We start from the raw sequence: 144,179 nt of genomic DNA on the forward strand, positions 1-144,179 counted from the left end.
TGATAACCAGCTTCTTTATCCCTAGAGCCAGGTCCCTTCAAATTCAGTCTGGATTTCCTTTAGCCAAGCCTACCAAGAAGAGCCTGCAGCTCTTCCATGACAGTAATAGGTATCTTTGTAGAATTAGGAGGATTTTCTAGCTGTTGATTCTCACCTGCTATCTCAGTCATTTCCTTTGTTTCCTCAGTATAGACCTAAGACTCATATCCACATGCCTGCCTATCTTGTACTTTCTACCTGTTTTTAATCTAACCTGATAAAGTCCCTCCCTCCTTTCTAGTTTCTTATTGCCTCTCAATATGTCATTTCAGAAATTCTCCCTTGCTATCAATTTACTGCCTGCTGTCTTTCCCTGATTATCAGGGTGCATCATTTCTGCCTAGTGTGAGTCAAGCCCACTGTGCTTAAGAAATGCAGTCCTAACTACATTTGCCAGTCAGTGCTTCCATCTCCTTTCTTTAGTGCCCACCTTGGAGCTATGCAGGAGAACAAGACTTGCCAAAAGCCAGAAGCAGAAATATGATACTTTATTACATTTGTGGCTTTTTTCTTTGAATTGCCATTATCTGCTTCTAGACTGCACACTGCTTAAGGGCAGGGTTTTATCTTCCCCATCTTTGCATTCCACATAGCACCTGGCATCTTGCCCAGTAGAAGTACTTGATAACTAGTAGTAGTTGTTGTTGTTATTGTTGTTGGTAATGATGATGAACTTTCTTTCATCTTTGAGCATTGCATAAAACTGATGAAGTATTAGTTGTCTTGAAAGAGACTTGCACTTTCCAGACCCTCACTGGTTAGGAATGGGAATAAGGAAATTCCCCTTCCATATGGATTTCAGCTCCCACTCACACCCACTTTGACTGTGTGAGCAGAATTCCACAAGCAGAATTGAGAGTTTTGAAATCCACCACTGGCCCTTGGGATCTCAGGCGCAGTCATGGTTCCTTACAAACTTAATTCATGGACCAGGGATGAAAATCTACCATCTCATGCATCACTGCATTGGATCAGAGAGTGTATAGAAATATCCATGACTTCAGTAGGCTATTATAGGCCACTGGTATTGTCTCTTAAAAACAAGGGCCATGTTTCCTATAAACATATTTTTATAAGCACCAAGAAACAGAAATGATAACACCTGAATTAGCAAGGTTTGGGTCCTGGTTCCTCTCTTCCCTAGCTATGAAACTTTGGATAAACTACCTGACTTCTTTGTGTCTCAGTTTGCTAACTTCTAGAGTTTGTGTGGAGGAGATTAATCTACTACAATGAGTAGATTAACAATGAGTACCTGTAAGAGTACGTGGCACATAGACAACATATAATATTAGATTCTATGAATTTATTTATCAGAAAAACAGTAAAACATTGACTGTGCTCCAACTGAATTCTATTTTGGAGTGGAATTTACAAATACTAAGTTCCTTAAAATAAATCCCTCTTCTAAATGGATCATCCACTATGAACTGCTTCAGAGCTATTACTTCTTGTTTACTATGATAATTTACATGCCTGCTCAACTCACATCAGACACCCAATTAATGTCCCTCTAATCCAAATTCTTTCCAGATTCTAACTGAAAAGATCTGCATTTCCATGGATACTACCTTAACCTAAGTAAATCTTAGCTGAATTTCCCCTTACCAGTTAGGCAATCAACATGTCATTTCATGCTGTTTTGCCTGTTGATTTTTGTCAAGTGTGTTAAACTTCTCACCACAATTTAACCTTTAGCTTCTTAGAAATAACACTTTACAGATATGTCACCTTTACTTTAACGATGTGACACAGGCCCAAAGAAACTGTCTGCCTGAAAGGACAAAGCTCAGTCCAATGTAGTCCACTCTGCTTACCACTTAGGAGCAGAAACATGTACTCTAGTTCTTCCAAGGCTTTCCAATGCCTAGCACCATGTTGAGTTTATTACCAGTATTCATTCAATATTCACTTGTTGATAGAAAATGTCATTTAAGGGCTAACTGTACTTCTTTAATGAATACATGAGGGCTTCCCTAGTGATGGTCAGATTGAGACATTGAGATTGTACCGGCATGTTGCCATGACAACTAGTGGCACAACAGAGTTGATCCAGAACAGAATAAATCCCTCGATTTTTTCCTGAGAATCCCAGATATTCTAAGTCTAGCTTGTTTCCATTTCATCTTTGCAACCAAAGTAGGAGCTTCAGGCAAACACCAGGTCAGTGTCTGGGTCTCAGATTCTCATTTCAGAGAATCAGAATCCCCCACCTTTATGAGAATTAATTTACTCTTCCAAAGGACCCGTAAATAGGGATAGAGTAGACCATCTATAATTACTCTGCATCCGAGGGAATCTCCCAGACTTAAAGAAATGTATACACAGGTGACAGAGAAAAAACTGGGCAGTTGAAGATCAAAAAACAAAAACAAAAACAAACAAACCATGGTCTAATGTCTAGGAAAGTTAGATTATCTTCTTAGCTCTGCTACTATATTGCTTCTGAAATTTAGGAAAATCACTTTATTTCCCTGAGCTGCAGGTTCCTCATCTGCAAATTGTCCATTTATATCTAGTTGATTCTTATTGTCTATTCCAAGTCAAATAACCATAAACTAGTCTGAAGGGTAAAAACAATGAGTTTTTATCAAGTGCTAACTCTGTGTCATCTGTCACTACTTTCTTTGACCCAAATTCCTTCCAGGTCTCTGTAATACAGAACTTTTCATTTGCCCGATTGTATACCTATTTTACCACTAGTCAAAACTTCTACCTATTAAAATAAAAACTTACATTTTATTTTAAGATTTTATTTATTTATTTGACAGAGAGAGAGATCACAAGTAGGCAGAGACGCAGGCAGAGAGAGAGGGGGAAGCAGGCTCCTCGCTGAGCAGAGAGCCCTATGCAGGTCTCGATCCCAGGACCCTGGGACCATGAACTGAGCTGAAGGCAGAGGCTTAACCCACTGAGCCACCCAGTGCCCCCAAAACTATACATTTTAAACAGAAACATCTTAACATTCTTAATTTTGTTGCTGATTAAAAAGTGTAATGGAGGCTGAAGCAAAGAAAAAAATTTTTGGCAGATAGAATATAAAACTTCCCATAACTCAGAGGCCACCACTGATAACATGTATTTCTTTTCAATATTGTCTCTGAGGGTATGTGTACAAATATAGATAATAGAGATTATACCGTGTATGCCATTTTATATAAAATTTCAACTTAATACTGTATTATAAAAGGTATTTTTTTCTGTCTTAATGTCTGAATAATATTCCATCAAAAAAACACATCAGCATTTCTCCAACTGATTTCCTTTTGTTTGGAATATTTAGGATGAGAAAAGGCTATTTAGATCTGAGGAAAAAAAAGAAATGCTTTGACAAGGAGTACCTGGAGTTTCAAACTTTTTCCCACTTTACACTACTAGGCATGATACAGTCAGCACCTGGTAAAGGAACTTCCAACCATTGTTTTTTTCTTGGATTTACATGTTTAAACATTTGTACCTCTTGCTCAGTAGCCATTGCTCTGAGTATAGGGGGACCTCTATTGTTCCTTTCCTTTCCACAACACATCAGTGACCCTAGTGACATTGAAAATAACACAAAATAAAACCAAAGATCAGTTTTCAGGAAGTCAATACAGTTTTCAACCTATAAAGCTTACTTTCCATCTGATGGTCAGAAATACAAGATAACCAACACAACAACAACAAGAAAGTACACACACACACACACACACACACACAAATTCACTCACACCCATATGCAGGAATTAATTAGGTTCCTTTCCCATATGATGCAAAAAACTTTACATAGATGATTTCACACTGGTTTTCGCATTCTTGCATGGAAATTTACAGCTCTGTTTATTTAATCTACTGTGGTTTGTCTTCACAATGCTTTCCTTGAACAAAATTTTCCAGCAAATGAAGAGAAATACACAGTATATGGGGAAAATTAGATCACTGGCATGAGCTTTTCTTTCACTTCCCTTCTCTGATTTTCTTCCCCAATAATAATTTGTAATAAAAGAATAAACTTTTTCATTTCTTTCTGAGATGTTGATTTCTAGATGCCTTCTTTTAATTCCTTGAGAACTATCACATAATAATCTTTCTCACTGACATATGGATGCTCATTGACAGAAGGAATTGAGAATCAGCCCAAAGTCACACTGTGCAATAAGAGATAGTCCCCACTGAGACTGGAGCTGCTGACTCTGAGTCTCATGTTCTGATCATGTTCCCTACTGCTGGGGCCAGCTGTCTTGTATTCCTTTGGGGTAAAGTAAGGACAGGATTTCAACAAATAATAAAAAGGGAATAACCAGCATTTGGGATGAGTATTCCTTAGGAAAAAGAAAAAAAAAAACTCTCTGTATGGAAGTATAAGATTGGTGAAGAGCAACACATTTTGATTCATCTAATAGGTATGTATTAAATATTATGTGCAAGTTGCCTTGCTAGGTACTATATATATAAGACACAAAAAAATTACAACATTTAATGTCTGCTTACTATGAACTAGTTAGGAACACATGCCATTTATAAAAGCTATAGAAAATAATCCAACATATAGCAATTAATATGTAAATGCTTGATCAGTCAGAGTATATAATAATAACACTAGCTGAAACATATTTAGCTTTTGCTATTTGCCAAATCAATCTCTTTTATTGCTTACAAATTTATGAAAAAGGTAGTACTATGTTTTTCAGTTTGCAAATGAGACCTAGAAAGAATAAATAAACAATTTTTTTCAAGGTCATAGAACTAATAAAAGCAGGACTTAAATTAAATCTGTCTGGCTCCAGAGTCTCTTAATCCTAATACTGTATTCCATTCCTTTCCTCAGGTTACACTGTCTGCTTGAGTGTATGAGTTTAGATAGTTAATTTCTACTTTAAAAGAAAAAAAAAGAACCCTTAAAAAATGCAATATCAATTATTCGTATCACTGCATAATGTCTCCTGGTTTTTATCAGCGTACAAAAGTGTTTTATGCTATTGCAATTGGTATGTATTCGTGTTTAGCTCTTTTTACTATTGTTTTGTACAATTAGTTCCATATACTTAAAATCCACTAGTTATATATTATATGTATACTAGTACTCCATTAAATATAGATCCTTCTACTAAAAGTCTATTAGAAGTGATAAATGAATTCACTAAAGTTAAAGGACACAGAACTAAGATACAAAAATCTGTTGCATTTCTATACATTAATCATGAAGTAGCAGAAAAAGAAATTATGAAAACAATTCCACTTATAATTGCACCAGGAATAAACTTAAACATAGAGGTTAAAGGCCTATATTATAAAACTGTAAGACACTGATTAAAGAAATTGAAAATAACACAAATGAAAATATATCCCATGCTTATAGATTAGAAGAATTAATATTGTTAAAATGTCCATACCACCGAAAACAAACTACAGATTCAATGCAATCCTTATTAAAATACCAGTATCATTTTTCACAGACCTAGAACAAATAATACTAAAATTTGTAAGGAACCAGAAAAATCCAAATAGCTAAAGCAATTGTGAAAAAGAAGAACAAAGATGGCAGCATCATAATCCCAGATTTTGAGATATCTTACTAAGCTATAATAATCAAAATAGAATGATGTTGGCACAAAACAGACACAACAAGGGAAGAAATAGTATACAGTGGGAAAAAGACAGTTTCTTCAATAAATAGTGCCGGGAAAACCAGACAGCTACATGCAAAAGAATGAAACTGGATCACTTTCTTACACCATACAGAAAAATAAACTCAAAATATTTAAAGATGTAAATGTGAGACTAGAAACCATTAAAATCCTAGAAGAAAACATAGGCAGTCATCTCTCTGAAATCAGCCTTAGCAACATATTCATGGATTTGTCTCTTGAGGAAAAGGAAACAAAAGCATAAATAAACTATTGGGATTACACTGAAATAAAAAAATAAATAAAAAAAGAACAAACTTTTGCATAGCAAAGGAAGCCATCAACAAAGCAAAAAGACAACCTACTAGACTGGGAGAAGATATTTGCAAATGACATAACCAGTAAAGTGTTACTATCCAAAATCTATAACGAACTTATAAAACTCAATACTAAAAAAACTGATAATCCAATTAAAAAATGGCAGAGGACCTGAATAGATATTTTTCCAAGAATATATGCAGATGGCTAAAAGATACACAAAAAGATACCTAACATCATTAATCATCAGGGAAATGCAAATTAGAAATGTATATGTATATGTTTATAATGGAATATTACTCAGTCATCAAAAAGAATGAAATCTTGCCATTTACAGTGGTATGGATGGAACTAGAGGGTATTATGCTAAGTAGAAATAAGTCAGTGAGAAAAAAAAATACCATATGATTTCACTCATATGGAGTGGAATTTAAAAAACAAAACATGAAGGCGTCTGGGTGGCTCGGTGGGTTGAGCCGCTGCCTTCGGCTCAGGTCATGATCTCAGGGTCCTGGGATCAAGTCCCACGTCGGGCTCTCTGCTCAGCAGGCCTGCTTCCCTCTCTCTCTCTCTCTCTCTGCCTGCCTCTCTAAAAAAAAAAAAAAAAAAGAACATAGGGGAAGGGAAGGAAAAATAAAATAAGAGGAAAACAGAGAAAAACAGAGAAGAAGCCAAAGCATAAAAGACTCTTAGCTATAGGAAACAAACTGAGGGTTGCTGGAGGGTAGATGGGTGGTGCGATGGGGTAAATTCGTGATGGGAATTAAGAAGGGCACTTGATATAATGGGCATTGGGTATTGTAAACAACTGATGAGTCACTGAAACTAGTAATACAATATATGTTAATGAAATTGAATTTATTTTTTTAAAGGTTTTATTTATTTATTTGACAGAGAGAGATTGAGGTCACAAGTAGGCAGAGAGGCAGCTGGGGAGGGTGAATAGGCTCCCTGCTGAGGAGGGATTCCCAGGACCCTGAGATCATGACCTGAGCCAAAGGCAGAGGCTTAACCCACTGAGCCACCCAGCAGCTCCTGAAACTGAATTTGAATTGAACATTAAAAAAATAAATTTTGGGGGGCACTTGGGTGGCTCAGTGGGTTAAAGCCTCTGCCTTCGGCTCAGGTCATGATCTCAGGGTCCTGGGATCGAGCCCCGCATCGGGCTCTCTGCTCAGTGGAGAGCCTGCTTCCTCCTCTCTCTCACTCTCTGCCTGCCTCTCTGCCTACATGTGATCTCTGTCTGTCAAATAAATAAATAAAATCTTTAAAAATAATAATAATAATAATAATAATAATAATAAATTTTGAGGTTAATACTTTGCTTATGTACTGTAGACCAAAACTGATTCCTGCTTGCAGAATAACAATTATACAAAACTTTTTAAAAATTAAGAATTTTGAACTACTCCTAAGATAAAAAGATAAAAGGTGTAATTATATTAATTCACATTTTTTTTGTTATTCAAGATGTAGAGTCAACCTAAACGTTCATAAAAAGGAGATGTTAACGGGCTCTCTGCTCAGCAGGAAGCCTGCTTCCCTCTCTCTCTCTCTCTCTGCCTTCCTCTCCGTCTACTTGTGATCTCTCTCTGTCAAATAAATAAATAAAATCTTAAAAAAAAAAAAAGGAGATGTTAAATCAACTATAGTCGATTATACTATGGAATATTGTGTAAAGTTTCAAAACAATGAAGTAAATTTTATGCATTGATATGAAATGAGCCCTAGGATTTATTATTAAATAAAAAGAGCAAGTTATAGAACACAGAATGGTATGTACAACATCATCTTATTTTTATTAAATACTTACACGCACCTCAAATCTGTATAGATACCTATCAAGTTGACAAGACTGGTTCCCTCTGGATGGAACTGGATGGGAATCAAGAGAAACTTTTGACTGATTTGTTTTATGCACATTTAAAAAAGAAAAAGAATAAATTATTGTATTACTTGTCTGAAAAAAATTAAGAAAACAAGAAAAACAGGTGTAACAATAGCTGATAGTTTGATATTCATATTTGAAACGTACCTACTATCATGAAAAATTAACATGAGAATACCAGATTGTATTTTTATAAGAAAAAAAAAGAAGCTATTGTATATATGGAAAAATAACTCAGCGTAAAAATCTATTAAATGACTGAAACTACACAGACAGGTTATTAAATTAAAAGAATTCTCTTGGGGTGCCTGGGTAGCTCAGTTGTTTAAGCATCTGCCTTTGGATCAAGTCATGATCTCGGGCTTTGGAATCGAGCCCCATGTCAGGCTCCCTGTTCAACAGGGAGTCTACTTCTCCCTCTCCCTCTGCTCCTCTCCCCTACTTGTACTCTCTTTGTCAAATAAATAAAATCTTTTTTTAAAAAGTAGAATTCTCTCACATATATGCGTATATCTACATATATACTTTATACAAATAACTAACTACATTTATACTTAACTACATTTATACTTATATAAACTTTTACATATATACTTACAATACTACATATTTATATACTACTTAAAAGGTATACAAATTAGGGGCGCCTGGGTGGCTCAGGCCTAAAGCCTCTGCCTTCAGCTCAGGTCATGATCCCAGGGTCCTGGGATCGAGGCCCTCATCGGGCTGTCTGCTCAGCAGGGAGCCTGCTTCCTCCTCTCTCTCTCTTTGCCTGCCTCTCTGCCTACTTGTGATCTCTGTCTGTCAAATAAATAAATAAAATCTTTAAAAAAATCTTTAAAAAATGTATACAAATTAATCTACTTTGCAATTGCTTTTTTAAAAAACTTAATAATTTATTTTGAAAGATTTTTTTTATTTTTAATTCCAACACTTAAGGCTATGAATTCTTCAAAGGTTAAGGAATACCTTTGTCTGGATAGGCCGTAACTTATGAATGGGCATCTAGATTATTTCTAGGTTTTTGGCATTTCAAAATGTTTTAATGAATATGACTGTATATATCCGTGTATATGCATATAGATTAATATAGATCACATATCATATAATAATATACGTGATGTATATGTATCTAATTAATATGTAATTGAAAATATTTATCATATATACTGACAGAGATAGATAAATACATGATAGATGAATATGATACCAATCAAATTGCTTTTCTAGATAATATACCGATTATATTTTCAGCAATAAAATAAAAAAGAAAATTCTTGTTTCCTTATGCTTTTACCAACTTAATTATTGCTATTCTCACAAAACAAAATGGTGTCTCATTGTTTTCCCTTTCTTTTCAATAATTATTAAGATATACTAAATGATGCTCAGTATCACCCAAATTTAAGGAATGTTTGCTTCAGTGATATGGTTCAAAAGAGCTGTGAGCATTTATACCACAGGGATAATGAGATTCACCTAGAATGAGATGAGATTCACCTAGAATAGACTTGAAATAACCAAGTAATGTTCACTTAATTTGTAATATACCGTCCAGACGTACAGTTCAAACCCTAAAATTTTCACATATGTACAAAAGGTTATTGTTCTCTATTAAGCATCTATCTCCCCAGCATATCACAATGATTTTCTTTTCTTTTTTTTTAAAGATTTTATTTATTTATTTGTCAGAGAGAGAGAGGGAGAGAGAGCGAGCACAGGCAGACAGAATGGCAGGCAGAGGCAGAGGGAGAAGCAGGTTCCCTGATGAGCAAGGAGCCCGATGTGGGACTCGATCCCAGGACGCTGGGATCATGACCTGAGCCAAAGGCAGCTGCTTAACCAACTGAGCCACCCAGGCGTCCCCACAATGATTTTCTAATGGCCAAATACGATGAATATTTCTAATACTTCGATGACTTGCCTTCTCTTCGGTTTTCAGCATTATACAATAATCTTTCCTAAAGATTTTCTCTTCCTTTTGCATCTAGGACATGTGTTCTAGGTTTTCACAACCCTAGTATCTTTCCAAATTTGATTGCAGGAGGGTCTTCATTTATTCATCCCCTGATTTTAGCGATCCCTTAGAGATGATCTTTAGCATCTCCCCACAGTACACACATGCTCTGACCTACATATTTTATTTCCTTGTTAGGTACCTGGTGATAAGTCAGAAATTTTGATCTCGGTTTAGTCTAGATACCTTCTTGTGAGGCACTGACCTTTATAATTCATTAGAAATCTCATTCAGAATGAGATTTCTGGAAACTTAACACATCCCCAATTAGCTTTTCTCTTTTTCTCCACCACCACTGGCGAGGTTTTTTGCTTCTTTCTCTATGCTGTACCTATAAACAGCACCACAATCAATTCAATCACTCAGGCCCTACGCCTGAACTGTCACCTCCTACAACCACCTAGTCATTTTTGTATGACTTCTCTCTTTAAAATAATATTGAAAGATATTACACTTTGTGTTTCACACAGTCCTAAATGGTCCACTATATGTTTTTTGAATGGATATATCAGTGAATAAATTGGATAGGAAGACAGTAAAGTGCAAGAAATGATAGCACATACTACCCTATGTTAATCACTAGAATAGGTTTAACGTTTTTTTGTTTTTCAAAGTGGTTTTTCAGCACTTTCAGTGTCATGAAAATGGACACCATTTGACCTTTTCTTGTACGTGCTTGCCTTTCTTCCCTCTCCCTCCCTTCATGCCCGTCCGTTTTTCCTTGTTTCTTCTCTTTCTTTCTTAAGTCGCGCCTTTTTTTCTATCTGGGACCCTCTCAATGCTTTTCTTCTGTCCCTGGCCCAGGGCCCTCCCTCGCAGCACGCTGGTCAGCTCCTCTGGCCAGTGCGCAGGCTTAGCCCCGCCCACGCGGAACTCGAGTCACGAGGCTGAGGGAGGTACGCTGCGAAGGGGGCGGGGCGAGGCCGGCGCTCCGCAGCGGGCGTGGGCGGAGCCGGGAGCGCAGGCTGCCTCTGCTATATCTGCGCCTGCGCTGGGCGGCTGCGGAGCCAGTCGGGACGGAGACAAGATGGCGCTGCGGACGATGCGGGGGATCGTGAACGGGGCCGCACCCGAGCTACCCGTGCCCACCAGTGGGCCTGTGGTGGGATCTCGGGAGCAAGCGCTGGCAGTTAGCCGGAACTACCTTTCCCAGCCTCGCCTCAGTGAGTATCAGAGAAAAAGACGAATCCTGTCTTGCTCCTTAGCTCAGCCTCTTGTTCCATTCACCTGCTTAGCGGGGGAGGGGGGATTTATTTTTCCTTTCTCATCCTACCTGTTCTGACTCATTAGTCTGTCTCTAGAAGGAGACTTGAGTGTACCAGATATTTTCGTAATATAGGTGGGCGGAGGGCAGGAGCATCGACGAGAACTTTTTCCTGGGGTTGGTGGGCTCCTGGCTATTGACCCGCCCTCTCCAACTTCCTTGAGTGGAGCACCCTCGGGCTCTTGTTTCTTGTCTCTAAAGAAAGGCAGCTTCTTGTCACTTCAATCTTAATCATCCCCTGACCTCAGCTGGATGTGTAGGGGTCGAGGGAACGCCCCTTCCCATCGCTTCCCGCCAGTGTAGATCTTCAGGGCTGGTCAGGAGTTCGTCCGAGGGAGACTAAGTGCCATCGCTGACGTGGTCTGGCCCTTCGTTGATGAAGGTCAGGCCCGCAGCCAGAGGGAGATGTTCTGTGGAGGGGCTGCTCCACAGGAGGACACATTGGTGTCAGAGATGCTACAGCCGAAAAGTACCCTCTAGGTCATCTAGTCTAACCCTGTCATTTTACAGTAGGAAGCCTAAGGTTCTGGGAGGGACAGGACTTGCCAGATTTTAAACAATTATTGGCAGAACAGAAACTAAAATTCTGTTTCTTTTTTTTTTTTTTTTTTTTTTTTTTAAGTAGGCTCCACGCCCAGCATGGAGCCCAACACTGAGTTTGAACTCAGGACCCTGAGATCAAGAGTCACCTGCTCAACTGACTTCAGCCAGCAGGCGCCTCTGAAATTCCTTTTAATTCTCGTAGGTCCTCCTTTTTTTTTTTTTTTTTTTTTTTTTAAACCATTGTCTCTTCATTTACTGACAAGTTAAACCTAACACAATTAAGTGCAAGGCTATCTTGGGGAAGCCAAGCAGCTTTGGCCATATTATATAGTATTTTTAAAAATATTTATTTATTTGACAGACAGATCACAAGTAGGCAGAGAGCTAGGCAGAGAAGGGGCAGGGATGCAGGCTCCCTGCTGAGCAGAGAGCTGGATGCGAGGCTCATCCCAGGACCCGACATCATGACCTAAGCCAAAGGCAGAGGCTTAACCCACTGAGCCACCCAGGCGCCCCCATATTTATATAGTATGTGCAGAATATATCATATGTGTGTTTAAGTGCTGTGATTATTTAAAAAACAAACAAACAAACCTGCCTTAATAAATGCGGTTTTAAGTGGACTACCCAGTAGTTCCAAAATAATTGTTTTTTTTATTACTAACCAGTACAGTTGTGCAGCAGCAGAGCTCTTCACAGGTTTCCTTCAGAATTTGGGATGAGCCTTGGAAATGACTCTTTTTAAAACTTGGGAAGCTGATGTTTCCCCAGGTGGTGAGACTATGTTTGCACTGGTTAGTTGCCAGAATGCTTGTTTGTGGGTGGCTCATTGGTTAAAAAGAATTTCAGATGGAAGTGTTTCAGTCTAGCCGCCCTCCAGTCTGACTAATCCTATCCTGATCTGTCACTAGGTCATATGACAGCACTGCAGTATGAGGAAGAAGAAAAACACAGTTGATTCCATGGTTTGCTGAGATGTGCTTTTTACAGTGGGGATTAATCTGAATTATCTGAGAATGCTTACTGGAGGTTTATATAAGCTGAAGTGAATGTTTCAAGAAATTAACTGATGTTGCATTCTATAGATTCTGACAATAAATTTATACCTAATAATTCATATTCTTTTATGAACTGCATTTGCATGCTTTACTTTTCTTTGGGTAGACAGATATTAATGCTGCTTCTAGGAAAAGATTATAGGGGTGCAATAGTTTCCATATAATTATTCATTCTGTGTCAGTTCAAAGGGTATCAACAGAAATCATAAAATTGTTTCAAGAGTACTCCATGATTGTTAACCCTTAAGGGAGATGAGTACGCTTTTTCAGTATTCTTTGTATGTTTAGCCAGTGGCTAAAGAATGCCAGATGAGGGGTGCCTGGGTGGCTCAGTGGGTTGGAGCTTCTGCCTTTGGCTCAGTCATGATCTCGGAGTCCTGGGATGGAGCCCCGCGTTACATCAGGCTCTCTGCTCAGTGGGGAGCCGGCTTCCTCCTCTCTCTCTGCCTGCCTCTCTGCCTGCTTGTGATCTCTGTCAAATAAATAAATAAAATCTTAAAAAAAAAAAAAAAAACACGCAGAATTCCAGATGAGATTCCTCCTGACAAAATTGTTACAATATAATGGTTAAAACTGAACCTCAGGAACCCTTTTTTGTATCCTCACTGCCTATCACAGTACTTGACACATAGAAGGTGTCTTGTAATTGTTTTATAACTTGCATTTAAACCTTGTTCTAATAGTTTAGTAGATTCTCAATGTGGCTGGAATCAGAGTAGGGAATTGGGACACTTGTTGCTTTTCTGTATCTGGGTTATTCTGAATAGCATAAATGATTCCATACTTAGGCTAACAGCTAACTACATTTGAATATCATCCTTTTCTTAAATTGCCACATTCTTTATTTTAGCCCAACGGTTTTTTTGTTTTTTTTTTTAAAGATTTTATTTATTTATTTGACAGAGAGATCACAAGCAGGCAGAGAGGCAGGCAGAGAGAGAGGAGGAAGCAGGCTCCCCGCTGAGCAGAGAGCCTGATGCGGGGCTCGATCCCAGGACTCCGAGATCACGACCTGAGCCGAAGGCAGCGGCTTAACCCACTGAGCCACCCAGGCGCCCCTAGCCCAACAGTTTTAATTGCTTCTGAATAAATACTGATTAACCTCTTAATTTTTCTAAAGATTGTTTATACCGTCTTAGGTGGTATATTAATGTAGTTACTTAATGTGTGCTTTTGAATGACGGAATGGGACTAATAATATTGGCAGTACCACTGTATAAATTGGATCCTGTTTTAAAACAACTTCACGATATTGGATCTGTTAACAAGAAATGGGAAATGAGATGCACAGCCTTAGAATAATCTTGAGCACTTTGGTTGAGTCTCTAAATTCACAAGGAAAGAAAACTTAATTATTTAAACTTTGAGTAAAGTTCAGTAATACATACTGAACTTTTAGATACTGAACATTTTGAATTAGATAATTTCCATTGTTCTTGAGACCTTAGATCAGAACTAACCTTGTTCCTTATTTCATAAAGCAGAGGTAGCCTCAATGAAAAAGTCAAGTAAAGGAATCATAGGTCTACTTTTTCTAGAACCTCTCCCTTTTTGTCCACCTGTCAGGGTGTGGATCTCTACTGTTCTTGCACAATAGGAGATGATTGCCTGGGGTTTTTGTTTTGCTAATAAGGTAGAGACTAGAGTACTGGATCTCTTGTGCAATGACTGTCCAATTTTCTCGTTGAAAATTTCACAATCATTAAGTGGCCTTACTAGTGTTGAACAATCTTATATCCTGCAGGAGGAAGAGGATGTCATCTTACAGAACATATGCTTCTACAAAAACCTTTGTAGATTTTGGTTTTGAAATATTACTCCATAAATATTTATTGCCTGCTTGATAGTTCAGAATCAAAGATGTAACTTTTTGGTCTTAGAATGTGCTCACCATGTAATGTAACTTGTGTCAATGTTGTCAGAAATTCTGAATATCACCTGCAGACTTAACTACTTATTCATTTGGAAATTTTCATAAGAAGAGTGTTCGTTATTTTGGTAAACAAATGTTTATATAACTTGTGAAAAGGTTTTGACTTCTTTAGAAGAGCAGCTATAATATCTTTGGCAGCTTTACTTGAAGCTATTCTCTCTGCTTTGGGCCGTTAATGATAATAGTGAGGAAGGCTGGATAAATACTGTTTAGAGTTAAATAGAGTTTGATATCATTTTTTCTGCTTGTATTTTTTAAAACATTTTATTATTATGGAAAAGAGCTATAGTTGCTATATAAACTGTCTTCTAGTACCTGTTTGTAATCTAAATGTTAGGAACTGTGTCATCTATATTTTTTAATTATATTGGAGACTAAGTTCAGAAATACTATAAAGTCAGAATGCCAACCTTAGAATTGGGGTGGGGGGTGGGGGAAGCCAAACAAACAAAAAAAACAAAACGAAAAACAAAAAAACCCACCTCCCTTTTAGTAACAAATTTCTCAGAGCCTTAGTTTCTTTAAATGTAGAGTGGGTATATAAGCCTTGCCTACCTCCCAGCATTTTGTGAGCCTGAAATGAGGTAACCTATCTGAAGATATTCTGTGTAAGTACAATGCACTCTCCAAATGTAGTTTGGTGATATTTCTGTTTGGGTTTGGGTTATTGTTAGTGTTCAGTTTGTATATGTCAGTTTAATTTAAATCATGCATGCTCCTGGGGCACCTGGGTGACTCAGTGGGTTAGGCCTCTGCCTTCAGCTCAGATCATGATCCCAGGGTCCTGGAATTGAGCCCCACATCAGGATCTCTGCTCAGCGGGGAGTCTGCTTCCCTCTCTCGCTGTCTGCCTCTCTGCCTACTTGTGATCTCTGTCTGTCAAATAAGTAAGTTAAGAAAAAAAAAAATCATCCATGTTCCTTAAGCTCTGATTTGTATCCGAAGTAGTTTCCTTGCTTTTTTTGTGTGTGTGTGTTTTGTAGTGAGGGGAAACTGCTGAAGTAAGCATCTCATTAGATTCTCCCTTTTCTGCTTAAAAGCTCCTCCAGTGGCTGTACTCCCATTAGAGAAAGATTGTTCAGCAGTAGTGACAAAATGTAGACACAAGAAAAATACTGTCCAGTGCATTAAATAGTAAAAATAGCTTACTTTTTCATAGCTAAGTTGCAGCCTCCTGAAATTATTCTGAGATAGTATAGCTACGTAAGTCTTGCAAATAATTACAAGAGTGTACCAGACCACAAAAAAACAACCAGTTTGTTTTGGAATTTGAGCTGCAGTACAGAGTTAAAAGAACAAGTGACTTTGGAGCCAGACTGTAAGTTCAGATCCTTGGGCAATTTACTTGAGTTCTGAGTGTCATTTTTCTCTTCTATAACTTGGTAGATCTTTTACGGAGATTAAGTGAGAATTCCTGACAAGTACTTATTAAATTATATTGGTGGTGTAGGTATTAATCAGTTAATTTGAATAGTTATTTGTAGGCTTTTTATATGAAAAGGCTATATACATTGTTGCAAATTTAGAGACTGCTTTTGATGAAGTAGAATCTTAATAGAAGTCAGCTTGATTCACTGTTTCCAGCAAAAACAGTGAGTAGTGTTTCTTTTTCTCCATCATGCTTATGCTTGTGACTGGCAAAACTTCCTAATTTTAAATGAGCTTGAATTTAAACATGAGATTCTGAAGCATGTTTGTTGTAGAGGTTAAAGTTAAAGGAGGTGAAATCATGGTGGAAAAAATTTTCAGAACCTGAAGGATTTTGTTGGTTACATTTTATTCAAAACAGTTGCTTCTAAATCTCAAAACTGGATCTTCCCCCCAACCCCACCAGCCCATACCCTACTCCTATCCCTGTTTTAAGTAAAGGTTTTGAGCTACTATTCCTATATTTTTAAAAATTGGTTTCTAAGAAAAACATGTTTCAAATGTAGCTCCCTCTGCATTTCTATGTAGCAGTTTTAGAAAGTCATTAAAAAATTGAATGTTTGAACACTAAAAATGAGAACAATAAATTTTTTAGGGGTAGAAATTATTTTTAAGAGTATTAGTTTATTTTCATACAGTGGGGAAGATTTTCATAAAAAATAAGTGTGACGGGTGAGGTTTTTCTGTAATTTAAAGGGAACAAATGATTAATTGTTTTACATTACCATCCATTCAGGTAACTTAAGTTTTTTAATTTGTGACTTACCTCTTATTATCTGAGGTTAAAAAAGTCATTTGGGAGCCTCTTACGAGATTATTACAATTGTAGATATTCAGGCAAATATTAGTATCAGGTTTAAATGTCCTATGAGTATGAATGAAAAGTAAGTGCCCCAATAGTGCTTTCGGCATTTGTACCAGGGTACTGGCTTCCTGCTTTTAAGTTCCCAAGCCCCTTGAGTGGACAGACTAGATATATTAAATGGTTTCCTCATTCTTGGAAGTCTACATCTGTGCCAGAAATTTCTGTCCCAAGACCTCAGAAGAAATCAAGCAAGTAAAAAATTCTCAGTCAGTGGGCAGTTTCTCACAACGTATTCAATGCCTTGTAGTAAGTTTTCTTCATTTATTTTTTTTCAATTGTTCTGATCATTCCATTTAGTTAATTCTGACATAGAATTACTGTCTCCTGAATGTTCTGTTTTATACTAATTACCATTACATTTGACATGTTTGTAGGTGTGGTAGGGTTGCAGGATAGCTACCTCCTTTCTAAAATGAAGGATTTGAGTCATGCTCTATAGACTAGTAGTTTAATCCTAGAAAATAACTTGCAGTAGAAAATAGAAGCCTCTAAACTGACAGTAACATTTGACTTTTTTTGCTTGTTTGTTTAAGGATCATATTTGACCTCTGGCCTTTCATTCCATTAGCCGCTCCCCTCTTCCTAAAGCTCTTTTCCCTGTAGTTTTTATGACATCATTTAATTATGGTTTTTACCTCACAGATGACATTTTCTCAGATTTCCTTTGAATTTTGTCACTTGTGCTTAAAGTTGTTGAGACTTTCCTTTATCTACTTTGCTAAGTGCCTCCTCTTCTTTAAAGCATTTCCTTTTCTAGGTAAGAACTCCTTACCTAGGTTTTTCCTCTGCTCCCACAAACCCTCTATACACCTCTGTTATAGCCCTTAATTCTTCCCCCTTCTCCATATAAAACTGGGAACTCTTGAAAGAACTCTGCTCCTCTGTGCCTTCTTTGTTTTTGTATTCTGGGTCCTTAAAGTGACTTACAGTAAGAATGCAAAATGGTTTTGGTTGGATGAAGGTGGATTATGAAAAGTTGTACAGGCACAGGTATATTTTATAAATTCAATTAAAAAATTTTCTGTTTGAGTGCTCCATATTATAATAAGTGCCATAGAGAGAGGAGTTTTTGATAATATTGTAGAGGTAATTGTGGGTTGTTGTCCTGTCTGACTGACTAAAGCTGATTCTTTTCTTTCTAGCGTACAAGACAGTATCAGGAGTCAATGGTCCACTAGTGATCTTAGATCATGTTAAGGTAATACCACTGTGATAATCATTTAACCATTTATGTAAAAACATGGTCCTGTTCAGTACACTTTAAATTTTATGTTGTGATTTTTTAACCCACTTTTTGGTCTGAATATCAGTACTACATAGGAGATGAGTTTTTAAGTCAAAAGTCAGAAGACTGGATTCCATTGGTGGATCTAATATGGATTCTGTTAAGCTACATCATCTGTAGAATTCTTTTTTTGGGGGGGGGGGTCAATCCTACCTCATAGGTTTACTGAGGATAAACAATAATAATATATGAGTGTGTGTGTTTTATAACCTATAGGTTATTGTATAGCTCTGGTAGCTTCTGGTTCTTGTCATAGACTGCCATGTGTTATAACTATTTGTTAATAGTCTTTGTCCTTTTTTTGCTAAATTTTAAGATCTTTGAGTGAATAAACAAAGTTAACTTTTATCTTTGAGGGCCTGATACTGGTATTCAGGTAGCAAACAAGAATAGATTATCTCAACAGTGATTAAAGCCCTAAAGCAAAGAATAGTTTTTACTTAGTTTGTTGTAAGGATGTGGAGTTATATCTTTTTTTTTTTTTTTTGCCACACCTGTACATAAGAATTATAAACACTAAGACTGTTATCATAGAAAAAGTGACGTAGAATATAGACCATAATTGAATACCCTACAGAAAGCCTCCTACCTGAGCTTTATGATCAAAATACTTCAGAGAAAATAATTGATATAATATGCTCTCTAGAACAGTAATTATGTACTGGTTGATGTTGGGGTAGTTTGGGCGAAAGGCACACAATTATTGTTTGTTGAGAGAAGTAATGATGGAAATATGTTTGGCATGTGACCCCTCTAGAAGCAGAAAAGAAATTGAAAAACATTTCATAAAAGAAAGGGCAAAATGCATTGTTTCTTCAGTTTTATCACTAAGATTATATTTTTATGCATGACAAGGTATCTATACAAATTAACCTCAGGATTAAACATAACAAATTTACCTCTGGGCCACACTCTCATACTAGTAGTCTGCAATTTGATTCAAAGTCTCAATATCGTGTACTCAGTTTGCACAAAGTTTAGGTTAGTACCCATTAATGTTTTGTGAAAGAGTGGAGCCTGCACTTTTATTTTTGAGGAAAAGATAGGAAGTTTTTTTTTTTTTTTTTCTGTAGTCCTTATTAGATAACATTTTTGGCTTACATTTTAAAAACATGAAATCTTTTTGTTAGTAAATGTTACTGAAAACAAAAATATTTGCCTTTCTTTTTTCTTTTAAGATTTTATTTATTTGAGAGAGAAGAGGGAGAGAGAGCATGAGAGCATGAGCAGAGGGAGGGGCACTGGAAGAGGGACAAGCAGAGCCCAACACATGGCTCAGTTCCAGGACCCTGAGATGACCTAAGCTGAAGTCATTGTTTAGCTGACTTGAGACACCTAGGTGCCCCCAAAATATTCAGGTTTCAGTTATGTTAAACACTGAGCTCAGAACAGAAGATATGATGGTGAACAATGAGTCCTCCCCCAGTGGAGCATCATGTAGGGGAGAAGCAAATATAATGCAGATAAACATATCTAATTAGTAAGTGCTATGAAGGTTAAGTGTGGGGTGCTATGAGAGTAAGGAGAAAGACTTGAGAAGACATCTTTGAGGAAGTAACTTTAAGAGTGTTCAAAAAGTTTCATTGAATGTTTGCTTGGGGTAGAGCGCCAGCTGAGGAAAAACTGGTAAATAAATGATAGGTAGGTGTAGGAATGGTTTTATAACCCCAGATTTATAGTGGCTTTTTAATTTAAAGGGTCAAGGAACAGATAGTCTTACACAAATTTTGTCAGAATAGAGATGGAGACTGCTACTCAAGTCATGTTATGAAATTGGCTTTTTTTTTTTTTTTTTTTTCAGATTTTATTTATTTGTCAGAAAGAGACAGGGCAGGCAGAGGAAGAAGTGGGCTCCCTGCTGAGCAAGGAGCCTGATGTGGGACTCGATCCCAGGACCCTGGGATCATGACCTGAGCCGGAGGCAGACACTTAACCAACCAAAGCACCCAGGCATCCCTGAAATTGGCATATTTTTAATTTCCAAAGCAGACAAAGGGTAATACTAGAAAAGAAAAAAGATAATTATCCTCACTTAAAAGCACAGATTCCAAAATTCTTAATAAAAATATACTCATATATTGGAAATTAGCAAAAATAATTATGTAAAAAAATAATAGAACTATGACAAAGTAGAATTTATCCCAGTAATACAAAGATGATTTGATGTGGGGTGCCTGGGTGGCTCAGGGGGTTAAAGCCTCTGCCGTCGGCTCAGGTCATGATCCCAGAGTCCTGGGATCGAGCCCCACACCGGGCTCTCTGCTCTGCAGGGACCCTGCTTCCTCCTCTTTTTCTCTGCCTGCCTCTCTGCCTAGTTGTGATCTCTGTTTGTCAAATAAATAAATAAAATCTTAAAAAAAAAAAAAAAAGATTAAAGACTGGGCGCAGGCATAAGCAGTTGTATCAGTGGAGCAAAATTAAGCACTCTGAAACCAGTTCTTATCACGCTGGGTATTTGACTTGGGTCAATGATAAAAGCATCATTACAGGTCAATAGGGAACATGTTGTGCTGCTTAGTAAATATTATTGGGGTAATTGGTTTTCTATATGAAAAAGAATGAAAATGAGAAAAGTAAAATTGCATACCACAGACAAAGCCAATTGAATTAAAGGCCTAAACCTGAAGAGCCTTTTAGAAGACAAAATCAAAAGCCATTTTGTATAAATTTAAATTAAAAGGGTTTCCTAAACAAGATACAAAAGGCACAAATCATAAAGGAGGACAAGTCGTTTTAGTACTTAAAAAGTTTTGAAACTTCTGTATGATAAGATAAAAAATAAAGGGCACGATAACAAAGTGGAAGTCAATATTTATGAAAGGGTTGATGTCCAGAATCTGTAAAGCTCCCTCACATTAAAGAAAAAGCAGATCCATTTAAAAAATGGAAGAAATATAGGGAATATAAAGAAGAGATATAACCCAATAATAGGTAATAAAGTCTGAATTGTCAGTGAACATGAAAAGCTGTTTAATACTGGGAAAATACAAGTTGAAAAGATGCTAATTTTTTCTTTATCAAAATGGCAAAAATTAAAGTTCAGTAATGTAAGATTGACATAGTTGTAGGAAATGATGATTTTGTATACTGCTAGGGAGATTGTAAATTAATACAGTTCCTTTTCAGAGTAACTTGAAAATTTACGGAATGGGCACAGCCTGTATGTAGCCCATCACTTGGTTACCTTAGGGAAAACACACTTGGCCTGAGGGAGCTGCATGGAAGAATGCTCTTGTAGCATGTTTGTAATAGTATAAATTTGGAATAGCCTTGAACTCCATTGACACATAAAATGTGTCATTTTTAACTACATTTGTTTTATTTTAACATTGATTCTAAGATGCCCATTTATTCATGTTACCATCTCCATAATCAAGAATTTTAAAATCAGGGGTGCACCATATTTTAATTGAGAGATGTTTTCCTTCACATCACTCAAAGTAGTGATGTGCTTTTCAATAGATTATGTTGATAAAGTGAGGTAAATATACCAAAATGGATCTAAAACATAAGGTCAAGTGAAGAAAATGAAAAGTTGCAGGATAATATATTTAGTATGTTGTCATTTATGTAAAATAACTAAAATCTATTTTTGGAAACTGCATTTTCAATTATTAAAAGTGAAAGAGGAATATGTATTTGGTTAGGAGAGTTTGAGGACACATTTATCTTATTATAATAGTGATTATTGTATTTTCGATTGGCATTTTATCCCCGTCCCCACAAAGCATACAGGTGAGTACACACACAGCCCAGAAGCAAACATCAGTTCTGAGTGATGGGAATGTGGTTATTGTAAGTTTTGCGCCTTTCTTTAGTCTCAAAGTTTAAAACCTATACACAGGAGAAAAAACTAATTGCTGCTGTTTTATGGATTTAAGACCTTTCTCTCTACCTTATGCTGTGTTTACCAAATTATATGTGCCAGTGTAAGTGTTTTAAGGTTGTAAACTACCTGAGGATGTTACAGACTCTCAGTATCTACCTGTGTGGTTTAGAGAGGTGGGGAGATTTTACCTGTATACAGGCTTTGATAGAGATAGAGCGTATAGAGTAATTTGGGGAGCTTTTAAATATTGGTTATTGACCCTTTATTTTATCTGGTATAGTTTCCCAGATATGCTGAGATTGTCCACTTGACATTACCAGATGGCACCAAGAGAAGTGGGCAAGTTCTAGAAGTTAGTGGTTCCAAAGCAGTGGTTCAGGTAAGCATCACTTTCCAAATCTGGCCAGTTGAACAAAAACATAAGGAACACCTCTTGCCTTTTCTAGAGATCATTGAGTAAGTCTATTTTTAGAGATTATTACTGACTGTGGGAAGAAAAAATTATTTTTTCTTGTTGTCTTGCCAATTGATAGCCACCTATGTCTATCCTAGTCCAGTAGCTCCACTGCCATTGGTAAACTTTTTTTTTTTTTTTTAAACAAAGCAGATAATCACATGGAAGAAGAGAGATGAAAGGCAAAATTTATAACTTACGGGATAAAACCAAAGCAGTTATCTGAGCCTATTTTTTTTAAATCATCTCTTATAATACCTAGTTTTTAATGTTACCAATTATGGGAAATGCCAGTTTTCTCAAATTACATGTTTCCCTAAAAAGTAATCTAGAGCAAGGGTCAGCAAGATTTCTGAAAGGGCTAGATAATAAATTTTTTAGGCTTTATGGGACCACCTAAGGTCTCTAATGCATATTTTTCTTCCTTTCTTTTTTTCTTAAACCCTTTAAAAATGTAAAAAACATTCTTAGCTTGATGGAGTTGGACTAGAGTCATGATCCTTGGTCTAGAGGTTGGCAGTTTGGTTCATCACTGTGGACTTTTCTTCGTTACATTGAAAATAGTTTGTATATATGTATTTTACTTTATATGAGCTGTTGAACGGACAGAAATAATACTTAAGTACTTAACAATTTAAATTCCTTTTGCCCTTCTGATTACTTCTCTTTCTCACTAGGTATTTGAAGGGACATCGGGTATAGATGCCAAGAAAACATCCTGTGAGTTTACTGGGGATATTCTCCGAACACCCGTGTCCGAGGATATGCTTGGTAAATGGATGTTGTTATGTATTCTGAGCAGAGATCTGTTTTCTTTTAAACATATTTCCATGGAGTCTTTCTTAAAAATTACCTATTTGAGTCATGGTCCACTCTGTACTGTCTTGCTACTGTTTCACAGGTCGGGTCTTTAATGGATCAGGCAAACCCATCGACAGAGGTCCTGTTGTACTGGCTGAAGACTTTCTTGACATCATGGGTAAGATAATAAATGGGTTTCTGTGTTTTGAAGAAAATAGCCTCTGTTTTATATCTTTGTCAAATAGAGAGTGATTTTTGTGACAGTTTAAGTAGATAACCAATGTGGTCCCTATTAATTGCTTTATTTAATAAATTTATGTTTTTTAGAAGTCATCTTAAAATTTTATGTAAAATATTTTAAGGTATTATAAAATGTCACTATGGCATATCTGAAATGAACATTGCTTTGAAATATAAGTGGCTTCTAAATTAGGATTTTTTTTCTTATTTACTGTACCTTTTTTTCTTTAGGAACTTGTTCTGCTACTATATAGTTTGTGAGTCTACAAGAGACTAATGGGAAGATTTCTTAAATAGTTTCAGATTTTAAAAAGTAGCTGATTTTTTTTAAGAGAGGAAAGAAATGGCTTATATGTTTTAGTCTTAATGTCTTAAAATTTTCTCTTTTGGAAATATATTAGGCCAGCCAATCAATCCTCAGTGTCGAATCTATCCAGAGGAGATGATTCAGACTGGCATTTCGGCCATAGATGGCATGAACAGTATTGCTCGGGGGCAGAAAATTCCTATCTTCTCTGCTGCTGGCTTACCACACAATGAGGTGAGAGCTAGGATCTGTTTGGTGTGAAATTTAACAAGGGAGAATTTCTAAATGCTTCACTGTTAATAAGAAGCCAGATAAAAGATTTTTAACAATACTCACTTGTACCCAATACCCATTTCAGCAATTTTCAATGTTACCGTTTATATAATCCAGCTACATTGAAGCTTAATCTATGCCTGATGTCTGTGTTCTTGCTTACTCTTACAAATCTTTACAAAAAGTAAAAGTAGCTTTTTTGGGTAAATCCTTTAGAACATAATTTCATTCATTATAATTGCAATTCCAAAAAGTTTAGGATAAAAGTTATTTGTTGTAGAAGTGTTATTTTAAATTTCAACTTAGTTCTCTTGTACTTGTCATCAGATTGCAGCACAAATCTGTCGCCAGGCTGGTTTGGTAAAGAAATCCAAAGATGTAGTAGACTACAGTGAGGAAAATTTTGCAATTGTATTTGCTGCTATGGGTGTAAGTATAATTTTTTTCTGTTTTGGTATGACATTATAAGATTATTTATTTTATTAGAACAATGTAGAAAACCACACATACATCATTGGATTTATTTCTAGGCAGAGAAGTTGCAACTTGGCATTTTGGATAAACTCTGGATTAAAATTTAACATTTGACTGCAATTTTTTTTTTAATTTTTATTTCTTTTTTTAATTTCTTTTCAGTGTTCCAGAATTCATTGTTTATGCACCACACCCCGTGCTCCATGCAGTATGTGCCCTCCCATAATAGCCACCACCAGGCTCACTCAGCCTCCCACCATCCCTCCAAAACCCTCAGATTGTTTTTCAGAGTCCACAGTCTCTCATGGTTCATCTCCCCCTCCAGTTTCCCCCAACTCCCTTCTTCTCTCCATCTCCCCATGTTCTCCGTGTTATTTCTTATGCTCCACAAATAAGTGAAACCATATGATAATTGACTCTCTCTGCTTGACTTATTTTACTCAGCATAATCTCTTCCAGTCCCATCCATGTTGCTACAAAAGTTGGGTATTCATCCTTTCTGATGGAGGCATAATACTCCATAGTGTGTATGGACCACATCTTCCTTATCCATTCGTCTGTTGAAGGGCATCTTGGTTCTTCCCACAGTTTGGTGACTGTGGCTTTTGCTGCTATGAACATTGGGGTACAGATGGCCCTTCTTTTCACTACATCTGTATCGTTGGGGTAAATATCCAGTAGTACAATTGCAGGTTGACTGCAAAATTTAAGAGTAATTTTCTTTATGCCCAAAGCGGTTTGTTTACTCTGTTGGCTTTTGTGAAATTTTGTGGGTACTTGAAACTTCAAAAGAGGGAACAGTGTAGATCCATAGATTAGCCTTCATCAGAAATACTGAGAATTTTTCTTCTCCTAGCACTGATGAAGTCATTGCTATTTAGGTAAACATGGAAACTGCCCGGTTCTTCAAATCTGACTTTGAAGAAAATGGCTCAATGGACAATGTCTGCCTCTTTTTGAACTTGGCTAATGACCCAACGTGAGTAAATAGAGCTGTTTCTTTCTGTTCACTCAGGCTTCAGATCAAAAATGTTACCTAAGACAAGGGAAGTGAAATATGACAATGAAAGGAACATGGGGCTAGGAGTGGGAGAGCTGTGGTTAATTAAATTCGGCTCTATTTCTTGGTTACTTGGCTTTGGCCAAATCACATAGGCTCTGAATTTTAGTTTTCTCTTTGAGGAAATATAAGTAATACTTGTCTCATACTGTTGTTGTGCATTTTAAGTGAGATAATACATGTAAATTACCTGGGACCCAGACCATATTTAATGATCTTTTCCTCTTACCTGAGAAATCTAGGCACTCCCCTGTTTCTTCCCTCCCTCCTTGTTTCTCTCTCAATTTTGAGAGGAATATAGTTCTGAAAATGTATGGGGCCATTTCTAAAATAATCTAACTTTGTAGCATTAAGTAGTTCTTATTCTGAAAAAAAAAATGACTAAAGTAATAATTGCTTTTTTATTTTTTAAATTAAATTTATTTAGTTACTTAAAACTTAAATAAATTTTCTCAGTTTATTTAAAACTTTTGAAGGGGGACTCTAATTTCCAGCATCATGTTGTTTTGTCTTTTTATTTTTATATATTTATATAAAATATATTTTAATATAAAATATAAATATAAAATATATTTATATATTTTAATTTATATTTATATATTTATGTTTTTGCCTTTTTATTGGAGTAACAAAGGACTTAATATTCCATTTCAGTATTGAGCGAATTATCACTCCTCGCTTGGCTCTTACTACAGCCGAATTTCTGGCCTATCAGTGTGAGAAACATGTACTGGTTATCCTAACAGATATGAGTTCTTATGCTGAAGCCCTTCGAGAGGTAACTTTTTTTTCAAAATGGGTTACTTTTCAGTTATCTTGTCTTTACAAGTTTTCATTTTTCTTTAATCGTGTTTTTTTAAGCTTCATCTCTCACGTATTAGTAGAATACCTTAATTAATCGAAAAGGAAAACACAACTTTTTTCTGTCCCCCAGGATGTTTTGTCCAGATTGTCAATTTTTAACCCTTTTCAGAATTTCATTTTTAATAATATTAATATTTAAATATATGAAGAGCATACTCTTGACACCACCCTTTTTAGAACTTTTTCCTTCAGAAAACATGGTGTTTATTTAGGAACAGTGTTAAGGTTCTAACAGGTATCACCCAGAAGTTTGGGTGTTCATTCTAATACAAGTTATTGAAATTTTGAGTAAGTTACTGTTTAAAAAACATGTAAAAGGGAATAAAAAAGCTTCTGAAGAGACATGCTATAATAAATATCTGGCTTCTTAAAAATCCCTGAGATCCATCACTGTATCTCACTCTGCTGCAGTGGTTTTTCAGGGAAGCATTTTTCTTTCCGTCTGTCACAGACCAGTAATTTTCTAAAGTACAATTAAAATGAGTTATTAGAAAATATTTTAAAGACGATACATAACTTACAACCCTGGGATTTCTTTTTTTTTTTTCCCCCACTAGATCCAACGACTCTTTCAGATCGCCATTAGAGTTTTTAAATGCTTATCCTACTTTCTGTGTTATCTCATTATCCATTAATAAAAGCTGGTCTGCAGACCACACTTTGAATAACACTGCTATAGGATACTCTTTTGGAGGTGCCAGAGTAGCACCTAAAAGTTGGGCTCAGTGCTTTAGGGTTCTTGGTGGTTATTGATTAATATACACAGCTATATTACAATGTGCATGTCTCCAAGAGAAAGACTATTTATTCTTATTTTGTGCAATGAATGGGCTCCTGGCTCTGTGATCTTGGGAAATTATTTAACTGACCCTTGATCCTAATTATGAATTGGGGTTAACAACAATCCTCATAGGATTGTTGTGAGGATTAAATTAAATATGTAAACTGCATCAAATGATTCCTGGGATGTATTTCCTCCCCTTTTGACCTTTTTAACATTAGCTTACATAAATATTGCAAGATCCATGGCATGACATAGATCTTGTGAACTAAAAATGTTCTCTTAGTTTTAAAATAACTTCCTTTGATTTATAAAATTCCAAGCAGATTTTTTTTTTTCCTAGCAAGCTAATTAAAGATTTGCATTATGGTGATAAGATTGTAGCAAAACACTTTCGGTCCCCAATTGTCAACATTTTTGTTGCAGAATAATCTGAAGTTTTGTTGCTAGATTTTTAAATCATCTTCCAGAGACAGTATTTAAAAGTGAAAGATGATACTTCCAACTTTGCAATTGGGTATGTTCAAGCTAATGTGTTCTAAGCTTTACTTTTCATATTCAGGTATGTGACATTCTCCTTCTTGACTTACCGTCAGGTTTCAGCAGCCAGGGAGGAGGTGCCTGGTCGGCGAGGTTTCCCAGGTTACATGTATACAGATTTAGCCACAATATATGAACGCGCTGGTCGAGTAGAAGGTAGAAATGGCTCAATTACTCAAATCCCTATTCTCACTATGCCTAATGATGGTAAGTTTTTGGTCTTTGGATTATAGCAGACATAAACATTTTAAGGACTTGATTCTGAGAACATCTACCTTTTTGAGTTGAAATTTTTTTTCCAAGTTTTTACTTAAATTCCAGCTAATTAACATACACTGTAGTATTAGTTTCAGGTGCAGAATTTAGTGATTTATCACTTACATACAATACCTGGTGCTCATCACAAGTGCCCTCCTTCATCACCATCACCTGTTTTCCCATCCCCCAACCCACCTTCTCTCCAGCAACCCTCAGTTTCTTCTCTGTAACTAAGAGTCTGTTTCTTGGGGCACCTGGGTGGCTCAGTCGGTTGAGCCTCTGCCTTCGGCTCAGGTCATGATCTCGGGGTCCTGGGATTGAGTCCCACATCGGGCTCTCTGCTCTGCAGGGAGCCTGCTTCCTCCTCTCTCTCTCTGCTTGCCTGTCTGCCCACTTGTGATCTCTGTCAAATAAATAAAATCTTTAGAAAAAAAAAGAGTCTGTTTCTTGGTTTGCCTTTTCCCCCATGTTCATTTGTTTTAGAGCTGAAATTCTTTTGAGGGTTTATCCTTTAAGAGTTTACCTTAACTAGGTGATTTGTATCTAAATGAAATTTTTCATTTGTAAACTGCCCATACTAATCATCCTTTTGTAGAAGAAAAACAATTTCCTTTGTAATTAGAATTTTCAGTTTTCATTTGTTAGGTTACTATTGAGTGTCTACTATTTGTGGGACACTGATCTAGATATAAGGAAATTCTTTTTTATTTAATTCATTCTCTAATGTAAGTTACTTGATCTTTTGGATTGATTTGGGTATTTTTTATGTACATGCACCAATAAGTTAAGGTAGCTTAAGTGTCAGATGAAGAGCACAAATAGTAAATGCCACAAGACTTTCAGGACAGAATGATCACCAGAGGCCCGTTAAAAGATGACTCCGTTTTACTTCCGACTTCCGTTTTACACACAGTGCAGTACCTGTTTGAGTTTATGCTCAGGAGTGAAACAAGTCAGTAGTCTTCTTCTGTGACTGCTTTTTTGTTCTTGTCTCAGTGTTTAAAAAGCAGTTTTTGCAAGGTATTTTCAGAGTAATAACTCACTATAATTGAGCGCTGTTTTTAATACTTTATAAATATTACCTCATTTGATCCTCATAGCAGCTTTGAAGTGAGTGCTCTACTCTGAGGCACAGGGAGGTAAAGTAATCTATTGAGGTTAAGAAGTGATAGTTTTAGAACCCAGGCAGTCTGAATTCATAATTCATACTGTACTGTCTCTGACTTGAAAATGATTATTCCAAAAAAGTACGTGTAAGATTATTTTATGTAATTCAACTAACTTAGAAACGTCTTGCTTTGTAGAACTTTCTTGGTGCTGCCCACATAATGGTGTTTTGCTTATCCAACATTCCTGTACTTCCCATGTTGAAATGGTTTATATCCATCTGAATAGCTTATAAACTAAGAATGTTTTCTCAGTATATGTTAAATTGGCAAACCTCTGCCAGGGAATTTTTGTAGTTTTATTTATATTTTGGGGGGAAATAACTAGGAGACAATGGTACTTTTCCTAAATGCAGCTAATTTACTTTATGTGCCAATAGATATCTAACTGTGCTGCAACTCAGTAACTAAAACCATCCAGTATGATAGTCGCTAGCTACATTTGGCTGTTTAAATTCCAGAGTTCATTAAAATTAGATAAAATTTGAAATTAAGTTTTTCACTTCCAGTAGCCACATTTCAAATACTAAGTAGCGACATGTGGCTGGTGGCTACCAGCACAGATACGGAACTTTTCTGTCATCACAAAATGACTTTAAAGAGCACTGTTTTATATAATGCTGTATGTAACATACACTGGCTTCCTGTGATTCGTTTATATGATATGGATCCTTTAACTCAGATGTCTTCCTCTGGTAGATATCACTCACCCCATCCCTGACTTGACTGGATATATTACAGAGGGGCAGATCTACGTGGACAGACAGCTGCACAATAGACAGGTATTTGACATTTAAGCAATGCTGCAAAGCTTAGAAATCTACTCTTCAGTTACTCTTTAGTGATTAGTGACTTTGACTTTGCTTTTAGGAATTATTTTGTTAGAAAATATCAAGTTATTTTCCATATGGTTATATAGTTGTCATTTTTGTATACCAAGATCCTATTGTGGGTAAGAGTGCCAGTATTAAGATTTAAGTATCCACTTTTCTTTTTTGTGCCTTAAAATGGAGCCAGTGGTCTCAAAGAATTTTGGGGGTATTCTATTCTATAATTACCAATCTTATTATTAGTACAGAAATGTTTTTTCTATTTTTTTCTTTACTGATATATATTAATAGTACATTATATTGGCTTTAAGTACAAAGTAATGATTTTACACTGATATATTGCAAAATGGTCACCATTAAATCCAGTTAACATCCATCAATACATATAATTATGAAATACTTTTTCCTTATGATAACTTTTAAATCCAGTCACCTAGCCACTTTCAAATATGCAGTACAGTATTATACATACTCTAGTCACAATGCTCTGGATTATATCTTTATGACTTAATTCATTTTGTAACTGGAGGTTTGTACATTTTGACCCCCTTCACCCATTTCGCCCAGCCTCCATCTCTGGCAGCCACCATTCTACTCTATCCATAAGCTCATGGTTTTTTTTTTTGTTTGTTTTTTTAGGTTCGACATAGAAGTGAGATCATAATAGTACTTATCTGTTTCTGTCTGATTTATGTCACTTGGCATAATCAATCCCCTCAGGGCCCATCCATCTTGTTAAATGACAGATACCGTTTCTTAATGACTGAATAATCAAAAAAAGGTTGATGGTTCTATAACAGATTCCAGCTTCTAATATCAGTGTTTAGGTGAAATTACTGTTAATCTTTTTATTTGGTATGTGATTATATGAGTCAGAGCTCAGAGGCTATTTAGATTTGATACTGTCAGCAAATGTTGAAAATCTAGTTTTTCAGTATCACCTTGTACTGGTTTTTGTGGACTTCACTTTCTGAATTTGATTCTCAAAAGAAATGCCATAAAGTCTCACTTCATTTTCTAACTAGGAGAAGATACTAGAACTAGGAGATAAATAGAAGTTTTCTGTAATTTAAGGGATAATAATGAGTTTCAAAATGCTTCTTTACTACTGATAAATCTTGAATTTTATATTTAAATGTATTTTTTCTCTCATGTTCTATTCAAGATTTACCCGCCTATTAATGTGCTGCCCTCATTATCGCGGTTAATGAAGTCTGCCATTGGAGAAGGTATGACCAGAAAGGATCATGCCGATGTATCTAACCAGCTGGTATGTATATCCTCTTGAGGAAATGAATACCTTTCTTAGTCCATTCTTTCTGCTGTCTTACACCTCTTATCTTTCTCCCATATCACTGTACTTATCCCCCATATAAGTAGAATTTTAGTATAGGTTACATGTGGAAGATACAATCATTCATTAGAACCAAACAGTCTTCCTTTTTTTCAGAGGATAGTTGTGGATACTCAAGATTAAAATCCTTTGCTTGAAACCCACATCTAATGCTATATAAGATAATTTCTAAATTAAAAACAAGCCATAAGGCCATTTTAGGTTTTTATTAATAACCATAATAATAAGTACAGAATATTCCTAAAAAGATACTCTAATTTCTTATTTAAGAAATTAAACAATCATCAGAACACTAAGAGATACAGCTTTATTTATTCTTTGGAATCTTTGGATTCTGTAGTTACTGTTTTTTATTTGACAGAGAGAGCCAGAGAGCATGAGCAGCAGGGTAGAAAGGGAAAGGGAAAAGCAGGCTCCCCAATGAGCAGGGAGCCTGATGTGGGGCTTAATGCAGGGCTTGGTCCCAGGACCTTGGGGTCATGACCTGAGCCTAAGGCAGGTACTTAACCGACTGAGCCACCCAGGTGCCCCATAATCCTTGGTTTCTGTAGTTGTATGAGATTGTACACCAATCGCAAAGAAAGAAAAAAATACCTTTGACCTTAAAGTAAAAATGGTAAACCTACTCATACCACAAATATTTTTCTTGAACTTTGAGATGGATTTCTCTGTGGTATGAGTTCTGACTTTCAAATGCTCTTTAAGTAAGCTCATTGACATACTGAGGAAGTGTATTTTTTAGAGTGTTAGTAGCATCTGTGGACTGCATACCTGAAGACTTCTTTCTCAGTGAGACTACTTCATAAAATCTGGTACTTTCTTTTTTTTTTTAAAGATTTTTATTTATTTATTTGACAGACAGAGATCACAAGTAGGCAGAGAGGCAGGCAGAGAGAGAGGAAGGGAAGCAGGCTCCCTGCTGAGCAGAGAGCCCGATGGGGGACTCGATCCCAGGACCCTGAGATCATGACCTGAGCCGAAGGCAGCAGCTTAACCCACTGAGCCACCCAGGCGCCCAAAATCTGGTACTTTCATATGAACTTTATGTGAATTGTGTTTGTAAATAATGTGAAATTCCTTTTGTGGTCTCTTACAAAGACAGCTACAGAAATACTCTTAATTTATAGCCCAGATTACTTTTAACATTTATAAAATCTTACCTGTGTTTTTTTAAATATTTTTTTCTCTTTAGTATGCATGTTATGCTATCGGTAAGGATGTACAAGCCATGAAAGCCGTTGTTGGAGAAGAAGCGCTAACCTCAGATGATCTTCTTTACTTGGAATTTCTGCAGAAGTTTGAGAGGAACTTCATTGCTCAGGGTAAGAGGACTATTTTCTTGCAAACATAAGCTCATGTATAGTTTTGAAGACTTCTTTCCCACTCTGAGAGAATTTGCATTCATCTCCAGATGATTTTCCTTCTAATTAGAGAAGCGGTTTTTCCAGTTGCCTGTCATGTCTTTGCACTTAACCTTCTGGCTCCTTCCTCTCTGCCTTCAAGTCCATTATCCATTCAGCTCCTATCTGAACTTTTCCCTTCCTTACACCTGGCATTTTGCTCTGCTGCCTCCATTGCTGGTTCTTCTTCCTCACCCCTCTGAAATGATCTCCTCATGCTTTGGTAGTGTGGTGCTTTTGTGATTCACTTATTGTCATCTCCTTTTCTGACTTTGTATCTTCCTGTTTCTACATTGTTTATGTTTTCAAAGGCCTAGCTCTCTGTTCTTTCTGTGCTTCCCCTTCCTCCCCCAGCTTTCACTTTTTCCCTCTACTGTTGACTGACTTGCTATGTATGATCCTTATCCTCTTCCTGAAGCTCTAATCCCACATTGCCAACTAGAATACTTTTGCTTATGCTGCCATCTCCTCAGGCTCAGCATGGTCAGAACCCAAAGTTTTTTTTACACTGACTACCTGCCTAGCAGTTTGCTTTTCAATTTGTCTACCTCTTGTATGAGTGTTGTCCTACTTAGCCCAAGCTCAATAATTGGGCATTATTCATAACTTTATTCATTTATTCTCTGGTAACCAAATATTTACTAATTTTTGTTGTTCTTATTTAAAATAATCCTCTTCTGGTTTCATTTCCATTAGCGTAGCTTAGTCCAGTGTTTCTCAAATTTTAATATGCTTTTGAATCAATTGGAGATCTTGTTAAATTGCAGATTTTGATTCAGTAGAACTGGATGGGGCCAGAGATTCTTCATCTGGACAAGTTCTTGGATAATGTGGAAAGCTACTGATCTGTGACCAACTTTGAATCTTTTTTTTTTTTTTTTTTAAAGATTTTATTTATTTATTTGTCAGAGAGAGAGAGCGCGAGCACAGGCAGACCGAGTGGCAGGCAGAGGCAGAGGGAGAAGCAGGCTCCCCACAGAACAAGGAGCCTGATGTGGGACTCGATCCCAGGACGCTGGGATCATGACCTGAGCCGAAGGCAGCGGCTTAACCCACTGAGCCACCCAGGCGTCCCCCAACTTTGAATCTTAAGGCCTGGTCCAAACCCTTGTCTCATCATCTTGGTCATTAGTGCCAGCTTTTTCTCCACTTTCCCTGACTCTGTATATCCCTCTAATATTTGCTGGAATAAACTTATTACTAATTATTTTGATTGTGTCTCTAGTAAAAAGGCAGTAATGGTTTTCATTACATAGCACATGTACAATTTTCAGGCTGTTTTGATTGGTCTCTCCCTTGCCACTATTTTTGACCTCAGTGGTACTCAACACAGATGTGTTAACTTTGGAATAATGCATCATGCTCACTACACTCTTGTATGTATTTGATGCGTTTCTTGTTAACATTAAGCCCAAAAAGATATGTATGTTTTTTTTAGTGTAGCACCATGATACCTTAAAAAGATAAAAAATGAAGATTTTCTGGTAGAGAAAAGAAACCAGAATTCCAGCCACTCTGATTCCATAGTTAAGAAATCAGATTTATTTGCAGGATAAGAATGACTCTACTACTAAAAATAATTAGTAACCACTTTGAAAACAGCTGGCCTATTCAAGGTGTTCAGTTGACATTTAAGGTTTTGTAAGTGTCTGTACTGCCCTCCCTCACATTCATCCTTTCTTCCTGGAAAACTGCCTTTCTCAGTAATCTATAGACAAAACACTGGGTGTAGTTTCCATTGCTCCAGGTATTTAGATCCTACCCAGTTGTCCACATGGTTGTCCCACACACACACTAGATTTTTGCCCACTGCCTCTAGCCTGCAGGCCTCCCTTTTCTCTGATTCCTAATGGTACTTACTCTCTGTACCCTCACGTACATTTGGTTGCATCTGGTGTTAAGAGACCTAACTGCTTTGTCTTTTTTGTTGTTGTTGTTGTTAATACTTGATGCTCACAGTAGTCCTTTATAGTGGAATAAATAATAACACTGGTAAGTTGTAAGTAGTGTGCCTTTATTCATTAAATTTCAATTTTTTCTAAGGTTCTTATGAAAACCGCACTGTCTATGAGACTTTGGACATTGGCTGGCAACTGCTCCGAATCTTCCCCAAAGAGATGCTGAAGAGGATCCCTCAGAGCACCCTGAGTGAATTTTACCCTCGAGACTCTGCAAAGCATTAGCTGCTACTGCATCGCTGGCTTGATACACTTGTGAAATACTGGTTCTGTTTTCTTTATTCCTTTTGCACTCCCCCATCCCCCCATCTTTGTGTTGGAGTTTACGCTGTTCCCCTGTAATTAAAAACAAAGAATAGGTAACATACTGTGCCAGTGTTGCAATGTTTTAAACTTCTAACAGACTTTAAAATATCCCCTGTTCAGAAAATCTGGATCATCAGTGCTGTTTTTAAAATAGCTCGGAGATAGAGGTGAAGTTTTCCTACAGGTGTGTGTGTTTGTACATAGTGGTGTAGTTAGTTGCCTAATAATGTCTTCATTATATGGGTCTCCTTGACCTCACCTCTCGGCCCCCTCCAGAGTATCACTGTCTGAAGTTACAATGCTTTGATCTCCAATTTAGAGCCAGGATCAGGTCTAAAAGAAGCCTCCTCTCTGAAGAGCCAAGGGCCTCTTCCCTGAGCATTTGTTTTTGGATTGTTGCTGTGCCCATAGGTCTGTGTTGCTGCTCTAAGCAGACGGTTTTTACTGTCCACCTGCTCTTTCCTATTTAATGCCTAGATTAGAGAAGGAGTTTCGTTCTTCTCTTTAGTCATTATGAATCGGGATTCCTGTGTCTTACTGTTCTCCCTCCCTCTGAGTAACATAGAGTCCTGCAGCTTTTGCACAGCTGGCATTGATCTGATAGTAGTGAGATGCCTTATCTTAATGATCCTTACTGGGTTTCCCTACAGAGAAATCGTAATTAAAATAACTAAGAGAACTGTTGCTTGGAAAGAGTCGGGGTACAATAAAAGAAAGAAAAACCCATATCCATTCTACATTCTGACATGCTAACAGTGGTTTAAGTTTCTCAAGTGTTTACCAGATGCTGAGGGCAAGGTGGAGAGGAGAAAGTTCTTCTGTGTATGGATATTTTAAACTCTGTTAGAGAGCAGCCTTTGGAAGATCCCCTATTTGATCCTGTTTTCTGACCCATCTCTGCCTTTTCAGGGTAACCTTGTGGCACAAGTGATAGCATTTAAAAGCTTTTGCCTTTTAATTCTCGCACCTTCTTGCTGTGAGTTCTGAGCTGTCTTCTCTGCACTTCTGCCATGTCTACTGTTTGGTCTCTTTGTGTTCTTTGTTACTTGGTGCAATAGCAACTTCTCTGTGCATTCCATCTTTCCAATTATGTAAAGTTCTTCCCTTTTTTCTCTGAGGGTATAGGGGGTGGGGGGGAGTCAGCATGATTATATTTTAATGTAGAAAATGTGACATCTGGATATAGAATGAAAATAAATGTTAAATTAAATGAAGTTACCTAAAGTGACTCTGTATCTTCTAATCAGAAAAGCAATATCAACAAATGGATATATAATATATAATAATGCACCTCTTTGATTTATAAGTTTTGAACATCATAACCAGTGTTGTGAGCCAGCCCCCTGTGTTATAGGGACATGGCCCAATTTTTATATCCTTCTGTCTTCAGGCTGCCCTTTCTACCCTTTCAGATGCTTTCCACAGTAATAGATCTTCCAACATATACTATATTTTGATCCAAGCTTAAGAGTTACTATAGGTGTTGCATTCTTTGTTTCAAACCTATCAGAGTGAGTGATAGAGGATGGATAAATAGAAAATGAAATACATATTGAAGCCTTGCTTCAAATAAAATCTTAAATAGATGTCCAGAATATAAAGAAAACATGCTGGTTAAGGACCAGGGTGTGTGGCATCAGGGACCTTCCATTTCTCTCCCCTCTTCAATTTTAGGAGATGTAGACTTAATCAGACAAGAACTAGGTAGACCTGTGTTCTAGTTCTGGTTCTGCTAGTAACTGTAGGACCCTGTTTCGTTTTTTAACAAATTTGAATCTGTTTGCCTAGATTCCTTTTTATTTTTTTTTAAAGATTTTATTTATTTATTTGACAGAGAGAGAGATCACAAGTAGGCAGAGAGGCAGTCAGAGAGAGGAGGAAGCAGGCTCCCCGCTGAGCAGAGAGCCCGATGCGGGCCTCGATCCCAGGACCCTGGGACCATGACCTGAGCTGAAGGCAGAGGCTTTAACCCACTGAGCCACCCAGGCGCCCTGCCTAGATTCCTTTTAAGGTTACTAGAAGTACCGGAGATTCTGTGTACGAGGCAGTATCTAGTACTAGTACTCCCAACAAGACAGTGCCTGATCCAGGGTAGGCACTCACAATAGGCTTTTATTAATAAACTTTTATTAAGGTAGATTTGACTTATTATATAATTCTTAGCAATAGTTGACTTAGTAGCACTCTTGTTACTTATTTTTTAGTGGAAACATTTTCTTAATACAACTTTTTGTCCCAGCAATAAGACCTAATTAAAGGACCGGTTAAAATGAGGTCTTTAACATGGACTCCCACTGTGATTACGTCATTTTAAAAAGGGAATGTTTCAGTCAGCTTAAAATACCTGGGAAGAGAAAAGGTATCTTCAAAAGGCCAGCCTAACTAAATGACTCATTAAACATTTATTGCTTGCAATTGACTGTTACTTCGGTTTGTGAGATTTCATGTAAGTGAAAAAATGTTCTCAGACTAATAAATTCCTCACCAAACTGTTTTATTTTCAGATGTTTGAGGTCAACAAAGTATTGTGTGCTTTTAAGATTTTCTGATCATTAACACTAGTAAGGGAAAGTTAGCTTAATCTATAAACAACAGAAAATAGTCTCCAGACCAAACTAAATATACCATTTGTAGACTACAAGAAAAACTTGGCAGGGGAATCCTTGAGGGAAAATTATCCCTTGCAGAAAACTTAAGTACAAAGAAATGGTTTTTGTTTTTTTTTTTTAAAGATTTTATCCATTCATTTGATGGACAGAGACCACAAGTAGGCAGAGAGAGAGGAGGAAGCAGGCTCCCCGCTGAACAGAGAGCCCGATGTGGGGCTAGATCCCAAGACCCTGGGATCATGACCTGAGCTGAAGGCAGAGGCTTTTTTTTTTTTTTTAGATTTTTATTTACTTATTTGACAGAGATCACAAGTAGGCAGAGAGGCAGGCAGAGAGAGAGAGGAGGAAGCAGGCTTCCTGCAGAGCAGCGAGCCCAATGTGGGGCTCGATCCCAGGACCCTGGGATCATGACCTGAGCCGAAGGCAGAGGCTTAACCCACTGAGCCACCCAGGTGCCCCTGAAGGCAGAGGCTTTAACCCACTGAGCCACCCAGGCACCCCAGAAATGGGTTTTAAAAATGAAAGTTATGTGCCTTACTCAGCTACCAACTGTAGTTTTATTCCAAGCCCTTTACCAACTTGGGGTTGAACACCTGCCTAGTGCTTAAGTGAGCAGGTGACTTGATGTTTAGGAACAGTGAGAAATCACTTTCAGTGACTAATCAGTCCCAGAGCTTTGTATCCTCAGCAAGAGCGGCAAAACCTGCCTGGGAAACTTCGTAAATGTTTTCGGACACCTGAACAACCTATCAGTCTGCCTGTCCCTGATCAGTCTGCAACAGTTCCTGAGGAAGGGAAAAGAAGTTTCTCCCTGTGGCTATATCTGAGGTTGAAGACACAAAGGAGCAACACTTCCAGTTGTCTGGTTCCCTTCGTTAGAAGCCTGGGGATCCCCTAGTCTAGAACAGAACATCCAGCCATTTGCTCTGATGAGCAGCTGTAAGTAGTGCACATCTATTTGACCACTTCCCAAAAGGATTACATCTCCAAAATCAAAAAGCTTTTTATAAATGTAACAGATCTACGACTTACTCAAGTTAAAATAAGGAAGGGCAGAACATGAGCTAGAATCTGGGCCTTCAAAGTTAATCTAGTGCTCTTTCCATAGTGTGATGTTAAAGTTCACTTCATAAACTGAAATGGCATCCCCAGATTGTGTCTACTCTGGAAACCAGGAGTTTATATTGTGACTAGAGTTCCAGTATTCTGTGGGTCATAAGGGTGTGTGGTGAATGTGAACAAAAGGCCCTGAGGGGCCGGGGTCTGGAATTTCAGGGCTCACACCAAAAAGTTAAGCTTTTTTGAGGAGAGGTAAGACCAGGCTCTATGTGTGGACTATAACCTCAAGTGCGTCTTGATTACTTTTGAGCGTCCTATTCTTCATGTCCACAAGAGGGTAGCAGCTCTTCACAGCCCTGTACTGGCTCAACACCGCTCCAGACACTTCAGCGGCAGCAACAGGCCAATCAATGATTCATTGAATCACATGGTGTTTTTTGGACTACACATTAACCTGGGGGCTATGAGGGACCATGCTGTAATAAAAATAAACCAAAATCGGTGCCAAGAGCCCAGGACTGTACTCAGAAGTTCTGGGTTAGAAGGATTTCGGAGGTCCAACTTTCCTGATAATTGAAGGCCCTTTTAAACATCAGAAGCATGGAAACCTGGTTCTGGTTAACATGGAACTGTCTCAGGAGGCAGTCTATTTCAGGAATTAACCTCTCTGATGGTTGGGGTGTTCCCAAGTCAAGGTAAAATGTTCTAGAACTTTACCTTTTTGAAATTTTTTTTTTTAACCTTGGCCTGTCCCCCAGGGCTCTTCCATGTGATAACCCTACATGACTTTGAAGATAGTTGACAATTCTAATTCTCTTCTAATTTTCCTAGTTTCCTTACTTTACCGGTGATGGAATTTTTTACCTCTTTAGTAACTGAATAGGATTAGGAACCATATCTAACCTCCTAGAACAGGAATCTTTGTACTTCTGTTATTAGCATGAAGGAGAAGTTCTCCAAAACATAGAGGCTCAGCCCATGAGAATCAAGTACCCTCCCAAGCATATAGCTGGAACCAAAATCATGGAAACACTGTACATGGTCTTTGGGATCAACTCCCATTGAGGCAAGTACTCTGATTCAAGCTTAGGTTACTGGAAATCTCCATGTGCTCTGAGGTAAGACATTCTGTTCTCTGGTTCTATTGTACTTTCCCCTAGGATCTGCTTATTCAATAGCTCTCAGGTGGAACTCAAGCACTAGGAAAGTTTCATTAATTGTTTACCTAATAGATACTCACTGTACAAGTAAGATTCAAAAAGTACAGATAAGGACAAAGAAATAAAAATCCCATAATCCTACCACTCAGAGAAACAACACTGTCATAAAGAATACCCTAACAATCATGGCTTTGCCAACTGTGGCTTTGCGGACTTAATCTCGTTAAGCCAAAACCCATGGCAATTATGGCTTCTTTCTCCCATAGACTATATCAGATTATAGGAACCATGTCAACAGGAGGTGTGGTTAAGCTACATACCCTTAATACAGAACAGCTATATGTTTTAATCTGAGTGCTATCAGAGTTAACACAGCTTGTAACAACAATAATTTCAGATAAAGTTCTTTTCAGATTTCTTCAACTACCATGAAGGGAATTACGGTTCCCTGGCAGTACTTCTTAAGAGCCCCCTCACATTGGCCCACTACTTCTATCTCCTTCAGCTGCTTTGATCAAGGTCACAGGCAGGTGTGAGGAAACTGTTTTCCATTATGCTGTTTTCTGTGCTTCTCTTCCCCTTTCCCATCATGAGACCTCAGGAACCAGAGGGGTCAGGCTGAACCCTGCGGGAGGGCAAGGAAGGAGAGCAGGCTGAGGTGTGAGGAAAGCTAGAAGCCCTCACCCTACTGGAAGGCAGAGGCAGCAGGGTAAATGCTGAAAGGTTTGTATTACTCATTTCTGGGCCATCTAGAGAGTGACTTGAGTCAAGAAGTGTACCCCTGAGTGCTTCAAAAATGCCAGGCACAACACCTGTGTATTTTGCCAAAGATTCTGAAAGACAAAAAAACAAAAACAAAACAAAACAAACACAAGTGTGAAAGATGTTTTAAGTCAATAAGGGCTGGCATGGAGAAATTTAATCACAGGTTCAGGCTGCACACCATAGTTTACAGGAGAATCTGTTTTGACAGATCATCGCCTGAAGCACTGGAATGTGCCCTGGACCATTGCAGGTCATAGAGTTGCAGATCATGCAGGAGAATGGTTACTCGTGTGTGTGTGTGTGTGTGTGTGTGTGTGTGTGTGTGTGTGTGTGTGTTTTACTAGCAGCTGTATTAATACATAATTTACATGTCCTACAGTTCACCCATTTAGAGCATGCCAGTCAGTGTTCTTAAGTATAGTCACAGAGCTGTGCAGCCATCACCACAATCAATTTTACACATTCTGTTATTTCCCCCAAAAAACTTGTACCAATCCGAAGGCACTCCCTGTTTCCCCCGACCCTATCAGTTGCTGTGGGTTTGCCTATTCTGGACATTATACATAAATGGAATTATGTAATAAATTGTCCTTTGTAACTGCTTCTTTCACTTAACCTAATGTTTTTAAGGTTCACCCATGTCTAAGCATGGTCATCTTCATTTATTTTTATTACTGAATAATATTCCATTGTAGGGGTGTACTACATTTTATTTACCCATTCACCAGTTGATGGATGGGTCTGGGTTGTTTCCACTTTGTGGCTCTTCCAAATAGCACTGTTGTGAACATTCATGTACAAGTTTTTATGTAGACGTAGATTTCATTTCTCCTGAGAAATATCTAGAAGTAGCATTGCATTGCTTAGCAATGCAAGAGGCATGTGGTGACTCTGTTTAATCTTTTGAGGAGCTACTGTTTTCCAAAGCAACTGTATCATTTTACATTCCCACCAGCCATGTGTGAGGGTGGGATTTTTATTTTTTTAATGCCAAAGAACTCTGTTTGCTTGAGAAGCGAGTGACTTCTAGAACTCAGAATTCTTACTATGAGATCAAGTGCTTAAACACAGTCCAAACTAAGAGACAAATGCTGCATCCTGCCTTTTTACGTGGTTGCCTAGGAAGCTGCACTTACCAAGCACTCATACAGTTTAATGACTATATAACACTTTATCATAAACAGACATTTCCTCTATTGTCTAACACTCGGGACAGTTCTAACTTTCACTTATGCTGTGATGAATTTGTTGGCATGTAAATAATTGTCTGTATTCTGAGATACTTACTCAAGATATTTCCATAAGTATGGGAAAAAGAATACAAACATTACTAAAGCTCTTGACTTGTATTGGCCGACTGTGTTTAACAAATATTTATGACAGCTTATGGTCCCACCATCAGTGTATGAGTATTCATTTCATTGTGCCCTCACCAGCACTCGGTGTTCTTTCTTGCTAAACAGACTCAAAAGCAAAACCTTAATTTTATTAAGAAAAAATTCCATTCAAGTAACATATATAGAAAATTACATAAATCATTAGTGCATATAGCTTGATGAATTTTCACAAAGTGAACACACCTATATAACCAGACACAACTCAATAGACTGGAAATTTCCAGCACCTCAGAAGTTACCATTATGCTCCCTTCCAGTGACCCAATCATTCCCCACTCCCTCCCCAGGGAAACCACTATCCTAACTTTTAATATCATGGAGTAGGGTAAGCTTTGCTAATTTAATGCTTAAAAATATATATTTTTTGATATTTGAAGGAAATCAAGTTACCACAAAATTCCCAACCTTTTTAGCCATTTGTGTTTCTTTTGGAAATCCAGGGCTTTTACTTTGCAAAGATATATTTATTTCAAGGTCACCCATTGGATGGGGAACCAAGAAGCCCACATGATTTCTAAATCCCAGGATCTCAGATTTGACCTGGGCCAGTGTGCCATGCTTCTTGTGCCCTGTACCCCTCTTGGGAATCCAGTGGGACTTTCTAATCATCTTGCTTAGGTATTGAGGGCTTTTCCCTTCCCCTCATATATCATCACACCAATCCCCACAGAATGCCACTCCAGGATTCTAAGCCAGCAACAGAATTTTCACACAATGAATGAAACATTTTACCCAAGACAAGACCACTGCTAAACTCTACTCCTAATCAATTTCTCTATAAGTGGTGAACTCCTTTCTAGGACAGGATAGAATAAGTATTAGGAAGCCATTGCTCTTTCCCCCACAGACCTGGGTAGAAACCTGGAATGGAAGAACTCCTGTTTTTCCAGGTCTGGGAACACAGGATACATTTTTCAGAAGATTCTCCAGCCCTGCCTTGTCTGCTCAGTTTCCTGTCTTTCTCTTACACTAAAACCCAAGAATGAACATACCAGAAGTGATGTCACCACAAATTCAGGAGATTAGAACACTTACTTCTATGCTGCTACCATGTAAAGAGAAGAAATAAGAAAAATAGTGTTTTCCTCAGAAACTCTTGGAAGGTCCAAGTGTATTGCTGTTTTCAGCACTATCTCCCAACCCCATTGAAACCCACCATACCTTTGGGTTTTTTACAACTATCCTAAGATAGGCCAGGATAACCTTATTCCTTTTTATCTAAGAAGCAGAGAAGTCAAATAATTACTTGGATTTGCTGGTAGAATAAGAACTGGAACTCGGGGCTCCTAAAATCTAGTTGCATGCCTTTCTGGCATTCTGTATCTTGGCTGTGATAAGGAGTCCTCACACTGGAAGCCTAGTGTGGGTAATCATGGGCTTTGGAGAACAACAGGTCCAAGAGGAAATCTATGTTCTACCACCAAATTATCAGAATTTAGGCAAATTATTTACCATCTCTGACACTGCTTATCATATAAATGGGGACAATACCTACTCTAAACTGTTAGATTAAGTGAAAATACCATCAAATACCTAGCAGAATATCTAGGTTTAAATCTCTGCTTTGCCTCCTTCTTGTTGACTGAAATATTGTTTAATCTCTCATCCTTCATTTCTGTGTATTTACATAGTATGACTTTTTTTTTTAAAGGAACGATAAGAAAAACATTTTTTTATTGATAATCAACTGATTCACAGTTATGGAGAAATTTAATGCCTACACCTCAATGAATAAATCAGTTAATTTTAGCTTCCTCAACTATAAATCAATCAGATCAGGAGTCATCCCTATAATCATCAGGTGGTAATACAAATCAAAAGTAAATGAAATCTACTTTATAATGCATGATTAAAAACAAAGTAGAAATATCAAGGCTTCGTGTTTCTTTTTTTTTTTTTTTCTAAAGAATTTATTTACTTGACAGAGATCACAAGTAGGCAGAGGAGCAGGCAGAGAGAGAGGAGGAAGGGAGGAAGCAGGCTTCCCGCTGAGCAGAGAGCACGATGCGGGGCTCGGTCCCAGGACCCTGGGATCATGACCTGAGCCGAAGGCAGAGGCTTTAACCCACCGAGCCACCCAGGCGCCCCAAGGCTTTGTGTTTCTTAAGACTTTATGACCTTAAACCTTGAGTGTTCAGAAGAAGCTAACACGTTTCTTGTATTGTGGCTTGTGAGATACTTTCCATTTTATTAGTGTCAGCACTGAAGCTAGATGTTAAGTAACTCGCCCAAGGTCACATAGATGGTACACAATTGACCTGGGTTTAACTCAGAGTTTGTTCTCCAAAGACAATGTTTTTTAGAATAAAAAGTTCATGAACAAGACCTTAAGTCTTATTAGAGAAACAGGACCTATAACCATAAAGGTGAGTCATATGAGTTTCTCAGTGGGCTACCAGGATTGTATTCCTAAACAAAAGTGTTTGAGGGAAGAGGAGGTCAGGACTGGCAACTTTTGTCAAAGAGCAAAACAAAAGAGCACATAGTGACTCTGTACTGTCTTCTCTCCCCACCCACCACCAACACTCCCAACCAGATCAGCAGAGAGACCTCAAGAGAGCATAAGACCTGGGACCTGGGAGATCTGACTATCCCACCAATCCAAGGAGACCTCTTATCTCTGCTATGTCATATCCCCCAAGGACCAGGTCTCAGAGGACAGAGATGGCAGTGACTGAAAGCCCTCATAGCTTCAGGGCAAGATAGGATCCTGAGGCTTCTGAGGGACGCAGGAAGGTATAGGAGCAGGTATCAGCTCCAGAAAGCCTTTACCCTTCAAGCTCCAGAGAGTTTCGGAGGCATAGCATAGCTCTCTCCCTTCCAAGAGAGGGTGTCCTGCCCCAAGAAGTTCTCAGAAGGCAGCCTTGGCACAGCCCTAGGTAGCAATGGGACATGCTTGAGAGAGGGAACCCCAACCCCAGCTCTGGCTACATCCTTGGACCACAAGCCCCAGCCACCACTGCTCATGGTTTGATCATCAAAGATGTCAAATGTTGGGTAGGCCCTGCATTTCAGGTAATGCCTGCTTCATCCTCAGGTTGTCAGGAAGCTGTGAGGAGACCATGCCCCATTAACCTTAGCCAAGACAGATCAGCACTGTGGCCCTGGAAGAGGCAAGTGACCCTGTCAAGTAGTAAAGGGACCAGGGCAGAGAAGGAACAGACGAAGGGGGTGGAAGGAGGAAGAAGGAAGGGAACAGTCCTGTCTCCCGCCTGTCTGAGCACCGAGGATGCTCTGAGACCTAGACTGCCTGATGTTTTTTTCCCAAGTCCCTTAGCCCACCTTCCAGGGTGGTGCTGAGTCTTTAACCTTTCCGAGGCCTCCTGCTTTCCGAGGCCTCCTGCATCCTCGTGGGGAAAGAGCCTGTTAGATATTATTGGTGGGCACTGTGTTATATATACTTTCTCAGGCCCCTCCCCATGATCCATGCAGGAAACACCCACTCCTATTGTACAGATGAGAAAACTAAGGCTTGTACTATACCTATCTTGACCACAGCCCCACTGAAGCTGAGTACCAGTGAGTTACCACAACTGTGCGGATTCCCAATCCCCAGGTTTGGGAGCAGAGCCCTGCCTAGTCTTGGGTGCAGGCTTTGGCTTCAGGGTTGGAGGTGAGCCAGATGGTGTTACTGGAGCATCCCTTCTGCCAAAGGGACGTCTATGCCTTCTAATCACCAAATTCGCTCACTGATTCTTATCAAAACCATCCAGTGTCCTATCCCTTTCTTGTAAACTAGCTCAGATGCCCTGAAGGCTGCCTGGAAGAAAGCTGCCTGTAAAACAAAGAGTCCCCTTCCTCCCCTCCCCCATCACCACAGCCCCTGTGGGGACAGCAGGTATCTAAGCAAATGGCAAAGCAGGACCGCAGCTGCCGCCCAGCACATTAAACACGGTTTTCTTAATTCCCTCTCCCACTAAGTGGTGATTACCCGGACTGCCTGGGGGCTGATCCTTCCAGCCACCTGACTTGAGCCTGTGCTGCTCGGAGCAGCTGGCAGGGCACACTTCCGGCAGGGGCAGAACCAGGCGGCAGATGCTAGGCACTGATTATTCTGGGGGTTGGAGGGAGGCTGCATGGAGGGGCCCACATTTGCACTTCAAAGGGGCCAGGCCCCATTGGTCCACTCTTGGGACCTGGATCTATTCTGGGGAAAATCAAGTTGCTTGGAGTGAGTTACCCATTGTGGACCACCCCTTCCCTAACTTGGGGGATAGCAGTTTTAAACGACTCCCGCCCCCACCCCCGAATTAAGGGGCACTGACTGGAGACTCCCAGGACCTTCCTCTATCTCGAAGCTCTGCTTGGATGGGGTTTGTTTCAGTCTTCGCTGGGCAAGAGCAGCCGGGAACCAGCTCCCGTGCTGTATGATGCCCTTTGATCTCAGACCTCCCAATAAGCCCTTGTTATGGGTGGGCTTGTGTCCCCCGCAGAGATATATTGGCGTCCTTACCCCCACTACCTTATTTGGAAATAGGGTCATTGCAGACGTCATTAATTAAGGTGAGAAGACCCCTAATCGGATATGACTGTTGTCCTCAAAGAAGAGCAGAGAGACACAGCGAATGCCGGTGAGGGAGGGACAGGGAGGAGGTCAGGGAGATGCCAGCAGAGGTGTGATGGTGCTAAGGAACATGTGGGGCTGCAGAAGCTGGAAGAAAAGGAAGCGTCGTCCCTTGGCGGGTTCAGAGGGAGCAAGACCTTACTAACCCCTCGATTTCAGACTTCTAGCCTCCAGAACCGCGAGAGAATAAATGTCCATTCTTTTAGGACACCCAGTTTGTGGTGTTGTGGTGCTCATTAGGCAGCCCTAGGACAGTAACAGACACCTGAAAAGGAGGTGGCATTATCCTTATTTAACTAAAAAGGAAACAAACTCCAGAGCTCCCCTGACTTTCCTGACTTCCCCAGGAGCAGGAAGCTGAAGTTCTGGGGCCTCGCTGTCCACACACCAGCCTTCTTGGCATAATTTTGCAAGGACCTCCTTATAAGCCCAGAGCACTCTGCTGTGGAGGGAACAAGGCCTGGTGCCCTTCCCTGGCCCCCATGGGATGGGCCTCCTGGGAATTAAGGTACAGTAACAGCACCACCCATGGTGACCTAATGGGTCAGAGGGAAGGCTGCTGGGATCCAAGGGGGAGGTTACATCCCCACCCACAACCTGCCCCCGCCCAATCCCCCAATCACTAGGAAGCTGAAGTTTTCTTTCAGAAATGTTGCCCATCAGCATTCCAGGGAATGCAAGACAGTTTGGATAAGCTCAGGAGGTGCAGATTGGAGCACAGTGAGGGGAAAGACAACCAAGGCAGAGCCAGGAGAAAGTGTTGTTCCAAAGGTCATTAGCCACATGGGTGACTGCTGCAGTGTCCCAGTCATTCACGGTCCTGTGAAATAGGGATAGCATACATCACAGTACAGGGTTGCCATGGCTTCTGTGGGGCATTGACCTGAAGCCATGGAGCCAACATGCTTTTCCACAGGGTCCACAGTTCTGGGCTCCCTCCTTTCTGTGCCTCTGAGAGAAAGGAGGGACTGTTACTGTGCCTGCCCTTTAGGGGACACAAAGGGGAGAGGATCTCTCCCCAGCACAGTCCTGGCCCAGCCTTCTTTCCAGGATGCTGAAGCAGACTTCATGATTTCTACTCACCTCATTAGGCTATTGCATGGAGAGACCTCAGCCTCCCCAGGCCAGTCTCCCCACTGTCACAGTCATTTGTCTTCAGGCCTTTTCCCTATCCTCTATGTAGAGCACAATAGTCTGGAAGTGTCTACTTCTTCTGTTATTTACTGTCTGGGATGGCTTCACCAGGCAGCCCAAGGGTAAGAGACTTGTTATGTACCCTCCAGATCACCAGGACCATCTGGGTATGGGAAGCCAGGCCCTTGGAGTTAAAGGGTTTGCTCAAGGTCATTTGGGGAACAGGCAATGGAGATCCATGGGAAGTCTGACTCCACATCCACAGCCATCTGCCAACTACTAAACACCCATTGTGGCCGAGAAGTTGCTGGGCCAGCTTCTGGGCTACTGCTCAGAGGTTAACTACAACCGAACTGGCAAGCTGGTTCTTGGGCAACCCACAGAACAACACAACACAGCACAACCCAGCACAACCCCCCTCAGCCCTCCTTCCCTGGCCAATTCTAACTCTGGTTGGACTAACTGTCCTGTGTGCACCTGAAGTTCTGCCATTGGAGAATTGCTGGAGACATCCAAGGATCCTGAAAAGTGTGTGTCAACTAAGCACACTGGAAATACTCAACAAATGTTCCTTCTGTCCTCTGTAATCTGTCCAAGTTTATAAACAAGTTTGGTTCTTGGCAGTAAGCATCTCTGAGCATCTGTACAATTGTATTTTGGAAGCAGGAAGGGGATAGTTGTGAATGTAGCCTGTACTTTGGCTTTACCCAGGACTCTTGGTTTGGGTCTTGGTGCTGTCCATGAGGGCTTGGAGGGTGCCTAGAGCCCCCACTGCATCCATAATGCTTTGGTTTGTGGTGCAGTGTTGGGGGGTGGCAATTATAAGGATGCAGAGGAGGGGGAGAAGAGAGCATAGGAGACATGGTGTAGGCCATGGTGGGTGGCCCAGATTCCCCCTCTAGGAAGAGACTCACTCTCTCACCCGCTAGCAGTGTAGTGGCTGCAGGTCTCAGAGGAGTCCCTCTCTGAGATTTGCCCTGGGCACCAGAGAGCTTTCTAGACCATAGCCACACTTCTTCCCAGGGGTCCCCAGGTGATGGCTAGGATGGAGGGACAGGTGAGAAGATTGCATAAGGCCCAGCCCTCTCAGCTCACCTTGCATGAGGATCTGCTAAGGCCTCTATCGTGACTGCCTCAACGTGAAGTCCTCCCTGCAGCCCTAAATTTCAACAACAACTTAAAAAACATCTAGAAACTAAAGAAAAGGAGCACTTTAAAAAAAAATTGGTCTGCTTCTGTGTATGTGTGTGAGTGTGTGTGCATGCACATGGGCATGGGAGTGCATGGGCATGTGCAGAAGAAAAGTAAATGATCGATCTTCCTAAGCTTTTTCCTTTTCTGATATAGTTGTGCTATTTGGGAATCGATAAGTAGAAAAATACCCTACCAAACCAAGATTTTTAAAAAAGATTTATTTATTTATTTATTTGAGAGAGAGTGTGTGTGTGTGTGTGTGTGTGTGAGCAGGGGGAGGGGCAGAGGGAGAAGGAGAGAATCCTCAAGCAGACTTCATGCTGAGCTTGGAGCCTGATATGGGGCTCATTCCCAGGACCATGAGATCATGACCTGATCTGAAATCAAGAGTTGGCCACTTAACCGACTGAGCCACCTCGGTGCGCCCAAACTAAGACATTTTAAAGACAGCAGTATGAAATTGAACCTGAGAATATTTTGCTTTTCTTGGGCTCAGGGGGCAGGAGGAGAGAGGTGGTAATGAGATTAGGGAAACAACACCTTGGGGTGGGGGCTTTTATTTTCATTTTCCTGTAGCCGTATCTTTCTCGCTTGGAGCTGGCCAGTTGGCATCACCACGGCCCCTCCCGCTTTCTAAGTACAGTTTTTGAGGCTAAGCCAAAGGAGAGCCAGACCCAGAAATTCCCTGGAAAGCATCTGCTTCCACAGGGGCAGGGGCAGGGCCAGGGCCAGGGAAGCTGGTGCAGAAGGCTGGTGGGCTTGGAGGGTGCGTCAGTCCCTCCTCATTTCTTCTTTCCTGGAATGGGCAGGGCTCCCTTGGGCTCTCTGTCTATAGATGAAGGGCTTCAGTGGGTTGTCCTGAGGTTCCTCTCGGGATGACCCTAGGCTAGTGGTGACAAAAGCTGGGGCCAGAGCAGGCCAAGCTCTAAGCTGCTCAGATGGTCATTTTTAGGGGCTGGAGGGTGGGTGGCTCTAGCAAGCCTGGGTCCGTCTTGTGGACAATGGTGGGGGGGAGCAAGATGACCTTGAACCAACTGACATTTGTCTACTAACCTCTGCTTCCTTGTTGTACCCTCTTCCTCTCCACCGCCACCCTGGAGCCCAGATTTCCGCTGTAACTCCATTCTTCTCCACTTTGGAAAATGCCTCAGAAACTCAGTCACTTTCTCAGGGGTCAGCTCTCCTGGGGCACTCATGCTTTTGAAAGCTCAGCCCGAAGAAGAGCTTTCAAAAGTGGAATTTCAGGACTCTGATGGAAAAGGCCTGCATTGAGGGGAGTGTGGGACCTCTCTCAGTCTGTGGAACAGTGAGGAACAGGAGCTCAGAATACAACCTTCTATGGCTTGTCCGGGACAGCGGGATCCAAGGGCTGGAATATAGATAGAAGGAAGAAGCAGCCTAGTGTCAGTGAGAACTTGTGTTGTGGCCACAGTTAGGCCCCACAGCTCCATCATATGTAAAATGTGGGGTTGTTGTGAATAAGAAATGCAGATACCAGCTTGAGAAGCCATCCAGCCCCCTTCTCCTGGGAATGGGCTATGCCCCCCTTGCCCTCACTCACTAGCCTGCTCTATTGTGCCCCTGTCTTCTTGCCTGGAAGAACTGATCAAGCAAAGGGAATCTCAGACCCGGAACTCTCAGGCTAGGTGTGGACTGCCTGGCTCTGCTGCCCGCAGCCCTAGAGAGTGCCTGCCGGTGATGGGTTGTAACAGGCAAATTGTACTGTTACTTCTGGTGTGAGGAATTTAATTTGCCTCACCTGTCACTGATTACAAATGCTGCTGTAAGCTGACTTACAGCTCAATTGGTGATAATGGAGGCAGTGGGGGATGGTGGACACTGAAGGAACAATACAGTGGGGACTCTGCGTGTGTGCTTGTGTGTGTGCTAGAGCTGGCATGGTGTTGCAGGGCTAAAGGAGGTCTATTTGACAGGAAAGGCTACACTTAGAGGGGTGTGAATCGGACTCTAATTGGCTCTCTTTGGGCATGGGGTTTTGGTCAGTGGCACAGGCTGGCTCCAGCCTAGACCTGCCCGACATGCTGCCTAACAAATCCCTCTCTGCTCCTTTCTTCTCCTAGCTACATGCCCTCCCTCTCTCCCAGGGGTTTTGCCCCACAAGTCAGCCTTCTGGATTTGAGAGCTGGAGAGAAAAACTTGGGCGGAGGTTGACTAGAACAGTCAGCTCTTCCCCAAGGGGTAGGGTTTTGCTGAGTCTGCTGGAGTCTTGGGCACCAGTGTAGTTCAGCACAGCTGGAAGTAGTGATATTTTATTAACAAATAATAATGGTAGCAATGAATCATGATAGTGGTAATAAAAATAATAGCAATACTTTAGCTACCTTTCAGTGGGCATTACGTCATTTAATTGTCAAAAAAATCCTCTGAAACAAAGGGAGGCTAAGTAACGTATCCAATGTCATGAGCTCAGCAGTGATGGAGTCTGGACATGAACTCAGCTCTGGTTTTGCAGTTTGGGCACTTGACCCTTTGTCACACTGTGTTCCACTGGGGTATCTCTGGCCAGATCTTAGGGTTGAACACAGTGTTGAGGAACAGAACAGGTTTTTCTCACAAAGATTATAACTGACAAGAGGAATGTCTTGGCATTTACTGAGCTTATATTGATGGTAGAGGCGATGTTTCAGGAAAGTGCTTTAGGTTTGCCAGGGTAGGTGTCAGAACCATGAAGTGGAGAGACCCGAGGCCAGGTAAGGGGATTTAACTTTATTTGGAGGTCGGGGGGAACCCCTGAAGGTTTTGAACAAGGGAGAGACATGGTGGGAGAAGCACCAGGTTGGGGTTAGGTGATAAACCTGCATCTTGTATGTAAACAGATTTAATGGACCAGAGTGGGAGCAAAGAAATCAGTGGGGTTATTAGATTGTCAAGGTGACTACCTCTATCATTCACTAGCTGTGTGACCTCAAAGATGTCCTCTCTCCTCTCTGGGTATCTCTTTTGTCATCTATAAAAGTGAGGTGGTTGTAATCAGAAGATGTCTAAGAGGTCTTGGGCACTCTGGGAGTTTTTTGGTGACCTTAGCTGGCCAGTAGATGCAGGAAGAAAGGAAGATAGAGGAAGGGCTTTAAGGAGATTCTACAGGGTCTAGGATCTGATTGGATAGAGAGGATGATGGAAAGGCAGTGGGCCAAGGATGGCTCCAAACTGCAAGGAGAGACTGGTGGAAGAGAGATATCCTGCGGGAATAATCTGGATTACACGGTAGGTTGAATAAACTGCTTGGGGCCCCAGCAAAGCAGACCCCTCCCACCAAAACAGACATTAAAAAATGTGTATATTGATACAATAATTGAAGCATAACATTTCTCAATCATGTTACATGGAGAGATGCTATTTTAACATTAGCATCCATATAAGGATTGTGTCATTTCACAAAATTCTGTTTTTAATTTTCTTGTGTGGAAGGACAATGTTTGATGCTAAATTCAAGCTTTCCCATGCTCTTCACTGGGAGTGATGGGAGGAATTGTTTCTGAGCGAGAGGAAGCTGAGGTTGTAGGCTGCTCAGGGCTGCTGTAGGAGAGGCTCAGGGCAGCAAGAGAGAAGCTGAGGAGGGCGAAGCGCTGCTAGCTCCCTGTGGAGAAAGTGTCTGCTGAGGCCCCCAGCAAGAGCTGGGGTTTCCAAAGGAGGAAACGTGGGGTGGGAAAGGGAGATCCAAGTCAGGAAGGGATGAAGACTGACACAGTCTCCCAAAATGTTGAAATAAGAGGACATTTTGGCTCTTCAACCTTCCTTTCCCTGTATTGATTTCCCCCATGCCAGCCTTCCATGTAGCACCACCTGTGCCCAGCCGGCTTGTATTGTCCTGTTTCTTTCCTTCATGGCACTTACCTGATTGAATTGAAAATCAACTGATTTATTTACTTCCAGAGTGAAAGTTCCTAAGGAGAAAGGCCCTTCACTATTTTTGTTCACCTCTGTCTTTCTGGTATCTAGAATAGGGCTTGGCATAAAATAGAATCTCAATAAATATTTGTTGAATGAATACATGTATGCACACATGAGTGAATGAAATGGTGATGTTTCAGGACTTCTGACGCCTGGGTTGGAGAGAAAGTTGGAGGTAGCTTGATCTTCTTCATGTAATTCAGAAAGCACCTGCTGTGGAGGCCACCTGGGGACAGTGGCCACTCTGCCTCCCACCTCACAGGCACAAGTGTGCATGCTCTGTTCATGAAGTCATGAGAACCCTGGGACTGCTCTCAGCACTGGTCGGGCTGAGGCTCAGCTGCTTATTCTCTGGGGAGGAGACGCCCCCTTTTCCCTTTTGCTTTCTCTTTATCTCTCACTCTCATTTCCCTTTTGTTCTTTTTCTTTTTTTTTTTTTTCCTAAAATGGTGAGTAGGTTTGGAGTTTAAGAAAGGCTTTGTCCTCAACAGTACTCCAGGGGAAGATGGGCAAGGAGAAGGCTTTGCTCCCTACTTTGCTGCCACTTACTGCCACTAAAGCAGTCTTTTCCATAGCTCCATGCCTTTCCAGGAGTCCTGCCTTTCTATTACTCTTAGCCCAACAGACAGAGTCTAGTTGAAGTGGCAAGTAAGGCGGTTGCCAGAGAGTGTCTGGTTATCTATTTCTTTGCCACATGAGAAATCACCTTGAATTCAGCAATTTAAAAATACTGCTACTTAATGTGCTCTTTCTGGAAGGGCAGAGTGGGAGGAGCAAATCCCTGTTCTATGGGGTCTGATGGATCAGGAGCCTCGTTGGGACAACAGGATCCCTCCCACTCCATGAGGGTCTCTCCAGCAGACTAGAGGAGCTTTTTACACGGCAGTTCAGGGTCCCCAGGAATATAAAATTGGAAGCTTCCAAGCTTAGGCAGCCTTCTAAGCTTAGAACTGGTGGAACTTCTACCGACTTCAATTAATTTTTTAAAAAAGTGAGTCTCAGGTCCTGCCAAAACTAAAGGGGAGGGGGCCACTTAGGGGTGTGATTAGTGGAAGGCATATTTCAGTTGGAGCCACCAATGCAATGACCTACCCACCATGGGTAGTCCTACCCACTAGGACAGAGAACAAGAAGGGTTACTCCAGGGCCGATATGACCCATTTGTCCAGGTGCTGGACCTTGGAATTAGACAAATACAGGCTCCTGTCCTGGCTTGGTCATTTCTCAGCTGCCCGACCTTCCTTGAGCTTTGGATATCCACCACTCCCTGGCCTCCTGCCTCTCCTGTCACCTGTATAGACAGGAAGGGAGCCCTAGGCTGGTGTGAATGCCTGTCCTGGCTGTGGTTTCTGTCTTTCCCTTTCTGCCCACTCCTCTTCTGTCCCATACTTGCCCCCAGACCCTTTCTTGCCTGCCACCTTCCCTAGAGACCCTGATTTGTCCCACTTCAAAGGCATTGCCATTTATCCCTCATGTGTTCCATTTCCTTTTTACAAGTCCCTGCTGTCTCCTGCCAACTGATTCGAAGCCCTTTGTGTGTAGGATTTGAGCCCAGAGCAGTTGGGAATGCTTGTCGAAGTGAACGAGGCCGGTTGGCACGGAGAAGGCTGGACAGATGGCCACCAGAGTGACTGTACCTTCCCAGCTGGGGGGCCCTGAGGTAGTAACAACAACAGCCACTCTGGTCTCTAGCCAAAGAGCCTGGCTTCGATAGGCCAAGGAATTGGAGAGAGGGAGGAGAGGCCTTAGGTTGGGGCTGGGGTAGGGTCCTTCACAGAAAAAAAACACAGGGTTGGAGAGTGGTTCAGACTGCCTGGAAGTCTAGCTGATGCCAAGGCCCATGCTTTCCCCCAGCCAACACTGCCTTCATCAAAGCTGTCTGCACCGCCTTCACTGGCAGGGAGACATCACCTTTCCTGTTCCAGAGGGAGGTGCCCAGAGGAGCTGCCATGCCATAGCCTGGAGAAGCAGGGTAGCTTGAGGAGACAAAAGTAGCTCTGGAGGGCATGAGAAATGGCATTCTTTATTCATAAATAGAAACATAAAATTATCAGAAATACTTTACATGGCCAAAAAGGGGCATCAAAAATAAAATGAAGCTGTCAAAAGCAAATCAAACAAACAAACAAAAAAATAAGAAACAACCCAGAGAAAAATAACTATGTATATATTCTTCCAAATGCCGGTCTATCCAAAGCCAGCCTTGGCTGGAGGTTCCAGCTTTGTCTGCAGACTCAGCACAAGACTGATCACACAAGAAGCATCTGTTGTACAGGGTACACGGCCTCCTGCCATGGCAGCTCTGGCTTAGGAGAACTCAGGACCCACAGGAAAAGTCCTCTCACAAAGCTGCTGCTTCATCAGCAAGCGATGGTCCAGGCTGGGCCAGGACAAGAGCAGGACAGGGAGTAGAGGGTCAGCATGGGAGAGGTAACCCTCCCCAGTCCTTATGGAGCTCAGTGCCTATGGGGGTCAGAGTGCACCAAGCAGGAGTTACCTGAATGACACAGCAGCCAGAAGACATACCTCCAGGGGTGTCCTGCCAGAGTCTGGTCATCGCAAGGCCTGGAGGCAGAGTCCCCTTTTCGGTGAGGAGGTACTGGATGCTGCTCTTTGCAGGCAGCCAGAGCATCTTCAGGCCAAGCATCCTTTGGAAGAGCAGAGCAGGTTGATCTGACTGAATGAGCAAGCATGCCAGCAGGAGTATTCAGAGCGAAGGGCAACGAGCTCATGCTGGCTGGCCCTGGGCCAGGCCGTCTGCTCTGAAGCCCCATCATCTGACTTCCCAGTCCCCGCTCAGCCTCTCTTGTTCAGATCCTCCTTCCGGAGAGGCTGAGTTTGGCATGGTCCAGGAATAGTAAGGATGTTTTTCCATGGGGAAGGGAAGAAAAACCACATGGCAGTAAGGTCACTATGTTACAGGACACTGTTGCATTCTGGTGCCACTGTGGGCCACCCTGGGGTCTTCAGCGGGTGGCCGCCCAAGGGGGGCATCCTGGCCTTAGGCAGGGATGTGGAGTGCTTGGTATGGTCACACTATGGTGGAGCACAGATGTTGTTGCCCCTAAATGTCCTCCCCTGGGCTTAGCACCCATCTCTTCTCAGCAAGGCAGGGCAGGGCACAGGGTTTTTGGCTGCTCTTTGGGGGTGGGGAGTAGTGTATCTCCAACCTGGAGAGGGAACAGTAGTCCCTTTATCTCACAGCAGTCTCACTGGGAAAAAGAATTCAAACAAGGCACAGGCTGGTGGAAATAGAGGGGGTGAGGGCTGTGTGTAGCAGTGCTGACCATACGGACTCCATCTTTGGCCCTCAGTCTTGCTTGTGTTTGCTGGATGACCTCTCCTGGGGCTGTGTTCTGGGCCTCTAGGAGGTTAGCATACATACATACCTTAGAAATGCCTTCCAAAGCTGGGATTGGGGGAGGCTTGTTTTGGCCCCCCGTGAATCCGTTAGGACATAGTCTTCCCTCTTCCTGAGGCTCAGGTGGTGCCACAGATCTAATTAAAGGTTAGCTGTCAATTAGGGGCATGCAAACCCTTTGATCTCACTATAATGCCCTTCTCTGTGTCCCACAGCTTTATAAAATCTGTGCACTAAGTTCCAGACTTTGTGGAGAATAAGTCATCTTCCACCCAATTCTCCCATCAGTAACTACCCTGAATAAAACTCTGTGTAGACTGTGTGGAGTCACCTCCTTTGTTTTCTGGTCTCAAATTGCCTTCTCTATTGAAAGAGAGTTTACTATCCCTCTCCCACCTTCTCACAGCATGGCACAGGGAGTGGGACATTTTTGACTTGAGGGTCTGCACTGTGCCCAGTGGAGGGTACTCTCCTCCAGGCAGAAGGGGGGCGTTCAGCCTGTCCATTTCAGGTTTAAATCTGGCCTATGACTAAGACCAGTGGCTTGAAATTCCAGAAAAGCTCCTCTGTCACAGGCACAGCTTAACCCCAAGGACCAGAAGGCAGAGCCTGAAGGCAGGGGGTGATGAAAAGCAGCTCCCACTCCCACTCTGGGTCCTGCAAGGACTGTGGTCGGAGAGGCAGAATCAGGGGTTTTGGTCTCAAACTGCTAAATACCCAGACTCGCTCATCCCTCCTACCTCAGTGAACCCCCCTCAGCAAGCAGGCATGAAGCTCAGGAATCCAGCAAGGCTTGGCTGTCCTAAGAAAGAACAACAGCTGTAGTTTGAGTAAAAAATAGAACATGGAACAGTTCTGGCTGCCTGCTAGATCTGGCTTGCTTCTGAAAAGACAAGAAAGAAAAAAAGAAGACCAAAAAAAATATTTTTTTCTTTTTCTGAACCAAGCTACTGAGGAACTCCACCATTCTCTCCTCCCCCAGCTCTGCACATCTTCAGAAGAGAGACACCAGCCTCCCCCAGGCACTAGCCCAGCCCCCAGAAAACTGAAGCTCCTGGATTCTTGATAATTGGGAGTTTCTGTGGGGCCCAGGTAGAGGGAGGCTAGCCAGTGGCCCTGGGGTAGTTAATAAGGCTGTATTTGTGTCTCTTCTCTCTGCCTGGGGCTCTGGCCCACCAAACTCTGGGGATTGTTCCTGACCTGAAAGGAGTCTTGTCTGACTTTAGGACTGGAAATGCAAAGGGGAAAGGGTGTGCCCATGAACTGAGCCACAGGCAAAGGAGGGAAATGTCAGATCATCCCTACACCATTTTAGTTGTATATAGGTTATTCTGGATCAAGCAAAGGCTGGATTCTTGAGAAGAAAATAAGTTCAGAGTAGCCACTGGCCAATTTAAACCAAGTGGGGAAACTCCTACCTCTAACCCCATGAGGAGAGATCTGGAGGCTCTCCCAGGGACATTTGGAAAGCCATACCTTCCCTGTGTCACAGTGCCTTCAATCCTCCCCACCACAGGGCCTCAGTGTCTATGGCTTTAAAAAGAGTGGTCACTGAGGTCAAAGGTTACCAGCTGTCCAAAGGCTGCTTACCTCCAGTTAGCAGGGCCCAGCAGGGTCTGACCCTTACTACCTGGCTTTTTCCTCTGACCCCCTCTGGGCTTTGCTGAGTCTAGACATTCCTGGGATGCCCCAGATTTCCCCTTCTTTTTGTGGCTTTCCAGGGTTGGGATAGCTCTGATGTTGCTAAGCCAGGTCCTCCATACCAAGATCCAACCCCTACAGCTCTGAGACCAGAGAAAAACAGCTCAGGTTATGACCGGGTCAAGTGCCAAGGTTTATGATCACAGATGGCTTCTTTCTACTCTCAAGTCATCCCAATGTGTCCAGCGGCAAAAAAGTGGTTGTGGGAAGAGAAAGAAGTGAGCTTCTGTCCTGGGGTGGCCATCGGCCAATAGAGCAGTTACCACCTGGGAGAGGGTCTAAGTATTTTTGAACAAAAAGCAAGGTTTAGAGATCTCTTAACCAAATGATGGAGATCCTTGAATCCATTTCTTAAGGAAGCTGGAGGTCTAGTGGGCTGCAGGGATGGTAAATGCTGAAATGTGGGCAAGGATTGGAAAGGTTATGGAGCAGTCCTTCTCCTCTCCCCTCCCCCAGATAATCCCAGGTCTGTGCCCTGGCGAAGGCCTCTCACAGAGGCCTGAGTTACTGAGCAGGGGAGTAGAGAGAGGAGCCCTCCTTGACAGGCTCTGTACTCCTGCCTCCCAGTGTCAGATCCCTGGCTCTCCCTCTCTCAGCAGGCCCCTCAGATCTCAGTGGCTATGATGTCCTCATAGGGGATGTCGGCCCCTTCAAGGTCAATTTCAAAGGGCTCTCCTGCACTGTCCCCTCGGGCCAGTTGCTGCAGAGCCTTCTCCAGGCGCTGGTTCCGCTGGTACATGGCTAGGTAGCTCTGCTGTAACTGCTTCTGGTACTGGATCACCTTCTCTTTCTCCTCCTTCCACACCAGCCGCTCATGCTGGAAGCCTGACGACATCTGGTCATGGCCTTGCCGCTCCTCCTTCAGCTCCGCACGCAGCCGCTCCAACTCCCTCTGCAGGGCGGGGATGTCCTCAGAGAACGTAGTGCCTGGCCCAGGCCCTAGTCCTGGCCCCAGAGACACAGCCTCTCGCTGCAGGGCAGCCTGGGCCCGGAGCTCCAGAAGCTCCTGCTCCAGCAGGTTCACCTTCTCTCGGAGAAGCTCAGACTCATTTTTCTTGCGCTGTAGCTCATTCTCACAGACCTCTAGCTCTAGGCCCTTGGTACGCAGAGCACTCTCCAAATCCTGAGTCTTCAGCTCCATGCCCTCCAGTTTGCTCCGTGTGTCCTTCAGCTGCGCCTTCAGACTGAGAATCTCACTAGTCTTGGCATTGATCTCTGTCTGGGACTCCTTCAGCTGCTGCTTCAGGAGAGAGATCTCACCTGACTTCTGGCACACCTGCCAAGGGTTGGGTTGGGGAGAAGAGAAAGTGTTAAGATGTAGGAGGTCCTTACCTGGGGCAAATAACATCTTAACTGTCTGAGGAATTAGGCTGGTCCTGACACAGTCTCAAGAGCATGATGGTCTGGGTGACCCATGAAGGCTGCCCGCTCTCTGCGCTTCCTTTCATTCTGTGGTCTGACTTGGTCTGTCCACATGCTGCCTCAATCCCAAATCACAGTCTAAATCTGAATCTGTACCCAAAGCCACAGCTATGTGTAAATCTGTGATCACTACTGGTAGCTCCATCTTCCACACTCAACATCAATGATATTGATTTCCATGTCTGCCAAACTTCTATCATTCATGCTTGTGCCCATATCCTCTGACCTCACCCCTGTGCACACCCAGCTGCCCTCCCTCCCTACTGGGATAAAGACTGTTTCAATCTTTAACTGCTGCACTCCAATGACTAGTAATGTGCCTGGCTCAGAGTGTCAAATTCAGATCTGCCAAACGGTGAGCTACTATGTTCTCCCCTGGCCCCACCTCTCCACTCTTACTATTCTTATTTCTTTTCCAAAGTTGGCCAAGAGCAGCAGACAAAACCAAAAGCACTGATTCAGATCCATGAGTCTCCAGGGTCTTGGCCATTTGTGGTCATAGTGGCTCAAAAGAAGATCGGGACCAGTTTGGCCGGAGGTATCGCAAGAGTGACTTTTCTCTTGCCGGCCTGGGGGAAAGCTGGACAGACTGAAGGTCATGCCCTGGGCCTCTACAGAATGGATTCTTGGATCAGACCAGAGGTCACCTTAATTTCTCCTCACTTCACTCACAGTAGTAGCCCCCAACCCCTTGTACTCATGTACCATTTAGGAAGCAATGCAAAACTCCACCGACAATGCTTGTGTGGGACCAAGAAGGCCTTTCTAAGACTAAGCCTATATTTGTTTCATGGAGGGAACAACAAAGAGTCATGGTTGAGGCATGGGCCTGCCTTTGAATCCTAGGGATCATGTATGATACGATCGGCTGATCCTGGTGACACACTACTTCAGTGTTGTGGCGCTGTGGAGTAGTGATTAAAAATGTGAACTCTGGAGCCAAAGTGTTAAGATCAAATCCTGGCACTGATACTTGTTATGTGGTGACCATCGGCAAGTGATTTAACTAGCTATTTGCTACTAGAACCTCTATGTACCTCGGTTTCCTTAACTAAATTAAGGATTAGTAACAGTACCTACTTCATAGGCTTATATAAGAATTAAGGGAGACTCTAGGGCTTGGCACTTAAACTTGATAAGCTATTATTATTCTAACTATGTTTTTAATATATTATCTATTATTATATTTATTGTTTTGCTATACAGTCTGACTGGACAGTCTGGGAATGAGGTCACAGCAATGCCCAGCTTAGTTGGGGATTGGGCAAATAAGGATGGGTGCCTAGTGCCAGGACTAGTTTATATCTCTGAGATGCCCCAAATGTCCTGAGCCCTGGCTGAAAAACAACAGTTTGGGTGGGGTCTGCTGTCCCAGCATCAATGGGAAAGAAAAAAGGCACTGCTCCCACTGCCAGCATCCTTTCCTCTTTAGGAGACCTGGCAAACACAAGTGATTTTCCCTTCTCACCTGTCCAGTCCCCCATTCATCTCTGCCACAGAAGGGATCCTTTTCCTCTGAGGGAATCCATCCTGATGATTCCTGTCATCCAATTTCTAGAGTAAGTACAGAATGCTCCAGTGCATGTAGGTAGCTGGACCTGGGAGTGGCACTGATCTAACCAGACACAATGTCTCCTCAGTTCCTTTCCAGGGTAGGAGTCTTTGGGGAGAGTGACAGAGTGGCTATGCCTACAGCCCTACCTTCCCACCCCATTCCCACCACCTTGAGAGGTCCCTCAGGTGAGGAAAGCTACTTTCTGGAGAGCAGGATGTAGAGGTTAAGGAGGCTTTCCAGCAAAGCCTCATTTCTAGGTGTTGTGTGCCCTTCTCTTGCGCTTTTATGTTTCCATTGCAGCCCACCAAATCAAAGCTCCACCTACACTTCTGTGAGGAATGAGCCACTCTGTCAGTGATACCTGCCATAAGTGAGGTCACTCTTACTAGTGGATGAGGTCCCTTCTCTCAAAAATAACAAATACCATGCTCTCTTGTGGTCTCTTGAACCAGTGTGAACTCAGACTCAAGCATGACTTATGCTTCTTTTGAGCCTCCTGCAAGATGAAGTGGGTCAGCCCTCAGATTGCCCCACGATGTCTCTGTTCTGGTTCCAGCTTCTCAGTCAATGACCTTTTTAAAAAATTCAATTCCAGAGGCCATGAGGCCCTGGGGCAGGAGAGAGTAGGAAACGAACACTAATTGTATTCCCCAACATGGTTTATCATGGAGCTCCTTCTTTAGGTCGCAAGGCTGGCACTTTGGCTCACTTTGCTTAGGCAGCCTGTGTTCAAACACCATGGGCTAGGACCTGGAGAAACAGGGGCTGGCATCAAACAGCTGACCCAAGCCTACATGGTAAAGCCTCACCTCCCACTGGGTCTCTTCCAGTGCGGGGGCGAAGCTGGTCTTCTCCTTCTCGTAGGACCTGAGCTTGGTCTCCAGCAGGTCCTGCTCCTTCATGAGGCTCTCAAGTTCCTGCCTGAGCTGCCGCTTCTCCTGCTGGAGCTGGAGCACCTGGAGGTGCATCACCTGCTGCGTGCGCTGGCTCTTCTGGGAGGCCTGCTTCAACTTGCTGCTGCACTTCTGCTCCAGGCCCTCCATCTCCTCCTTGCAGCGCCACTGCCGCTCTTCGTAGGCCTGGCTGGAGGCCAGCTCCTTCTCCTCAAGGCTGCGCTGCAGCTTCTGGAGTTCATCTTCTCTCTCCAGCAGCTTCTGCTCAAGCTCCTGGATGGTACACTCGTCTGTGGAGATGGGGGAACGGACACATGAGGAACTTTTGTCCGCCTTGCTTGGGTGGGCCAGCTTGCTACCCCCATCAGAGAAAGACAAAGCCTTCAGGCTCATCATGTTGCTGTCCTGGAGGATGATGCCCTGGGTGATGTTGTGGGCTGAGCCCCCAAAACGGCTGGTGGGCCCCACTGGTGTAACCAGTGGGTCCAACTGGTAGCTGCTGCTGGTGCTGTGTGTGGGCAGGCTGGACATGGAGTTCCGGCCGGAGTCAGACAGCGCCCCAGAGCACAGGCTGGGCTTTGGCTCCTGTTCCTTGGGCCTGTCTGGAGGGGCAGGGTGCAGCTGGTGGCTGGAGCTCTCAGGGGATGAGTGGAGGATGGCTCCTGACCGCGGCAGCACAGGCTTGAACGCTGTGGGCCTCACTGCACCCTTCTCTGAGCCCTGGTGAGGAAAACAACCATATTGATCCCATGTCTCCCTTCAACTCCCCTCCAACTTTCCCTCCCTTGCCTGGGTATGTGTGCTAGACACACAGCATCCTTCTTGGTCCTAGCCATAGGCAACATTGCCTGTTGCTATGAAGCAGCTAAATATGGTGAGTCCCTCTCAAGAAGGATAAATTCCTTTGTGTGTAGGGGATATCCTTAAGGATCACTGAGGTACTTGGCTTTATAAATTGCCAACCTGTCATGAGCTTGTCCCAGCCCTTCTGAGAAAATGAATAGCATTTTTAGGTTCACTTGCTAAGATCCCTGGGCCAGGGCTCTGGCTCTGGGTCTCTGTGTGGTGTAGGGTGTGAGCATTGGGCTGGATGAACAAGGTGTCCCTGTAGAGGTCAAGCCCTTCTTCACCTTCACTGCCCCTTCCAGTAGGCCGGGAGTGAGAAAACTGACTGTGACCAGTATCAAAAGGCTGGGGGGAATCACTTGAAATAATAAAACTTTTCTGAAAACTGTCATTTTCATTGGGAGAGTATACTACAGTCTACAAGCCCTTTAATTTGAAAAACATAAAGCTTGATGCAAACTAGGGGGGTCTTTTCCTAGTATATCAAAGCCATGGGCTGATCCCCCCAGGTGGGGGCAGAGAACTAACTAGGAAAATTGTTTTCAGGTCCACTGGTGGGACCCATGAAAGTCTAAAATGGCATAAGGGCATAGGGCTCTTTTAACCTCATCCTTGCTAACCCGATGATAACAAATTTGGCTTTTTTCCAGCCAAAGACACTTTCAAGGCCCAGCTTGAGGGAGGAGCTGCTGCACCACAGGAGGAGTGAGTGAGGGAAAGGCCCATCTCTAGGAGTCTGCTAGCAGCTTCTCTGCAACCTCTCTCCAAGTGGATTTTGCTTAGGGCTCACCCCTTGGGTAATCTCCCAGATTAGGGGATTGGCCAGGGCTTCAATTCCCTCATCCAGCCTTTGATCTCTGTGGTGTAACTGAGCACTTCCGTCCTCACCACCCCTGCTCTTTCCTCTTGGAGGTTTAAATGTTAGTTAGTATCATCGCCTCCATTTCCCTCCCTGCTTCCATCCTCTTCATTCCCATTTTGCTCTCTATTGGTTTTCCCACCCACCCACCCTTTCCAGAGACCTTTGCTTACCATTTCTAGGTGATTGGAGAAGGGCATAAGCTTGGGTGGGGTGGACGGGCCAAACTCCACCCCAGCCTGGCCGCCTATGTCCCCACTAGACAGTGCAGTGTAATCTGGGTGGTGGGAGCCCCGGGCTTTCTGGCTGACCTTGATGTAGAAGAAGTCTTCGCTCTTTCCCATTTTTGAGCTGGACTTGCCATGGCCCGAGTCCTGGGAGAAGCCAAATTTCAGCAGCCCATCTGAATACCGATTGAGCTTCTTGAGATGGGAAGACTTGCCCAACTTGTATCGTGAAGCCCGGCAATGCTTGCCATGGAAGCTGTGGCCAGAGATGAGGCTACTGACGCTACCCATGCTGACTTGGGGCCAAGGATAGATAGGGTAGGATGGGGACCTGGTGTGGCTGCGGCAGCAAAGGGCAGTCCTGGTAACACGAAGAAACTGTGGTCATAGCAGAAGCCTCACAGAGCCTGGGAGAGCTGTACACCTGGAAGGGGACAGAAGGCAAAAGTCAGCTTGAGATGGGCCAGTCATTCCACAGTCCTCGATGGTGATGTGGAGGAGTTGGTTCTGACTGCTAGGTCTGAGTAACAGAGAAGTGTATGCTTCTTCTAATGAAAGCCTCTAATGAAAGTTCAATGCTGACTGTTAACTCTTTGTTCATTCTTCCTTTGTCTGCTAAGTCAATAAACATTCACTGATACCCTCCTTTGGGGTGGCCTTCCTCTAAGTCGTGGGATACTGTCTAGTGACTAACACGGCTACAATCCCTGCATTTGGCCTTGTGTTCAGTATTGTGTGGACAGACTATCAACAAATCAGTGTCTACTATCCTTAGTGGTATACATGCTATGGGGAAAAATGAAGCAAACTGAGTAGCATAGAATTCTGGGAGGTGGTTATTTTTCACAGGTGGCACAAAGGAGGCCTCGCTGTTATGGTATCATTTGAAGAAACCTCAAGAAAATGAGCGAGCAAGCCAGGTGGAAATCTGGGGGAAGAGAGAAGATGCTCAGAAGCCCCAAGAACAAAAGCCTTAAGTCCCTGTGGTGGTCTGTGCTTGGCATATATGAGACCAGTCAAGAGACAAATCTGGCTGCAGAATAGAATATGCCCCTGGCTGGGGCATAGGACAGGCAGAAGTTAAAACTAACAGGTACCAGGAAACATAGAGCCTGGTTGGACATAGGGCTGGGATTTAACTCTGATTGAGATAAGGAGCCACTGCATGTCTGTAAGCAGATGATTACTTGATCTGGCTTAGGCTGCAGAGGGTCACTCTGGCTGCAGGGTGGAAAAATGGCTGCTGATGGGCTTGGATGGAAGGGGGGCCAGATACATTAGGTGAGTGACTAACATAGATGTGTCAGGGTGGTAGCAGTGGCTTACATTTTAGATGTAATTTTAAAGTCCGCTGACAGGATTTGCTACAGGACTGGATGCAGGGAATGAGAGAAAGACAGGAGTCAAGGATGACCTCGATATTTTTATCCAAGCAACAAGAGGACATAAGTTGTCATTTATTGAGATACAATGGACCACAAAAAGAGCCAGTTTAGGATGAGGTGGGGGTGGAAAATAAGAGCTTGGTTTAAGACATTAAGTTTGCAGAGCCTCTTAGGCATCCAAGGAGTGCTGTAGAGTAGGCAGTAGGATGGGTGGAGAGATGCAGATTTCCATGTAAAAGCTGTTTACTATAGAAGCCAGCTATGCAACTAGGTAACATAACTACAGAAGTGAAGGCAGGAAGATAAGAGAAGTCAGAGGACTGGTTCATGGAAGTCAGAAGGTGAGGAGGAATGAGGCAGAGAAACTGAGAAGGCTCTGATTGATGGAGGAAAACTAAGAAAGAAACTGTTCCATAAGGATGGTGTCAAGTGCTGCTGCTGCTGACTGAGAGTTGATCAGTGGGTCTGGCCATGTGGAGGTAGGTTGTCAATGACCTTCACAAGAGCAGTTTGGGTGGAGGGCTGGAAACAAAGGCCTGACTGAAGAGGATTCAGAAGAGAAAGAAAAGGGAAATAATTGTACCCCCAAATGTTAAGTTTAAAATGTTTTTAAAAGTAATAGGAATGCACAACCCAGGAATTGTACTACTGGGTATTTTCACTAAAAATACAACAACACTAATTCAAAAGGATACATGTACCCTATGTTTATTGCAACATTTTTTACAATAGCCAAATTATGGAAGCAGCCCAAGGGGGATGGATGGATAAAGAAAATGTGAAAAACAGTGTATACACACACACACACACACACACACACACACACGTGTACATACATATGATGGACTATTACTCAGCCATAAAATACAATGAAATCTTTCCATTTGCAATGCCAGGGATGGAGTTATAGAGTATTATGCTAGATGAAATAAGTCAGCCAGAGAAAGACAAATAGCATATGATTTTACTCATAAAAGATGATGTAGGGGCACTTGGGTGGTTCAGTGGGTTAAGCCTCTGCCTTCAGCTCAGATCATGATCTCAGAGTCCTGGGATCGAGCCCCACATAGGGCTCTCTGTTCTGCAGGGAGCCTGCTTTCCCTCTCTCTCTGCCTGCCTCTCTGCCTACTTGTGATCTCTGTCTGTCAAATAAATAAATAAAATCTTTAAAAAAAAAGATGATGTATGTAAGTGTTAAATCACGACTGTACGTTATACTGGAATTAGAATTTTAAAAGTTAAAAAAAAGTAATAGGAATACATTTTATAACCAATGCTGAAAGTAACAACAACCTTGCCAGTCACCACACAGAGGAATATATTGGGATGTCAACATCAGCACATTTGCAAATTTGGACAAATCTCTAAGCATAGGTCACATGACTTTCAAAGCTGGGAAAATCTGTGTTGTTGCCATGCATTGTGAAGGAGTATTTCTTAGATAAAAGATAGATGATGGGGGAACTATAAGTTTAATAGAATAGGAAGTGCAGAAGAAACCTTGCATTCTTTTTTAATTTTTTTTTTAAGATTTTATCTATTCATTTGACAGAGATCACAAGTAGGCAGAGGCAGGCAGAGAGAAAGTAGGAAGCAGGCTCCCTGCCAAGCAGAGAGCCCGAAGTGGGGCTCGATCCCAGGACCCTGGGATCAGGACCTGAGCCAAAGGCAGAGGCTTTAGCCCACTGAGCCACCCAGGTGCCCCAAAACCTTGCATTCTTTATTCTGCTCTAATTTGAACCATTAATCCTAAATTGTGAAAGAAGCCCCAGGTGGGTTACAGAGCACTATATGTGCACAGTGGAGACAGGACTCCTCATATGCTGAATAAGAAGGCCTGAATTCAAACTTGCATTCTTAGCCTGAACTGTAAAGTGGTTATGTTATGAATAAGTGCATTCTAATTCCATTAGTAGAGACACAACACAACAACACATCGGGCATAAAAGCAATGTATGTTTTCTTTGAAATGTTTTTATTAAATTGATGGTCTCTTAGAATCAAGGAAACACAGTTATGCCTACCTCATAGGATTATTAAGAGAAGTTTATGAGACACCGAAATAACCTAACAGGACTGGTACATTTACTAAATGCCCAGTGTATAATAGGCACCCCATAAATGGCAGGCATTTTCTTTGGTATCTATCATTGTTTTCTGCAGCATTCATCATCCCCTGTTATCCTCAATGCCTCACCTCATTTTCCAGAACTAGTGCCCTCCATTCCATTGGGATGCAACTTTCCTGCATCCCAATCTCCAGTGATATTACTGAGAAGTTTGGAACTCCTCTGGTAATTTACCAGTTGACGATGACAAAATGTGTTTTTCACCCCCACATCAGCCATCTCTTGCTTAGCTGGGCCTTCAGATCCTAAGAAGCAAAAATTCTACTGTTGTCCACATGCAGGGAGATGTTAGGGCTCCTGTCCTGGATAGCAAAGTAATTTTCCAGGCATTGGGAAGAGAAAGACTAGAGGAGAAGTCAGGGTCCATGGCCTCTAGCCATAGCCTCATTTCCCTTTTGGGAAGATGACAATAAGGTTTTAGGAAGAGGTAAGCTTCTTGGTTCACATAAGCAGCAATGTGAATGACCTGTGATGCATGAATATTGTGGTACACCCTAGAGGATTGAGAGGAGGAAGACAAATGATGCCAGGGAGCACAGGAGAGGAGTGGGTGCAGGATGGTGACCTCTGAGTGTATTCCTGTCCCATAGACCCAGATCCCTACTCTCCACTTCCTAGGTCTTGACTCAGAGAAAAGCTTTGAAGTTTGATATTATCCCCAGATACACTTGAAGCTAAACTAATTACTTTTAAGTGTCTGGACTTGTTCTGTTAAGAAGTTGGAGAGAGCATCACAGAAAATGTGGCTATGAGCCATCCTAGTTCCCAAACCCTAGGTCTTCCCACCCACCCACCACTGCCAGCCTTGCTATCTATGCACTCAGGAAGGACAAGGCACAGAGGCACATTTGTGTTCCTGGGAAACAAATCCTACTGGCCCAGACTACTGTACGTACTTGGGGTAAAAATAAGCAATCACGCAGATCCTAGAGGTTCAAGAAGGGGAAAGAAAGAGGGAAGAGGACAAGAGAGGAAAAATAAAAGAGCCTCAGAACCTCTCACTGAGCATGTCATAGCGACCTTCATGACCTTCATGACTGCCTACTGACTTTCCAGGAAGAGTCAAGCAAGAATTAGACTCCAGGTTTGGAGAAAGGAAGAAAAGAAAAGAACAGCCAAAAACATCTGGGAGAAAAAGACCCCCTAGCCAATACTTCTTAAAATATGGCCCCAGGGTATTCAGGAGACTCCCCACCGCCCAGTACCAGGCCAGTCCTCTCTGTCCCCTACTTGACCCCACCCCCTGCCTGCCCTCAGTATGGCCACTACAACAGAACCAGGAAGACCTTGGAATCTTGGAAAGCCCTCCCTTCTGAGCTGCTTCTACTCCCAGCACAGCTGTTCCGCCCCTGTGCCATTTTGCACTCTCTTTCCCAAAGAAAGCCAGGGCTCATGCCAGAGTGACATCTCTCTCTGATCCCCCTTATGGAATGTGGAGATGGAGACATGGAGTTGAAAAAGGGTCTGTCTGTACTTACGAAGGTGAGAAAGAATACTACTCACCCTCCCATCCCAAACCCCGAGGAAAAGCAGCTATGGCCTTGCCCACTGGAATCCAGACTTCTGGCCTGGAAGAGTGAGGATCTATGCCCGCTGCCTCCTCTCCCCTTGCCCTGTCTGGAGCGGTCACTCATAAGATCATCATGCTCAGCCTCTGAAGGGTTATTTTCCCTCCTGCCTCTCCTCCCTGCCCAGTCACTGCCCAGGGAGTGGTCCTGCAGGTAGGTCCAGCAGGAACCCACTGCCTTGCTGTGGGGCATCTCTGCACTCGGCCTGGCACCGTCCCATGGAGATGCCAAAGCCCGTGCTCACTGGAGACTCTGGTAGGAACAAATTGCTTGTCTTAGATTACTGACTTAATTGATGACTCCCTGCTTCCCTTCTGGGTCTGGGGAGACGGGAGCAAGGAAAGGAAGTGAAACTAGAGAAACTGTCTAGTCTCACTTCCTATCACCTGAGTGCACCTCCTCCTCCACTCCACCGTCCCATGCTCAGACACCAGGGTCTTGCAACCCTGCTTTCTAAGACTTGAAAAGATTTTGGAACTGCTTCAGAGACGGTCCAAGAGGTGAAAGGCAGCAGGCCTTGGAGGAGAGAGCCACCTAGACTGTAATGAACGAGGCTCCCTCCAGGCAAGGTATCTCACCAGTGTTTGCTCTGGTACCTGACATGTCACTCTTAGAGCCTTCTTTGTCCACTAACTTTAATTTCAACCCATTTGTAAAATATCGAAATACTATAAAAATAATCTAAGTAACTTGTGCAGAATTGACAATTGTTAAAATGTTACTTGTTTTGGAAATAAAACATCTCAAAGGTAAAATCCGCATTACTTCTTCTCTCTCCTTTCCCCCATAGCTCTCTCACTGGGAGAATCCCTATTGTAGATTTCCTGTGTACCTTTTTTTAAAATCATTAAATATTCTTTACATAAAGAATACCACATGTATCTTTACCTTATATAATGGTATCCTGCTGTATGTATCATTCTGCAACCTTGATTATTTTATTCAACGTGATATATCTGGGACCAGTTCATGTTCCTTCTTTTACATGCTGTGCAGTAATCCCACTACATTCATTCATTCATTGCGCTTTACTCAGGTATTTCCATTTTGTTGCTAAAATCCTCTTGTATATAACTACTTCTCCACATGGGTGGGAAGTTTTCTAGGATTTATTTTCTTTGAGTCTTAGATGTCTAGTTTTTAGGAGAGGTGACATCTGAGATCCTTATTGGCCAGTACGTAATCACAAGAGGGCAGCAAGAGTGAAGCAGTGACCCCAATTTACACTTCACCATATTACCCTGGGGTGAGGAAGTGGCACACTGCTGATATTAAGAGGGTGCCACTGGCAGAGCAGAGGTGAGAGGCAGCATCTCTGTGATGGGGGAGGGCGGTAAAGGAGTTTTGACCAAACAGAGAGGTCATCCTGCTGCAGGTAATAGAGTCTGGACAATGAGGACAGCATCTTCCATGGTCAAAGTTTCAGAATGCTAGAGATAGCAGGACCTCAGAGATCCTTTACCCCAACTCCTTTACTACACAGAGGCTACATGGAAGCCCAGAGCAGGGAGTCCTGGACTCAAAATTCCCATTTTACCAATGGGATACGACCAACTAGGTTCCAGTTTCCAGATTGGGAAGGGGCTGTATGTAGGCCGCTAGTGTAAAGAGGGGCTGTGGGGAGTGAGTGAGTGAGTGTGTGTGTGTGTGTGTGTGTGTAAGGCTACCTGATACAAATGACAGTCCATCCTGTGGGCTGACAGTACTGTACCATTCAGAGAGGATCACTCAGTCGGCATAGTGACTGAGAAGGCAGAGGTCACTGTAGGCTCCACATGGGCCCCAGCCACAGATGGGGAGCTGACCTGCCTCCAGGAATGGCTGGTGTTTGCTGGGCTGGGGCCAGAGATCTGATTGCAACTGTCTCCTTCCTTCTGGTGGGATGTCACCAGTATAGGATAAGTTTGAATCTTAGCCATGGGAACCACATCTGTGCATCCTCATGTTTAGTTCTGTCTGTGGAAGTTGGAGAACTTCACACTGCTATTAATTTACATTGTTTCTCAAGGTGGACCACATGCCAAGCAACGTGTTGGGTGCTGAGAAGAAGAGGGGCAAGGCCTCTCACAAGGAATTTGATTTGGCAGTGAAACTGTAGCTTCCTTTCAAAGGAAGAATATGGCCCTCTTCCAGGCCTGGCTACTGTGGCCCTAGGGAAGACCTGAAGACCACAAGAAACCTCTCTGTTGGGCCCACAGTTGCTACTCAGTGCTTGACTCAGTAAGCACTCAACCTTCAAGGCCTACTGACAGCTCTTACACTATTGAATCTTTCAGGGATGAATGGTTATCTCTCCAATTATCTTTAAACTTCTTGAAAGCAGGATAGGCTGAAGCTTCTTTGTATCCTACATAGTATTAAGCACAGTGCTAAGAACACAGTAGGTGCTCAACACATGATTTTAATAAAGTCAGCTCACAGGGAACACAGGATTTACTGAGCAAGCTTGTGGAAAGGAATGCGAGGCACAGGGAGAATATATGACTTAAACTGAGATCCCACAACAGGTAGATAGGAAACCAAGTCTTCAAAACTAGAATCCAAATCAAGTTTCAATCCAAATTTCCATCTTTTAGACTTTGAGTAGTCAACAGGTCACTTGGGGCAAAGTAAGTTTGCCCTCTCCTTCATTTCCCAGTCCTGTTCCAAGTTTTTGGCCAAGACAAAGAAATATAAGGCAGTGTCTGTTTTTAAGGATCTGGTTGAGAGAACAGACAAGTACACCTAAATAAAGAGCTTAAAAAGCAGCACTGGTTTAACTGAAAATACAGGAGGGACTGGCAGGAGTTTGCTGAATTGGAGCCAGCTCTCTGTACCCCCAGTACATGAGTACTTCTTAATATTTATTCTTCTGTATGGAAGTGAGGTAAAAGTTCTCACTGTATTGTCTGCCTATCACAGACTGAAGGTTTGTGTCCCTCATAAAAATGACATATTGAAACCCTAACCCCCAATGCAACTAATAGTACTAGGAGGTAATTAAGTTTCAATGAGCATGAGGATAGGGCCCTTATGGTGGGATTGGTGCCCTCACAAGAAAAGACCGGAGACCTTGCTCTGCTCATTTGTTCTTATTCTCTCTCTTTCTCTTCCTGCCAAGTAAGAATACAACAAGAAGGTGACCATCTGCAAGCCAGAAAATCTGCCAGTGCCTTGATCCTAGACTTCTAGTCCCCAGAACTATGGGAGATAAATGTCTGTCGTTAAGCCCCCCAGTGTGTGGTATTTTATTATAGCAGCCTGAGCTAAGACACCCACCCCACACACGCACATATACCCACACCAGATACCCTGGCAGAAGATGCTGTCTGGGCTGTCAGGTTACCCTCTTTCTGGCATTGTCTTCATAGTCTTCCCTCCTGCTTCTCTGTCTGCATGGTGTTGATAGCCCCAAAATGCAGAGAACTGCTGTTCTTGGGGAGAGTTCTATAATGGGAAGATTCTTGGTGGGAAGTCAAGAAAGTTGAGTTCTAGTTCTAATTCTGCCTCACCCCAGCTCTGAGATAAACAAGCAGTTCACTTTCTGGACTACCTGCTAGGACTTCTTTGCTCATTTAAGCAAAGTCCTCAAAGACAGGACTTGCACCTGCACAGTTGTGTGTCCACAGGAGGAATCATCAAACACCATTCAATTAGGTATGTTCTACCTGCATTATGGCATTAGGACTCCAGCAAAGGATCACAGATTGATGGATCTGTTTTGTCATCTGGCATGAGATTTAACCTTCCAGCATCTCTATTTCCTTATATGTCAGATGAGCACAGCTGATACCTAGCTCACAGAGCCGGTATTCACAGGATTAAATGAAATCACATATTTGATAATGCTTGGCCCCAGAAAGAAAAATGGTACATAGGGGATGAATTTAAACCAATGCTTGTGAAATTATAAGTCAGTATGAAAAGATGCTAGAACTAAAGCCTCTCATGTCTTGAAGTTAAAAGAGCAGGTCTTTACCTATAAATACAAAGAACAAACTGAGGGTTGCCATAGGGGAATGGGGGTGGGCAAAATGGGTGAAGCAGAGTAGGTGATACAGGCTTCTAGTCATGGAATGAATAAGTCATGGGAATAAAAGGCACAGCATAAGGAATATAGTCAATGATATTGTAATAGCAGTGTATGGTGACAGATGGTAGCTATACTTGTGGTGAGTATAGATAAACTTGTCAAATCACTGTATTATACAACTAAAACTAATGTGACATTGTGTATGAGCTACATTAAAAAAAAAAAAAAGCGGGTCTTTAGGGAAAGATTACCACCCCTACTCCCCCTCCCACTCCCCTGTGGCTGGCATGGCTGGATTCATGGGGACTTGCCACAGCCACTTGCCTGCCTCTCTGCCTCCAAGAGGGCAGCTGGGGCTTATAGACACGTGAGAGCAGCAATGTGGCATCTGCCAGCAGGGGCAGGAGGGGGCGGGGGCTGTGGGGTGGCTGGTGGGTGGGCCCCTAGCCAGCTCCCCAGCAGAGGTCTCTCTGGAATTAAAATGGGGCAGGTGCCCAGAGTTAACAGACTCCCCATTCAAGATGACTTTCCCCCTGACCCTCTGCTATCCCACCTCCACCCACAGTATATTGACTGATTCATCTTTTCTTATCTAGAATTCCAGTGTTTGTATTCCTGTTCTTGACCTCTCCTCCCATTTACTGCTCTGGATGAGGGTCGGGGCCTGGGGCCAGGGCTGGGGCAGGTTAATCATCTCAGCTCAGACTGCAAGTCCCCAAAGTTTGGTTGGCTGATGCCTGGTTTGGTTCCACATGCAAAGATCAGTACATATTTTCTGAGTAAACCAGTGAATGAAAAGGAGGCGAGAATGGAGGAGGAAGAGGGTGGGGGAGTGTGGGCAGCATGAGGAGTGGCTGAGATCTGAGGGGGAGCATGTGGCCTGAGGGTTGGGAGCAGAAGCCCACGCAGCTCTCAATTAAGTGCACTTGGGTCTGTGTAAAGGCAGAAAGTGAAAGGGAAATCACTGGCAGGCTGAGTCATTCCATTGGGGTGAACAATCGGAAGCAATTCTGCTTCCCACTGCTCAGGAGGAATCAAAAGCCATTCTGCCTGGCAGCCTTTTGTGTGCAGGTCGTCAGCTTTCAGCTGTGGCAGAGCCTTCCTCCATCCCGGTGGGCAGCTTGTGATGATTGACATTTCTCCTCAGGAACATGATTACCCACCAATCCCAACCTGCCCTTCTCTCTTCCAAAAATAAAGCCACAGTTACATGCAAAGCTCATGCAAATTTAACCCTGCTGCTTTTAGTGCAGCAGCTGCTCCCCCTGTGAGAAAGCAGAAGGCAAGCCTCATCCACATTTATGACTCAGGTGCCGGTAGGCAACAAGGGCCCCTGTGAGCAGGGCAGTACCCAGTGAAGAGAGCCACTTCCCCTGGTGAAGGAGGCAGCATCCAAAGAACAGTGACTCTGATTTTAAATAAGAGAGTGAGAGAGATATCCAGAGGAGGTCTGGGAAATTTGCTAGGCTCCTTCCCATCTCACCTGGTCAGACTAAGGAACCCAGGACACTTAGGACTTTGGAGGCCAGAATGCAGGGGTCAGATAGCCCCCCTTCCTGCCAAACCCTTACCATCCTAGAGTACATACTGAGTAGGGCACCTCCTGGAAAGGTGGATTTGAAGATAGGTCTGCATCTAAGTGACTGATGGGCAGAACCAATAAGGTCTTGGACAGTGATTGAAACAAGTTTTTACTAGTTGCCATCTTTGTGGCTGCCTAAAGTATTGTGGGGCCAAATTTAGGTTCAGTAGGAAAGAATCTGTAATAAATTAGCAATGTGGGCCATGGTCTAGGAAAGGGGGGTGATGACACACTGTTAGCTACATGACAGCCCTGGTCCAGGTACCAAAGTTGGCACCTGATTAGCCTTTGACAAATTAGACAACCTAGCATCTTGATTTGGATGGGAGAGTCTTCAAGTTCCCTGAGGATTTTTGACTCTGTGGAATGCTGTTGTGGCTCCACCTCACCAAAAATCTGATTCTTCCTTCACCTATCCCCAGCTCCATACTGTGGTTCTCTTCACTCTCCAGAGCAGGTTCCTTGGTCAGAGAAAAATAGGACAGATGAGCTATCTCCATTGCATCCCAGGAGCCAGGGGGAGGGAAAGGGCCACCTGACAGTGAGATGGCTTTGAGGATCACAGAGACAAACATCTAATTACCTATTCATGAAACCCCTCCTAAGGGGGCAGAAGCCCCAGGGCAAGCAGGATGAGAAACCAGTTGGTAACAAATCATAGATAGAACAGTAGAAGGGAAAAAGCTTTTAAAGCCCCGGGGTACTGCTTCAGTGTTCCACAGTAAGAGGCTATTGATACCCAAAGAGTTTGGGTTATTTGAAGCCACACAGCAAGGTAGGAGCAGAGCTGGGGCTAGACACTTGGCTTCCTGGTTCCCTAGTTGGTGTTCTTCCCACTTACATATTTGTTAAACAGGAGAAAAGAAAGGGCTAGAGTGGAATTATTCTATGCTGAGAGATACTCTTTAAAAATCCTCAGATCAAGAGTCAGACAAAAGGTGAAATCAAGCCCCCCATGCCATATGCCATATACCAGCAACCTGTGACTTCATGGGTCATCACCAGCTGTAAACAGAAGTTGAACCTAGGTTATAAGTAGTACCTTTCCACAAAAAATCAGTGGAAAACTGGAGCTCCTGAGTTTGCTTGGTGTGAGAGTGTGAAAAGGTACAAAAGGTAGCAAGACAGAGTAGAAAGAAGCAGGCAGAGTACTAGTCTTTTTCATCTACAAGACCCCTGGGAGAGAGCACCAACTGGGAAATTGAATAGGAAGACCTTATAACAGAAGGCAATGACTCTTAAAGAATATAGGGAATTGTGAGAGGAGGATGGAGGGTGGATGAAGTTGGGGGAGAATGTTCTTGTCTTAAAGAAGCTCCCCTTCCCTTTTCCCCTCATCTCTACCACAGACTGGCTTTTATACCCAATGAGTATATCCAATATATACAAATGTGTTCTGGGGGGCAGGGAAGATATCTGGAAGGTTTGGTACTCAGAAAGGGATTGGAATTAGGAAAGCCCTGGTGGAGGGCCAAGCTCAGATTCCTGACTGTGGACATTGGAAATGACCTAGAGTGGCTTGAAGAGTTCAGCCTGGTCCCTTAACAACTGTGGTTTTTGAGATTTGGAGTTATGTCTGTGCTTTTGAGTGTGTTTGTATGTGTTCAAAGGCATGGTCTATCTGTTAGGATCCGTATACACAAGGGAATCCTGTGACCATTCCTGATGAGTCTCCATGTATTGGGAGTTAATGTTCTCTCAGTACCATTGGATGTGTTTGGCTGGGGAATTTTGATTTTGTCACCTCTACCCTGACTTCTCAACCTCCCCGCTTTCTATTCCAGAGGGTGTTCCTGTCAGTGAACTTGAAACCTCACATCTTGCAAAGGAGCCTCTGGTGAGCATAAGGCAATCCTTCTGCCCTCCTGGAGTCTGACGTTGTCACTGGTCCTGAGAGTGAGATAATTAACCTCTCTCCAAAGCCCAGGGATCCTATAAGGTTGGGCCATGACTGTTCCTAAATCCCTCATTACTCTCCTCATCACCTCTGTGATACCTTCTAGTAAGTGTTAAACATTAAAGAGACTCTGAAGTGCTACATGGAGATGCTGGGAATTGAGAGTTACTACAGCTTTGCTCCTGTCCCTCCTTCCCTGTCATGCTCCAGTGATGCTGAATGGCTTATGGTTCCCCAACTTGCCAGTCAGTGCTTTTCCACACACACTTTCCTTTGCCAGGAATGACCTCGCTGACCTTGGCTACATCACAGGGAAAGGTGGACAAGCACCTCTTCCTCCCATGGCCTTCCTTGGCTGTGTCATAAGGAAGCAATGCCAGTCTTATTCCCTACTAGGAAATCAAATCCAAAACCACAAAGGTCCATTCCCTGCACTCTAGGGGAGCGGAGGGTTGGGCACATGGCAGCTCCTCTTGGGGGGCTTAGAACAGAAGTTGAGACCTAGGGGGTCTTATAGAACTCAGCACAACATCTCCTATGCTGCGTCCCTTCACTATTTTGACCTGGTAAAGCACACAGGATCATCTATTTCCTCAGTGCCTTTGTGGACAATAACCATACCTACTTCATCCAATATCTCTGAGGATTAAATGAAAAATACAAGTAGAGCACTTAGACACAGCACCCCATTTATCATAAGATCAACAACTGTCAGCTATCATTTGATATCCCAAATCCTATTTATCTTTTGAGCCCCACCTCAAATGTTGCCTCCTCTGTGGAGTTTCTCACATAAATTTGAGGTATGTGAATCTCTAGATCCTCTTCAGCAGTAATACTCAAATTGTGGCCCTCATACCACCAGCAACAGCTTCATCAGGAGCCTTGTCAGAAATCCACATTCTCAAACCATCCCAACGCTGACTTCTGGGGACCAAAAATCTGTGTTTTAATGGCCTTTCAGAGGAAATGGAAGTTTGAGAACTGTTATGATATTTTCTTTGTATTCTATCATTGTATTAATCATAGTCTGACCTGAATTATCACTGTAAGCTCTTTGAGGGTAGGGACCTTGTTTTATATTCTGAGGAAATGCTGGGTAAATCCTTGTGAATTTCAGTTAGGTGAGCATTTTAATTAGATTTCAACTGAATAATTTCTAACTCCCCATTTCTCCCAAACTGTCTCCTGATCCCCTCAACCTTTCTGTCCACTCAAGGCCCTGAGGAAAATCTTAGTTGCCTTCAGTAAGAGAAGACTATCTTCTTTCCTTCATTCCTGCCTCCCTCCTTTCCTTTCTCTCCCACTTCCATCTTCCCAATTCAGGGCTCATGAAATTAACAGAGAGATTTCTGGAATGTCAGAAAGAGCCAGATATTAAAAGTTTGGGTCAGGAGTATAAAATATTGTCCCTGCCCCAGTAAAGTTGCAAAAGCTTTAAAAACCTTTTAGGTGCTTCTCAGATCGAGCTAATCTCTCAAAATACAAAACCAGGGCAAAGAAGTCTGGCCCAAACTCCCTTATACACAGAGTCCTTCAAGGACACCCCTGAACAACTTGCTTACTATAACCTTTTATATTATAGTCAGGTGGAAGAGAGTAGAGGGTATGAGAACTCCCCTTAATACCTACCCCATCCTGCCATATTGGCTAAAGGGCTCCCATTCTCTGCCCTTGGGGTAATATAACTAGAAGATGGGGTGACTATAGCCAATGAGATACATATGTTGCATAAACATGTTATTTAGCCAACCTGCCAGCCAGACTTGGTTATCTCTGTGTCCAAGTAAAGCCACTGATTTGCAAACATAAGCTTTCCAGTGAACACAGAAGCTATAAACAGAGCACAGGCTATAGTAGGGGGATCATATAATTTGGACACTTTTAAAAGTGAAAGGAGACACTAGTATCTCCTTTACACCAGGACAACAGACATAAACTGGGGCATATGGTCACCTTAGGTATCAGCCAGTATTTCTTCCCATGAGGGCCCGGCCATGGATGAGGATGTCAGGAAGGGCATCTTTTGGCTCCCATCCTTTCCTCTCAGCCACTTAGTGTTCACTGATTATAAGAAACAAGGAACAGGGGCTCCTGGGTGGCTCAGTCCTTAAGCATCTGCCTTCGGCTCAGGTCATGATCCCTGGGTCCTGGGATCGAGCCCCATGTTAGGCTCTCTGCTCGCTGGGAAGCCTGATTCTCCCTCTCCCAATCCCCCTGCTTGTGTTCCTTCTCTCACTGTCTCTCTCCATCAAAAAAATAAATAAAATCTTAAAAAAAAAAAAAAAGAAAGAAGGAACAGGAAGAAACTAGGAAATAACTAAGGGACACAGGTGCTTTACCTATAGTGATACATGGGTTGTGTGAGACCTTATACATTCATCACCTTTGCAATGGGTTCTTTTTTTTAATTAGCCAACTTATGGTATATCATTAATTTTAGATGTAGTTTTTAATAATTTATCAGTTTCATATAACACCCAGTACTCATCACATCATGTGCCTTCATTAATGTCCTCACCAAATTACCCCATCCCCCCACCTCCCCTCCAGCAACTCTATTTCCTATAATTAAGAGTCTCTCATGGTTTTTCTCCTTCTCTGATGACTTCCCATTCAGTTTTCCCACACTTCCCCTATGATCCTCTATGCTGTTTCCTATATTGTGCATATAAATGAAACCATGTAATTATCTTTCTCTGACTGACTTATTTTGCTCAATGTAATACCCTCCAGTTCCAACCACATCAATGTAAATGTTAAGTATTCATCCTTTCTGATGGCTGAGTCCATCATGTATATACATACCACATCTTTATCCATTCACTTGTCGATGGACATCTCAGCTCTTTCCAAAATTTGGCTATTGTGGACATTGCTGCTATGAATATTGGGATCCAAGTGCCCCTTCGGATCATCACATTTATATCTTTGGGGTAAATATATAGTAGCGCAATTGCTGGGTCATAGGGTAGCTCTATTTTTAACTTCTTGAGGAACCTCCATGCTGTTTTCCAGAACGGCTGTACCAGCTTGCATTCCCACCAACAGTGTAAGAGGGTTTCCCTTTCTCCACATCCTTGCTAACATTTGTTGTTTCCTGTCTTGTTAATTTTAGCCATTCTAACTGGTATGAAGCGGTATCTCATTGTGGTTTTGATTTGTATTTCCCTGATGCCAAAAGATATGGAGCATTTTTTTCATGTGTTTGTTGTCTATAAGTCTTCTTTGGAGAAATAACTGTTGTATTGGGTTCATATTTCATCTGTGCTCACCACAACCCTGGACAGGTATTATAAGCAGAGTTCCAGGGGTCACAGCTAGAACCCAGGACTAGATACTAGAACCCAGGACTCTGGTTCAAAGGCCAGAGCTTGACTATTGCCTCATACAGCCTAGTCATGGGGCAAGAACGGTGAAAGCAGGATTGAAATTCATGGTGGGGCAGGCACAGCTAAGTGTCATCTCCCAGTCAAGTATCAGTAGTAACTTGGATAGGTAGAGAGATCTGCCACTGTGGAGGTGAGCTGCTGGGAGTACCATTGCCTTTGTCTGATATTCACAAGTATTTGGAGAGCATTTACTATGTGTAGTCACTATCAGGACTCTATAGATACAGCAGTGAGCAGAACAAACATAAAATACAGAAATACAGAAAACATGTAATAAAGAAAATGATAGATCTAGCTTACATTCAAAGTCCTGTACAATCTAACCTCAATCTGCCTTCTCACTTCACATCCTACAACCACAAACTTCACCAGCTAAGCACTCTTTCTGACTGGCCCCAGTACTCAGGGTCATGGACACTCAGAGTTGCATCTGACATCTAGAGTGACCTCCTTCCTAACACCTTTAACAGCTCCCAGGGACCCATCTAGTCCTTCCCCTTTTCCATGCCTTTGTTTGTGCTGCTTCCTCCCATCTGAGGCATAATGCTTCTCTGCCTTTACTGGATCCAGCCCTCCCTGCCATCTTCTACTCTGCGCTGTGAGTAAAAGAGTAAAACACAGGAAAACTGTGTTTTCCTGAGTAATGATTTTGCCAACTAAATTGATAAACTCTTTCTGAGCCTGGATTCTAGTGTCTACACCAAAGAATAAAGATCTCCTAACAAGCTCAGGCTTTTACTGCTGCCTTTTGTATTTCTCAAGTCACATCTATTAAGACTTCTTCAACGTGTAAGCCCTGTACCACCTCTGCATCTTACTCCTTGAAGGCAACTTCATCTCTACAATACACAGATAAGTAGAAGCACTGGGAGCAAACTCCCTCAATTCCCTGAACCCATAAGCTCACTTACATTTGAAGTGATTCTTGCCTCCTTTGTGCCTGTCACAATGGAATGTCTTCACATCAGGCTAATCCTTCTAACCATGGCATGATTCCATCAGCTTCAACCTTCTCAGGGGTCTGGCACTAATAGTTATGTTCTATTCCTTCTATTTCTCCAAGTTCTGGCTTTCTATTATTCCATCTCATGAGCATTTGCACATGTAGAAGTCTGCCAACTCAAAAGCAGTACAGCAGCTCCTAAACATCATCCCCCCCCCCCCCACCCCCACGAATTACTGCCTTTCTTCCTGGTCACAAGCAAGCTTCTTGAAAGAGAAGACCATACTCATTATTGCCATTTGCTCATTTCGTACTTCTCCTTTGTCTACCAAAGCCTGGTCTCTGTCCCTGATAATCCACAAGAGATGCTCTCCAGGGATGGTGGTAAATCCAGCCCAACTTTTTAACAGTTGGTAAATCCAACTTTTTTTTTTTTTTTTTAGATTTTATTTATTTATTTGTCATAGAGAGAGAAGTGAGAGTGAGCACAGGCAGACAGAGTGGCAGGCAGAGGCAGAGGGAGAAGCAGGCTCCCTGCCAAGCAAGGAGCCCGATGTGGGACTCGATCCCAGGACGCTGGGATCATGACCTGAGCCGAAGGCAGCTGCTTAACCAACTGAGCCACCCAGGCGTCCTGTAAATCCAACTTTTTAACAGTTACAAACAGTTCTGATCTCTCAGTCACTTCATGTTTGTTTGTTCAGGTTTTTTTCCCCAGTCCATTCCTTTTGAGATACTCTTTCCTTGGCTTTTATGATACTGTGATCTCTTGGCTTTCCTCCTACCCCTTTGGCATCTCTCTCTCTCTCTGTCACTTTTCCCTCTTGTGATCTGAAAGACTGGTGTTCTTCAGGTTCCATCCTGGACCTATCTTCTGCTCCTGGTTTGTCCATCCTTTCTGATGGCTAAAGCTGCATCCACATAGTAATGGATTTTGGATCTGTGTCCATAGCCATAGCCAAGCCTCTCTTCTGAGCCCCTGACTTCAATATCCAAATACTTGTCAGCCATCTTCACTGGGATGGACCACCACATCTCAAAGTCAACATATGCAAAATGAAATTCACCATTCTCTCTCCTGTTACCCACCTTCCTCAAGCCCCTCTTTCTAGGTTCCTAGTCTTGAAGAATAGTACAGCTGTGACCAAGCCAGAAATCTGACCCTGAGAAACTTGATCAAGCCCAAAACCCTTTGTTCCTTCTTCCCACCCCTATAACTGACCAATTACCAACTCCTGTCTTCTTAGTGATTTTCCTGAAAACCAGTATTTCCTTCCAATTCCATTGCCCTTAGTCTAAGTTTCTATCATACTTCCCTTGGCATATCAATTATTTGCTCTTTTCCAACCTCTCCCAAGGCTTCTCTATTGCCCAAGGAACAAAATGAGAATTTCCTACCATGGTATAGAAGGCCTTCATGATTAGAACTGTTTATCTTTGTATCTCCATATTATCTGGCACTGCTGCCTTCCCTCCCTTGACCCTTCCCTCCATCTATTTTGACTGACTTGAGATATGTAGTATGAGATGTATAGTATTCTTCCACAGGTTTTCCCATGCTGCTCCCTAGGCCCAAGTTCCTGAGACTTTCCTGAGACAGGGGTTCCACTGGAGGCCTTCCTATGTCTTTAACACACCCTCTGCTTGTTCTTCTAACAGTGTTAATTACACTGCAGTACATGTCTTCTGTATTCACACCTCTTTCTCAATAAATCATGAGACTTTTATATACTGTTCTCCCAGCCCAGAGCTCAATATGTGTTTGTTGAATAAATGGATAAGCATGTGCTTAAAAATCATATTCTAAAAAAAAAAAATCATATTCTATGTTATGGTTTGTGGGTTCCACGAGCTACCCTTTCCAAGCTGGAACACCAGAAAACACTATACAGTGGGAGTTTACAAACGTTTTCATCCCTAACTGCCACCCCCAGAACACACAAGGTAGCCTGGAACACAGCTATGACAATTTTGGTTCCATCATGCTTTAGAGAAGAAAGCTTCTCTGTGTAGCACTAGTGCCTGAGTGGTCTCCTGTCTGAGTGTCTGGTACCCATCTGCAGGTGTGTTGGAATCTGCAGGTTTGTATGTTAGACTTCCTTGCAGGGTAAGAGTACAGTTGAATGACACAACCTGATGGAGCCGAGTGTGCACTGGATTCAACATCTATATGGGTGCTGTGATTTTCTAGGTTATCTATACTCTGAGTTCCATTCTGTGAAGAGAATTCTGTGAAGAGACCAGTTGTGCCAGGACTGGAAATTCCTAGGATAGTACGCTGTAGTACTAAAACAAGGGATGTCTCAGTAAAACCCAGATGGGTTGGTGGCCTTATCTAGTCAGGAAATTGGGATTAGCACAAAAAAAGTCTGAATTAGTCCTCAATAACACCTTGACCTGGCCCTTGGCTCCTCCTTGGGCAGCTCCCTGGGCTGACTCAATAGAAAATAAAGAAAGAATGGCTGGATGTGTGTTTCAAATGGTTTACCACTCAGGTCTTGGGACTGTGGAGGGAAGTGTCTGTCAGGCTACAGTGGAGGACAAAGAACAGGGTGGAGGAGAGGTGAGTTAATTTGCAAGGAGAGAGGGAAGAATTGGAAGAATTCATCATATCTGTTAGCTCCCATCTCCACACCTCCTCAATTCCCTGCTTTCAAGCAGACCCAGAGAGAGGTGAGCAGGAAGTGGGGCAAGAGCCTGAATAGGAGGAGAGGTCTAAGTGGATGTGGGAGGGGAGGGATCCACAAGGGTGAAGGGAAACCAGGAGGGAGGGGAAGAGAATGGACCAGTGAGGAAGAAGGAGGAAACAGGGAAAGTGGATAGCAGCAGGAAGAGGGGAATGAGCCTTCATTGTGATGTAAATGCAGTGACTGGAAAGCCTGCGGGAGCTGAGTGAGGGAGGGGGATGGTACAGTGGGGTAACAGCAGTGGAGATGAAGGCAAAGATTATATCATAGCTGTTGGTTATGGAGATCTGATTTCTTTTGTGCAGGCATCACATGCTGGGTGAGCTGTTATTAACTAAAAGAAGTCAGGGCTTAGTAGCAAGGAGGTGTGCGGCTGAGCGCATCTGAGCAAGGTAGAAGAAATGGGACTGCAACACATTTTAATGTCTTTAAAGCTACTAGCCACACCCCTATCCCTTACCCTGGGACCACCACCAGGACAAAAAAAGAAGAAAAAAAAAAGCATAAGATACCTGAAGTTTATCAAGAAACAATATAATCCTGCGATATATTTGTCTTATTTTATACATTTTAACATATAATGGTTTGAAGAGTGAACAACTGTTAAAGGGGTCCCCAGGACCAGACATCAGGATTGAAGGTGAGTATAAATCTGGTATTTGTTTTAAAAAAACAAAACAAAAAAAATGGTTTAAGAACTGGGCCTTTCTCTGGGAATTTTCACTCTGAAGCTTCCACTCTGGAGGATTTTCACTCAGAAAGTTAAAGGGTGGAGGGGAGAGGGATACGAAACTCCATCAACCTCAGGTGGGAAAACTGTCCTAAAAGTACGTTTTTCTCCATTTCTACCTATCTCATGGGTTAGAATCTTGTACAAGATCCAAAACAGCAGGACTCGTCAGCATCCTGGAAATTTCCCAGAGAGTTATGTGTGTCTATTTCCAATTCTGGCTTGGTGCAAAGCTGGGGAATTCTGGGACTGGAGGGAAGCTGGCAATAAGAGAATTGTGTGAAACCCCCTCTGTTCATTCAGGAGTGTCCTGGTGTGCCTCAGGAAAGAAATGTAGAAATAATACCATCAAATGTGAGTCCCTTGAAATGTCTTATTCACCATTGTATCATTTGGGAAAGTACTTGGTACACAGTTGGGGCTCAATAAATGCTCACTGAATGAATGAATGAATGAACAACTTCCTCTCTTAGGTTTCTTCTAGCTCAGATCAATCTTCTACACTGCAGCACCTAGATATTACCTTGCAAAAATGCAGACCTGATCAGTTCATGTTGAAATCCTTTTCAGGTTCTCCCCTTGGAAAAACTGTCTTAATTTCCTTTCTCAGAGACCTGCACTCTCATTCATGACTCCACATGACCCAAGTCCCAGCCCCCCTTTCCAGTTCTCTTCCCCACTTCTCCACTGGTTCCTCACCATTTCCTCCAAATACCCCTCAGTACATAATACCCTCAGAGCCTAGCTTGCTTGGCTCAGTTTAGAATTTCTTTCACAACTTGCCCCTGTGACCCAAGCCTTCAGCCTGTGAATACCCACTCTATAGGGTCCCACAAAAATATTGCTTCCTCCATGAAGTCTTCTTGTCTTTTTCTTGCCTCTTTGTCCGTGGTTTCACAAGAGAGGACCTGAAGCTATGGCAGCACTGATTTCATGTTCTCTCTCAAGTCACTTGTTCTTTACCTGTCTACAACCCCTCTAGGCTTTTGGCTTCTCAAAGACTCACACTTTGATTTATCTCCACATAGTCAGCTAAATGACTGTTAAGTGAAGGAGTGAGGGAAGCCAGAGAGGCTCAAAGAAGTTGGAAAAAGAAATGTTAGTGGGATGATGTTAGGAAAATATAAAACGGCAGATACCTACCTAGCTTTGCCTCAGAAATTACTATAATCAGCACTGAGCTTCCCATTCACCAGCCAACTTCCATCCCAAGGAGTAGAACTTCTACTGACCACAGGAGGAGAGCAAAAGACCCTTTGTCCAAGGAAGATGTTCTCATTCCCTCAGACACACCCCACCCCACCAAATGTCATCAGAGTAAAGATGAAGTCCCCTACTTTTCTCAGTCTTTTCTTTCTGGGAATTGGCCCTGATCTTCTTAGATGATCCCACACCAAGGGTGTGCCCTTCCTCCTGCTTTTATCTGCCTGGTAATAGTGCTAATTGGAGGGACTCCAGCTCCTTCTGCAGCCTTGTTTTGTCAGGCATAGAAGTCCTCTCTAATTTTCTGGATGTGGGTACCATTCCCGCTGGCACCCTTCCTTTGGAGTTCAGTTGTCACTCAGGCCTCATGAAAGGCGCCTTACAATTCATTCATTCACTGTACCTCATTGTCCCTGTCTATTCATTGACATTCACTGGGATTATTCCTCCTGCTGCCACATGCACAGAGACGCGTGCACATGTGTTCAGACCCCACATCCCATTAACAGTGAGGACACTTGAAATAAAGAGCAGCACTGCCTGCATGTGGGACTGCCCTCCCTCTCTAATAGCTGGGGAGTCTACCGCACTAATGTTATTTCAAGAAATATCAGAACTGGCGACCTCTGCAGAGAAGGCAGGGAGGGAGGGGTAAGGGTGTCCCTGGCAGCATCTTTCACTGAAACACCATCAGCTATATCACTCCAAGATATTGCTCCCTAGCCCTTCCCCTTCCCCCTTTCTGCCCAGAACCAGCTAGTTCTTGAGATCCAGTTTCTGCTTTCCTCTTAGCCATTAGCCTTTTATTCAAGTATCTTCCACCAGGCTTATGTGCTATGTCCTCTTTGAATCGAATTCTACTCCTACCAACTAGGTCTGCTCCTATGATCTTTAGCTCATGCTTTGCTTATATATTCTCTCTAATCACTGCTTAGGGGCCAGGTGGTGGCAACAGCATAGAGAACAATTACTCTACCTCAGCAACTTGGCAAAAATGGTTTCTTTTCCCCATTTTTAAAGCTAATGGTTAATAAGATGGTCGTTAGGACTATGATGAAAGTCATGAGAGGAAGCAGAGCAAGAGTAAGATCATGAAGTAAGAGATACAAGAGAAGAGAGTCAGGGGAATGGTGGTGCTTTGTTATGATCTGTTGTCTACCCATCACAATACAGTACCTCTCCAGCCTGGCCCCGGAGCAGGCTCATTTCTCCCTGGTATAGGATCCCAGTTCTCCACATAGTACTGAAACCCCACTACCAGGCCTTCTAGGACCTATTCTAGCCCTGCTCTTCCATGAAGGAGACATTCCCTGATCCTCACCAGGGCCCACAGTCCTTCTGATTCCCATGAGCTTCTTGGTAGTACACTGGCATTCAAAAGGCCTCTGCATGTGCAAATACCATACCTGCTCTGAGATCCCAGATTTCTGGAGGGAAGAGGCAGTGGCTCATACTTCTATAACGCACTTCTCCCTGAGCTCACTGGGCTGCTGGTCAGGCAAATGCAAATTGACTGCTTAGTCAGAGACAACGACATTTGTTCTTTCCCAGGACAGATAGGACCTGGTGGTCAGTTGCTCTGGAAAGGGAGCATTTTGTAACTAAAAGAACAGATAGATATGGACTGCAGCAGAGTTCTGCCACTGATTACCTTTAAGAGCCTTGGGGAAGCTACTTCACTACTTTGACACCAGATTTTCATTAAGCATTTGTAAGTTGCAGTTGGGCTTCTCAGCCTTGGTGTTATTGACAGATTGGACTAGATAATTCTTTATTATAAGAGGATATATATATATATATATATATATATATATATATAATCTCCTCCCTCTACATATATGCCTATATATGTGTGTATGTATGTATTTATATATATATATATATATCCCAGATGCCTATTATACCCACCATCTGCCCTACTTCCCCCGCCCAGTTGTGAAAATTAAAAATGCCATAGACATTGCTGAATGTTTCCTGGGAGGTAAACCAGTTGTAAACCACTGAAGAACACCTTGGGATTATTCTAAAGATTAGATAATGTGATAGCATATGTAAAGCATCTGACAGCATCTAGCATATAATAAGGACTCAATAAATGTTAGTACCATCAGATATTTTAGGTCAAATTTGGCAGTTTCCCTTCCATCTTCACCCACCACAGAGTGTCCCTGGGGCCTCAAAAGTTGGGTGGAGTGGGGATGCCTCTAGAAAGGAAGCTCGATAGAAGGTGTCTAAGCCTAGTGATCTCTCCAGCATGTTCAATGGCCTCAGAGGAGACATTTCTTGGATATTCAGGTATGTCTCAGAAGTGTCTCTGGGCAAAGGGATGGTGTAGCTGGAGGCCCAGAGAGACATGCATTCAGCAGTTTCGACAGAGAGCCTTTTGTAAGCAGGCCACCCATTTGTGCTTCAGTTTCTCCTCCCCACCTGATTGTTTCGGGGCAGATATATGGCTCATGCCAGAGGAAAACTATGTCTCATGTAGAGAAGCAGCTTGTACCAGTGAGGAGAGGATGTGGAAGATACTACTGAGACACTAGCTGGGTTGGGGTGCAGGAAGGAAGGACTCAGAGGAAGCTGGCTGTAGAGGACAGCTGTAGACCCTAGAGGACAGCCTTCCTGCCCTCCTTGCCCTCACTGTATCTGGTCTTTGCAGCTGCCACATTCTGCCTGCCCAGCTCCAGGCTTCTCTACTGGGGTGGGAAGACAGAGGAAGGAGAGAAGTCTCTAGAGGTGGTACTTCATTCAGGCCTAGGATATATGGAAATCTTCCAAGTCCACAATTGGCTTCTGTGAGAGGCAAAACTGACCCCATATAAGGAATTTCAGAGTTGTCCAAGCTATAGACACCCCAACTCTTTTTTTTTTTTTTTTTTTTTTTTTTTTTTAAGATGGAGTAGAAAGGACAATATACTAGGGCCTTGAATTGTTCCTCTGGGCCACTGACTGGTTGTGTGGTCTTGAGTGAGTCATTCTCTCTGGAGCTCCTTTGATCATCAGCTTTTGGGCAGCACTGCAACTGCTCTTTCCAATGCAGACACTTTGAGAAGCTCCGGTGAGATCAGCATCTAAACATGTTTTGGAAAGAGAAATAATTCTTGTGCACACCCACCAGCAAGTTCAGCCTCACACTGAGGAAGAACAGACTGCACAAGAGCCATGTGAAAGGGAGTCATTGGCTGAAAGGATGGAGCTCCCAATATGAAGATAGACCAAGGTGGGCCATCTCTGGGGGGCTGGAGTAGAGCTGTCCCCTGAAGGTTACCAAGGTCACTGTGTAACAGGAGCTGGCAGAGGAGTGTCTAGCGGAACAGGTGAGGGAAAAAGAGTTCATTGTTTTGATTTGGTTTTGGTTTTAATCATGAGATTAGCCAAGAGAGGGTAAACACAAGCCATGTTTCACTCTTTTAAGTGGAGAGTATGTGTTGCTCAAGGGGAGCTGTGACCTGATCCAGTGGGCACCTGACCCACTGTGGTTCCTTCCTCTGTATTTGCTCTCCCTTCTCTCCCTGAGGGCCTACATCATCTCATGCCTAACGTGGTGACAACCTTCAAGATGGCCTGCCTCCTATTCCCACTAACCCATTCTGCACAAAGGTCTTATAAACACAGATTTCAACACTTGCCTCACTTATCTTCCTGATAACCTTTTCCTGCTCCCATGGCCTAGCTCATTAGGACCAAGGCTACCATCTGATAGCGTTAGAAAACCTCCTCACTAAGTAATAAAGTCAAAAGTCATGTGCTTGAAACTTATTTTACCAGTACTTTCTCAGGGAGAGAACATGGCCAAGCCCCTTAACTCTCTAAGCCCCTTTCCTTATCCCTGAAAATGGCATAAGGACCTCACAAGTGGTGATTTCATAGGTGAGCAGTGAAAATCAAGGACACAGTAGATGTGGAAGGGCTTTACAAACTATGAAGTGCAGCACCAACATTAGAATCCATTCAGCTCTCTTGAATATCTCTCAAAGTTTATTCTAGATGGTTTTCTTGTTTTCCTATTGTTTCTCTCTGTAGGGATTTTTCCTCCTGTAATTAACAGGCAAATCATTCCCTCCAGAGCTCAATGACCTTCCTAGTCTGATGTTTTCCTCACTATCCACACCTTCTTACTGAGTCTCTGACCTGCTTCAGTTCTTCAGCACACAGATCAGAGTTAGTGAGCTCCCACCAACAGGTATGCTTAGGTTTTACCCAGTATCTCAATTAATCCTTGCGATAAATTTAGCAAAGTTTCTGGATACAATGTCAGTATACAAAGCCAACTGTACTTCTATATACTATCAACAAATAAACAGAAAAAATTTTAAAAACATACCATTTAAAAATGTACATTTTAGGGGCGCCTGGGTGGCTCAGTGGGTTAAGCCACTGCCTTCGGCTCGGGTCATGATCTCAGGGTCCTGGGATCGAGCCCCACATCGGGCTCTCTGCTCAGCCGGGAGCCTGCTTTCCCCTCTCTCTCTGCCTGCCTCTCTGCCTGCCTCTCTGCCTACTTGTGATCTCTCTCTCTGTCACATAAAAAATAAAATAAAATAAAATAAATAAAAAAAAATAAAAATGTACATTTTAAAAATAACTGAAGTTATACGTGGCCTCTACATTGAAAACTGGAAAGTATTATTTAAATCGTTATTTAAATTATTTTATTAAATTATATAATTATATATTACATTAAATTATCATTTAAGGGGCACCTGAGTTGTTCAGATGATTAAGCGTCTGCCTTCGGCTTAGGTCATGATCCCAGGGTCCTGGGATGGAGCCCCACATTGGGCTCCCTGTTCAGCAGGGAGCCTGCTTTCCCCTCTGCCTCTGCCTCTCTCCCCTGCTCATGCACTCTCTCTCTCAAATGAATAAATAAAATCTTTAAAAAAATAAAATAAAATAATCATTTAAATTATTTAAAGTAAACTATTGTTGTGATAAAGAAAATCTAAACAAATGCAGACATATGTCAGGTTCATCGATTAGAAGACTCAATATTCTAAAGAACTAAATTGTCCCCAAATCAATCTATAGAGTCAATATACTACCCAAATCCCAGCAGCTTATATATTGAAATGCAAAGGTCCAAGAATAAACAAAACCATTCTGAAAAAAATATATATAACATATACTGGAAGGTATATGTTACCAGATTTCAAGACATATGAAGTGGCAATAATTAAGACAATGTGGTATTGGCATAAAAGTAGATGGACTGACCAATGGGATAGAGTCCTGAAAGAGTCCCACATGGACATAGTCAGTTGATTTGTGACAAAGGGGACAGTACAGAGCCATTGGAAAATAAAAGTTGTTTTTATTAATTGCTGCTAGGTCCACTGGTATTCATTTATAAAAAAGTTATCTTGACTCCTACTTCACACCACATACAAATAATTTCTGATGAACTGCAGATGTAAATGCAAAAGGTAAGATGCTAAAGTTTCTATCTAGAAGAAAACAAAGGAGAACAACTTCTTGGCCTTTGACTAGGCAGAAGTTTCTTAACCAAGACATAAAAAATATTAATCATAAAGGAAAAATACTGATCGGTTAAGAATTTCTCTTCATCAAAGCTCTCCATTGAGAGAGAAAAGACAAGCCAAAGAGTGGAAGAAGATATTTCTAATATACATATCTGACAAAGGATCTCAACAAAAAAGAACTTTCGTCAATCTCATTAGAGATAATATAAAGATAGAAACCAAATTAAAAATGAATGAAAGATTTTAATTAGTCACTTCATAAAATAAAATATGCAAATGGCCAGGGACACCTGGGTGGCTCAGTGGTTAAAGCCTCTGCCTTCGGCTCAGGTCATGATCTCAGGGTCCTGGGATCGAGCCCCGCATCGGGCTCTCTGCTCACCAGGGAGCCTGCTTCCTCCTCTCTCTGACTGCCTCTCTGCCTACTTGTGATCTCTGTCAAATAAATACATAAAATCTTTTTTAAAAATATGCAAATGGCCAAAATGTATAAACAGGTATTCACAATGATGGGTCATCAGGAAAGTACATATTAAAACTATTAGTTAAATACAACCACAACAATGACAAAATGAAAAAGCCTGAAACCCAAGTGCTGGTGTAGATGTGAGGCATCCTCTGAGCAGATATGCTCAGCAACACTAGGAAAATGGTGGTATCAGCTCAAGATGGACATATATCTGCTTTACGACCCAGCAGTTCACTGCTAGGTGAGTATGTAGAAATGTTCCCACATGTTTACTAAAAGGCCTAGCAACATTATGTGTAAGGGTCCCAAAGTGGAAATATGCAGAAATCCAAGTCCTATCCACAGTAAAATAAATGAGCCATGGTGTATTCAAACCATAGAACATTATGGGGCAATGAGATCCATGGAGCTACCGTTACACATGACAACACAGCCCAGTGTCTCACAAAAGGGTGCATGCTATATGGCCTTATTAAGAAAATGTTGATAAAGAGGACAAAGTTATGGTATCAGGATGAGGGACAGAATTACAGAGGTAAGGGGAACAAGAGGGATTTGGGGGATACTTTTAAAGTTTTATGTTTCGCTTTGGGTTTTATTTATATAAAAATTTTTTGAAAATTCATCAGTTTGTTCATCTATGCTTTGTGCACTTAAGATTTTCACTTAAAAAATTCTCACAATGACCCAGGCAGAAAGTGATTATTTCTCCCAATTTGCCAATGACTAAGGAGGCTCAGGGGGAACAAAGAACAGGTCCAATGTCAGATGGGGATGAGCGGCAGAGAGCTATGCAAACCCACCATGTGTACCTTCCTTAACACATCTCCTGAATTTACATCTAGTTCCTCACTGGGTCTTTGCACCTTCAGAAGCAGAGACACTGAACCCGACCTGCCTTGTACTCCCCTGCTGCCTGCACTCAGCTGGATATGGCAACCCAACAAATGTGCAGTGCTACGGACTGAAAGTTTTTGCCCCACTAAATCATATGTTGACCGCCAACCCTAGTGTGATGGTATTTGGAGGTGGGCCTTTGGGAGGCAATTGAGTTTAGATGAGGTCATAAGTGTAGGACCCCCATAATGGGATTAGTGTCCTTATAAGAACAGTAAGAGACCAGAAACCTCTTTCTCTACCACATGAAGACACAGCAAGAAGGCAAGCCAGGAAGTGGCCTATCACCAGACACCAAATCTTCTAGCACCTTGATCTTAGGCTTCCCACCCCAAGAACAGTGAGAAATGAATGTTTATTATTCAAACTACATGGTCTCTGATATTTTGTTATAGTAGTTCAAGTTAAGACATTCAGTAGAAAGAAGACCAAAAGATAAATCTACAAACTTGTCCATCTACCCTTTTCCTTTCCCTCCCTACCTTCTACTCTCTTTTCCTTCCTGGCTCTAGAGAGTATTCCTGAGCTTGCCTGGTTCTTGACTCTGTCTTCTATGACTCTGCCCTCTATTTGGCAGAGTGGTGCCAATTTTCGGTTGGAGATGGCAGAGTGGTATCAGCAAAGTGGCTTCAGCAGTGCTCCCAGAATGTGGTGCAGAGGTGGAGTGGGAGAACTGCTCTGGTGCCCTCATATCCCTCAGGCCACCTGTGCTGGGCCACCATCCAGAAGGGTGGGGAAAGATGAGGTGGGAACCAGACTGGTGTGGCTCAGCTCCCACCTCTCTCTGTCCCCAGGGGGACAGACTCCTCCGCTTCCATTTCAGGCTTGAAGCTTTTTTCTCCTCCTGCAGAGAGGAGGGAATGAAACTGTCCCTGTTGGCAGATCCTTGAGCAGAGCTCCCTCCCCCACACAGCTGGGGGATTCTTCAGTCTCCACCTCAAGAATCAGGACTTGGATGCTGTCAGAAGCCTCCTTTGAAAGGCTGAGGGCCAGCCTCCCATGGCTCAAGAAGGGGGTCACCTCTGCGTGGGAAAGGTTGTTGGGAGACAGTTTACCAGTTTACCTTCCTACTGCCTCTAGCCAGAGGTAGATGTCCAAGCTGAGCTAGCAGAGTCCAGTCCCCTTGGATGGTAACCTGAGGGACAGAGTTCCTCTTAGGCTCCCATCTGCTGAGTGTCTCCTTAGGTTTGGATGAAGGACTATACATATATGATCTGGAGCAAGCTGTACCCCAACACTGAGGGAGGACACTATTACTATTGTCATAAAACAGATGCAGAAAATGAGGTCTCAGGTTTCATATCTAACAAGGGTCAATGCCTGGGTTTGAACCTGGGCTGCAGTCAACAGTGTTCTAGCCATACACACCATCTGTTTACCTCTAGTGGCATCAGGTGCTCTGTAGACCTCAGCACCTGCCAATGATCCTGCTGCCCCTTGCCCAACCCTCTCTCCACAGGCTTGCTCCTCCAGACCTTACCCTAACCCTGACCTGTTACCCTCCATCATCTCCCCCTGCACTCTGGCTTCAGTCCCTAATCCTTTTCAGTCCTTTATGCTCCTAGTCTTGGGCCACCACTGCAGCCTCTCCAAGCCTCCATCCCTGTCTGTAAATTGGAGCTAACAGTAGTACCTACCTCATGAGTTTCTGGTATGTATTAAGTGAAGTTTTATTTGTAAAGGAGCTGGGATAAAATTAAGAGCTTAGTAAATAGGAGATAGATTTTATCTTTGTTTTTGTTTTTTAACATATGGAACTTTTGGACTCAAAGCATTTCTGGGCTCTAATCCTAATATATTTTTCTCCGACTTCACTGGTCTCTGGGTTCTACTTTTCTTTCATTAGCCAAAGAACCAGGGACATTTCCATGTGGGGCCTTTAAAGATTAGATTTTTTAAAAATATGAGTAATCATCTATCCACTTTTTGTAGGAATTGCTCTTAAAGTGTTTAGAAATCACTAATGTAACAAATAAATAGCAAACTCCCTGAGGATGCTGAGTATCCTTGGGGCCTAGCACAGAGCCATGCCCAGCAGAACTCAGTACATTCAAAGGAGTAGATAGCCAGCAGCACAAGTATGAACAGTGGGGAGCAGTCCCAGCCTCTTGAGCTAGCAGCCCCCATCCTTTAGAGGGCTATGGGATGGGGGACATCTCCTCAGTCCCCTGCTCTGAGTCATAGCCAGCTATTAGCAGGCCAGCCCCAGGGTGTAAATGAGATCAGACACCTCTGTCTTCCCCAGAGGCATTTCTGTAGGTCTCAGGCCCTAAGGTCTTCTTGGGCGAGGCATGTTAGGGCCAAGGCATGTGATGTTTGCCTGCTCCAGTCTCTTGCTGCTACTGTTCAGCCCACATTTTCTGCCACCACCTCCTTGAGGAAAATTAAACAGGAGCACCTGTGGGAAGTCCTACTCACCTGCATCCATGGAGGGGTAGGGGGGAGTGGAGGACAGAGAGGGGGAATCCAAAGGGTCATATCAACTCAGTGGCTTGGAGCAGGGGGAGTAAATGTGAAGCAGTACAGGGGCTGGTTTGCACGAAGCAATGCCTCGTCTTGCACTGGATCTGGTACATACTGAATACCCTGTGGTCTTCTGGAAAGAGAAAGCTTCACAGTCATTCTTAGAAACCAGACTCTACCTTCTACTGGCACACCCTTATGATTCAATGTGAAAATATATTTTTCTGCAAAGACTGAGACCCTAAAAAGACTGGTCCATGGGAAAAGTGGCTGATCCCTGAGGTCCTCCCACCACTGTACCCCTGCAGATGCATCCTGGCTGCCTTGGAAGGGCTGTTCAACCAGCACAGGTCTGGGCAAGGCATGGAGAGAGTGCTGCAATTAGACCAGATCCCCAAAACCCTACCTGCCTCCCTGTCCCCACTCCCGAGCTGCTCCAGGGCCTGCCCCGGCAGTGGAGTGGGGTTCTCAGTGGCTGACAGAAAATCTGTGAGGAGGGAAGGAAGAAGAGAAGAGCTCTTGGTTTGTCTTCATTCCTTCATCTTATTTTCCTGTCCTGGGACACACCTGTCTAGTGCCCTGCAGATGGAGGCATCTTAATCAGGGACCTCATAGCACCATAATTTTTAACCCTTGGCAGTCGTCCCTGAAACCACTTTATGCTGATGAAAGTAAGGCCTAATTCCAGGCTGCCTTGTGTTTCTCTAACAGGTTCCACATCTCTCATCAGCCTCTGAATCCATGAAGGGTAGTCAAGTGGGAGTTTATAGCCTCTGTCCCAGGGACGGTACGGAGGGCAGTTCTTTGAACTGTCTCTTTCTGCCGGCTGGAGATTCCCACCACTGCCTGATGGAGGAGGGCAGAGGCTGCTGGAGGGAGGTCCCATGGCTGCCCTTGTTCCTGGACAGCTCTTTAAGATCTCTTCAAGCTGTTCTGGCCCTAGAATCAGACAGCCCCAAAACTAAGCTAACATCACCTCTCCCAGATGTTGTTAAAAGCCATGAGAGCCTCTTGTTGTTGGAGGCACTGTCTTCACCCCAGCAGATACAAACCTGCTAGAATGGAGAAACGGCTGAACTCTGAAGATGCAGGTTCTAATGTCAGATCAGAGACCTAACAGATGTGTGCTGTGTGCCATGGTAGAAATCACCTCAACTCTCTAGGCCATGCCATTAAAGTGGCCTCCGTTAAAAAAAAAAAAAAAAAAAAAAGATGGGGGGAGAAGAAAAACAAACATACACAAACAAAAAAACAACAGCACAGAGAGAGATGCAAAGGCAGGTGGAAAGTGCATTAAATGCCAGACTGCTCATTTCCCATGGGAGGATTCGTGTATGTGTCCCTGGTACAGAATGTGTGTCAAGACAGGAGCAGCTTCTCCTTGGTCCATGCAGGCTGCCTGGCCCCATCTTGATTAATGCCATTTAGGCAGAATAATGTTTGTCTAATTTCCCAAGGCAGAAGTAGACTCTTCAGCCTTCTTCATTCTCCTATGTGAGACTCAGCCAGGCCTGGGCCTTCTTACATCTGTACATGTCTCATAAACTAAATGCAGAGAGAAGTTTCATTTTATTTGTTTTGCTTTCTCCCCTTTTCCTGACCTTATGTGCTACATAATCCAGAAAATGATCCAGATGGGAAAGGCATTGGCTTTGAAGCAAGAGGCAAGAGAGGAAAAAAAGAAAGAGGCACAATATAAACCCCCTTGTATCCAACATTCACTTTAGAGAGAAATCTTCCTCCCCTAACTCCATTCCACACATGTTCCAGATGGGGTTGTGGGGTCTTCCTGAGGGTCGAGGGAAAACCCAGCGGATCTGCAGGGTCTCTGAGACCTTCCCTCTCCTACCTCCTGTCCTCCATACATTTGGTGTAAGCCAATGTGAGCGAGAAACCTCCTTTCAATACCGAGAACCCGCCTTAGGACATTCAATGATGCCACACTCATCTGCTCTACACAATTTCATCAGTCAATTTTACTTTAGTCAAACTGATAAGGTAGATGGAGATTCAGAGTGGCAAAGTCAGAAGTGTTCCGCTCCCATTTTGTTTTTAGTTACAACTGTCTCCCTCTGCCAGAGTAAGCAGATAAGAGAGTAGTTGTCAGGCACCACTGCCTGATCCTAAAGTTTCCCCTCTCTGGTGTACATGTCCTACACCAAGGGCTCATGACCTTTCTGCACAGACATCTTCGTCTCATATCTGCTTTCCTTCTCCTGAAGCTGATGGGAAAGGGAGGAAACATGAAAATAGAGCTCCTGTTACATTTCACATGCCTTTACTTATATTGGATCATGTAATTTTCATAAAAATTCTCCCCAGGACACAACACATTTTATAGATGAGAAAACCGAGGCTCAGAGAGGCTAAGTGACTTGCCTGATGCCATACAGTTAGTTATTAGGTAGCAAAGCCAAAAATCATGTTCTTTTTGTTCTCCACTCCCAAACTTGCCTGGAAGGGTTGGCAAGCATGACAAAGGACAAGCCTCACCTTTAGGACTTACCCGCTTTCTCTACCAGGGCTGTAGGTTGCTGTCCAGGTGAGGATGAACTTCTCTGGGAGACTAAGGGAGCATGGCATGAGCTGAAATGTTTCCTGAGGAAAGCCTTTTCTCCAGGGGTCAGTTACCTCACTGGAGATGTCAGAAGACATTGCCATGGTCTTGCCCTTGGCTAGTTCAACTTTTAGCAAACACAAGGGAAGCTCCTGGGTAGGTAAAGGAAGAGAGAGAGTGATGTTCTAAGATCTTCATTGATCCTGTGAGCAGGAGGACCCCCCGTACCCTGTTCTTCTGAGATCAAAGGAGGTCCTACTTGACCGGACCTGCCCCTCCTGGCACTGGGAGGCACACCTGCCTTGTGGCTGGGACTCTTTCCCAATGTGGCATCAACTGTCTGGGTGCTTAGCATAGCTCACTGGCACCCACAACCTTCCCATTTTGTTCAGGTTTGGTTTAAATTGAGTACATATGAGGCAGAGACAGCAAACTTGATTTTCATTTTGGAAAGGTGACAACTGGTCACAACTGTGACTGGCATAGTAAACCTTCACTATAACATTAGATGGGAGCTTCTCAGAACTCTTAGAACAAAGGAAAAGGAGGATGAAAGGAAGGAAATCAAACATCTGGAGACCCCAGAGATACAAGGACAGAAAAATGGAGGCCATGAGTATTAATTGTCACCAAAATAAAGGGACTCCTTTGGCTTGAGGGGGGAAGTCCTCTAAGACTGAGAACACCCCATTATTGACAAGTTCTCATATGTCCTCTGAGGCAAACCTAACACTAAAGATTTGAGGATCTGATGAATTCTACTGGCCCTTCTATCTTTGTCCACAAATAGCAGTGGGTTAGTGTAAAGAGTCTAAAGGGGGAGCACCAGTCCTGGTTCTGCCACTAACGAGCTGTGGGGCCCTGAGCAAGTTCCTCCCCAGTCTGGGCCTCCACCTGGGTCTTCACCTGTTGAAAAACAAAACAAAACAAAACCAAAACAACAACAACAACAAAAAAAAAAAAACAAGAAACAAGAAACAAGAAAAAGGCCCCCCTGTGATTCCACATCCAAAGTGGTGCAAAGCAACGTGTTACCCATGTATCCCATGATAAATAATTTTCTAGACATACGGACACCTGGACGTTTGATATTAGACTAGGAGCTTTCCTCTCCTTGAAGCTATGGCACCCTATGTTTCCAGGCTATGTCAGAGCTCTGGGAACACGTGCTATCAACCAGGAGATAGGAAGGAGGATAGAAAGTCATTCTAATAATAATCTTTTATTTCTAGAAAGAATCCTCTCCACCCTCAAATCTATTCTTTTCTCCATTGCTAGATTAATGTCCTAAAACCAAGGTCTACTATAAACCCCTCCCCTACCTATCACATCAGTCACTTCCCATTGCCTACCAAATAACAAGCAAACTCCCAAGGCATGTACAAGGCCCTTCTCAATCTGATTCAACTTGCTTTTGTTCCTACCACTTATTGTCCCCTATCTTTGCCACCTACCCCATTCCATTTCTTAAAATCACACCCAGACCACAGGGTGCTTCCCAAGTTCTATGTCTTCCATGAAGACTTTTTAGACCGATTCATCTCTGTAGAGTGATATTTTTCAATGCATCTGTTGTCTCCCCCAGTACCAAGCCTGTCTGGAACAGTGTGTCTATTTTTTTGCTCCTCTTAGGATCTGGTAGAGTGCTTGATATGAACCTAGCATTCTCTGGCTTTAAAAGAATGTAACTAAAATAGAAAGAAATGGGCTCCTGGGGTCCAGAGCAGGAGTTCTTGGAGGTGAGTAAAGACAACAACTTGGAGAGGAAGGGTTTGGTGGGGGGATTGGGAATAGGGCATAGAATAGAACTTGTGTCCTTTCAAGTCTGAGATTTTGTGTTTCTATAGCGTACTGGACATTTCATCACCACAGTCTTCTTAGTTTCCTGATAAATCTTGGAACCTTGGGCTTGGAGATCCTATCAGTTGCTCTAGCATAGAAGTAGCTCCAGTCAAAAGAAGTTTTTAAATCCTGAGGAAGTTGAAAGCTTGGTGCTCCTGGTAGATGAAGAAATGTCTCAGGAAAGACCAAGCATCTTGCCCATACCTACTCCCTGCTAGAGCAGTGCCTTTGAGCAGAGCAGCTGCAGGTCCATGGAGGGGAGAAGTGTAGGCAGCTGTGAGCAGGCAGCTCCCTTCAGTGGAGCACTTCCTTTTCAGTGTAGGTGGAGGCTGGGGCTTTGCCTGGTGGCTCTCACTTTCCCCACCTGCCTGCAGTTCAGTTTGCCTGCTGGTGCCACTCAGGCGCTGGGGCTGGGGAAGGCTGTCTCTTCAAGATGTGAGCACATTCTAATCCTTCCCAGCTCCTTCGTGTGTGCACTGTTGAGATGCCCTTCACTGGGAAGGAGAAGAAGAAAGCTAAAGCTGGAATGTCTGAAGGTTTCAATAAATAAGGGAGGTGCTCTGAGTGGTTAAAGTATCCTTCTGAAACAATGCTGTCCCTGACTTTGCTGCTGAGGTGGCCAGGATGGACCCAGCACAGGCATCCCCCAGACACACTGGTCAGACTGCATCTTAGAAATTGGCAGAAGGTCAAGACCAATCTCAGGACTCATTCCCCTAGACTTCTATCCCTTGACGTACTCTGTGAATCTCCCATTGTCCCTGCCTCCCTAGTTGTGTGGTAGCTTCTATGCTCAGGGTTTTCTTATTAACTTCCTTGAGGAGAGGGTGAGAGGGAAGGAACCTGGGTTGGGGGATCCATCAGGTTCCAGGCCAGCTTGTGTTGGTGCTGTGTTCCCTTTCCAACCCCCTCCTTGGGAGACCAAACAAATGTTATCAGTGACTCAGAGAACCTCCTGTCAAGGTCACTCTGTTCTGCCTGATGCTGTCTCTGCTGTCTGACATGAGAACCAACTCTGTTCTCCACCTCCTACCAGCCCCAGTGCAATCACGGGTGCTGATGAGCTGACAAAGAGTGCCCCATCTGTTGGCTGGAGATCACGTGGAGCCTCTGCACCAGGACAGAAAGTCTCTAAGTTTCTACTTCCCTCGCTGGTCTGTTCCTATGTGGTATAACCCTTTCCCTCCCTGAAGCTTCCCACTGAGATAGTAGACCCAGCCTTGAAAGTTCCCCTGTTATTCTTTCTCCTCTTGCCTGCCTGGGTTCCCAAACTCTGTGGTCCTTGGACAGCACAGGGAGATCTGAATGGGCTGAGATGGAAGGGTCACCAAAGGCCTCATCACCATTACCCTGAGCCATTTGGGGCTGAGCCCTGACTGTGTCCAGAGCCTGGTGCTATACACCTGAGACATGACACATTTTCCTTTCAAGGGATTTAAAATCTAGGTACGGAGGAAGTATAGAGAAGCTAAATAATTATACATGGGAACAGATGCTCAATGGGTGTGATAGTACATGTTGCAAAATTTAAGGAACAGGGAGCTGGTGGGGGGAGGGGGTCTTTCTCTCCCCACAGCTGATGTCCTTTCTTCCTTCCAGACCAGGCAGGTGCAGCCCCTCAATAGTGAGTGTACCTCTCTCACCCTAGAATCCTGTGTTTCATCCTATTAGCCAGAACACACTCACCTATTGCTCACCACCCAACACTCCAGCGTTATTGGAGTTACCGGGGAAAGGTGCTGGAAAACCCAAGCTTTGTTTCCCTGCCTCCTTAGCTTTCTCTTACCTCCTTCCCTTGCATGCCTATACTCAATTCTCTTTTCAGCAGGAATATAATGTTCAGCTGCTTTACACCCACTCTCTGAATGCTGCCAGCGAATAATGACTAAGGTAGTGGGTGGAAGTACAGCAAGTTGAGACCAATTTAGCAGTCCAGGGTGCCAGGAGGAGGGTGATTTAGCAGCAAATGGCTTTGCAATAGCAAGGAGAATGAAGATGCCCCCAAAGCCAACAGGCCAGTGAGCCAAGTGCACAGCCCTGCCCTGGCGCCTCAGGCAGGGATTGCCTCAGCCACCTGGCAGTCTGTGCTTTACAGTTGGATTCATGCGCAGGGCAGGGTTCACCCTTAAACACCAATTGATTTTCAAAGCAATGCCCACCCTCACCCTGATCTCAGCTCCACTTTGACACTTTTGAAGGGTCTGTGTCCTCGAGTACTCTTCAGCGTAAGAGTCTCACCTAGAATTATCCCTCTTTGTCTGGTGAATACTGTGGCCTGGGGAGCTTCTGAAGTTCTGAAGAAAGATGGCAATTCGAAAGACTGCTCTGGGCTTGGCAGAAACTGAGGTTCTGTGGCATCAAGGAAGGATTAGCCCAAGCACACTTTATATCATGCCACAGAGAGGCCAATGCAAGTAGACACAGGTGTGGCTCTTCCAGGTCCTGCTATCTTGGGATATCTGAGGATTCATGTTATGGGATGTGACTGTGAGTGTGAATACAAGAGGAGAGCATGTCTCAGTAGAAGAGATGAATGAATGAATTTGGTGTGTGTGTGCATGTGTGTGTGTGTGTGTGTCTGCTGACAGTCATCCTGAAGGCAGTTATCTTCTCCCACAGTGCATGGAAGCATATCTATGGGTGATCCGGATAGGGCAACTTTTTATTGTCTTTGTTCCAGATACTAGACAAAACCCATATCATATCTGCTTAGACACCAATTTGGCCTAACACTTAGGAAGAAAAATCACCAGTCTACTGGATTGACTAGAACAATTAATTTTAGCTTTTAGCTAACAAACACACACACTCACATTCTGCTTGCTAATTAATGAGGACTGACAATTGGGTGATTATAGCTCGGAACTGGGAGTCAGGACAGCTGGGTTTGAAATGTAGCACTCCACTTAAAATCCTGGGTGAACACCTTCACCCTGGATAAGCTCATTCAGTTTTCTCGTATGCCAAATTGTGGAATATATCTTCTCACGGGATTGACGATACTTAACAACAACAACACTAATAATAATAATAATAATAATAATAATAATAATGTCCCCTTTTAAACTGTGAAGTCCTGAACAAATAAAAAGGACTATTAAGATTATTATTACCAGAAGCCTAAAGATGGTGATAGACTGTCGGGTGGAAGTTGATGTCTGGCAGGAAGCAGGAGAGCGACAGAAGCAGGATGGATATTGCCGATACAGAGGTAGCACTGCCAATCGGCAGCCAGCCCAAAGCCCAATGCAGCCATGCTTGATTTTGACACATCTCCACCCACTTCTCTAAATCTTTGGAGAAGGGGATCTAGAGCCAATATGCACACTCATTTTGCTGGAGGCAGTTGTTAGAGGTGATTTATTTCCCATCCTTCATTTCCCAGCTCTGTCTGATCTGGGTGTCTCGCTGAGCTGCATGGAAGGAGGAAACAGTATCTCACCTGGGTTCCCCTGGGAAGAAAAAGCTCCATCTCCTCAGGTCTCAGCTTGCATCTTGGAACTATGACCTTGCTGCTATATGTCTACTATTTTTAATACCTTCCTGAGGTTCAACTTCAATGTTTAGTTCATGACCACCTCTTCCTTGGTGTCTTTGAGTTCACCTCCCTCGTGCTGAGCAGCTGCTGTGTCCCAAAGTTAGTACAATCCAATTCTCAATGTTCTTGTCAAGATTCGAGTATGCTGGTTCCTCTTAATTCTCGTCACAAATTTTAGTCTCAAGCCATTATTGAACCATTTTTTTTAAAAATCCCCCACCTTCCTGGCACCTTGAGTGGGTGAAACCTTGAAAAAATAATGAAGTACAGTTTTAAGGAAACTAAAATCATCACAAACCCCTGAGAAGGCATGTGGCAACCCTGCTATGAGAAATAATGGGGTGGTGTAAAGGGCATGGGAAGGGAGTCACCAGACTGAAACCATGTGACCTTGGGCAAATCATGGCCAGATTACCTCCCCAAACATGGTTGCAATTCACATTCCAAACAACAGCGTGTCTATTTTAGATCAGCGATTTTCAGACTGCAGTAGCATAAAGATCTATTCAAAAGCAAACTCAAAGACCTACCACTTAAATTGCCTAAAGATTCCCCAGACAGTTGGATACTTCTTTGTTGGCAAACCCCTAGAAACACCTCCTTGGGTTTCAAGTAGACAATTTTAAGAACCTTAACCCTGTATTATACCTAGCACCTCCCACTGGTATATATTTGTTGGTTGACTGACCCTGGGATAGAGTGTCCAGCTTGGCAGCATGGTGGGGGCTAGGTTTTCCTTGTGTTCCCAAACTGAAGTCAGAAATTGAGATGGAGGAGCCCTGTCTAGGCAGAGGCTCTGAAGGAGATGACCCAGTAATAGAGGCAGGAAAGCCAGAGGCCACACCAACAAAATGTGGCCCTGCAGAAATCTGCTGTTGGGAAAATGCTCCCTGCCAACTGTCTCTGACAGCTCGTCCTCTTCCCATTCCTTTATTAAACAAGCATTTACTAGCCCCCTACTCATAGTAGCCAAACAGTATAGTCTGAGTTAGGCATCTTTGTCTCTAAGAACTTTGCAGGCTCTTCAGGACCAGTGGGTCAGTGCTGGGATAGTGTGAAATGATGGTAGGAACTCAGAGGAAGGCATGTAATGAAGACTAAGGGAAAGGAGAGGGGAAGATTTCTTGGAAGAGTTGATTCTCATGGTTAAAACCAGAAGTCCAAGTGGGAGCTTGTTAGGTGGAGGGAGAGGGACAGGGCAAGAATACTTGACAGAGAAGAAACACGTATTTCTATTTTCAAAGGTAAGAGAAGAACACGGAAAGAGCCAAGTCTAAGCTGAATGGAGTTCAAACCCCTGCTCTTTCATTCTCTACCCTAGCTACATTATTCAACTCTCCTCATTTAATAGTCATACACACCCTGCAGGGCTGTGCTGAGAATTAAATGAGATAATGAATAATGAGTACTGGGCACAGAGTGCACTTAGTGAACGGTATTATGTGTCATTAAATATTACCGATTACACCGGTCTATAAGCTGATTAACCACAGATTTGCCCTCATTACCTTATTCGTCTTTGTAGCCTCATTGTCTGGCCCAGAGGTTTGCATTTTGTAGGCACCCAATGAATATTTATGAAGTGAATGTCGAATAAGTGCAAAGACATATAAATATGTTTTCAGGATTAGAAAGCCACTTTTATATGGCTGGAACCCCTCTACCTCTGTCCATACAGGCAGAAACATGGCTTCTCAAAACTCCCTGGCCAATCTTTCCCCCACATACTCCCAAAGCATTGGCTCTCTCCAACACACACTGTACAGCAGCATACCTTCAATGGCAGCAACACACATCTACTGGGGCACACACAGACAGATAGGAGGCTCCTCTACAGACACCTAAATGCACAAGCTGAATTGTTTTTGTTGCACAAAAAGGTTTTACTTCGTGAGGTGCACAGAGGGGGCCATAAATGTTAAATAACAAGCATCTCAAATGTCCCATCCTTCTTCTTGTTCACATATACACACTCTTGAGAGACAACATTTTTTCTCTTACCTGGGCTTTTTCTCATTTCATAAGGAGTGAATATCCACACATATATCTTCTCAGCTGAGACCTCATAGTTGGACTTCCACTTGCTAAACCTAATTTTGTCCCCATTAGCTGTGGACCTCAGGGAAAGCCCTGCCCCTCTGGTGCCTCAGTTCCTCACTGGTAGAACACAGAGAATTAACTATGTTTCATGCCAACCTGGTAGTTACGTTGTGAGGATAAAGGAGATAACAAATGAGATAACGTCTGTGATGTGCAGAAAGCACCTCAGAAGAAAGGCACTGGATAAATATAAGGTGTAAATACCACACCTGATTAGTGTGTATGCCCCTGCCCACAGATTTCCACCCACACACTCTGCTCTTCTCCACCCTTGAACACAAACACCTTTCCTGCCTGTAAACGCTGTCTCTCATACCTATTTTCATATGTACATATGTACATATATATGTATATGTACACACATATATATATGTACACACACATATATGTACATATACACACATATATGTGTGTGTGTATACATATATATATACACACACACTTCAGCACCTATATTTTCCCCAGCATGCCTACAGAAAATTGTTTTTGAACTTGGAGCAACTTCAGGTTACAAACACTCCCTAGGCCTTACCCACAGACTCTTCTCAAGGGTCTCTGGTGCTGGAAGAATTGCCAAGCATACAGCTCATCTATCTGGGGCTGGACTCCTTGGTTCCCATGATTGCAATTAGGTGGCACTTCCAGCAGAGCAGGAGACCCTTTATCTGGCACAGCTCTTGCCAAGAGCTCTCCAGAGCTCAGTGCCTCCACGCTAGTTTGTCAGCACTTAAGACCCAAGAGCAGGGCTGATGTGAATGGACCCAAGGCAGGAAGGTGTGAATGGGAGAGAAGGGACCCAGGAAATATAGATGCTCAGATCCCTAAGCACTCTTTGTTTCTGGGGAACTGAGGGCTCTGAAGCTAGCAAGTCCTAAGCACTTTTCTAGGCCTGACACACTCCTGGGCCAGGAGAACAGCTCCACTGTTCACTGCTTTCCACTTGGAGCAGGAAGGAGAAAGATCATCTGGTCTATGATGTTTTGATGCCTGTTGCTCCTGAGCTGTATGCTATGAAAGCTGGAGTTCAGCATGTTGGAGGGTGTGTGCGTGTGTGTGTGTGTGTGTGTGTGTGTAGGGGTGGGGAGGGAGTCAGGGTCTGGCTGCCTTTGGTGGGTGAGAGAAAGAAGTGAATGTGGCCTGTGTGTAGGTGTGGGACTGTGTGTGTGTTAATTTGGCTGAATGGCAAGTCCAGGACTGATCCTGGTTGGCCCACAACTCCAGGGGGCCAATTTCCACGTTCATCAACACCCTCTCTATCCACCTCAGCCCCTGTGACATATTCCTTCAGTGAGACATTCCAAACCTCTAACTGCATCAGTGTCCCTGCCACCCTGTGAGCACAGACACAGCCCATCTCCAAAGTTCCAGACGGAAAGTGTAGTGGCCTGACCCCAGCTGTCAGGCCCTCTGTCTGGGGCCAGGGTCCCTCCGGGATCACGCACATTCCCCTTTTCCTCATCTCAGACATCAGTGTCACCCAACACTTAATGTCCATCAAGATCAGATTTAGGATGGGAGCAGATAAAACCAGTCTGCCGGAAACGGAGACAAAGACAGAAGGACAGACGCAGCATCCCTTTCTCGAGGCTGGGACCAGAGCAGCAGCACCCACCCTCGCAGAAGTGGAGACTCTGACAGTTACATGCGGAGACAAAGACACCTAGACAGACCCTGACACAGACAAAGACCGACGGACGCACCAGCACGCCGCGGGGAGCGCAGTTTCCCCCGGGAATGCCCGTGCGGCCGCGTCAGGAGCGAGGAAGACCCCGCGTCCACCGCACCTTACCTGCCCCCCTGCTCCTCGGACTGACTTGAGAATTTTTTTTCAGTGTGTTTTACAACGTGTTCCCGGCTGTCTTCCCAGAGCCGCCGGCCTGGTGGGTGCCGGGGCGCCGTCGCAGCCCGCGGCTCTGGCTCACCGGACCCGGCGGCGAGAGAAACTTTCGGCCTCCCCGCGCGTCCGCCGCCTGCCAGCTCCCGGAGCACCAGCCTCCGCGCCGGTTCCCGGAGCCGAGGGCGGGGCGGGGCGGAGCGGGGCGGGGCGGGGCGGGGCGGGGCCTGAACCGGCGCCGCTCATTGGCTGGGGCGCGGCCCGCAGCCTCTCACTTGCCTCTCGGCGGCCTTTGTTCCCGGCTGACAGCTGGGGCTGCTCCGGACCTCTCCGCTCCTCCGCGTCCGCCGCCCTCCATCTCTCCACTCTCACTTCCCGCAGACCCCGCTGAGCGGCCCTGTCGGAGTCTTTCCACCCGCCGGCCCTTCCCGTTCTCCCACTTTTCCTGTCTTGTTCTTGTCCCTTCCTTTTTTTCCTTTTATTAGCGCGCACTCGGTTTTTATTCCTTCGCGTTTCCTGGATCCGTTCCTTCGCTTTTGCCTTACCACCCCCCCCGCGCCCCGTATTCCTTGCTTGCTTTATCACCGCTTCTTCTTACTCACCAGTTTCCTTTCCCCAGCCCTGTCTTTGCAACCCCAAATTCCAGCGAAAAAGGCTGGATTTCTAGGTTCAAAGACGGGACGAGCCGCTGAGTGACCAAGCTGGGATTACAGACCGGAACCCAGAACACCGGCACTTCCACTCCCGAGACATTTCAAAGGCAAACTTTTCCAGCTCCCTCCCGGGGACTAGGTTTCGGGTGAAAACTGGGGCCTGTTCCAAGTTTATAGCTATAAATCTCACCCAGGACCTTTTTAACGCTATCATTTTCTCTACCACGCTCCCTTTAGACTTCTAGCAGTTGGGCTAGGAATGAAACCAAACTCACAAACTTTGGTAGGACAAAAGGCCAGTTAATTGGGGTGCCCGGTGTGGCCTGAGGCGCTGGTCCTGAGGGTTCACCCAGGCTAATCTGCTAAAACCAGGCATGGCTCTACTCAGGGAATGTCATCCTCAGCCAAAAGAGGTATGCCTGTGTGGAGGAGAGAAGACTGAGGTGGTTGGTCTCTGACTGTAAATGTTGTGGGGGAAGATAGTCCAAAGAGAAGCAACACCATTTTGTTTCAGTCACCTGGCTGCTCAGAACCTCCTAAGAGATCCTTACTACTTCAGATCTTGACCCTGAACACCCCAACTCTCAATTCCAGGCCTCCTGGAAGGAAACACAGCATAGAGTTTAAGAGCACAGACAGGCTCTGCTAATTATCATCTGTGTGACCCTGAGCCAGTGCCTTAAACACCTTATATCTCAGGGGTTTTTTGTTTGTTTGTTTGTTGTGTTTTTTTCCCCCTTCATGAAATGGGGTAACAATTCCTGGAATGTAAACTTCCTAAGGGCAGGGACTTGTTCTTTTTTGTTCATAGCTGAGGGACTGGGTCTATTCTGTTCACAAGATGTACCCTCAACACCTAGAGCTTGGCTGGTATATCATAGTCATGTTATAACTACTTGTTAAATGAACCAATCCCTAGTTTATAGGTTTGCTGAAGGGACTAAATAAGAATCCTTGGCATGTGGTATGTACATACACATGGTAGCTATTACAGGTAACATTGCAACTTCTCTGTATCAACTCCAAAGGCTATTTAGCCTTCTCAGAACATCACCTCTTCTCTTCCACCTTTGCACATACTTGTCCCTGTTTGAAAGACCTTGCTTTACCTGTCAACATTTGAGACCTAAAATGCAATCCTTATTCATACCATCTTTGATCACCTCAGTCAAAATTACAGTTCCTTTTTCTAAAGCTCCATGTCTCTTGTCCCATTCATTGGCACAGCATATGTACACTTGCTTGCATGGTGGCTGTGACTGCAGGCCTGTCTTCCCCTAGACTATGAGCTATCTAGAGTCAGGGACTGGACTCTACATTTCCAGAGACAGATATTGTGCTTCACAAATGGGAGTTTCTCAGACATATTTGCTGAATGGATTAATATAAATCAAACATCTTAGCATTAAAAAAAAGGGGGGGTATAGAATCTTGGAAGGTAGAATAAGGTATCAGGCAGGCTTCAGATTTCAGTCAAACTCATTTTTGTGTTCTTAGATGTGGAATTCCATGAAAGGGGAAAGATAATAATCCTGGAAGCCTGTTCCTCATTTCGGCCCTACTACTTACTATTTAAATATTCTTGGATAAGCCATGTTCCTGGCTAGGCCTCAGTATCTTTATCTGCAGAGTGGGTAGTTTAGGTGAGACTCTTTAAGGGTACTCCAGCACTGATGTATTGTGGTTCTCTGTCAGAGACATTCTAGGTGGAAGATAAGGCATGGCATGTAGCTCTCTTATAATGACAGAGTTAGACAAAGGGTGTGGGCAGTGTGTTGGTGTGTATGTGAGGGGTGGAACCCGGATACAGTATGAAACAATAGAAGCACCCTGTGCAAGGGATTCTTCAGAGGTAAAGTAGGATGCATTGAAAGTGGGGGTGGAAGTAAGGAAGGAGAGTAAGGAGAGGAGAGCTGCCATGTTATAGCGTGTGTGTGTGTGTGTGTGTGTGTGTGTTCATGAAAGCCTCAGGAATGTGGTCTCCAGAAGTAGAAAGCCATAATTAGCTTCCTGATTCAGCTGTTGGGTATGGTAATGCAATGACTGGGTGTGTCTGCTCCTAACACCCCTGGTGGGATTCTCAATGTGTTGCCTCTTCTTTCCTTTGTTTAGTGAAGGAGTGCTGCCCCAACTGGGCCCTGGTTGTCCCATCCAAACCTCTGCTTCCTTCAGGCTCTCCCTTGCCTGAGCTGAGTCTGGAAAGCTGGGTCACAAAGCATATTTTTGTAAAAAATTCCCTACTTCCTCATCTGTTCACCACCTAAGATTCAGTCAGTTTACCATTCTGGCTTATGATTTTGTCCTTCATTTCTAGGGCCTTAGATTGGTCACATAGGAGCAGGCCCGTGGACCAATTAACCTAACATTTTCTCTGGATTAGAATGCCTCTGCCTCTCTCAGTGTGCTTTAACCTATTACAATTTAAATAACTGCCCATCTTCTTGTTTGTGTGCTCAACTTTTCTAAAAGTTTCTCATTCAAAGACCACAACTTTCTTGTCCAATACTGAATTCCCAGGACATTGTTGGTATACAGAAAGCACTTACAATATTTGAAGGAATTCTATGGAGGGGAGAAAGACAATGTTTTAGAGAGAGACAAGGACTCAAATACAGAAGATTCACATCTATTTCCACTTCTTCAAATTTGTGGTCTTGTCACACCTTTTCTGAGACTCCATTTGCTCATTGGTAAAATGGGCCTATTAACATTAGCCGTACCTATTTTGTGACAATGATGCAAAGATGAGGAGAAATAGTCAGATTGAAGCTGGTAAGAAAAGTAAAAAATGTCAAATAATTATTAAACATTATTTCAAGTCTAAAAAAAAAAATAAGAAAACCTAACTATAGTAGCATGCCTGGCTGGCTCTGTTGGTGGAGTATGCAACTCTTATCTCAGGGTTGTGAGTTCAAGCTCCATGTTGGGTGTGGAGATTACTTTAACAAGTAAAAGTCTTGTTCCTTTTAAGATTTTATTTATTTATTTGACTGAGAGAGCGAGAGAGCGCAAGCAGGAGGAACAGTGGAGGGAGAGGGAGAAGCAGGCTCTCTGCCAAGCAGGGAGCCCAATTCAGGGCTCGGCCCCAGGATCCTGGGATCATTACCTGAGCCTAAGGCAGACGCTTAACTATCTGAGCCACCCAGGTGCCTCTAAAAAAATAAAAATCTTTAAAAAAAAATTCAAAAAGCTGACTATATTAAACTGAGGCTGCAAAAATAGATGAGAAAATATAGTGATATGTCACCGAGCCACTACTCCATTTATCTCCAAGCTACCCCAGGAAAGTATAGGAAGGCTGATTTTCTTGATGAACAACCTAATGCCTCTTGACCTTAAAGGAGGCACCACCAGTGTCCTGTCTCCCTCCAGAATAAACAGAAACAAAAACAAACAAACAAAATTTCCCTGGAGTTTCCCTGGGTGTGAAGTTTTTATAACCAGAGTTTACATTCCTTACCCTTATGTCCCTGGGCACCTTGCATCTCTTATCCCTGAACTTTGGCAAACTTATTTGTGTTGGGAGGAACATCTCTTCCTTGACTTCTCTGGGGTTTACGAAGACAAATAGGATAAAATGCAAATAATGTTTTTTCTTTCCTAGAAAGTACCTAATGACTCCAAGGAACAGTTAATCATTACCATTGGGGGGATTATCTTTTGGAACTTCATTTTGAGTACTTAATCTATATTCAGGAAACCAGGGAAGTTGTAGAAGGAATAAAACACCTTTAGGAGCTCTAGGGAGAACTTGCTGACATCAGAATTCCTATCCAGTGATGACTCATTCACACAAAAATGCTCAAGTTGATGTCAAGAAGTATGTCCACTCCACTCTTTCACTGAAAGGAAAACTGAGTCAAAGAGCAAGTTGAGAAATTTTCCCAGCTTTACTGGAGCTGGGACCCTAGGGTTTGGAAGCATGTGACCTGTAACTGTCTCAGAAACCTTATAACTGATACAGTGCCTGACTGCGGTTTAGTTTGGTTAGTGTAGACCACAGGAAGGCAGCCTTCCTCTGAGCAGAGAGCAGCAAACCAGCTACCTTGGCAATGCAAAACCAGGCTCAAATGGAACTAACTAGCTTCTAGTGTGAATAGACTTTTTTCAGCCATCAGCTGACAAGGTTCATAAGACAACCATTTAGCAAACCATTCAATGCAAGTGCAGGGCTGCGCTAGATTGCAGAGAAATAAGGAGGAAGTATTATGATTTGACATGTCCTGCACCACTCCAAATATCATTTCAGTAGGATAAATAGGCTATTCTAATTCAAGATCCTAGCTGTGAAAGGGCCTGGCCTATCACCTTTTCTGCAATCTATCTCTTCTGTTGTTTTAACTAGTTTGTCTGAAACTGTGAATCAGGAGAATGTTTCTACTTATAAGTAAAAAAAAGCATAAACTAAACCGGCTTAAATAACAGGCAACAAAAATCTCATGAATTAATATATTAAGAGATCAGCTTCTAGGTTAGTTCATTCCATGGCCTCACAATGTCATCATAGATCAGGTCTTTGCATCTCTCTGTTCTGCCATTCTTGAACTATGGGCTTTGCCCTCATGGTGGTTGCTTCAAGACTTTGGTTGGATCTGCCAGCCTAGTTATCACACCCAGAACCAGTAATGGGCTAAGGAATAAAGGACCTTTGTTCCTGCATCTCTTTCTTAAGATCAAGGAAACCTTTCCTGGAAGGCTCTCAGTTGACACTAGACAGGATTAGAGACATCATCTAACAACCATTGGCAAACTCAAGGAGACTAGTATTATTGGCTGTGGCCAATTGGCTGGGGTGGAATAGATACTGGGACATACCCATGCATTTTACCTTTGTTTTCAAGGGGGAAGAGGGAAGCCATGGAGAAAAACAGTCATTGCTTGCCTATTATGTACCTCATCTGGACATTTTTTCTATAGTATCTTATTTAATAATCATAGAAATCATTATCTGTTTTTCAAATGAAATTGCAGCTCAAAGTGGCTAAATAATGTACTCCAAATCCCATCACTAGTAAGTGGAGGAAAAAGGACTGGAATTCAGTTTCATCCAAAGCCTTTGCTCTCTCTACTGTTCCAGGCTATCTCACTAGAGGACTCTTCTCAGCTCTACCCAAGCTAGAGACTCCCAAAATGAATTGAAAACTTCCAGGAACCACTGAAAGCACAAGAGATAGTGTCTCCAACACCTCCATAGTGTTTCCCCCCTCCCTACCTACTCACTTTAATTTCACCCTTTAACCCAGCATAAATGTCTCAGTTCTATACTGCCTCCTCATCTTCCTTAAGGCCACATTCACCTCTCAGCCCTTGCTCTCATTCAAACCATAATAGAGGTCTTCCAAGGCCCTCCCCAAGCCCTGATCTACCCTCCTAGATCCCCATCTCCACTTCACTGAAGTCTTATTAAATAGTACATCCATGTCCACTGTTCTTTCATTCATTGTGCACTTTGTAGTTTGTGTTCTATTATTTCACGTGAATGTGTCTCACTTTCCTAGTAGGTGTTTAAGTACTCAACCCAATGCTTGGCCCATGATAGGTAATCAACAAATACTTAATGATTAAATGATGACAGAGACTGCCTCTTATTTTTCTATATCCCTAATAACATTCAGCCTGCTGCTGAACACATGGGTGGTAACTAATAGACTAATTGGCTTTAGGCTAATTTCTCCCCAGGGCTGAGGAATGGCATGCAGATGAAGAAGTTGACATGACCTTTGTCAGTTCTGAGGGGTCCATTTGCCAAATGGACCCTGTCAAGCTCACATTTACTTGTAGCCCTGAACTCATTTAAAGAAATAGAACATATGAGACCATGACTTCTGGGAAATCATTTAGTTCCCCTATAAGGAATGCTGGCATGATCATTTCCTTCCCCCCAGGGGGAAGAAAAAAATAACAGAGGCCCTTGAGACCCTCAGTGCTAAAATTTAACTTACACTTTTCCTCAGTCATTTCTCAGGAAGCTTCTGGTGTGGGGGTGATCCTAGAAAGACAGGCCAATGCTGTACCCTAACAGTAGAATCAGACACTGGTCTTCTGGGATGAGGGGTTACCCTGGGCTTGGGCTTCCACTGGCCTGCCTGGATTTCTATTTGAGTCCTCCAGGTCACTGCACTTCTCAACAGGCATTGCCATTCTTCCCTTAAGTCTTCTGGTGTTAACCTCACTCCCTGTACTTTGTGTGTCAAACTGGCTAGGTGTTGAGTACATGTTTTGCTTTATCCCCATACTGACCATAGTTATCGTGAAAAGGCTTCAATCTCATTGCCTGCAAAAATAGAGGAGCTAGAGAAAGGGACAGAGGAATGGAGGTGGTAGGTGGCTGTCACAGGTATTCTCTGAGGTTTTTTCCAGCATTCTCTGGCTCTTTTTAGCTAAGTTTGCTAGAAACAAGAAAGAAGGACTGTTGCCCCTGTCAGGTAAGCATTCCATCCAGAAGAGGTTCTTGGTGAGCTTTGAGGATTTTTGCTTTCATGAAACAATCAATACAAAATGTCAAATAGCATCAGTTTGCTGGATGTTTCCTAGTACTCATGCCTACCTCACAGTGCTTAGCACAGCACCTGTCACAAAGGAAACCCCTTTAGTTATGATTTTCTTTGCCACCTACTCTCCCCGAGTCAGAAACTCAGCTGGGTGGTTTCTTACCCTTATCCTCGGTTTCTGGCACTTTTGAATGTTGTTGACAATATAATTCTACAGGGAAGGGCACATACACACAAATATAGAGTAGATTAAAATATGTTTGCTAAAATTATTTGGGATACGTGAATGTTATAAATGGAGCATGAACACTGACAGCTTTATATTGCTTCCTTCCCAGCTCCACTTTTCACCCACTTCCCAAAAATCTTTGAATTTTTTCAAAGAATATAATCTAATGAATGAGGCAAGAGTGAATTTTCTGGCACTATCAGTGGGTAGAGGCACCTAGGAGGGCAATAGCATTTCATCCTGTCTTTGAGATTCCAAGGTTAGGTTCCCTGCTGAGAACAAAAGAGCTCCAAGTTAAGGGGGAGGCAACCAGGGGACCCTGTCCAAAATGGCAGCTTGAGAGGAAGTAGCCTGCTGCCTGTTCTGGAACCTCTCAAAGCAGTGTTTAGAATGTTCTCTCTCATTAATCCTATTTAAAGCTGAGAGGGGAGGCGGGGAGTCCTGTTTCAACTTGCAGTGGTGAGGTTCCCTGCTGCCACTGCTGCAGGGCTAAGCCCAGGGCTGGGAGGGGGAAGGGGCTTTCTAGGGCCACTCTGGCTGGCTCACAGCTTCTTAGAAGAACTTCTCAGACTCCCCTGACCCTCAGACCTGATTTTACTGGCCTGCCCCTGGCCTTAATCTGTGTTGGGGAAGAGGATGCTTGGTGAGAAGGCAGGAGGTGTGGGCTGGCAGGCTAGCTGGCTGGCTGTTCTGGTAGTGAGAGAGTGTTGGGAGGAAGGTGAGGAACTCTCCATTGAGGTGTAGGTGGGGGAGGGAGAAACAAAAAAGAAGGGGCCCTTGTGCAAGAGTGTTTTCTGGGAACGTGCCTCTCCCTCTGGGCATGGGGAGTTCTCTAACTGGTTTAAAAACACATTCTGTCTTTGGGGTTCTCATAAAAAAGCCAGATCTAGGGAAAAGAGGTCTCCCTGGCCTTCAAGAGGGAATGTGTGAGTGAATGTACCATTAACAATGTAGGGTCAGCCTTTTATAGAAAGAGATAGTAGACAGTGCTTCCTTCTATAGTATTATTTCTGGGAGACCCTAAGAGAATTCTTTTCCTAAATATACTCCTATAAGTAAGTGAGAGTCAGTACTTGAGATTCACCTACAGGCAAGACAAAATCTAATGTTGTCTGAAGGTTAGAGTTCATGGTTCGCTCTGATGCTTATTAGCTATGACCATGGATGTCATTTAACCTCAGCTGATTACCTATAAAGTGCAGAGAGCAACCCCTCATACACATGTGTCATATATATCTCACTGGGTTGTCACAAAGACCAAATCAGGTGACAATATAAAAGTTCTTTTAAAACTCAAGTCACTGTAGACACAAGGCAGATGCATCCCTTTCACTCCAGGTCTGCCCCACTGATGTAGGCTTTAAGCCCTTACTATATACTTTTTCCCCAATATTCTGATAAGCTTTCAGGGCCAAACACTAAAATCTCACAAGGACAAGCTTTCTTTCCTTGTTATTTCCTCTTGTCCTGAGGATCCTTTCTTAGCCTGGGCCTCTTTTAGGTTGTCTAGAAATGTGCCATGATAAATGTCGGAGCCTTTCCTAGCCAGAGTGGGCAGGGGTTGAAAGATCTGTATTTTTACCCCCATCAAACTCTAAGAAATTCTAATTACAGGGTGACTTTTTCAGTTTGGATGTCAAGAATGTGAACCAAAGAAAGTGGCTTCTGTTTTATTCTGTGGTTTGTTAAGTATGCAACTTAATCTTACCAAGCCTCTGTTTTCTCATCTGTTAAGTGGGGATAATAACACCTGCTCTTCGTACATTAAAAGATTGGCCAAGATCAAATGAGATAATGTTTGCACTTCAAAAGTATAAAGTGCTCTACAAATAGATTAAGTCTCTGCTCTGGAGGAAGAAAAGAAAATCCTGCAGGACCACGTCTTCTGATGTCCAGGCCAAAATTCTGTCAACCTAAAGTGAGTCTGTTTTTCCTCAAATCCCCGTAGACATCTTAGAGATAGTTTTCATCTCCCTCTCTCTTTCCCTGCCTGGGGATAATAAGACTGTTAACTTGTTTTTTGGTTGTGGTGATTTCGCTTGCTACATAAATGTCAAGTTCCACTTGACTAGAAGTTAATATATAATGTCTTCCCTTTCCTCCTGAGTTAAATTATCTCTTTATGCTCACATTGATTTTTTTTTCTGCTTTTCAGTTTTAAGTCCTAAAATAGCATATTTTACCCTACTGCTTTACTGCTTTCAAGGCAATAATGATGGTGCCTGGCATTGTGGGAGTTTAATGCAAATCTAGTGAAGTTGGCTGTGCCTCAGCATAGCAGGAGCACTGCCAAAGGGGCGTTTATCAAGGATGCCTGACAACCCCAGGAGTCTAAATTACCTCACATTTGCAGCCTTTCCTTCACTATCCCCCATCACCTTTATGCAGGCCGAAGGAAGCACAAGACACGTTTTGTTAGCCCCATTTTACTGAGAGGAAAATGAAGATACATAACAATTAAATGCTTTTATAAGGTCATGAGGCTGATGCTGGACCTGAGCTTAAAAATTTGGCTTCCTATTGGCGAATTACTCTTACTACTAAGCCTTTAGCCACTGTAAGATATTTGATGATTCTGCCTTTCTCATGGGTTGGTTCTACTCCCAATTCACTCTTATGATATGGCATGCAGATTTTTTTTTAAAGATTATATTTATTTATTTGAGAGAGACAAAGATAGTGAGAGGGAGCGTGAGCAGGGAGGAGAGGGAGAAGTAGGCTCCCTGCCAAGCAGAGAGCCAGATGCCAGGCCTCAATCCCAGGACCCTGACACCAGGAGCTAAAGGCAGAGGCTTAACCAACTGAGCCACCCAGGCGCTCTGGCATACAGATCTTTCAACCCCTGCCCAGTCTGGCTAGGAAAGGCTCCGACATTTATCATGGCACATTTCTAGACAACCTAAAAGAGGCCCAGGCTAAGAAAGGATCCTCAGGACAAGAGGAAATAACAAGGAAAGAAAGCTTGTCCTTGTGAGATTTTAGTGTTTGGCCCTGAAAGCTTATCAGAATATTGGGGAAAAAGTATATAGTAAGGGCTTAAAGCCTACATCAGTGGGGCAGACCTGGAGTGAAAGGGATGCATCTGCCTTGTGTCTACAGTGACTTGAGTTTTAAAAGAACTTTTATATTGTCACCTGATTTGGTAAAAATATCCTGTACAACATTTTACCCAGCGCAAGAATCCTAACTATGATACACAAAGCAGGAAGTTAGCCAATTCTGTTTGTTGATTATTTTAACAAAGAACTCACAAACCATTCTATTTCTGATAAACTATTCTATTTTTGACATCTGTATGTGTTGGGGAACTTGGTGAAATTAAAATAAAAATCTCTCTCCCAGTAATATCTACCTATCATTTAATGGTTCATTAACTGTTGCAGCTAAAAATGATGAAATGAGGGGCACCTGGGTGGCTCAGTTGATTGAGCATCTGACTTCGGATTTCAGCTTAGGTCATGATCTCAGGGGTGAGATCGAGCCCCATGTAAGGCTCTACATGGAGTGCAGAGTCTGCTTGAGATTCTCTGTCTCCCTCATCCTCTGACTTTTCCCCTGCTCATGCTCTCTATCTAATAAATAAATTAAATAAATAAATAAAATCTTTTTAGAAAGGAAGAAATGATGAAATGATGGCTTCAGTCTAAGTAATAATTCTCTCATGAGTTGGGGTGTGAGTTCTGGCTCTGACTGCCAGTCTGGTTTTCTTATCCCCAACACCATGTTAATTCTGCACACCTGAGAACTTAATATGCCTATTCCCTCTTCCACACGAAAATCTTGCAAATTTGAAAACCACAATCTAGTGTAAGAAGTCCAAAATCTAGTGGAAAGGAGTTTCCTCTTCTCCAAATTTAATGTACCCATTTTACTTTACCATTACTCATGAGATGTGATTTTTCTCATTTACTCAATAAACATTTCAAGATATTCCAAGTATTTCCTTTTAAAAAAAATATTTATTCTTTGCAGCAGAGAGAGTTGGGGGGAGGGGTTGGGGAGAGAATCTCAAGCAGACTCCCAGCTGAACATGGAGCCCCATCCAGGGCTAGATCTCATGACCCATGAGATCATGAAATGAACTGAAACCAAGAATCAGACACTTATCAGGCTGAGCTGCCCAGGTTCCCCTCAAGTATTTCAACCATAGTCATCCCTGTGCTACGTACTAGGAACAGAGCATGGAGCAAGACAAATGTGTTCTTTTCTTCTAAAGCCTACAGTCTGGTGGGACTATGGTCATTGAACAAACAAAATAAGGTGTAGCAAGATGCTGTAGGAAGTACATAGATGTCTAGGAATATGCTAGGGAGGACACCTAATCTATGCTGCTCCTAGCCATCCGTGTTGCTGTGTGCCCATAGGCTTTCTAGTGAGGATCTCTATAAAGTGTGGGGCAATGGAGAGTCCACATTAACCCAAGAATTTGTCCAAGGCAGAGTGCAGCTATTCTCTCTCTCTCTATCAACACACTAAACATCTGTTAAAGCAAGGTAAGATCGAGTTTGCTTTTTACCAGATGCACTGTACTGAGGTCCCTTCAAGTCTATATGATCTATTGTCCAGTCAGACCTGATTAATTTTTTTTAAATTGAAATGAAGTTATTCACAATTTACTTGTATTAGATTTCATTTTCTTGGTTTTGGTCCAGGATCCTAATCTGTAATAATCTCTTTTTGTCTCCATTTCTATTAACAAAGATATGTTTGCAAGAACTATAAACTTGTTCAGGTTATCCTAGCTTATAAGAGTTTATTGTAAGGATAAGAATAGCTTCTGCAGATCCCACAAAGGACTTTCAGAGGAGGGAAGAGGAGATGACCAGAGCAGCAGCAAAATGAGAACAACCCTGGGGACCCATCTGCCACATAAGTATTCTCACTCCTCTACCTCTTCTTCCTATTCTACTTTCTATTCTTTTCCTCCTTATGTCTCCTTGTGGTTTCTTTTTATTCTTGATTTCTTCCAGTTGCCTTTTCTCTGTGTCTTTCCACTTCTACACTATTTATCAACTGCATTTGCTGCTTTTTGACACGTAGAAGATCTGATTAAGTCAGCCATCCCTCTCAAGAATCAAGTGTCTGTATGGTCCTGGCTATTTGGATCAGATTCCATCCTTAATCTAATCATCTATGGTCAGGATGTGGCATTGCATGGGAACAAGCATAAGAATCTCTTGGAAGAGAGATGTAGATATGCAGGCCCGAGAACACATTCTCTTGAAGGCACTAATAGTGTCTGAGTGCTTCATAATTTTCTCCTTACCTATATAGGGATTTAGTTTGCTAAAATACTTGTTTTCTGTTTTCTGAATTTTATCCTTTCATGTCTCAGTTTCAGACCTGGTACTTCCCTTACAAAAAGAGCAGTTTCACCTTTCCACTTTACTTGTGTGCTGAAAGCAAGAATCATGATCCCAACCACTTGTCACTTGAACCAAAATAGATTTACTACTTTTAATCTAAATGATGCCTGTTATAACAGGAATGTCTTATGCATTAACAAAGATATAGTCCGAACTTAAAGGAGAGTTGGCAGGTGTTCAGTTTCTCTTCTTGTCACTCTATCCAACCTTTGAAGCCCAACTGGAAAGGAAGACTCAGAGGCTGGCTCTCTGAAGAGGTAGGGGCATGTACAGCTGTGGTCCCTGTGGTTAGCCATTGCAGCACTCTTTGTTTGGGAGAGCTTTATAGTTTCTTCAAAACTCGAAGACTGCCATTAAAAATGGTACCTGGCCAATTTTCATTGGCTGTGTACTTCAAAAGTGGAATACAATTACCCCTCTGGTTGCTAGCAAGCGAAGAGTGAAGGTGAAATCAACTAGTGGCTGGACTTCATAAAATCAGAACTTGGTTATATTCATTACAATATATGTTAAGATCAATATGTCAAGAGAAGTCCTTGAAGTATGAAATTAAAGTCTTGAAAGATAGATGTTTCTGGGGGGTATCAATATACTCCTATTATTCTTCCTATCATCTTCAATGTGTGGGAATTTCTTAGGAATGCAAATTCCCAGGCTGGTGTCACCTACTAAAGAAGATCCCACCTACTAAATCTGAAACTCTGGTGTGGGGGCTACCAATCTATATTTTAACAGGTGGTTTTAAAACATGCTTAGTCTGAGAATCACTGCTTTTAGTCTGAGAATTGGGGTCACTTTTATTTTTACAAATATTGCTAATCAGGGTAAAAGTAAAATAGATGTACATTCTAGATGTTTACATGGCAAATGACAAAACCATGTACGTATGTGTATATATGTATGGTATGTGTATGTATATATATATATATATATATGTTAATATATTTCATATATAATTCTTACATATATTTCATATACAGTTGACCATTGAACAACATGGGGGTTAGTGGTGCTAACCCCTGTGCAGGTGAAAATCCATGTGAAACTTTGACTCCCCAGAACTTAACTACTAATAGCTGTTGACTAGAAGCCCTACTGATAACATAAATGGTTGAATAACACATAGTTTATATGTTATATGTATTTATTATATACTGTATTCTTACAATAATACTTAAAATACTTAAATTTTTTATAATATTTCTATGCTATGTGGTTTGTCTGCAAGTTTTGTTGCAAATCCCCCCAAATTTTTCCACTATGCTTACTGAAAAAAAATCACATGTAAGTGGACTCAAACTGTTCAAACCAATTTTGTTCAAGGACAACTGTAAACATAATATATATTTTCACTATTATGAATAATTTAAAATATATTTTATATTCTAAAAACATAATATAAATATATTGTTCTTTATAATATTTATAAAATTATATTTTGTAAATAATATATCATACACACACATATATAGGCATATGGGAAATAAGCCTTGTAAACTACTATGCAATTTGAAGATAATGTTCTTTTGGGGGTTTGAATCGCACCATTCTTTTCTATCTTGCATCACACCCAATTGTTGATAGGACAAAGAAAAAGTAAGTGTGGATGAAAACGTGATATACCATCTTTATTACTTACAGAGACCAGATTGGAGAATGTGGATTGAGTCAGTGGACAAATGTATTTCTTAATATACAAAGAAACCCTTCTGTGGGAAGATAGAGAGAATTCAAGAATGCCACACTTCACATTAAAAGAAATACCAAGAATGGAGATGAAGTATTTCTCCCGAACAACTCTAGATATTTAACCCACAGGGTTTAGCCATTAAGCTGAGTCAACAATGAACATGGCCTTCCTCTTCAAGGTTGGAGAACAGCACTAAATCAAGGCAGTTGCATTGTCCCCTGAACCCCCACTTCTCAGGGACCAGGTATGGCTTCTTTGAGTATCTTCCTGGGACCTCTGCAGGTTAGTTTATTTTATCCTTGAAGGCTCTGAAATTGGTCAGAACAGTCCCCTAGTTAAATAAATCCAAGATTATTTTGTACTCATGGTTGAAAATTGATGCGCTGTCCCATCCCAAATATATCTAATCACATTTTCCAACATAGGATACCAGAGACTTTACAATGAAATTAAATGACCCACTAAGATTTTTCAATTATACACTCTATAAAGACAATTCAATAATAAAATGTCAGTTATTTAGGAATGTCCCAGATTTGAATATAAATGTCACTTACTATCAAATTCCCAGGGGGAATTTAAAGCTCAAAGACTAAATTGCCTTGCCAAGTCAAAGTTCAAAGAAACTAATCTCCATAATCAAATTTGCTTGCTTTTATGAGTTAAAGTTCAAGGAAATTAAAATCTACAATTCATCCTCTGCAGTTTCTTACTGCGCTTAGACTCAGCCAGAGAACTTCCTGATGGTTAGTTTGAACTGGAATTCCTTCAGCAGCTGCACCCTCACTCTAATTCCTTCAGGCCCTCAGAGTTTTATTAATCCAATGCCAAGCCTTATATACCTCAGTTTTAAGGAGCTTGATTGGTTGATAGAACAATTAATTATTCCAGTATAGACTTTCTGTTTCCCCAAAGCCCAGACAAACATTCTCTCCTTGATCAATCTCTGTTCTGACTCCTCTGAACTCTTTTTCAACTAGGCTTGGTCCTTGGACATGTTCTTAAGAGCTCAGTTTTATTAAGAATCCTGCTAAATCAGCTAATCCAGAATTCCCCATCCTTGATATCTGATCACTCCTGATATCTACTCAGGTTCTTCATACCATATCACCCCCCAAGTAATATCTGATCATCCTGGCCATCTTCAGCAAGAATCCTTTTTGATGATTTATCAAAATATCCCCTTACTCCTGGCGTTTCCTGTTAGTAACTTTCCATCCGTCAGCCTCTACCCTGCTCCTTGGCTATTAATCTCCACTTTTTCTTTTTGTATTTAGAATTGAGCCCAATCTCTCTCCCCTATGGTAAAACCCCATTGTGGTAATCCCCATACCTATTATAATAGGCCCCCTTAATAAAGTCTTCCCTACCATTGTTTGACAAGTGTCAGAATAATTTTTTTGTTTCCTATAATACCCTGGCCCCATCAAAAGACTTTCAATATGTCATTTTGGTCTGAAAATTCAATTTTCTGCCCTATGCACCAAATGATGAGGTCCCTCAGTGAATTCAATCAAGATACCTCTTTTTTCCCACCTCACCTCTGATGTAGATAAGGGCAAAGATATAAGACATGACTTACATCTGTGGGCAAATGAGTTTTCTAATTTCCTGAATTATACACACATACCCAACAAGTAATAGAAAATGTCAATCTGAGTGAGGACTCCCCTCCTTTTCTCTAAGACATAAGACCTAGCATGGAGTAGAAGAGAATGGCAATTCCCCATAGGCAGCTCACTCTCAAGAAGAAAAAGAGATGGGCACCTGGGTGGCTCAGTCAGCTAAGTGTCTGCCTTTGGCTCATTCAGGTCATGATCTGGGAACTCAAGCCCTGCCTAGGGCTCCCTGATCAGTGGGCAGTCTGCTTCTCCCTCTGTCCCTCACCCTGCTTGTGCTGTCTCTCTCTCTCTCTTTATATTGAATAAATAAATAAAATCTTTTTTTAAAAAAGAAGAAAAGGGAAGAAATGAGCTCAGCCAGGCATTCTTAGTTTACTATCTTTAAATTCACTAACCCAATTAAATGGTACCTTTTCCCCTGGAAAGTAAGAAGTAAAGAGAAACCAGGAGTATCACACCCCCCTTTAGAAGAAGCATCTAACATGAGAAAGAGGCTCAGTCAGTTAAGTGGCTCCCTTCAGCTCAGGTCATAATCTCAGAGTCCTGAGATGGAGTCCCACATCAGGCCCCCTGCTCAGCAGGGAGTCTGCTTCTCCCTCTCCCTCTGCCTGCTGCTCCCCTTGCTTGTTCTCTCTCTCTCTCTCTCTCTCTCTGTCAAATAAATAAATAAAATCTTAAAAAAAACATAAAGTGAGGAGGAATTGTCCACCATCCATATAGGAGAAGTTGTATTATATAGGATTATAAGAACGATGTTTAATAAATTGACTATGCAACTAGTTGTTCCTAAACAGGGAGTCCATGCCTTCTTTTCCTTAGTTTTTGCTCTAGAGATATATTAAAAATGAACAAACCAATAAACCCTTTACATTGTTATGCTTGCTTTTTATTCAGTTTATCATCATCATCATCATCATCATCATCATCATGCTATCCAGTTCATTCTACCTCTAAACCTTCTGTCATCCTTACCACTGTTTAATTTCTCTTTGAAATAGTTAACTATCTGAATGTTTCCCCTTAAATCTAACATTAGAAATACCTATGGCTACCTCAAGTCTCATAGAGTATCTTCTCCTTTTTAGTTATGCAACCTGCTTCTCAAACAATAGGGTCAACTGGCAGTTGATTTTCCACACGGGTGCCAATGCATTAAGTGAGAAAAAGAATAGTGTTTTCCACAAATGTTACTGGGACAATTAAATATCAACATGCAAAAAAGCGAATTTGGATTCCTACCTTATACAATACCAAGAAAAAGAACTCAAAAGTGATGATAAATTTAAATATACAAAATGTAGTGATCTAAATGCGCACCCCAATGTTTAGAGCAACAGTGTCCACAACAGCCAAACTATGGAAAGACCCCAGATGTCCATCGACAGATGAATGGAAAAGAAGATGTGGTATATACATACATACAACAGAATATTACTCAGCCATAAAAAAATGAAATCTTTCCATTTGCGACAATGTGAATGGAACTAGAGGGTATTATGTTAAGCAAAATAAGTCAATCAGAGAAAGACAATTACCATATGGTTTCACTCCAATGTGGAATATAAGAAATAGCACAGAGGATCATGGGGGAAGGGAGGGAAAACCGAATGGAAAGAGATCAGAGGGGGAGACAAACTATAACGGACCCTTAATCATGAGAGAAAAACTGAGGGTTGCTAGAGGGGAGGGGGTTGGGGAGGTGGGTAACTGGGTGATGGGCATTAAGGAGAGCACATGATGAAATGGGCACTGGCTGTTATATACAGTTGATGAATCACTGAACTCTACCTCTGAAACTAATAATATAATGTATGTTAATTAGCTGAATTTAAATAAAAAATAAAATTTAAAAAATATAAATGTATAAGATAAAACCAAAAAACTCTTAGAAGAAAATAATAGTTCTTAATCTTTCTGACCTTGTATTAGGCAATGATTCCTTAGATATGACACCAAATACTGTAAATGCCTAATTGACAAAATAAAAAATAGATTAATTTAAATTATTGTATTGCAAATGATACCATCAAGAAAGTGAAATGACAACCCACAGAATGGGAGAAAATGTTTCCAAATCATATACCTGATAAGGGACATCAGATATCCAGAATACATAAAGAAGTCTGAAAATGGGTAAAGGATCTGAATAGACAGTTCTCCAAGGAAGACATAGAAATGCTTCATAAACACATAAAAATTTACTCAATATAGTCATGAAGAAAACCTTACCAAAATACAGTGAGATACTACAGCTACTAGAATGGCTCTAGTCAAAAAGAGATCATGATATGTACTGGTGAAGATGTGGAGAAGTTGGAATCTCATAAACTGCTAGTGAAAAAGTACAGTGGTACTGCTGTTTTGGAACCCAGTCTGGCAGCTCCTTAAAAAGTTATACATAAAGTTCTCATATAACTCAGAAATTTCATCTTTAGTTATAAACCCAAGAGAAATTAAAATTTTTATCCACCCAAAAGCTTGAACATGAATATTCATAGCCAAAAAGTGGAAACAATTCAACTGTCTCTCAACTGATAAATGGATAAATAAAATGTGCTATATTCATATTATAGCATATTATTCACAATAAAAAGGGATGAAGTAGGGAATAGGCAAATCCATGGACACAGAAAGATTAGTGGTTGCCTCTGGCTGGGGGATAGGGTGTTAAAGAAAAATAGGGAGTGCCTACACAGAGAACAGGGTTTCTTTAGGAAAGATGAAATGTTCTAAAATTGTTTGTGGTGGTGGCTTTACAACTCTGACCATGCTAAAAGCCACTGAATGGTACACTTTAACTGGGTGAATGGTATGCTCTACAGATTCTATCTCAATAAAGCTGTTAAGAAAACAAAGCAAAAGAATTTGCGTATTTCTTGAAGGCAGAGACCATTTCTCATGATTCTTTGTGCAATGTGTATGAGTATGTAAAGGAGTGGGCTTCATCGATTTTGCCCTGGGTTGAGCTTCCACCTAACAAGACTTGACGTCATTGAAATCAATGAATGCTTTCATTTTCTTAATGATATTTCTGAGGACTGCATCAGGCAGAGGTAGTGTTCACTTCCCCATGCTCATCTAATTCCTTTGCTGTTTTATTAAGGAACTTGGAGAAAACTGGATCCAGAAATATCAAAAACAACAGGCATTAGAAAGCCAGCCATGTTCCCTCCATGCCTATAGCTCTTTGTTGTACAGTTCATCGCAGTTGAATTGCCCTGTCCCTGTGGTCCCCTCATATTGTCACCATCACTCATGAAAGTTCAGGAGCACTGTGTCATGCCTCCATGTACACTTCTGCCTAGATAAGTTAGAGATCCTCCATGCAGCATCAAAGCAGGAGCTCTCACAGGACCTCTTGTGGGTTCTCCATCTCTGGGGAATCTCTGCTCAAGATTTTGGTCTATAGGTCTTCCCCCTGTCACTTTGTACTGAGCATGGACTCAAATGCCACCTCCAGGAAACCAAACCTGAGGCTCCTACCATGTTGAACTGGATCAGTTCTTCTCTATCTTCCCCCTGCTTCTATACTCACCCTCTCTCCATGTCCATCCTCTTCCTGGAGTTTTCAGATTCTTTTATGGCTAACCATATCAGATACTGAGAAGCACAAAATTCAAATTCCGATAAACATGAATTAGCATCTGCCCTCCTTTTCTTGTTAATTATATGAACTCAGGAGTTAACTTAGCCCCTGAAGCTTTATTCTCGTTTTTTATTTTTTTTACGATTTTATTTATTTATTTGACAGACAGAGAGATCACAAGTAGGCAGAGAGGCAGACAGAGAGAGAGAGATAGAGGGGAAGCAGGCTCCCCGCCCCAGCAGAAAGCCTAATGCGGGGCTTGATCCCAGGACCCTGAGACCATGACCTAGTTGAAGGCAGAGGCTTAACCCACTGAGCCACCCAGGCGCCCATTTGCCTCATTCTTAAGTAGAGATAATTATAACTTGCTGAGAGCGGAGGAGTGGGAAGCAGTGGTGGTGTGAAGATTAAATGAGATAATACAACTGAGGCATTTAGCATAGCATCTTGTCCCTGGAATGTGGTCCGGAATTGGTAGCAGATTTTATTCTTTCTGCCTTTGACTGGCCCAAAAGCTCACTGTAGACAGTGTGGTGAGGAGATACCCTAGGCTAAGCCGCACAGCTTCTGGTTTGTGCTGTTCTTAGGGCCCTAGACTTGTGACATCTCCCTTCCCTGTCTCTGTGAATCAACTATACGGAGTGCTTTGACAGAGAAAAGGCAACTGACCCAGTCCCTAAAACATGCAAAACAGTGACTTCAGTCCTTTCAAGTTTAGGACTTCCAGATTGGTCCTAGTGTCAGGGCCAGAGGAGAGCAGAAGTGCCATAGAGCTGCCTCCACCACATTTCTGCTGCCCTGCCTCAGGACACTCATCATACTCTCCAAGTCATCACATTTGGAGAGAAGTTTGTCCTCTCCGGGGACATGTTTAAATGCATGAATGCACAGAGGCCCCTAGGTCATAAGCACTTTCCAGCAACCTCCTATCCTAGGTCCCTCCTCTTCCCCTACATATTCCAAGGGCCAAAGTGTTCTTTCTCAGGACTGGTGGCCTTGTTTAAGGTGGTCAGGACAGGAATTCTCACAAAGCCTGGGAGCAGCCCTGAAGCCCTGGGCTTGAGACATGTCTTCATGTCTCCTCATAATGCACAGTACTTGGATAGTGCTCAGTAAATATTTCTGGACTAATGAGTCAGCGTGGGCTGTTTTCCTTCCCTTTCCATCTCTGAGAGCCCAGCTGAATATGGAATGAAAGGGAAATGAAATAAACATCTCAGGCCCTGTAGCCCACCAGGGTCAGGATATTCACAGTGCTGTTGTGAGTCAGAGCTGACCCTTTTTTGTCATCAGCCAAGGCACCGGAACTAAGAGCATAAACAGGCAGAAGAGGAGGAGGGTTTTTAGAATAGAGGGACTTGTCCCTGGGTAACACTTTATCAAAGCCCACAGCTTTCAACAATAAACTTTTGGTAGAAATGCTTTATAGGCCAGATTAGTTTGTGAGCTTTTGTATACAGAATCACAGTTAAGTCTCACAATGCCTTTGCAAGGGATGGTTTTCAAGAAGTTAAAATTCAGTCAGAGCTGTGATCATGTCCCCCAAATGATTTTCTCTCTTAGCTTATTTTTTAAGAGTTTCACTGCATCAGAGAGGGGAGGTACTTGGTCCATATAATCAGATATATAACTCGTTTGGAAAAGGAGAAGAGATGACTTACCATTAATTTTTTATTAAACAGTCTGGAGGTCTGTGATTTGAAATTATGTTTTCAATTTTGTCCATAGGCATTTAATGGAAATAGTCAAGGTCAACTACTTAGGGGTTCATAATAAATGTTGAATTTAAAATTGTCCTACCCCTCTCGGTTTATACATGGGCTAAAAGTAGGACATAGGGAAGTTAAGAGACTTGTTCAAAACATGACAGTAAGTTAGGACCAGTGGTAAGATCAGAACCAAGTTTTCTGGCTCCTAGCTCATGTCTCTTTTCAACTCCTCAGGCTGCTTATTCCCCCTGCATGTGTCTTATTTCCCCTTCAAAGGCTGTGGACAAAGACTATGGAATGCTTTCTGGTTTCTCCGTAGGAAGAAATCCCCGTAGGAAGGGGATGGTGAGGTAGTTCAGACCTTAGGCCCAACTCACTGTTTTTCAGCATTGAGAGTAGGATAAACATAAAAGAATAGAATTAAATCACTTTTCAAGGTGAGCTTTGAAGAACACTATTTCCAAATTTTGGCAGATGACTCAGAAATGCAGGGATCTGTAGATGTGGTTACTGCCAATTTTCTGTAACAAATAATGGTTTATGTCCATGCAACATTTTGCAATGAAATAATCTATGTTAGCACTTACATCTGAGGAGACACATTTTTACCCTTAGTCACTGAACTTGCATAGTTATTAATATTGCCTCTGTGTTTCCTCATCAGATCATAACTTTCCTTATATTCCTTTGTATTTCTCACAGTATGTACCAATGCTGAGTATTATGATTTTTGTATTCTTAAGTGCTAAATTTTGTTGCAGAGTAGATGTTGAACAAATAAATATAAATATATAAATAAATATAAATTTATAAATGGATTATAAATGGATTAAAAGGATTATAAAAAGAGAGCTCATCTCAGCTCTCTCACTATCAACCTGAGTCAGTAATTCAAATTCTCTTATCTCTTACCACCTCAGACATCCTAAACTGCAGAATAGCCATTTACAGATGAACTTGAAAAACCATGAGCTAAGTTGGAGGAGGAAAAAGAAAACATTTGGCCACATATGAAGATTTATTGACTGAGAAAATGTTAAGTTTGAAAATACCATAGAGATGATCTAACTTGAAGATTTTCTAACTTTTCTCCAGAAGGAAAAGCAGAGGAAATATCTCCCCTAGAATGGCATATACAAATGTCTTTGAATTTGTATGCATTTTATTTTCAAAATCATGTATCTGCACCCATTGTCTTCTCCACCTCCTAGTCCATAGGACCAGGCTCCAAGCAACATTCTCACCCTAACTAAAGGATTGGCAGATCCTTTGCCTTGCCAAATCATCCAGATGCTATATGTCAGGAATTTAAGGCTTAAAGCAAAACAGGCTAAGAGTTAAAAAAAAAAAAAAAAGAAAGAAAGAAAGAAAGAAAAAAAAAAAAAAAAAGAAAGAAATGAAAGCCCAGAAACTCCTGCTGCTGAGGCCTTCAAAATTGCCCTGGCTCTTACTCTTACCAATGCCACTTTATTCAGACCATGAGATTCTCCAATATCCTGTTGACACTTCCTTTTTGGAAGCTAGCTTGACTTGAGTAGACATCTAGTTTTCTGCACATACAAGATCTTTAACAGATATGTGTCAGTTTTGTATTCAGTTCTGCTCTCATAAACAATTATTTCTGACATTTTTATTTCATTAGTGAAAATCCTTTAGCCCTGATTAATTTAGATAACTTCTGACTTTAATAATGTAATACAATTTGTGAAAGGGTAGTTCACATTAACATGGGAAAGAAAATGTACAAGATTAAATCATTTTAAATTGCTGTATTTGACTATTTTTGAATCTACAGCAATTTCATATGGTTCAAACTAATACATTTTACATTAACCATTAGGAACAACAAGGATTATACAGAGGTATCCAATCAATTGCTCCTTCTCTCAATAAACATTTACTGAAAACCCATATGTGCAACTCAGTCCATTTAAAGTTTAAAGAATCACAAAAAAGAATGATACACAGACTCTATGCTGTAGAGGTTTATCGAAGGGGTTATAATATAAGGAAGACAGTGATACCTATGATAAATGAAATTTAGATTAAGTATCATTTAGAAAAGATAGATTTCTTCTAAGAATATTGAAGTTTTCATGAATGTGATTGTTTTAGAGTGAGGCTTTTAAAGATAGGTAACATTTTTATACTCAAATATTTGGGATAAGGAAAATATTCCAGAAAGAGGAAAGAAAGTGTGAACTAAGAGAGAAAGAAAAAAGCTGTGAAATTATGGTTCATGCACAGGAACGAGAAATTCATGTCTTGGCTAGAATACAGTGAAGGAAAAACATGAGACAGAACATTAGGAGGGAAGACTGTGGCCAAATTATGGAGAACATTATAACAGTCAAGAATTATAAAGTTTTTCCAACCAGGGGATGCTGTGATTAAAGTTGAATTATAGACACTATTAACAAACAGTTTGAGAAGGTTGAATTAAAGTGGGGATGACTGGTGGTAGTAGTCCAGGAGCAAGGTGATGGGGAAGAATTTGGATGATAGCTGCGAGATAGACTTTTGAAGGTTAGGTTGGTATAATCAGAGCAAAGAGACCACAGAAAATGTCAATTTTCTTTGATACCTCAGAAAGATTGGTCATATCTCCTTCATTTTATGAGATCCTCAGGAAGGGGAATTGAGAGGACTTTAATCAAAAGGATTCCAGCAGACAGTCTGTATTAACTTGAAGTAAAGAATCAGTGAGAAGGACTTGCATTAAGCAAGGAAAAATATACCTTTGGAACTCATTTTATGATAAATTTACTTATTGAAATGTAAATATACAGTTTATGTTTATAAAAATTTTGGAATCACTTGGTGAGGCCTCAATTTACTTTCTCTATGTGCTCTTCTCAGAGCTGTGAAACCCAAATATTATACAGAGAATTCTAATGTTTTAGCCAAGAAAAGCTCCCTAGGTGAAAAAGGGTGATAATAAAAGCAGACTTGAATTTTCTCCCTTGCATTTCATCTTCTTGGAGGTGTCTCATAATTAGGTCCTATTGTCAGAACCATGCTGGGTCCTTGGGGGCCTGTTCTAGAGCTCTTTGTTGCTCAAACCTAGGAAGGTTTTGTGGCTTAGTTTATTAAACAGATATAAGACTTCCACATCAGTCTATGTTAGAATAACTAGGACCATACTCATCTTCCTGCTGTGAACAACTAGAAAACTAAAAAAAAAAAAAAAAAGCAATAGTTTTTGTACATTGGACAATAGATAGTATAAGACTGTAGTCCCTAGACTGCACTGTAGACTCTAGAGCAAAGAGAAAAATAATAATAATATGAGCTCTAAGATTGTTCAACTTTTCTGTTGGGAGGCACTTTCAAAGTTAGTACAAAGGAAAAGTCATGGAGCAAATAGAGAACAGAATTTGGGAAAGCTAAAGGAGTCAGCATTTCTGCAACAGTGTGCCAGAGGTAGTGTCACATGGAAAAAGAGATTCAGAAATCCACATAGTAGTGCCCTTGAATCTATGCTCAATATTAAACTGCACATGCGTAGAGTAAAATTCTACCAGACCAGCCAAAGGACAATTCAGGGAAACACTAAAATGAACACAGTCTGGAAAGTATTTAGCTTCTCATCAGCTGGCATTGAAAGTCTTCATTGAGCACTCAGGGCTTATAGTGAAAACTTCAGAAGTGTCCTACCTTAATAGTGGTGCTAAACTAGTGATAGTGTAAGGACTTCTTGAAACCCACTTTCATAAAACTAAAAATAAGCTTTCAAAGGATCAAGCATATCCACAAGTATTTAACTGTCTGCCAGAATAAAGTTCAATCTCCCAATACCTTAGTAAAGAATCCAACACACAAAAATATAAAATATGATCTCTAGCATTCAATCAGAAAATACTACATATGTGAAGAAAAGAAATATGTGACCCATCAGGAGAAAAATCAGACAATAGAAATAGACACAGAATGACAGAAATCATAAAATTAGCTGATAAGGACATTTAAAACAACTAATCCAAATATGCTCCATAATTTAAAGGAATATATGAGTAAAAGAAATATATTTAAAAAGAACATATGGAACTTTTAGGAATAAAGCATAGAAATATGAAATAAAAAATCCACTGGATGGGATTAGTAGAAGGTTAGAGACACTGCAAAAAAAAAAAAAAGATTACTGAACTTGAAGATATAATAAAAAAAACTCAGTTAAATGAGCTACTCTTTCACTTTAGAAAACTAGAAAAAAAAGTGAGCATATAAAACCAAAGCAAATACATAGAGGAGAAAATAAAGAGCAAAAATCAGTAAACAGGTAATCACAAAGAAATAGAAGAAACAAAAAACAACAAAACAGAACAAAATTTTATTCTTTAAAAAGATAAGTAAAATTTATAAACCTCTAGCTAGACTGATCTCAACAAGTGAAAAAGAAAAGATATAAGTTAACAATACTGGGAATAAAACAGGAAATCCTTACATTGACAAAACTGACACATTTTTCTTGTTTTATGTATGGGATGAGGAGATGGCGAAGACATTAAAGATGCTGGAAGTCATTGTGGAGTGAGTCTTTTTTTTTAAATTAATTAATTTATTTATTTGACAGACAGAGATCACAAGTAGGCAGAGAGGCAGGCAGAGAGAGAGGAGGAAGCAGGCTCCCCCCAGCTGAGCAGAGAGCCCAATGTGGGGCTCGATGTGGGGCTCGATGTGGGGCTTGATCCCAGGATGCAGAGATCATGACCTGAGCTGAAGGCAAAGGTTTATAATCTGAGCCACCCAGGCGCCCCTGTGGAGTGAGTCTTAAAAGGATCTTTGTCATCATGAAGACGCAGGTTGAAAATAGAAAAGATGGATGGCTGTAATGGGCAACAAGCTAAAGATGAGTAAACTGTATCTTGAGTAACCCTTTTATTTATTTATTTATTTATTTTTTTGTAATTTTATTTATTTATTTTTTCATGTTCCCAGATTCATTGTTTACACACCATACCCAGTGCTCCATGCAATACGTGCCCACCTTAATGCTCACCACCAGGCTCACCCATCCCCCACTCTCCCCTCTAAAACCCTGTTTATTTCTCAGAGTCCACAATCTCTCTCCCTCCAATTTCCCCCAACTCATTTCCCCCAACTCACTTCTCCTCTCCAACTCCCAATGTCCTCCACGTTACTCCTTATGCTCCACAAGTAAGAGAAACCATATGATAATTAACTCTCTGCTTCACTTATTTCACTCAGCATAATTTCTTCTAGTCCCGTCTATGTTGATACAAAAGTTGGGTATTAATCCTTTCTGATGGAGGCATAATATTCCATTGTATATATGGATTGGATAACCCTTTTAAAAGTCTTAACTCATATAGTCTAGTCATGGAACTATGTCACATGTAAAGAACAACAATCTAAGCAGGACACCAGATTCTTACTGGTGTCTCTCACAGTTATTCAAGAGGATGTTAAGTGTACTCTATAGACTCTCTTATTAATTTCCCTTCTCCTCACCTATTCTTTCATGCTCAGGAATCCTAGGAGTCTATAACTCAGTTACTCTAGAATACAGTCTTATTCTCCATGTTTTCCTGCCTCTACAACATTGCTCCCTCTGTCATTTCTCTCAATCTGGCCATGTCCTTCAAGAAAAATGTGCTTCAGATACTTGACCCCTTTATCTTCCCATGCAAAACTCCCTAGGGAATGTATTTCATCTTCATTTTGACTGCTTTTTATTTTTTGGAATCTGGTTTTTTGGATTTTGTCCATGTATTTCTCTTAAAATAGAGAAGTAGACAGAAGCCATGGTGGTGATGATGATGGTGGGATACATTTTTGAATCTCCACACAAAAATTTTTAATTCTGACATACTTGTAAAGCTTATATATTTAGTTTGATGTTTTTTAGGCATATATTTTTCTTTAATTATTTACAAATATTTTGTTAGAATTTCTATTATTTGTGCTATTAGGAAAAATAATATAAAATTTGTAGAAGAAAAATTAGCATAGTGCATCAAAAACCTTCCTTAAAGATTGGGAAATTTTACTAATTTTTTTCTGTGATAAAAATGAAATCTTTTTGAAGTTATGCACATGTTTATCTACCAGGATATTTATACAACAGTGTGCATAAAAAGTGATGTATTAGAAAGAACCTTATGTTCAACCAAGTGGAAGGAGTTAATAAAATAAATTATGATATGTATCACCTAAAATAATGCTATAAAATGTTTCTTGATGGCAAGGTTTTAACATGTTCATGATATATGGTTAAATAACTATAGAAAACAATATAATTAAATATCTCACTTTTTATTAAAGAATATGGTTCCTCACATTTGTCACCTGAGTCACAAGATGGCTGTTGAAATTCTAGTGTTAATATCTTCATTCCAGGCAAAAAGAAATAAAAATGGGAAAGTGGGAACATAATAGCTCACTACTTCAATCTTAATGGCCAAAATTGAGAATTGTGCTATTTGGCCCTCTTCAGCTCTAAAGGATGCTGGGAAATTGAGTATCTTAGTTTTGGGGGCCTCATAACTATAGGCAGACCAGGAAAAAATGTCTTAGAATGCTTGGTTGAGCCAAATTCTGGTGTCTGTATTATTTTGAATGTAGTATATATGCCTGTCATATGTACTATTTTGATAATTAGATTAAATTTTAAAAAGAGGTTAGTAAAAACCAGTAAGTCATTTAAAGTGGAAGCCAAATAATGTAGAATATAGAATTTGAAGATAACATTTCATGGGTTGTATTGTTTATAATATTTGTTATGTGCGATAAAATTGTGCAAAATGTTTAGAAAAAGGAATTTTTGACATGGTTAGTCATTGAAAGACTTACAATTTAGTCTAGGGGATATGTTCTATCTTCAGAAAATAATGTAGTATAGACTACAATAGGAAAGAAATGTCAAAGCCAGTGATAGAACCAAGTATTTCCGTGAGATGTCAGCAGGGAACTAGGTATGAACAGAGAAGCTTCCTGGAGGACCTAGCACCTGAACTGAGTTTTACAGGATGCAAGAATTCAAAAGGGTGGGTATAAGAAGGATTCCTTGAGCTTGGCAAAAGCTATGGGAAGCCACAGCGATAGCAATGCAAATGTCATGTGACGGTCAGTGTGGAGGCTGCACCCAGCTTAACTTAAAGACTTAGGGAGTGTTTTGGTGAACTTATAAAGATGTTCAAATGAATATTAAAGTATTTCCATTCCAAGGTTAAGAGAAGGCCACATGTCCCTCCAGGAAGCTCTTACCTCATTCCTGTGACATCTGTCTTGCTGACTCAGGGTCTCTGCATGCCTGTTCCTGTTGTTTCCAAGGGCCTTAGGTGTCAAGAACCTATTTCTGCATTAGGTACCTTCCTGCACTTTTTGTCCTGTCAGGGTCTGCCCAGCTTAGACATCAGCCTCCTGGGCTCACAGACCTGCTTTGCCAACTCTGCCATTAGTTTTCTACCAGTACCAGGAAGAGACTTGACCAAGACTTCGTGAGGCCACAAAGGTGCTAGCCTTTGGCATTTGTGTTTTGTGCCATGCCACTGTGATTCTTTATAAGACACTTGGAGAAGGTGATTTTAGGCATCCTGGAAATAAGAAGTGAATGACAGGTATAGCTTTGACCCAAGAAGAGGGCCAATATTATAGGGACTCATAAATGTGAGTGCCCTGTAGTCCTTCCTATGCACATTCATGATGATGCTTCTCTTACAATACTTCCTGAGTCAATAAACACCTCAAATTTCTCACAGCCTGGTGAGGAGGCAGACACATACATAGATATTTCCACATAAATAGGACTGCATTAGAGTTAAGTCAGAACCAAAGATCTTGGTGATTCAGGACAGCTTCCTTAGAGGAGGCGATGTCTGAGATCAGGCTGTTTTGAGGAGTGAATGTTAAAAACAGAATAGTGATCAAATCTAAGAGATGGTTTTTACCATGCCAGGGACATGGGCCACTTGCCATTTGATCGCTGCTATATGTTCTAATTTTTATCTAATCTTTTCACTAGTTGTTTCTTTTGCATGTAGAGGAGTGGAAAGAATTTGAGACATGGAGTCAGGAGACCTGGATTCTTGTCCTAGTTACTAACAATTTATGATGTGGCCTGGGGCATTTGCTCTATCTCTGTGGATCACCATTGCCTCTGTTGTGGTATGAGGAATAGGTAGACATTTGCCATTGAATACCTTCCTTCCTTAGGGGCATCTCCACCTAAAGAATTTTGGTCAGAAGCAGAGCCCACATCTCACTAAAGAATGTAAAAATAGGGGCGCCTGAGTGGCTCAGTGGGGTAAAGCCTCTGCCTTCTGCTCAGGTCATGATCCCAGGGTCCTGGGATCGAGCCCTGCATCGGGCTCTCTGCTCCGCAGGGAGCCTGCTTCCTCCCCTCTCTCTCTCTGCCTGCCTCTCTGCCTACTTGTGATTTCTCTCTCTCTGTCAAATAAATAAAATCTTTAAAAAAATGTGAAAATATGCTTGTTTTTGGCCCTCTCTTGCAGCAGGGTGGAGACTAATGACCTAGGCTCTCTCAGTCAGATGTGCACTGGCCAGAGTCTGAACCAAAAGGAAGCAAGGACAGTGGATCACCCTCCTGGGGGTGATAGCTTTGCAAACAGGCAACAACAACCACAGTTAGAGCTTCAGAGTCTAGTGTCCATGAGCATGGCAACTATTTTCTCACCTGACCATTATGTCGGGTTTTACTCCTGGACGTACAGTGCTAGGCTGGGCTCTCCAGTGTTCCTATCATCCTTTTAGCACATTCCTTTCCCGCCCAATGAAGCCTTTGTTAGTTTCTGTTGCTTGCACCTAGGTACCCTAATTGATACCACTGTTTGGACGATATGCTCTCCAAGGTGCCTTCTAGCTCAACATTCTGTGATTCTAAAATTTGTCTTCAAACTGGCTAGCATAGTGCTGGACCTTTAATTAATGATTATTGACTAAGTGACCTAATGGCCATAGGATCTCTGTCTTAGACTTTCCTTCTCTAAGCTTTTCATTATCTCACTCAGTGATCTAAGAGATACCAATATGGGGGTAACAGGAGCCACATCAGCAAGAAAGAGAAATGTAGTTCCACAATGTCCTGTAATTCTTTTTTTTTTTTTTTTTTGAGAAATTGGTCAACACAGAAGCACTCCCTCCTTGCACAAGGTTTATCCCAGGAGGATGCAGAAGATGTGGAGGACATTTTGTCTATCCCCGGAGAACTACAGTCTAATTAGGGAGATAAGATTATTACATTCTAAACTTTCAGTGTTAAACAATGTGGAAGAGACATAAGAACTAAGAATGGTGATACCAATGAAGAGATAAAGGAAAAATGTTTGAGCAGGATTTAGATAAGCAGAAGGGAATTCATATTTGGTTGGGAACACAACACCACTTGGTGTCCAGAGACAAGAATGAGTCAGAAAAGTTTGTGGCAGGGCAGAGGGTTCTTTGGGGGAGGGGGGCTGCTATGGGGGTGGCAGGAATAGAAGTGAAGCTTTGTTTCAAGGGCCTTGATCACTCTGCAATTAAGGGAAAGAGCATCTTCTACATTTTACTGATGCGTTCAGAAAACGCATTTGTTTATTTGTTCAAATAAACAAAGAACATTAAGAACAAACAAGGAAATATCTAGGCCCAATTCAAAAGAAAATCATTCAGAGACTAAAGGAGGAGAATTCACTTTGATTTTATAAGTATTTGAGTGCCTCCTATATATCGGGCACTGTTCTGGGCACAGAAATACAGCCATGAACAAAACATAGTCTATTCTTTTTTTTTTCCCCCAAGATTTTATTTATTTGAGAGCTAGCAAGAGAGCAAGAGAGAACACAAGCAAACAGGGGAGGCAGAGGGAGAGGGAGAAGCAGACTCTCTGCTGAGCAGGAAGCCCAATGTGGGGCTCCATCCCAGACCCCTGGGATCATGACCCAAACCAAAGACAGATGCTTAACTGACTGAGCCACCCAGGAGCCTAAAACTTAGTCTATTCTAACAGAGCTTGGGCTTTATCAGGATCAAGCAGATCACAGACACACACACACACACACACACACACACACACACACACACACACATATAGCCATCAGGTAACAATGGGTATCTGGAACTGGAGAAAAGAAAGCAGTGCTAAGGGTACACGAGAGTGCTGCTGCTAGGGGAGGGTGAATTGTATATGGGGAGATCACATCACCTCTCTGATAAGGTGATATTTGAAAAGATAACCAAAAGAAAGAGAGCAGTTATTTGGATATATGAGGGGAAGACTATTCTAGACAGAGGGAAAGGCAAGTGCAAAGGCCCTGAGGCATGCTTGATGTGTTCAAGGAATAAAAAGGAGGCTAGTGTGGCCAAATCAAAATGAGCCAGGAGAGACTGGTAAGGGAGAAATTCAGAGAAGTAGTGGAGGGTTACATACTGATAGGCCCTGAAAGCCCCTCAGGAAAATACCCACATGCTGTACCAGAGTAAGGATTATTGACTATAATTCATTCTCACGCCCCCCACCCCCTCCAGTTTGGGTGGTTCCCATTGGTGAGCTGCACCTGGAACTGTCAAAGTTCACAAGGGAATAATGAAGTGAAGAGACTGTCCCTGGCTCCTTCTACTTCCATTGGTTTTCCTCAGGCAAGCCCAATTCTGCTTATTTACCTGATCAGCTAATCTCATACCATCAGGCATAAACGTGGCTTACCTGGCTTGGGTTTATGCTATCTCTGAGTCTGTACTTGATCTGACATGAAATGGGGGCTGATTTTCCAAGAGTGACTATAGAACCAACAGCTTAGGTAAAGGTTTCTCTAAGAATTATTGCTTTAAACATCTATATGGACAATGTCAGCAATCTCCACTTGCATATAGGTTTGTTGTAGGTCCTACAGTTCCTGTGTCCTAGCCACTCCCTGTTCACATTTACTCAGCCATAACTATTAGCAGTGGCCTTCACTCTGTAATAATGCACAGCCTTAACTGCTCAAGACATCACTTTAGACACAGCTCTGAGCTTCTCTCCTTCCTCTCTATTAGTATCCCACCAGGGTTTTGATTTCCTACCTGCCCAAGAGGTGGTGGGTCCCTTGACTATAACCCCAGTTTTCTCAGCAATGAATACTATGAGAATCCACTCCTTTTTTATCATCTTCTGATTATCTTTCATGTCCTCACCAGACTTCTCCCTTTTCATTGCTACCATACCCAGAGAACAGAGGAAAAAGATTCTATGGTTGTTATTAGGTGATCTGAAAGTGTGTGTGGGGTAGTTTTTGGGGATTTTACCAGATTAGTGCAGAGTGAAATTGCATAGAAATGTAAGGGCAGGTTTTGTGGCAATCAAGGATTCCTGTGTTGGGGGCCTGGCTAATTTCAGGCAGACAAGAATGCCAGGCTGCCTCTCAGAAACACTCTATCAGCGGAGCTCAAAGTGGCAGCTCACAGGAGGGGCTCAAGATGTCCTTTTAAGGAGGGGCTCACGAGGTTTGAGGAGTGGCTCAGATTGAGGTGCTGGCACTCTCCATCACTCTACCTCAGCAGGGCTCTGTAGTCTCTCAAAAGTATCCTACCCCCATCCCTGTGTCCCTCCACCATCAGATGCCCTATGACTCCTACCTGACATGCAATACAGTGAAATGCTTAGGCATATGGTCCCTTAGCCAGATGGCCTGGCTTTGATCTGACTCTTTGCCTTATTAGCAAGAGACATTAGGCAAGTGACTTAACATTTCTATGCCTCGGTTTCATTATCTACAAAATGGGTATGATGATGGCCCCTGCTTTGAAAGATGCTTATAAGGTTTATATGTGTAAATAGAGGTAAAGCTCTTATAATCATTAATGCATGAAAACCATCTAGCACTTATTGTTGATACAAAGATTCTATCTCAAGTTCTGTGCAGTGTCCCAGGTTTGTGCCTATCTATGGCCAGAGTCCAGCAGGCATGAATTATACTTGGCAGACGTAGGGACTCTCTCCTCCTTAGTGAATGAAGAAATAAATGAATGAACATAGAAAGCCTCAAATATGCAGGCATGTGGCTAAATTCTCCTTTGTACCCATCTTCTTGGAGCTGTAGTTTCATTTTACTGACATATAGAAGAACCATAACAGGAACATGAGGGTGACGGAAGAAATGGTCTTACACAAACTAAGATCCCTCGATTAATCCATATATTTGGCTTTGCACTAGACCACCATGAGAGAGATTTAAGAATAAACATGATACGATTTCTGCCCTCTAGGAACCTACAATCTTGTTAAAAGACAAGAAGAAAGAAAATGACAAGCTGGATCACAGTGAGAATTTAGAGAATATCAAGGAAGGTTAGAGTATTCTGGGGGTAGCTCTTCACTGCAGAGACGGCAGTTATGGATGGAGCACATTTGAACAGGTAGAAGGGATAACATTTAAGGAGGAGGAGAGACATATCATATGCATCCATGAAGAAAGCCAGAGGAAGCAACTTTGCTTCCTGAGGATGAGCCCAATCTAAAGAGTATGTATCATTTACATTCACCTACAGGGCTTCTCTTAGTTTGGGGTAGCTCAGATGTCCAGGTCTATAAGATAATAGAGAACTCTTAACAACCTCAGATCATTAAGCATCCTATCAAGGACAGGTTCAAGGAACAGCTGTCAAGGCAGTATTTCTATTTTATTTTTTTTTAAGATTTTATTTATTTACTTAACAGAGAGATACACAGCGAGAGAAGGAACACAAGCAGGGGGAGTGGGAGAGGGAGAAGCAGCCTTCCTGCCAAGCAGGCAGCCCGATGCAGGGCTCGATCCCAGGATGCTGGGATCATGACCCAAGTGGAAGGCAGATGGTTAATGACTGAGCCACCCAGGCACCCCAAGGCAGTATTTTTAAAATAGATATACTATGCACAAGGAAGCTGAAGCTGGTGTTTCTGTATGTATTTTACATATGAGATCAGGAGGTAAAGGGGGTATAGCTGTATGGGAGCTGCAGTCCTGGTAAATGTCAGAAATGATGTTTGAACCCAATTGCTGTCTTCAGGAGTTTTTCCCACAATACCACACTGCCTTACATACCCCAGGACTCCAATTTCACTTGCTGGAGGAGGGAGAGAGTGCCTTTAGGGGTGCTTCCTCTGTACAGAAATGGAGAACCCATGAATAACCATCTGCAGGACAGTCTCCCACACAAGACTTTCATGTACCCTTCTCCTCAATGCAGCAGAATGTTTATACACAGGGAGCCTAAGGTATGGAACTCATGATGAGGGAGCTCTGCAGTGAGAGAGAACAGAAGATGAGGCGGGGAGAGCCCAGGGTTGAGAGTTAGGAGAGATGGCTTCTTACCCTGTTTCTGCCATGAGTTAGCAGTGACCATGTCACACCCACTACTGAGCTGCATTTTCTCATCTGTAAAATAAAAGGCTTGGACTAAAGAACTATATCATCTATTTTTTTGCTCTTGAATTTTATAAAAGGTGAAGTTGTATCTGTAAAATTTCAGGATTCCTTTTCTTTGTTCCATGTTCTCTATATTAGCTGACACCTCTTTTGTCCAAGGTGGGACTGGAGGCTTATTCTTGGTTTCTGTTCCTTGCCCCTTCTTTTCATGTCTCCTGTGTCAGCAGCCTGAATTGTCTGGATACCAGGAGCTGTAGAATCAGAAGCCAAAAGCTTCTCTCCTGCCCTAAAGCAGTTGAATTTCCCCAGGTGGATTGCAGGAAATCAGATAGGCTTGGCATTTGTTCTTTGGTTCAGGCAGGTGGGGGAAGGCAGGAGAACTGCTGGTTATACTTGGTTTTAGGGACTGTAGGGGAGGAGCTGAGGACTTGGCAGATTTCCTCACAGCTTGGAGGGCTTGGAGGTATGGGGCACTGCCTGGCCAATTCCTGGAGCTGAGGCACAGATGGTCCCTGTCAGCCCTTGAATGGGGGTGGGTTCTCACTCTGGTGAATCTAGGGGGAGGGGTCCCTAGAGGCCTCAGCCCAGCTGGCCATCCGCTGCCTGAAATTGTTTAGTGTAGAAGAGGGAGGGTGAGAGACCAGATGGGCCACAGCCTTTGGGTATGATGGTGTAAACTCTGTTCCACCCTTCATCGTATTGGGTAGGGAAGGAGAAACACCTCTTTATTAGGCAGCTGTTTGTTTGGCAATTAACCTGAGGGGCCTGGAGGACACTCAAGATTAACCCCAGAGTGTGGCAGCCAGCTCTGCTGCTGAGACCTTTGTGGAGATGGGGTGTTAGAGACAGGCTGGCTTGGGATGCTGGACCCCTGGACACCAGAGGTAGGGTTTCAGCTATAGGTGAAGCCATTTGGAAGGGAGGCCTTGGAGGGAAAGACAAACCTAGAGAGAACAAAGGAAGCACTTCCTCAAACTGTATTCTGACCCAAGTCTTCAGTAGAGGAGCAAATGGGACTAATGGTCTAAGGGAAACCTCTCAAGGGCTGAACTGGTCAGAATGCCCTTTGCAGGTGCTTTTTTTCTGAGGCTGTGCCCATGAACCTTTGCTCCCTGAAGCAGTCATTTCTTCCTCACAAAGACTGCTCCTGTCTTGGGATAGGAAATGGAGAGCAGAACAGTCCCTATTACCAACAGGGTTGTCAGTTCATGCTGGTGTGGTGCATAAGAAGCCAAATGGGCAAGAGAATGAGGCCATGTGGGCAGTGAAGACAGGCATGTTGGCACTCCACCTATACAACCAAAATAGGGTACCTATGCGGAGCCAGCTAGGGAGCTCCTGTTGCCATGATTGTAAAGGAAGTGGTGGGGTGAGAGGGAGGGTGGGGAGGGACATATTGTAGGGGAGAGAATAGGTCATCTTAGGGTCAGAGTCTTGCTTTCAGGTTCATGAGCTGGACTACCTTCAGCAAGTTGTTTAAATCTCTCTGAGTCCCAGTTTTTGAGGAAAATGGTAAAGATAACAACTACCTGGGGCTGATTCAAATATTAAATGAGTTAATATAATAAATGTGCTGTGTAAACTGTTGGGTACTACAAAATGTTTTTCTGCTGTGTTATTTATTGTCATGAAAAGAAGAGATGGTCAGAATAACTTTGGGAATGAGTGTGATGGCCAGGAGGGTTTTCAGTGCTAACTACTAACTGTGTTGGGGGTAGAATTCTAGCTTGTAATAAACAGGGAAAAAAAAATAAAGCATTTTCCAAGTACCAGATCTCTCTGATGGTTCAATAGGTAGAAAAGATTATGAGATGGAAAGCAGTGTCCTCAGCCAGTCTGAACCACTGGGGATTTTAAGTTGAATTATTTCAAGATATTTTCTACTTCCGTGGGCATAGGGAATATTTTAGTCAGAGTGAATGGGTAATGTTTTCTGAAGAAGCTGTTTTTCAAATGTTTGTAGATTTGCTTGTGATTATTAAAATATGAATTAATTATAAAGCATCATGGAATTCATGTTAGGTTTTTTTTTTTTCTGATGAATTCTCTTAAAAAAGAGAGACTATGTGGCAAGGATACTGGGTGATTTGGTAACACCAGAATATGGGAGGGGACCTCTATTTGAGGGTGGGGTTCTTCATGGATATAAGACACAATGCATCTGAGGAGAGAAGGACTAAGGAACCAGTGCCTGAGTGACAGTGTGGGGGTAGAGGCCTGCTGGTGGGGCCCTGGACAGTCTTGAGAAGCTGCACCTTGGAAGGGTCTGGGCCCCTCTGGGGTAAGCCAAGGCTGGCTTCTAATTCCAATTCTGCCCTTCATACTGGCCTCGGATATTAAACAAACATATGTCTGTAACCTTTAGTCTTCCTAGAGTTCAATAGGATCAAGTGAAATATAATTTCAAAGCCATATAAGTCCTTGGAAATGTGAGTCGAATAATGAAAACACAACACCCCCTCTTTGCCAGAATATTTTTCTCCCTATATTTTCTCTAGTCCACTTTTCCCTGGATAAAGAGCTCAAGAAGTAGGTTCAAATTTACAGAGTTTAATTAAGGACAAAAACAACCTATGGTGTTAATTTTCTCTCTAGAAGCAGGAGATGGGAGCAATCCCATTATGCAACCCTTGGTTTACCTTCCTTGTTGGGGAGTATTGCATGAATATCATCAGGGTTTTTTAAAAAAAGTACTTAAATTCAATTTAGTTAACATATATTGTATTATTAGTTTTGGGGTAGAATTCAGTGATTCATCAGTTGCGTATAACACCCAGTGCTCATTATATCAAGTGCTCTCCTTAATGCCCATCACCCAAATACCCCATCCCCTCACTCCCTCCCCTTCAGTAACCCTCAGTTTGTTTCCCAGAGTTCAGTGTCTCTTATGGTTTACTTCTCTCTCTGTCTTCCTCTTATTTTATTTTTCCTTCCCTTCCCCTATATTCATCTGTTTTGTCTCTTAAATTTCATGTAGGAGAGAAATCA

The 144,179-nt window shown here is 42.3% G+C and overlaps 2 protein-coding genes across 3 annotated transcripts; one reads left to right on the plus strand and one right to left on the minus strand.

Annotated features, from left to right (window-relative positions):
• The first annotated feature begins 10,853 nt into the window (after positions 1–10,853).
• ATP6V1B2 (ATPase H+ transporting V1 subunit B2) lies at positions 10,854–35,200 on the plus strand. The gene is made up of 14 exons (XM_047717279.1): positions 10,854–11,031; positions 18,102–18,157; positions 22,354–22,452; positions 23,205–23,298; positions 23,429–23,506; positions 23,970–24,109; positions 24,476–24,577; positions 25,504–25,601; positions 26,337–26,460; positions 27,924–28,074; positions 29,991–30,073; positions 31,287–31,391; positions 32,668–32,797; positions 34,919–35,200. Exons 1-14 carry the CDS (start codon positions 10,896–10,898, stop codon positions 35,056–35,058), a joined length of 1,536 nt encoding a protein of 511 aa, XP_047573235.1. The 5' UTR covers positions 10,854–10,895; the 3' UTR covers positions 35,059–35,200.
• A 19,738-nt stretch (positions 35,201–54,938) lies between these two features.
• LZTS1 (leucine zipper tumor suppressor 1) lies at positions 54,939–106,649 on the minus strand. 2 transcript variants are annotated; one of them, XM_047717281.1, is made up of 5 exons: positions 106,458–106,649; positions 97,138–97,340; positions 63,744–64,221; positions 61,782–62,585; positions 54,939–59,271 (listed from the first exon to the last, which is right to left on the minus strand). In XM_047717281.1, exons 3-5 carry the CDS (start codon positions 64,086–64,088, stop codon positions 58,600–58,602), a joined length of 1,821 nt encoding a protein of 606 aa, XP_047573237.1. In that variant the 5' UTR covers positions 64,089–64,221; positions 97,138–97,340; positions 106,458–106,649; the 3' UTR covers positions 54,939–58,599. The 2 variants fall into 2 exon arrangements, with proteins under 2 accessions (XP_047573237.1, XP_047573236.1); XM_047717280.1 differs by lacking the exon at positions 97,138–97,340.
• Positions 106,650–144,179: the final 37,530 nt, after the last annotated feature.

Source organism: Lutra lutra, chromosome 2, assembly GCF_902655055.1.
Source record: "Lutra lutra chromosome 2, mLutLut1.2, whole genome shotgun sequence".
In the NCBI taxonomy this organism is placed as follows: Eukaryota; Metazoa; Chordata; class Mammalia; order Carnivora; family Mustelidae; genus Lutra; species Lutra lutra.

What these genes read in the sequence shown, in the direction of transcription:
- ATP6V1B2 (XM_047717279.1), top strand. Translation starts at nt 10,896, where the DNA reads ATGGCGCTGCGGACGATGCGGGGGATCGTGAACGGGGCCGCACCCGAG. An exon ending in AGACTTTCTTGACATCATGG is followed by an intron (nt 23,507 to 23,969) that starts GTAAGATAATAA and finishes GAAATATATTAG; the next exon opens with GCCAGCCAATCAATCCTCAG. An exon ending in GACAGCTGCACAATAGACAG is followed by an intron (nt 30,074 to 31,286) that starts GTATTTGACATT and finishes GTTCTATTCAAG; the next exon opens with ATTTACCCGCCTATTAATGT.
- LZTS1 (XM_047717280.1), bottom strand. Translation starts at nt 64,088, where the DNA reads ATGGGTAGCGTCAGTAGCCTCATCTCTGGCCACAGCTTCCATGGCAAG. An exon ending in TCTCCAATCACCTAGAAATG is followed by an intron (nt 62,586 to 63,743) that starts GTAAGCAAAGGT and finishes TTTCCTCACCAG; the next exon opens with GGCTCAGAGAAGGGTGCAGT. An exon ending in TGGAAGAGACCCAGTGGGAG is followed by an intron (nt 59,272 to 61,781) that starts GTGAGGCTTTAC and finishes AACCCTTGGCAG; the next exon opens with GTGTGCCAGAAGTCAGGTGA.